Genomic DNA, 144,179 nt, shown 5'->3' on the forward strand with positions numbered 1-144,179 from the left:
AAATGCAAGCTTGCTTTCCCTTTGAAAGGTCTGGCAGGAGACAGGGAAAACAGTAAAAAACACAACCAAAAAAAACCCAAAAAACACAACAACAAAAAAAAAATTTAAAAAACCCAAGAAAAGCATTAGCAAAGTTAAGGGGAAATAAATCACATCCTACAAAAAATACCAAACACAGTAGTTTTGTTTCTTCAAAGACATGGTTTGAGAGTAAGAAAACGGACCCTCATGTCATTGAAGGGTTTCCACAGAGCATCAGAGCTTATTGAAACATTTGCAACCACCAGTGAAACTTGCTTGACTGGATGAGGACAAAGACTGGCTCTCTGCATGACACTGCTCCCACCTATCTCTCCTACCTCAGCTACTGCCCACTTGGCTTGTGAGGCCACCCAGACACATCTCAACGTGCCACCCCCTTCTGGCTTCACCCTTTGTGACTGTTCTGCTTCCCCTCCTTCCCTTTCCCTTCCTTCCCTCTGCTCTCCACCACACCCCTGATCACACAGCGCTGGCAGCCCACCCAACAATCCCACCCCTTTGCACTGCTGGTGGAGTGAGCAGCAGCAGGGTGGGACTGCAGGGACCCTGAGAGAAGTGAGGTGCTTCTCTGTGCCTCAGTTTCCTCCCTGTAAAGCACAAGTCATCCTCACTGCCTACTTAAAGCACGTCAAAGTCTTCCGGTGAAAGAGGCCACTCAGCACCCAAGCGTTACCCCAGCCCCCTTGGAGAGCTTTGTCCTCTTCAGGTCCCCATCAAGGCTCTCCTCTCCCCCCAGAAAGGATTTTGCTCTTTGGCAAGCAGCTGTCTTATTGAGTCAGTTGACCTGATTATTAGAGTCCAGCCCTGAAAGAAGGTACTGGAGTAACACAGGCTGCTTTGTGTGAGTCCAGTACTCTGCTTTCAGCATGATTTGCCAAAGCTCTCTGGTTGTTTGGAAATTTGTTGGCCTGTCTACGTAAGAAGCATTGAAATAGATTAGTTGCTAAAACAGCACGGTGGCCTGGGGTACATCTCCCTTCCACTAATGGGAAAACTTCAACCAGTGACACTTAGAGCAGAGCATAAATAAGTCCAGGACACTTTCTTAACTGTTCCAGGCTCTTTTTGGATCGCAGTGGAGAACAGTAACAGAAATCTTCTCTCTCCATGAACCATTAATGTCTATTTCATACTTTTCATGCTTTTCCTTGATGTAAATTCAACCTGTACCAACTCATCTGAACTAAAGAACAAATGAAAGCAAGGGAGAGCAGACATGGTGAAGAAAAAGTAAACCCCGAGGATATTAAGAAAGAGGACTCCAAGGGGGAAGACGTGAAATCTGAGACTGTTAAAAACAAACCAAGACAGAGTTTAACAAAATGGATACAATTAGAGGGACAGTGCCAAACTAGCCATAGCTATGATATTAAAATCAGCTTACTTATATCTTTTTTTCCCTCAGAATCAATGGGAGGTTCCTATCCCACTCCAAGACATTTAGTTTTGCACACTGCAAGCAATGAAAGACACACAAATCATGAGGGGAGAAAGAGTTCTTGCAGAATCCTTGTTTTTCTTTTTAATTAACACATTTTAGGGTCTTTTTATTTGCCTTTCTCTGTCTCCAGAGCATACCTGGGGAATGTTTCCCAGCCTCACTGTTGCAGAAGGTGCTAAGAACTTGCCTGTTTCAAAATGCAAGCCAATATGCTCAGGTTTCCAGGAAGTGGACATTGACAAGAAACACCAAATATCAGGAGACTCACGATAAAATCACTAGTGCCAACAAAGCTGCACATTAAGATTTTTTAAAATTAATATTACCTCTGGGATTAGCAAGTGGTCCCAAAGCTATGCGCACTGAGACTGAAGAACACTCTCAGCACATTAATCTTCTCAGTAATAATTAGCAATCTGTGTTCTGGTGGGGTCTGTAGGTCCCGAGCAGCATTGAGGTCCTGCTGTTCTGGGGCAGGGTGTGCACACAGTGGGGACATCAGGCTGGCTCTCCATAAACGAGGCAGACCAGGAGTCAGGAGGGAAACCAAGGCACACACACAGCTGAACTCCTTCCCAGGGCTCGCACAGCAGGTCTGTGTTCCAGGCTCACGGAGACCAAAAATAAATATATACAGTTCTTCAGGCTGGCTGAGGATTTTAATTACTGTAAAACTAAGCTAAGATAAAAGGAATATAGGCTGAGTGTGTATATTCTTTGCAGATAAGTTGAACACCAGCTGAGATGAGGAACAGAATTCTCTCAGGAGTAATTTCTCATTAATTGTACAACTCCAGGCGCTTTCTTGGAAGTCCTTATAAACTGCAGGCTTGACTTGTTGCAGGAGGGCCACACCTTCTTCTGAAGCACCAAGAGCTGCTGCAGCTGCAACAAGGGGGTATTGTCTATCCCTTGGCACTCCATAAAGATGTCAAAATGCCAGTGGGAAGCTGTGTGGTGCAAGATCTCTCTGCTGCAGCAAGATGTGAGCTGTGCTCGGCTAGCAGGCCCAAGTAGCAGTGCTTCAGATCCTTCTCTTATTTCACACAGATGTAATCTCCCTTTTGTTGTCCTGCCTGTGACCTGCATGAGAGTGGGTGAAGGCTGTGCAGATGATGCCAATCAAGGAATAGTTGAATAATATGTCAACAGATGATGCCGCACATATTTTAAGTAACTATATCTCTGAATGTTTAAATAGCACATGGTCTCACATTCACACAGAGATACACCTTTTTAGCAGGGCTGATAACACAGTCCCTTTTTCTAAGAGAAGATAAATTTCAGTGTATTTGAAAACACTGTTCTGCACTTCATTAATATTCACTCCCACTCAAACTTTTGGAAAAATTGGATGGGACCAATCATTCCTACACAATTCTGCCAGGCATTTAAGGAACTGTTGAGAATTGCCTCTTTCAAGTTTTTAGAGTCATTGCAAAGATACCTTCTGCCTACAGCTCACCTGTGTCAGCCAGGCTGCTTATTTGCACTGTGCATCCCTAGCTGCGCACTTCCAGTCCAACAGCAGAAGTGAGAATCTCTCCTTGTTCCCAAGCACTCATCCTGAGCAACTCCACCAGAAAAGTCACCCTCCCTGGCCTGACTGGACAGAAATATGTGAAGGGTACCCCAGATGGGAGTCATTCCATGTTGATATAGTAGCATTCAGCCAACAGTCAAATCTGATTCTTGAAGAGCATAAATCCTCCCCCAGTTGCCCTGAAGTCAGCACTGCTCCAGTTAAGGCTAGTTGAGATCCTTGTCTGTTTTCCAGTGACCTGTCCCTCACGTGCACTGTACTGCTGTGGCCCAGGCTGCTGTGGAAGGTGGGCAAGCCACAGGACGGTGCTTGCTTCATCTTGCACAAGGAAGCAGCAGGTGTGGGCATCCTTGTCCCACAGCAAGGCCAAAGCAAACGTCAGTGCAAAGTGGACAACAAACTGCTAACTTGCATGGCCAGACCTTTAGCAAATGTAAAAATTCTCCACCAGCTTCTGTGGAGCTATTCTGATTCACATCAGTCGAGGGCATGAGCCATAAAACCCCTCCTGCTTTGTACACCTTATTCTATTACTACCAGGTCCAAATTCAGATTAAACCAGGATAACCAGGACCTTTGGTGGTCCAAATCCATACATACCACTACATTTGAAAAAAGACTTTGTCACCTGGTCTTTCTGAAAGAAATGTCAATGATAAAGTGTCTTGCCCTCTGCATGGTTTGACATCCAGGGTCGGGAGCAAAATGTTTTTAACAGGCACCCTCTGCAGAGTGAAGAGGGAGAGATGCAAACAAAACAACTCACTGCAGAGCACAAACAAGCAGAAGTACCTTCCATGTGTTTTTATGCTTTTTAAAAAGCCACTTGTCCTAAAAGACATGCCCATTCTCCTTTAATACACACACAAACTACTTATTTTTACAAAACTGCTGGGTGTCCAGTGGGTAGAAAAGTTATGACTTTGCCTTGTATATATTTGTCTTTTGACTACTGTAGTGAGGCACAGAGTCTGGAACTGCAGTCCTTGCACCTGCTCTCTCCTATCAGCGGGGTTGGGTGGCACCCTATTTATAAATGGGATATTTAATAATTGCAAATGTTACTGTTAGAGAAGCACAAGGATGCTGTAGGAATGGCACACAAGAAGCTTTCTCAGCATCCTTGGGAGCTGCTGCCTGTGAAGGACCTCCTTCACTTCGATGTTGATCTACCAACCAGCATGGACAGGACAGAGCTCCTGAGTGCCACAGAGAGCAAACACCCTTTCCTGCCCCACAGGCTGGCTTTCTGGAGAGCTGAGGGTTGGTTTTCCATGAGAAAATGCAGTAGCTGGACACAGCCAGGGCTGGACTGGCTCTGTCTGCCCCAGAGTGCATGTGAGTAAATCCTCACACTCACTCCTGTGCCTTTCATCTGACACAAACCCACTGGCTCCAGTGGGCACCAGTCAGGCCCAGCACGAGCCAGATGACAGCCTTCCAGCCTTCATTTCTTCCTTCCTTCCTTCATGTGCCACGGGCAGCAGGAGTGAGGAGCAGAGCTCTAAACATCCCCGTGGGGCTCCTGGTGTGCCTTTCTGCTTCAAAACAGGTGATCTAGATGTTTTGGGCAGATTGTTTCACTTCAGGTAGGAATAGCAGGAGAAGGGCTTTCTGGGAATAAAAAAACTTTGGCTTGTTCAAACCAGTTCCTCAAATTTTATTTTTCCTTTGGCTGACAGTACCTGCAGTGGAAAGTGTCAAGTACCCCTAACAAGCGATTAAGATGGGCAATCCTGAACTCCACAAACAGGCTGCCTAACAAGTCTTTCCCATCAACACAGACTACAGAATCAGCATTCAAATGACCGGGAAAGCTGAATCTATTGACACCTGGCTCCTGTTTCAGCACATTAATTATCCTCTTGGGTTCTCCCATCTTCATCTGCTTCCACACAGATGCCATCTCATCATTTATCTGCTCCAACATTTTCTCCCCACTCTGAACAACTGAACTCTTTTCTTCTTGCATGACATTCCTGCTCCAGCAGATGCATTAACACTGCCAAACAACCCTACCCTATCACTGTCTGTATCAGCAATGTCTTGAGTGTGTACAAAGCTGATAATGAAGAATATGCTTTTTCGTTAACACGTGGCTTTCAGGGCACAGCTGCAACACGGTAGGCTCTATCCAAAATGATAAAGGAATCACTAAGAAAGAATGCCCATCATTAGCAACTTCAAAAGAACAATGGGACATAGCTTACCCCGTTGGCTCCTTGTGGTTTCAGGACAGACAGAGGCTGCGGGAAGATTTGCAAACGCACCATGTCCCCAGTGATGGGTTCAAACACAGCAGGGCTTAACAGAGCATCTGACATTCACCAAGAGAGAGAGAAAGAAACCAGAGTCTGTGCATGGAAATAACCTGAGAAATCACAAGAAAGCAGATGAGGCAGGATGGACCATTAGATGTGGGAACGAAATATAAATTAGGATCCCTGGTATCTTGTGCTGTCTGACCTGTCCTGGCCCCGCTGTCTCGTTAGAGCAGGGAGATGCATCTCACTCCAAAAAGCAAGTTGCTGTGCATTTCAGAGTGTTGTTGCTGTGACTTTGGGAACCTAAGTGATATCTCCTCCAATGGGAGGCTTATTTGGATTTTGACAGAACAGGGATAATGACTGGAGTATTTTCTGGAGCTCAGGCATTCAAGTTAAGTTGCTTGTGCCAACAAGTTCTCTACACCTCAGGATCAATAAGCCTAGTGAAATTCCTGGGCTTGGCAACAGCTCCATTATAATTGCAAAACCAACAGCTTTCATCAATAAATCAACCTAACAAGTAACATGTCCAAGACATCCCATCAAGGGTGCTTCTGATGATGCAGCAAGCTGTTTTCTTCAGTGCACAGCTATTGAGCACATGACATAACTCTACTGTTACATTGCATTAGCCGTGTCCAACTCTCTTGGACACTGCAATATGCAGAATTCGCAAGTGCTTAAGCAGTCACAAGTGGTGCATTATTTCTCTTTATCATATTCACAAGATTTTGTATTTTTACCACCCCGTAGCAGCTTTGCAGTGAAAAATTGTTAGCCACAGACTTCTTACTCTTTGTAGTGGCTAACAATGGGTGAAACATTGACATAGGTCTCTAATCCCAAATTCAGAATTAAGGTGAATTCTGGAAAATGCCTTTCAAGAGAATCAACAAAGAAAAGCTTCAACCTGTGGACACCAACTTTCTGTATACCAGCATGATCAAGGGAACAGAACTCCTCCAGCCTGAATCATTACTGATGTTTCAGTCAGGCAGCTGAGCATACAGATTTTATAATCATAAAATAGCCTCTTCTCTTATTGCTGTATTACCTACAGCTTTGATGGGGAATGTTTAATCGGTTATTTTACACCACATTTTTATGACGTTGATTCACACAGTCAAGCTTGAAAAAGAAAGGTAACTAATAACTGAGTTAGCATCAGGCTTGTATTATAAGTGGGAGAACATTCAGTTAGAGTGATTTTCAGAACTTCTGTTCATCAGTAGCTATGCATCAAAGCCTGCTTAATCTTCTTCTGCTGCTTTGGATATTGCTCTTTTGGGAAGCTATTTTTTAGCCCACACTTGGCCAAAAGTGTGACCATAGCAGGTATTCAGTGCAACATTCTTGCCATTTAGGTCTGGAAAGCCCTAAACCACTATACAAGTGTCTGAAAGGAAGGCATTGGAGGAAATCTTCCCATTTCTATGAAAAAATGTATCTGCTGCTCCCTTTCATCTATAATGTCTTTGCTGAAGAAAGCTCACTTTAACTGCTACACCTGATTTTTCCAGTGAGAAATTCTGGAGCAGTCAACTCTTATCCTTAGGGGAAGAGGATCAGGTTGGAGAACGTTTAAACAGACGGAAAATGAGAGGCCTGATGTGAGAACTGCTGAGGGGGTAGGCCAACGTCATTGTGCGGCCATCCATGATTATCTCTGAAAGGCTGTGGAGATCAGGATAAATTCCTGAGGATTGCAAGGAAGCCAGTGTCTCATCATTCCTGTCTTCAAGAAGGGCAGGAAGGAGGACACATGGAATGGCAGATGACACAGCCTCAGCTCAAACTCTAGGAAAGCAACAGAGAAACTTCTGGAAACTGCTTCCAAACACACTAAGGACAAGAAGGAGATCATGAGCAGGCAGCAAGGACTTGTAATGCCTGACCACCATGAAAAGAAATTACTGGCTCAGCACATGAAGGGAGAGCAGTGGATGTTTTTTATCCAGACTTTTACAAGACTTCCAGCACTACTTCCCATAACATCATCATGGACAAACTCATGAAGTACAGGCTAGAAAAGTGGCCAGTGAGGTGGACTGAATGCTGGCTGAGCTTTGGGGCTGAGAGGGCTTTGGTCAATGGCACAAAATCCAGCTGGAGACCAGCCGCAAGTAGTTTACACTGCAGCCAATACTGCAAAACATCTTAATAACCCGGATGGTGGGACTGAGGGGTCTCTCATCCTGCTCACAAAGGATACTAAACTGAGAAGTGGATGACAGACCAGGTGGGTGAGCTGACACTCAGGGGAACCTCAACAGGCTGGAGGAAAGGGCTGCCAGGGATACCACCACATTCAGCAAACGGAAGAAGCAATTCCTCCTCTTGGGCAGGAATGGTCTCTTTGCATGCCCAGGGCCAGCTGGCTGACAAGCAGCTTGGCAGAGAAGGATTTGGAAGCTCTGGTGGTTGCCAAGCTGACTGTGGGCCAGAAATGTGCTTGTGTGGCAAAGATGGCCAGTGGGATCCCGAGCTGCTTTAGCCAGCAGTTCGAGGGAGGTGATCCTTTCCCTCTACTCAACCCAAGGGACACACATCTGGAGTGCTGGGCTCCTCAGTGCAAGATATTGATTTAGTGGAGCAAGTCTGGTGGTGGGTTCCACCTGCCAAGAAAAACACACACGTGCTGAAGGGAGTCCAGCACTGGAAATTACAACACTGGAGCATGTGTCAGTGTGGGGAGAGGCTGAGAGGGCTGTAACTGTTTAGCCTGCAGAAGAGAAAGTCAGTGGGGGTATTATAAATGTGCATAAATCACTGGCCAGAGTCTGTAAAGAAGACAGAGCCAGCCCATTGTCATGGCCCCTCAGGAAAGGGCAAGGGGCAACAGACACAAATTGAAACACAGGAAATTCCATTCAGATGTCATAAAAAACTTTTTACTGCAAGAGTGGTGGAACACTGGAGCAGGTTGCCCGGAGAGTCTTCTTCCCTGGAAACATTCCAGACTGAGCTGGAGAAGTCCTAAGACACCTTCTCTGCTCAGCCCTGCTTTGAGGAGGGGGTTGGCTGAACAGTGTCCACAGATCCTTCAAATCCAACCACCCTGTGATCCTGTGGTTCTGACTCTTTGCTAGACTCTTCTTCCCTACCTGGTTTCAAAGATTGATCTCATTATTTCCATAGCTTGATTATGCAACCAAAGGAAATTAGATATATTGCCAAAGGTCTCAAAGGCTCAGCACTAAGATGGAGAAAGTGGAAAGGGATGACCTTGCTTTTAAGATATATTATTTCATGCATCTTACCACACAATTAAATGTTACCATAAACATGATGGATGCTGGATACCAGCAGCTGTTCTACTCTGCAAAATGCTCAGTGCTGCGAATCCATCCCAATGCAGTTCAACTTTGAGTGTCTCCTTACGGATTTCTGAAGAATTGCAACGTCACATCATCTGCAGTCACCACCACAGGTTCCAAAGCTGTTCCAGTGTGTGTCATACCCATCATCCCTCCCTAATCTGAGATGTCTGCCCAAGACTCAGATGCTTGCCCGCTGTGCAGCCAGGTTATAAGAAAAAGGCATTTCTGCATTTGAGTCTTCTTGGAGCTCGCTTCTGTCACAACCCAAAGGAGACTCCTGAGAGAAAACTTCATTCCTACAGCCCCAGCTAACCTGAGAATGAGGGATGGGGCCTCTCATGAGTCAAACAGTGACAAAGAGTCATTGAGTCAAAGGCTGTTCTCTGCATTCACATCTGTCAGTAAAACTTTTCCAAAGCTATCAGTGCTGGTGATGTTTAAGCAATATGGGCCTGTCTTTTTGCCATTAAGATGCCTAATCCTTGAATATTCAGTGGCTGACAAATAGGTGCCTCTACCATTGTACATGCCCATGTGGCCCTTGTTAACCTCAGCAATATCTGGAGGGTGTTCAAGATGGGGAACATACACCTTTTTTAGAAAAAAATCTTTACAGGTGAAATAAAATGTAAAACTGGCCATGCAACAGCCTCCACATGACTTCACGTTACCCTGTTTGAGATTGCTCCCTTTTTTGTGTTTGTTTTTGTTCCATTTAAATGTTTCTTTTGCCTTCACATATGGACATCCAGATTGCTGAAGATTTATTGAGCTCATCTACCATTATTCTTCCAACAGAAGCCCATTTATTTTGCAGTACATCTGAAGCTGCTTCCATATATTGATTAGCTACGAGGCAGCATCACACATGCAGATATGAAAAAAGCTCACTTGTCTTCAGGTAGCTGTTGTTTTCTTCTAGATTTAGAGACAATGAAAGAAGTCAGAGTCTAAAAACACTGATTTGAATTATCCAGCTACCCTCCCATAAGTGCTGCCTGCAGTTTTTACAGCGAAATGCCCAGATTCATTTTGCTTTGGACGTGTTGTGATCACGTGGAGGTCACAGCGTTTTTCAAAAGAAAGCAGTTACTTTGCAGTATCTACAGTCTATTTTTGGAAGTATTCAGTGGCACAGTGCATCAATGCCTGCTTGCCCTGAATAGCTACAAAGCATTGTATGGGAAGCATGCTTCACACAGAAATGGAGCAACCAGATCACCTATTACAAACTCTGAAGTGCTACTACAAGGAATAGATTGTAGTGGGAATGAAATTGATTATTCTTGGTTGGATTTGTTGCTATAATTGTAGTCTTGAGGTTGAGAAATCAGCGTCTTTCATCAGTAGCTCAGCACTCCCTTGTCCTACACTTTAGAAAGTTACTCTGGAAACAGACTGGATGAAGCATAGGCTGTGTCACCTATATATGTGCATATATATTTAGTTATTTTGAGTTGGAACAGTCAAATCAGCAAAGGTAACATCCTAAGTGGGTGCAAAGTCTAGCATGGGAATGCTTTGACAGAAGATCATATGTCAAAACAGCAGGCATATGGGAAAAGGCAAAAGGTAACTCCCTGGAGACACTCAAGACAGGATTCTCCCTGGTAGGGAAGTCTTTCCTTGTAGGTACAATAACAAATCTTTCCTGAAGCACCTGAGGCACCTGCTCAGCTCATGAGTTGTCTCCTTGGAGTTCAGAGCCAAATGACCCTGGAGGTTTATAACGAAATTTGATCCCTTTGATCCCAGAGCTGTGCATGCGAACTGACGGTACGAGTTTCTGGACAAAGAAATGGCTTGAACCACACTGTTTTGGAAGTCAGTGGGAAGAAAAAAAGCTGGAAACTTCTCCGTGAACTTGGGTATTCAAGTGGATGATGGTTAGAGACCCCCTGTACCTCCTTGGTTATTTGATGTGAGTCAGGCTCAGGTCCTCCTGTCTATTCCTTCAGATTACCTTCCTTCTTTCCTTCCTTCCTTCCTTGCATTCCTTTCCCACCTTCCAGATTTTTCTCATCAATCTCCTCCTAATGCTGTGTAAAGACCAATTTAGAAATGCAGGAAAGTCAAACTGGCAGATTTGCTCTTCCAGACAGTGGGACCTGTTTTTCTCAGCTGTGCATTTATCCAGGCTGGTTTCCTCTACATGCCATCCACTGTCTTCTGAGACTCTTCTGTGGGTGGAGTGATGGTAACTGCTCTTTTCTACAAGTATTTTCTCCTTCAGCTGGTACTAATTTCACATTTCAGTTTCTTCTGGTTCTTTTAGCATTTTAGGACAAACACATGGATCTGTAGATCTGTGATAAAATCATCTAAAACAGTCCCTTGTAAAAGTAAACTTAATTTTATTTAAGGTTCTGAGAAACATGAAAGCATTACTTGACCTAGAGTTCAGGATGCCCTGTGCTATTGTCAGATATCCAATTAATTTAAATTACATTAAAAAATGTCAAGCAACACAAACCAAGAGGACAAGAGACTGTGTGCTTTTCAGTCAAGCCACTCACTCACCTAATTTTCTCCCTTGTAAAATTAATACTTCTGGATATATTTGCAGTCTCCAAAGAGGAAAGTCTATGTGTTGTTTCTCCAGCTGCTGTGTGTTTCAGCAGCATGTCGTCAAATTGCATGTCCTTTATCCGGCTCCTTTGGGATGTGTAATGTACATCACAATAAGAAGCCAAGGATGATACAAATAATTATAACATGTGATACAAGCCCACTGTTATAAAGTCAATCTCTCAGCAAATTCATCAACTCGACACATGATGTACAGTACCAATTTTATGTAAATGACTTGCCTAATCCTGCTGGGCAAAATTACTCCCTAATGTAAACTCTGTTAAATTCAGTGGAGTTACACCAGGAATTCATTCTTTTGCTCGTAAGATCTGGAGCCACACTTTGTATATCTCGTTCATCTGGAAACCATGGTAATAAGAAAATGAGTGAAATCACTTGATTATGAGATTCAGAGGTATTATGTTCTCCTTTGTTTAAAACAAAAGACTACCTTAAATATTGCACATTATTATAATTTATGAATATGAAGTATTAACTTAGAAAATTATATTGATTTCTAAAACTCTTAAAGGGCAACGAAATTTCTGAAAGAAAATTGACTGGTTTCCACTGACTCTTGCAATCTTTGGATCAAGAATTAACACAGGTTTAATAATTAGAACATAAAATTCATTGACATTGCAAACTGCTGCAAAACAGACATTCAAATGAGACTGAAACAAGCACGTAAGGGAATTAATGGCTTTTGTTGGGGTTATATGTTAAAAAAAAAACCCCAAACAATACCAAACCGCCTCCCCCCTTGCAAAAAAAAAAATCCCTAGACAGTTAAAACCCTGTAACTCACAACTAAATTACTCTAAGGTGGTAAAAAATGTGTCAGTTATCCTGAAGGTTGAAACTATACATAAATAGTGCCACCCAGCTTTTATTTGTACAAATGATTTATTTTTTAAGAAACTATAATGCTGCTATGCATAGAGTCTAAATTAATCTTGGATAAAAAATAATATCTGGGAAGTTTCTGGATACATTCAAGTTTTATAGCGCAGCCTCATCCAGGATGCTAATCCTGAACGTCCAAGGCTTTGGAGGTGCTGCAGGTTTATGTCACAGAACCCTGAAATACTGGCAGTGGTGCATCCTACAAATTCCATGTTTAGGTTTGTGTCATCAAATCAAAGCCTGTCACTACCAATTTTCCTTTTACATCATTTGCCAAACTGAGAAAGGACTTATTTTTACTTCAGAAATCTTGTAAAAAAGGAATGTTCTATGAAGTGCCCCCACCTTTTGATGTTAGATTTCTGTCTATAGGGGGGAAAAAAAGGCCTGAAAACCCAATACAAACCAAAACGATACCAACCAAACCGAACCATACAACTCTTATGTAATTTTGAGCATAATTTTTCCCGATGTGACACTGAAGAACCATTGAAAATTCCAAACTTCTTGTCAGAGAACAGATGCCATTGCTTTAGCTCAGCTCACAGAGGCAAGTGGGATGACCAGAATATTTTCAACAGCTTTCTCAGCCCCTTCCCACTAACCAAACTTAAATGGGAGTTGTTGGGTGATGTTTCAGGAAGTCTCCTCAGCTTGGCTACTGCCTGGTCAACTCCTGCTTTATGTACAACAGTTTTGTGGCACCCTGCTCTCCACTGCAGAGCTTAATGGAAAGAGTCTAAAGCAATGAACCCTAACGCAATGTTTGTGGGTTCTTTGGAATGGTTATTAATCAAGTTTCAAGGTGGACCACTGCTAGACAAAAGCAGAATCAGGCTGAGTAAAACATGCGTCATGGCTTCTTTCATTTCAAGTAATGTCATTGAAAGAAAACAAAAAAGGCAGACATTACATGCCCAGGTTTGCTCGAAAAAGCCACCCAAAAGATTTGTACGTTGGAAATGTACCTTTATTTCTTACTCTTCTTTTTTTTTTTTTTTAATATCTTCTGCCCTCCAGATGGTCTGCTGTGATGACATACACCTGTTCAGCGTCAGCTATTACCCACAGCGACATATGGCAACTCACATATTGCCTGGGCTGAGGGGATCTGGGATTCAGGTCACCTGGGGTCTGTTTTCAAGTGGTGTGGTGGCAGCTGTAGGAAACACGATGACTGACAGAAAATCGCTGCTCGTCTCACCAGCAGAAAAATGTGGATGTCTTTAAAAAAGCCCAGCAGCTGTATCTTAACTTCACCATGTAGGTGCAGACAATACAAGGATCAGCCTCTTGAGCAGACAGCACAGTGGAGGTGCAGTCCTGTCACTTTGCATGTTTTCGGTGGTGGGAGTTGCTCAACAGGGAGAAATTCGGCTGTTATGGTAACAAGTCTTGAAAGGTGCTGGCTCAGGAGGGCTGAACTGCCTCACAGCATAATGAAACTGTGGACCTCTGCCCACTGCTAGAACAACACCTGAGATGAAGTCTCTGTAGGTACCGAAATGTGCAAGTGATTTATTTGTTCCTCTGCTACATCTAGTTTGTGTGGGCTGCCACAATACCATAGGATACAACAGAAGGTAGCTTGAGAGAGAAAACATTTGGTGCTCTCTGGAAGCTGGGCTGCTAGCAAGTGGAAGATATAGTAAAAAGAAAAAAAATAAAGAAAAATAGCATGGCATTTTTTTACCTGGATTTTTCACTGTTGTTGTTGAACAGATTTGTCTGTCTCTGGAAAAGAGACTGTTTTCGTGGTCTTTCCAGTGGGGGGAACTCATGGGTGCCACTGTGGTTTTGAGATGTTCTCTAAATATTGTTGAGTTTGAGCTTTAGATAGGTTTCTGGTGAGTAGCTGAATTTCTTGGAAGTTGTCCAAATCAAACAGAAAATGAGAGCTTTTTAGAGGCCCAGCATACCTCCCACATTTCTCAAAGTGACGAGACATGTCTTTTTCTTCCTTGCTGATATTTTATTCTGTATTTGCAGTCAAGGAGGGCAACTGCATTGCAGCTGAAGAGAAATCTGAAACAGAACAAATTACTTTTGTAAAACCTTATTTTGAGCATCTCTACCTCTGAATCCAGCCAGCGATGACATTTCATGAACTGTGGAGGAAACACTTTGAAGTTTGAATAGAGGAGGTCCGATTTTTTTTCTATCTTCTAATTTTCAGTGCCTCTTCAGTGCCTCAGATTGAGTTTAGCCCTCATACAATAGGCCTAACGTGGCTGTGGAACACACGTCTTAGCTCTGGTTGTGGTGGACAAGATCTTTCTTTTACAGCAACAAACTCTGAAAAGCTTTCACGTGTGCTCCTGGTTTAATAAGATATTTCCACATGTACCACAGTTTAATATAGAGGTTATTGTAAAGAAAGCAATAGAATTATTCAGACAAAGACACTATTTTGCCACAGGGCACTCCTGTTTTTTGGAGTCTATGTGTCACAAATTCTAAGTTCTTTGTATTTCTCCTACAATTTCCTACCTAAGGAAAATAATTTAACAGCCAACAGTTCAGACAAATTTTGTAGACATTATTCAAGGGAGATCTCCTCAATGGAGTGAGGGCTAAGAATAGTAATACAAAATTAATCAATGTTCTCAGTTAAAAAGTTCAGTCTAAATGGCAAATGATTTCTCCTTTTCAGTGATCATTTTCATAATTTGTGGCTTTCACTGAAAAACATCACCTTGCTGGTCCCTGTAATGCAAAGGTTTCAACAGCAAGCTCCCATATGGTCTCCTCATTTCCATCGTTTATATTTGTACGGATTGATGGTTCTGAAATGAGAAAAACAATGAGGAAGGCAGAGGAAAAAAAAAAGAAGATAAGAAGATGTAAAAAATTATTCCGAGGAATGTCATTTACCTTCCTTAGAAAGCATGAAGTGCATATACTTAAACATTGCTCCTCCAACATCACAGGCAGCATCCACTTCCCATTAATTTCATGTAAGATTGCATTACTTGCTATATTCACACTAAGCCCATTGAAATTTGTGGAATTATTGATGTTTGCCTGCAGTATGAATAGTAAAATATGGGACCAAAGATGAGGAAAAAGAAGGTCATTTCCTGTCAGAAAATGAGCGTATGTTCATTCTAATGTGCCATTTTCTAACAATCCAGGTATTCCACCCTTTAATGGTGCTGAAAGAATGAAATAAAAGTGGGGAAAGAAAACAATAGAACACCTTCTCAGCACCAGGCAACCGAGTAATTTCAGTTCTGGGTCATCCATTCAGTGTCTTGAGGAGTACAGATGTTTTATTTTCCATTGCTGGACAATAACCATGTGGTGAACGTCAATCGCTCCATGTTTATGAAATGGTATCTGGGTTTAATTTCTGCTGTCTGTCAATTGAAGCCTTTGATCTTGGCCTGGAATTATTTTTTCCACTTCACTCTAAGTGACTAGAGGCTACTGCTGTCACTGACTCTTCAATTCCTGATTTCACTTTGCCAAGATGTAAAAGATTTATTTACAGGAGTTCTTCCAAATATGATCCTTAACTGTGGTTGTTTTTTTTTTTCTTCTACCCTCAAGGTATTTTGCAGTGAGTTGTTGTAGGATTAACCTGAAGTAAAATACCCAGCACAAGGCAGAGTGGAACAGAGTCTATGTGAACAAACAGATGTATTTTAACAAAAAAGTTCAGTTTTAATAACCAATTGCAGCTGGGATTTTAATATACTCTTCTTTTTTGAATCAAACTGAAATTCTTGGTGATATGTGTTAAAAATTATGGTTTAAGTTTCTGATGATCAAGTTACATAGATTAAAGTAATGGATACCAGACTCTGCATCAATGCAGTTATAAATATGGATGAAATGAATGTACATTACACACTGTTATAAATCTGTGTGTTCAAGGAAAAGCATAAATCTCCATCACCTTTTCCTCTTTGGGATATGAAAGGTATGGCTATTTTTACAGTGTTTTCAATGAAATTACAAGTTGGGGTAATTTGCTTGTTCTGAAAGACTTCTGCATTTTTACAGGCACTCATTTTATTATATTTATATTTTTAGCATTTTATTTACAATGGCATGTCATTTAAACACACAAAGTAGTGTGTGCTGGAAGGAGCCACATGACCTTCCAGACATGAGCACAAGCAGGATGATGGTGCATTCAGAGGCATTTATAAGTCTGTGTGACATTTGTAGAGGTTTCTGCCCCTGCAGACACTCGCCAGGTGTGGCATAACCACGTCCCTTTCCACTGTTTCCTTTCAGTGCTTGTCAGCGTGCAGCCAAACAGTGGCAAATAAGAGGATGTGGTGAAGGCTTATGGTTAGAGGGAGAGCTCTGATTCTAATCTGTGACAAACCACTTGCTCCTCGCTGTGTTCTGCTGGGGAAAGCCCCAGAGCATGCTTTTGTTTTTTTTCCTTTGGTTTGGTACAGCCACAGAAACTTCAATGAATGTTGGGTTCAAACACTTCATCTCTGATCTCCAGCTGATTTCTGATACTTTAGGAGATACAGACATAGGGTGCCTCCTGCAAGTCACAGCTCTCAGCCCTCATCCAGAAGGAATTTGCTGCTCTTCCTGCACACTTTGAAGCAGGAACCGTGCTCTCCTGTGAAGCACACATGGAAAATCACCAGTCTCTCTGCTCTCTGTGGAGATAGCTCCTTGTCCTGATCCTGGTCTGCTGCCAGTTTGCTGTGGCCAGAGGAATGGCCTCCTCAGGAGTGGCAGGAGCAGTATTTCCCTGCTATGTGTACAGCCAGCCCTTATCATGGTCTACTTTTCAGTCCTCATGAGTGGAGTCTAAATTCTCTGAGACACTCCAGGGAAGGGGCTAACAGGCTGTTTCCATAATATGTCCTAGCTTTTGGATGACCTACTAGTCAATGAGAGAGACAGCAGTCTAGGATAATTGGAAACATCATGGGGATGGGGAGAAAGGAGATGGTTTTGTTTTCTTTGTGAGTGATTTTGATTCTTCAACACAAACAGGACTGCTTAAAGATAACAAGAACTCTCTCTGGTCAGCAGATTCTGTGGAGAGCAATTAAGGAGCTTTTCTGATGCCTGGAGGCTATCATGAAGCTCTCTTTCTCAACAGAGATCTATAAAATCATGCTCCAGCCATGAAAGCAAGAACTGGCTAAAATCTGACCATGAGCTTGAGCCAAACTCTCTAATATCCTAGGAGGCAGTGAGATCAAAATGTTGCCAGGAAAATACCCATCCATTTAATGACATAAATATTAATGGTGAACCTCGTTCCAAGATACACTGAAAAGTTCATTTACTTTATGTGTTCAGTGGGGGGATTTTAACATTATATTAGCTCCATTTCACATGTTTCAGGAGGTTTTTCACACTGAGATTGATGCTAATTGAATGAAATTTTGCCTAATCTTGGATTTCTCACTGATAAACCTTCCTTCTGTTATTTGGTACTTCAGAAAAGTGAAGCTGATGAGCTGAGAAACACCACATTTTCAAATAAATGGCCATGTGAGTTTTGAAGCTCAGTGATCCTCTCCATTCAATCTGCCCTGAGTGCAGCACTTGCAGGAATACTCCAGCCTTCTAGGGAGCCTGAGCTGGTGAAGCAGAGGTCTGGATTATGATAACATATCTTGGGAATTGGCAACACCCACTGAAGTCAATGGTCAGGTGGAACTCTCAACTTCAAATATCTTTCTGTAGCTGCAGGAATTAGCATAACACCACGAACCCAGTAGGTGCATTGCAAAATACATAAATAAAACCTGAGAAAATATGATAGTATGCTATTTTTACATTGGAAAACCTCTGATTTGTCCACAGCTTCATCTCCTGTGCCCTGTGCACTTAGTAGGATCAAAGATGGCCCACAGCCAGAGGAAACACCAAGACTCAGAATAAGGAGAGTCCACCACGATGAAAGTCATTCCCAGTGGTTTGTCCTGGCACCAGCAGCAGACAGAAAGCAGCAAAGCGTTCCTGGAAGCTGATGTACGCAGGGCTGGAGCAGATCAGCTGCTCGTGTCCCCAGTCCTGAGCCTGTTCTTCTGGGTTCAACAGCAGCAAGGAGGCAAAAGGCAGCAGAGAAGTGTAGCCCACCCCTGCCTGCAGCTCTGCCTGCTGACCGTGGTGGGGCCCTTCAGAACCCATCTCCCTGTTACCTATGCACAACTTTTCATCTCCACGGAGACCCAAGCTCCCCGTGTCTCCTGCGGGATGGGGCTGCTCTGACACCGAGGTTTGGCCTCTCTGTTATTCCCCACGTTTACTTGCCTAGTGCTTTGTAGGAGCCGCTGTCCCCTCCCCGCACTGAAATCTGCAGCCTCTCTCACACATCCCTGTCCTAATTAACGCCTCCTTTTTCCGAGGCTCTTCCCCCGCCCAGCCCTCACTAAATCAATGGGCAAGCTTGCGTTCATTCCAGCGGGACCGGATCAGCCCTAAGGCAGTGGGCTGAGCCTCTTGCTGCACTGAGCAGTCACCTGGCAGCCTTCCTTGGTCTCCAGCCATCACCGGCTTGCCTCTGTGGTTTGTGTGGCTTTTTTGGGGACTGCCAGCCTTCAGAGCCCAGCCACAACAGCGGCTGCCTGAGCACAGGATTCTGCCTGAGCACAGGTTTCTGCCTGAAGCCCAGCTCACAGACTCAGCCGAGGGTATTAAAGGAGATCGGTGGAGGGTATGTATGCCACAAAAAAAGTCAGGTTTTTTCAGTCCCAACTCTTGCACTTCTGGTGGCCTCCTCCTGCTTTACACCAGAGCAAAACGGGAGCTCACAGCAGAAGTTTCAGACTTGAGTATTCCTCTGCTGGAAACAGGGGAACCCAGTCCTTCAGCGAAGCTTTTCACCCCACTGTTTTGAGAAAACAGGAGCATGACTCACATCTGAAGGCCAGCACCCCTCTGGAAACCCAAACTATCCATTAAGACAGAGGGAGCTGGGCTCTTTGAGCTCTCCAGGTGCATGTCCTGCCCCAGGTGTTTCCAGGGGGCCATGGGCTGAGCTGCAGCTGGAGAGCTGGATGCAGCAGCTGGTTTGCCACCCCAACACAGCCCCAAAGCCACCATCCCACGACTTGAAGGAGCAAGACGAGGGGGCTGTCCAAGCCCCTCAGAAGTCACCCCAAACTCAGCTCCTTCTGAGTACAGTAAAATGCTTCAGACAACAGGTCTGCTCAGTAGCATTGTTCCCAAAAACAGCAATTGCAGGGTCCAGCCTGTGAGACCCAGCAGTTAAATATGCAGCTCAATACATGCAGGGATGTAGAACCAGGCCTTAGAGGAGGTCCAGTCCCATGCAGCAGCTGGATTTTTGGATATCTCCACTCTGAGAGGCAGAGCACCCAGAATGCTAGATTCTGGGAGAAACATCAGGTTTGGTTGCTGACAGAATGGTTTTTTTGCTGCATTACTTCAATCCATTTAAGATGCTGTCATAAATTGTGGCCACAGAAAGACGAAACCTTCCCAAAGTGTGTCTCTACCAGGTACCAGCAGCACAGGCAACATCTGTGCCACTTCTCCATGGGATGACTCGCATAGCTGAAACACAAAGCAGCAGCTGTCCCTGACATGGATGTCAGAGTCTGATTGGGTGTCTGACTAATCTTTGGACATGCAGACTTTTTTCAAATTAGTACAGAGTCAGACACCAGCCATAAGGAGAATTTTCATCACTTTTATTGCTATTCTGAAGGATTTCTTGAAAGCAAGTAAGCTTTTCACTCCCTGAGAATTATTGTAAAACACTGTGGCTATGCTGAAAAAGACCTCACAAAAGAAAATGTAGTCATATATTTTGAGCAGTTTTCTCAGGAAGATGTTGAACACAGGCCTGTGATCGGTCCTCAGTTTTGCTGACAAGTTCTGGGTCCCCACCAAATAAAATCACACATGACTTCTAACATCCATGCACTTTGTGGCACAGCAGGAAGAAGACAGGTGGCCTTGTACACGGCCAGTGCTCTACATGTGGCCACCTTGCCAGTGGTCTGAGGTCAGTTTTCCAGCGCCTCAGTTCCTTCTTTCTCCTCGAGTCTGTTTCCTCAGCACAAGTCGTATTCACATGACAGCCAACAGATTTTATGATGTGTCCAGCTGGTCAGTTTGCTCCTTTTATCTCTTGAAAATGCCTTCAGCAGGCAAGCATGGCTTTCACCAGATGCTGAGAAGATCTCCCATTCTTTGCAGAGGCAGCCTCAGCTATGAGAGTCTCATCTCAGATTTTTGCCCCATTTCACCAGGACAGCAGGAGATACTGCTGACCTTCTGCAGAGGTGCTGACCAGTGAGATCCCCAAAACTACAGATGAGCTGCTCCCTAGCCTTGCCCTTCCAGCCATCCCATCCTTCCCTGTCATGGAGGCCTTCTCTACAGGCTAGAAAATTCTGAGTTAGCAAGTACTGCACCAGAAGCTGGGGCATGGCATGTTATCCATCCCAGCTATTTGCTTGGAGGAATTCAGCTCCATGGAGTCACAATCTAGTTCATTGTCTGCTGCTGAAGCATGGAGGAATTCTGGCAAACCCCCATGGAGATGGAAGGTTTTAACATCCAGTGGCCCAGAAAAAGTTCAGTCCTGTCTTATTCTGTACATATTATAATTTTATATTCCTGTTTTCTTATTAAATAAAAACTGCTCTGTGTGATTGCTTATGTATTAATACACACTATGAAATATGCCTGAGTTAAGGGCTATGGGAGAAATCTTGTAACAACATTGCACAAGTGATAATTTTTTTTCTTCTTCAGTGTTTAAAAATAGTGAATCTAAATTCTTTATGTCAGGGGATATTTAAGTTGGCTGGAAGGATTAATTTATTTTTATTAGTGTCCCAGAATATTTTGCACTGGAGGGACCCTGTGGTCAACATATTGATGTTACCCCACAGTATTTTTGTTTCTCTTCTAGCTGCTTTCGGTTTGCTCTGCAGCCAGCCTGAAGCCTAAGTTCTGTCAGAGTTGTTGTAATAGGTGCTCATTAACTGAGGTTCCTTTAAAATAATACCTGGCAGTCCTATCACTGCACTGTTTTATCTGTGAAGCCAGCCTGCCACCAAGGAGACGTTCACTCACTGCTGAGGGTGTGATTTGGACTGCCCCACACCATGTCATCAGGGTGAAAGCACAACTGGTTACTTTGGGGCATCTTTCCTAGGTTTGTGTTTCCTCACTTGGCTAAGGTCAACACAATTTCTTCCACAAATACAGGTTAGATTTCTGGATGGAAAAGGGTGGCACAAATCCTGTCCTTTCACTCTGCACGTGTGTTTCTCCCCCAGGAACAAGTTTCAAGTTTAGGAATGATCCAATTATCAAACGCGGATCAAAGAGCCAAATTCCCTGGGCAAGCACCGTTTTAAGTCACCATGTGTGACATCCAGCCAGCACCCAGCCTCAGCCTGCAAGCTCTGGTGAGCATTTGGGTGGCTAATGGACATCCAGCCCTGCTCAATGGGATGTCCCCATGTCGGGATAGGCAACAATAAGCAGCTAATTTAGAAGCCTGAATATTTTGAGCACCTGAAGTCTAAGAAGAGTTTTCAGGATGTTATAAGAAAATGTTAAGAACCAGAAACTGTGGAAAAACCATTTCAGGCTGGATCCCCAGGTGGAATTAGCCCTGCCCTGTCTTGCAGTCTGGTGGATACAAATATAGTACACATCACCTCAACAATGGGGTACCACCAAACAGGACTGCTTGATCCAACCCCTGCTCCTTCACTGTTTGATGTGCCTGGTTCAAGAGATCCTATAAAAACTCCTTTTCAACAGCTCTCTGAGTATCTCATTCAGATACCTCATCCCAGTTCCCATCCAGAATTTATGTCTCAAAATGGAAAAAATCTAGTTGCCAGCTTTTTTGTGCCTCAGTTTCTCATCTGTAAGCTGCAAATCTCTGTGGAAAGCAGTAGTTTTACACACTGAAAGCAGTGTACAGTTCCTAAGAAGCTGATATGAGTGTATATGCTCACACACACACACATTCACACACAGAAAGAGAGAGCTGCTGATAGGAAAAAGGGGGGAGAAACTCACTTCAGACCCACCTTTTTGTTTCAATAAGAGATAAGTTGAGTGTGCTCTATTCCACAGCAGTAATGAAACATCTTTTCAGTGTGCCTAACAGGGCATACATTTTTGGACATGAAGTCACAGTGATCTGTGCCAGCAGCAAGACTGAACCCATCAGAATGTAAAAGCATTGGTGGTGACCCTGGAGAGAAGAGCACTTACCATTGTAAATGAACCAACAAGGATATTCTGCCCAATAATGTACACAATGAGCAAAATTGTACCAAACAAAATGGAAATTTAAACGAAGGCTGCATTCTATGGACTAACAATAAAGGCATTAATCAAAGCATACCTTCATAAATGTGAACCCCTATGTTCCTCACACAGGCAAAGAAAGAAAACGTTGTCATGATCACAAGAGACAGGGTTGTTAGGTAGCACATTACTGTTTACATGGGGGATTTTTATTTCAAGTCCTTTACATGGAGCTCTTTTCCACAAAGAATTCATAGTTCCCATGTATCTGAAAATATCAACAGGTCTGGAGCCTGCGGCTGGATCCTGGAGAGCAGTCAAGACTTCCTGCTTTTTAAAAGTGAAGTCTACAGCCTGACACCCAACACTTATTCCTCACTATTGGTGAAAGGTAGGTGAGAAACGATGGGGTCCTCTGCCAAGTCTGTTGACTGAGTCCTTCCTACTGAAATATCCATCAGCTGCTTTGAAAACTGCAAGAGAACAAACATCACTTAAAAGGCATTTCCGTAATCTGACCTCCTGTTGTTTTGCTACCCATGTCATAAACCCAAGTTCATTTCCTCTCCTGGATGCCAGACACTCAGAACAAGATGTTTTTCATCTTCTGCTTAAGGGCTCTCAGGTGACTCCCCAAAGGCCAGCCCCACCACTCCTGCTTGATAACTGGAAGGTTATGGGCTGCTTCTGTAGGCTCTGCTGCCACTCAGAGGCAGCCACCTCCATAAATGACCTGTTGACTTCATTTGGTGGCCACACATGAGCAAAGAACACGTTGCATCATCTTCTGGTTGTCAGCAAGGGAGAGTGAGGCAGGCAACCAAGGGGAAAATGTGCTTGAAAGCCTGGATGCAACCACACAGGGTGGGAGTGAACCCACAGCTGTCATTTTAGGAGGGCTGGCAGAGGTCAGGAATGAGCTGTGACTTTGGCAACAACACAGAAAAGGGTCTGGCAGGACATAATTTGTGTCCCCTGTCCTTGCTCCATCAGTTACCAACTGATGTCATCAACTCTTAAGGACCACAGTTGTCTACTACTAAGGATCCAGGATCTGCAGTCCCCTTGATGAAAGCTGTGTCCTCTGCAGCAGTGGTTGATATTTGCTGGTATTTCATGTGTGAAGCTTTCTTGTGCATGCAGACACCACTTTCATTGCCCACAACTAACTCATGGCATTCGGAGTCAAGACTCTTTCTAAATTCCCTGCTGTTAATTAAAATTCTGCTAATAAGAACAGAAATAGCTCGAGCAGTTTGGGGTTAGAAAGTCCATGCTCTCCTGAACCACAAAAACGGAGGGATCTCCTCCGTTCTGACTCTGGCCAGAAAAGTCCTTTCAAAGACCATAGAAGGCATTTTAGTGGCTTCTAGTAAGTGCTGACTGTCCAAGTCCAGCATCAATAACAGGAAATAGCAGGAAACAGAAGCACCACGTCAGCACTACCAGCTAACCACATTTTGATAGCACATGCAGGAATAAAGGCCTCACGCTGAATTAGATCACAGAGAACTAAATCTTTACCTTCACCTGATTTTTTTCTTTTTTTTTTTTGGTGTGTTTAACATCATGAGCATCACACTTGGATTCATTTAGACACACTGATTCATTAGATGGCCCATGACCTTAATAAATTTAAATTACCAGGAAGGGGTAGTTTATACCAGAGTCTTAGTCATAGAAATGACTCATGGTATCCACCCACACTAACCTTTGTTTGGTCTCTCCAAGTATGCCAGGGCTTGTCAGCCTTTCACGAATGGAGTTCTTTGATTCCCTCCATGAGAGAAGGACATCAAGGAAGTCTGATTGCAGGAACCAGCTCCCTGTGCAAAGACACAAAACAATACCAGTGACCTTGAGAAGCTGAGGACTTGTTTTCTCCTAGAACATGATGTGCTGCTGGAGGGAAGTGTCTCACGTGACCTGAAGTGAGGTAAGAGTGCAGGAGGGGGGAGCAGGGCTTGTGCTCTTCTCACAGGCTGCCAGACTGTTTCTTTGGGAAAATGCTCTTACGGGAGTTTCCACAAGCAGTGAGGAGCACAGAGAAAGTAGGGATTTTGTTCTTCTTCTGAGAATTTGGTCACATTCAAAAGTGAACAAAGGTACTGAAGCAAACATTAAAAGAAGAAGACGAATTCCAACCTCCTAAAAATTTTCTTTCCTGCCTACCCTAGGAACTCCCACCGTGGTCTAAAGCCATGGCAAGAGATATTTCAGACTTCCTTGGTAACTATTTCTGGAGACAAATACCTAAGAGATGCATAAAACCTATTTTGGTAGTGCACTGCTTCGGGCAGACAGGCAAAAACACTCAGACCAGCCATAACTTGGGTCTGACAAGAACCTTGAAAACTGCATCTTGACAGTCTTCCCAGATGACCAGGAAAGTCCTTGAAGGACTTTCCAAATTCTGATGTAGACCACAGAACACACTGCAGCCCTGAGATACTACTTAAGGAGATCATCACAAGTCAAACACACCCCCCCCCACGCTCCCATTCGAGTTCCCTGTGCAAAACACAAAACAATACCGGTGACCTTGAGAAGCTGAGGACTTGTTTTCTCTGAGGACATGAGGTGCTGCTGCAGGGAAGTGTCACACTTGACCTGAAGTGAGGTAAAATTGTGGGAGGCGGGTATCAGGGCTTTTTCTCAGAAGGGCCTCTTTGCCTCTCTGCTTATGTCCCTGTCTGTTGCCTCAGATAATTTATTTCAGATAATTACCACTCTTAATAGCCCTGAATGCTGCCTTGTCAAGAGTTTTCCATGAAGAGTTTTTGCCTCTACATGTTATTCAGTTTCGTGCTTCATCAATTATACCCCAACCCAGCAAGCAGCCAAGCCCTCAGCATGAGATCTTTTTTCAGGTGGGTCATGGGAGGTTACAGTCTTGGACATCTCGGACTTGACTGCAGAATTTTTGACTCTGGAATTGGTCAGTGTGAGCAGCTGTCCACCCAAGACTTCCCAAAATTATGAAGGCATTGGAAAAGTTGTAATCCGAGCAGGACTGTTGAAAGATGTTCAGTGGGAAAATCTGCATCTGAAAATATGCTAATATATGAATATTTTAATGTACTGATTTTTTTCAATTAAGTGATTCATGCTAAAAAGTATTTCTCATCAATTGGAAACAATATTCACTTCCTTTCAAATCAGAAGGAATTAAAACAAATATAATTTGGTTTCCTTGTTTATCTCCTCAGTCAAGGAGGGGGAAGAAAGGAGGGAAAAAACCAACAGAAGTTAACTATTTTCTCTGCAGCTACATTTTGTTTTGAATCAAGAAATATTTTTAAAATTCAAATCATTTCACTAAATATCAGAAAACTACATGAAGTATTCTCAGCAAAATGAAAGGCTGCCAGTTTGTTCAAAAGTTTTGACAGGCAAGATTTTCTATTATTTGTATGTTCTCCTAATCTTAATTTTGTTGATTTAACATATCTCAAATTAAGACCTTTGTTAGAGATGGTCCAGTTTTTCACTCGCACCTGAATCATCATACTGCAAACTTCATCCACTCTCACAGCCTCTGGATGAAAAGCTTTTCCAATTCAGAAATAAGGTCTTTTAGTCCTAGTTGTCATGTAGATCGTGCTACCCTTGTATATTTCAGAGATCACTTTGCTCGAGACAAAATTACATGCTCGGGACTTCAAAACTCATTCTGCCACAGCAGACATTTAGTTTCTTAGAAATGATAGTCTATTTCACTGCCCTGAATATCACATAGCTTGACGCACACAGCAGAGGCAAAAAGCAGAATAACCCAGAATTCTGGGAAGCATCTCCTGAGAGGTGGGGCAGGGATCAGAAGGAGCTCCTCAGGAACATTACACCATCCCAATAACCTTGGTTAGCTCCAAGGGCTGTGTTAAGGCACAAAATCTCATCTGTGTTTCCACCATTACACTGCTGTCAACTCAACAAATTTATTGTCTGTCTGGCCATATGTAGGGGTCTTCTGAAAGCTCTGGCTTCTGACTTAACAAGGGCACTTTTGAGTCTTGGGTTTCATTTGAAAAGGAAGGAATGGGGGGAGAGAGAGGAGGAGAGAAAGAGAGAAAGACAGAAAGAGAAAGAAAGAGAAAAAGAGAGGAAGAGGAGAGGAAGAGAAAGAGTGAAAGAAAAAGGGAGCAAGAGAGAGAAAAAGAGAAAGTGAAAGAGAGAAAGAAGGAAAGAAAGAAAGAGAAAGAAAGGGGAAGGAAGGAAGGAAGGAAGGAAGGAAGGAAGGAATTAGGAAGGAAGGAAGGAAGGAAGGAAGGAAGGAAGGAAGGAAGGAAGGAAGGAAGGAAGGAAGGAAAGAAGGAAGGAAAGAAGGAAGGAAAGAAGGAAAAGAAGGAAGGAAAAGAAGGAAGGAAGGAAGGAAGGAAAGAAGGAAGGAAAAGAAGGAAGGAAAAGAAGGAAGGAAAAGAAGGAAGGAAGGAAAAGAAGGAAGGAAGGAAAAGAAGGGGAAGGAAGAACCCTTTGCAAGCAGTCCACAATTCCAGCTGCATGCACATCCCAAAGCAAGCTCTACTTTTCAGAAATGTTTAGCTTTCTCTCTTGCCAGGGGCTGGGACACGGAAGGGAATTCAGGACACTTGGAGATGGCCCTGTCTTTTAGGCCTGTAGGCCTGCTAAATGGCTGTAGAGGGAACGTCCTGACTTATTTCCACACATGCACCCACAAAACCAGGTCAAATGATTCGGAAGGCAACCACAGGCTGGGGGGAGGAGGAGGGGGATTTTTTTTATATTTTTGTAGAGGAGAGAGAGCTTGAAGAGAGGATTTTTGAACAATTAAAGCCAATAAAGTTTATGCTTTCTCACAAGCTTGTCTAAGACCTACCTGGTCATTGCCTTGACATTTTGACTTACAAAAAATCACCAGGCTACCAGAGCTGAGAGATGGTCTTGGAAGAGCACAGACTTGGTGTGAAAGGCTAATGTGTCTGATGGCCTCTTAGTGATCAAACTTGATAAACTAAACATGGTCTTGACATTAAAAGAAAAAAAAATTAAGACAAAACTACTTCTACAGAATTCAAACTTCAGGATTAAAAATTAGAACAATAAATAACAGTATGAACTGGAGATGAGAGATAAGATACAGCAAGATCTCATGAAATAATTAACAGACAAGAAACAGAGACAAAACCAAACTAGTCAGAGACAGACCCATAGTAATTACCAAGTCAAGCATGTGGCCTTTAGAATGAGAGGGATCATTCATGTGTTACACAAGATTAAATGAATCTAAGAGTGCTATAAAACCATGCACTGCAAGTGAAAGAATTCAGAGCAAGACAAAATTCAAACTCACAGATGCTCAGTGAAATTTACGGTGAGTTCAGAGAGAAGCTCTGCTAAATCATTAAATAAAGACTTGGAATTCCTCAGAGAACAATTTAAAGCAGTGCAGAAGGAAGAGGTACAATAAACCAGAACAAAGTGGAAGAGAATACACAAAACTCAGCTTGGTTCTGTGGCTAGACAGAGGTACCAGTTTGAATCCGCTCGAAGTCCCTCGGTGTTTGCATCTATTTGCAGAATAATAGGAAAGGCAACTAACAAAGAGGGAGGGTAGGAGGGGGAAGGAACATTGTGCCTCAAAGGGAAAAAAGAAGCAAGATGAAGAAGGAAGAAGTGCATCTGAAGAGGACAAAGAGGAAAACAGTAAAGAAACTCATATTTGGAAGGAACAGGCAACAGATACCACAGCAAGCACAAGTGGCAACTCCTCCAGTTTGCACATCACCTCCCCTTGATCCACCCACGATCCCTGCAGACCTTTGCCTCAATCAAGACGGGTGACTAATGTGACCAGTAACGTGCCACTTCAGCCCCGAGTTCCCAACACCAACCCTCTCCCTGAACTCTGAAGTTAAGCAGTGTCCCCAGTGATTTGCATATGTGTGCTGTGTCAGAGGCTGTTCCCAGCTCTGTGTCAGCGTGTGTGTCTGTAGGAATGTGGGCAGCGGGCTGTCCTGCTGCAGCTTTTAATCCCTTTGTGACCTGCCGACTCCCCGCCAGTCTCCTGGGACTCTGTGAGCACCTTCAGTGGTTCTTCACCTGTTTAAGTTCCAAAAGAGGTATATACTGCACCAGGGAGAGCAGGTTGTGCTGCACAGCACAGCCCCTGGGCATAAAACTGGATGCAACCAACTCTTCCCAAGAAAATGAAAGCGCTTCAGGTCCTGGTGATAGAGTTGGAGTAGCTCGTCGGTGAAATGTTGCGGCTCTTCTGACACTGTCTAAACAAGGTCATGAAGACTACTCCTTTACCTTATTTATGCTCCTTTCAGTGTGCCACATTAGCTCCAGCCAGAGATTCCTGGATAAAGTTATTCAGAACAGAATCCTGTGTGCCCTGTGCATTAAAGCAGCAGCATGGAGTACATGGCTGGGATACACAGCTGCGGGAAGAAAGCTGATCTAAATCACTAGTGTTCACCCCAAGTTGGCTTTTATTCCACACACCCTGAATTGTCTTCTCCTGCCAACAGTCAACAAAGCCAGAAAAATGCAGACGTGGCCATTTTTAAAATCCAAATTTTGCTTTTATCAATAAACGTGGTGACACATGGTTTCATAATGGGATAAATAAAAAGAGACCTGCTACCTGCACAATTCAGTGAAGATACAAATTTTATAGGGCAAAGTGTGACCTGAAACTTAACTTTTTTTACCATGTTAAATTCATGACTGTTCATGTCTGCTTGTTGATGCTTATCTACTTTCCTAGCCGAAGTATAAAAGAATTGTGTTGTGTCCACTAACACAAAACAAACTGCTGGAAGTTTAGCTGTCTTACAAAATTAATTACAAAATATCTGTGGGATTAAACACTTTGATTTAACTAAGTTGGAAACAACTGGAAATGTTTTAATTTAGTCCCAAGCCATCATCACACTGTGTATATCAGGAAACACTATTATCATGATCAAAGTGTTTGGGGTTTAGATCTATTAAGTTATGTGTGCTTATTAACAAATTCAGCAATGTAGTACAGCATAGACATCCTAACCTTGACAGTTCTTTCTCAAGTTAAAGTAGTCAAATTACTCCCTGCAAACTTGTAATTTCGGATTTTATTCATTCTACAGGGCAAGTAACTGGTTAAACCCTTAACTGGCTACACAAATACCTCATGGCTTAAATTCAGATTCCTACAAAGGGAAGGTAGAGATGTCCTCAGTGTCAATAGGCCATGACTTCCACAAAGCTGGTGCACGGTAGCTGAGAGAATGACCACCCACAGTGACATATTTTTACACTGAAGATGCAAGGAGGCCTACACCAGTGACCTTTCCTGGAGACCAGGAGAATAAGGCTCAGTAATTCAGGATTTAGCCATTCAGAGAAGGTTTTTGGTCCCAGTTAATAAAGGGTCTCGCTAATCCAAAAGCTACAAACCTAACAAGAGTCCTGATCCAGCAGCGACTATGGTTCAGGCAGGAGTTGGGATTTTGCTTCATTTGATGAGGAATTTATGCTGCTTTGAGCACTGTTTGCAAAAGCCCTTGGATACCGGGGGCTGTGCTCCCTCAGCCTTTGGCACCATGCACCCCTGAGTTCACAGGATCCCTCTCCCAGTCCACAACTGCCAGGAGAGAGCAATGCAGCAGAAATTTTCACCTGGCCAGCACGGTGGTTGTCCTCCTGTGTCTCAAATGTGCCCCGTGTGCCATAGCCCGCCGGTAGCCACGAGCAGGCGTTCACACACATCCCCCCTGCAAGGGAGAGTTACTGCCAGAAATATAATGTGTTATGCAAACAACTTAGTCACCCAAAGAGCTTTATACATGCACAATAAGTAGATAACACAGAGCAATAAAATACACTTTGCTGGAGCAGCAAGGAAACACACAGCCTTTCCATTCTGCCTTCAGTGCAGGAGCAGAAGCAGCCTGGTGAACCAGGTCAGCCAGCCCTACAGAGTTTTGCATAAGAATTTCACACAAGTATACTACCTAAACCATTTCCTAAGGACATCATCTGTTAATGAGATCACCCAGCCAGAGAGCACAATAATGCAGGGAGGTTCTTTTGGAAAGGGGGCACTGGGGGAGAACAGTTTAAAACAGAGGAGGTTTTCTAATCTTTTTAGGGGGCAGAATATTAGGTTAGGGTGCAGCTTGGAGAAATAATATTGCAGTTGGGCTTTTGGAGTAGCTTTCAGGCCAGGCACTCTTTAACCAGCTGTAGAGCAGCACTGGTCACAAAAAAGATCCAATATATATGTGTATAATCATAGAATCACAGGATGGTTTGGGTTGGAAGGCACCTTAGAGAACACCTCATTCCACCCCCCTGATGGTCTCAGGGACACATTTCCACTATCCCAGGTTGCTCAGAGCCCCATTCAAACTTCAACACCTCTGGGGATGGGGCATCCACAACTCCTTGGGTCACCCTGTGCCAGGGCCTCCCCACGCTCTGTGTGTATTCATGCACATAAAAATCAAACCTAATCCTAGTCTTTCTAGGAGGAAATGTGTCCTGTCTGACCTGTGTGACATGCCCATGTTCCTTCAAGGCTTCATTCAAGATATTACCCACAGTTATAAAGCAAAAAGGAAAACCAAGTCCCAGTATTATTTGAGCCATCAGGTATGATGCAGTCGTGGTTATTTGGAAGTAATCACACTTGTGGCAATTTACAGATATTATCCCCTCCTCTTACCAGTGGCATAGAGATAATAGTGAGCTATATACTCTGAGAGAAAAGGAGAGTGTGGCTGAGCAGGTCCCTGTGTATTTCTGAATGTCTTTTCTGCTCACCCTCAGTCAAAAGGAGGGTGAGAGAGTAGGCGCTGACCTGCAATTTCAGAGCAACAATGTTCCCTCAAAACTTCACACCATTTACATTCTTCAGTGGCACATTAAAAAGCCTCTCATTCTTAGCAATTTAATAAAATAACAAGTAGAGAGCCAGAGAGAAAAATGAGTCAAAAGAACCCCAAAACAGTTTCATCTTGATAAAACAAGAGAACCAAAACCTCTCCAAGGCTATGATTACAGTCAGATTGGACAAAATGAGAAAATGAAAAAACAGTGGTATCAAACTAACCCACAGACTTTGTGGGAACCACTTGTGTAATCGGGAAGCAACTGAGAGAGGAATCCTTGTCCTCAGAGAAGGTGTTACCAGAGATGGAGCAAAGGAGTGAGTTTGTGGCTGCTCGTGGATGTGTGTACAGGAGCCTGTGTTTGTGTGCTGGAGCTCACAAATGAAAAATTAGAGTGACAGCTGAAAGTGCCAAAGGCAATCCAAGGAGACAAAAGGGGAATAAAGAGGATGGAAGAGGAGTAATGGAAAACGCAATCGGTGGTGTGACGAGGAGAGGTGGAAACAACTGAGACTTTTCAACTGGGTGAAACAGAAGATGAAGTAAAGGGCAGAAGCAGAGAAACAGAAAGTAGTATTTGGAAGAATATTACCACCTATTCTCATTTTATATTCATCTAATGACTACCACCCTTTCTGAGACAAACCTAGCTGTAATGACTCTTTCTTATAAAACGCCTTTTTTTCCTTCCTAATCCACAAGATTCCCTGCTTGCTCTCCTGCCAGTGCGCATGCAGAGGAAGCTTCCTGAAATAGTTTTGCTGTTTCAAGTGAACAGCTCATAACCAGAAATGGGCTGAAGAGAGGCAAGAGTCTTACTCCGGAGAGCATCATCTTATATAACCATAATGTCAGTAGATCTAAATTCAAATTATGTGACCTGAATCACAACTCTAAGCTGCAAAGACAAATCTTTGCCCCCTGAGTGATGGACACGAGAAATTCCAGACTGGCATTCTTCAGCCCACCCTCGGAAAGCAATCTATAATCTTCCTCTCTTCAAGCTGTGGCTGGATACTGCTTTCCCAACCAGAACAACAAGGCACCAGCTGAAAACAAATCAACTAAAATAGTTGAAATTAAGTAAGAAAGTACAAAACAAAGCCATGCTTTGAGCAGAGGAACCACTTGGGGGAAAAAAAAAAAAAGGAAGAAATAAAGAAGAAAAAAAGTATTCCAGTCAAATATTTTAGGCTAGGAGGAAGAAAATTTATTCAGTTTCCTGAGTTCAAGCACACTGTGTAAGTGTGCTTTCTCTCCAAATGTCATTGGAAAGCAATTAGCTTTTTGAGATTTCAGTCCCAAAATCTGAGGGAACTTCTGAAGTGTGCTGCTTTGGCTCCCCCCTCCCAATTCCCCCCACAACCAAAACCTCCACCCTCCATTAAAATACAATCATAGGCAGCAAGATGGCTGGTGTTGAAAGAAACATAGCTAAGTTCACAGCTCAGCAAGTCCAGACTTTAATCAATTATCTCCTAAGCTTTTTAAAAAACTTTCCAAAGTCAGTGAATGCTTTGCACACCTCAGCTCAGCTGTACTAACCTGGCCCAACTGAAGGAGACCAACTTGTGGGTACACAGAGGCACTAACGAGCATCAGACTGGCAGGAATCTGACTTTTCAGCACTATTTGACAAGAAAACATGGATTTCATTGGTCTGGTTTACGATTTCTTCATCTCAAGTGAAAGAGGCACTTTTCTATCACTAGCTGGTTCCCTGCTCACAATTAGGTAGACATTTCTTCTAGCAAAACTGGTTATTGTTTTGGGCTTGGAAAAGCATGATAAAGCAGAAATCTCTCTGATCAGTATGGCATCACAGGGAAATTTTATTGCAATATCAGCTTGGCAGATTGGGAAATTCTATATTGACCTGGCAGAGTGGAGTATAATATTTTGTTGCAGCAACATTTTGCCTATAATTTCAGCAGAGGTGATATCTAAATATGAAGCAGACGCATATAAAATTGACTTATGCACATATATCTTAGCCTAAACACTACCAAGTAACAGAGACATTAAAGTGCTTTTTGCATAATATCCCTTCTAGTAAAAGTTTTTGCAAATAGATCATAATAAGAGAAATAGAAACACAAAATTTACATATTTATCATTTACTCTTTGCTGCACTGGCAATTCACTTTCTTGAAATGAATCCCTCATACTCAACCTGCTGTTCTCATTTATCAGTGAGCAGAATTCCCATTCACCAGTAATACTGAAAATTATGCACCCTAATGAACACCCCAAAAACAATGCAGGGGACTTTCACCAACTTCTGAATTCAAACCCCTGACTTTCTGATGTTTATGGTATCACTCAATGACAAAAAATGACATTGTGGGTTTCAGCTTAGTGCAAATATAGATGGAAGTAGAGATAATCTCTTGGTGAAAGGAGCCATGTGATAGATATGCTACAACAAACTTTCTGAAGAGCTTGGCCTGATAGCTTCAGGAAAGGCTGTGTCCTCTAGAGAGGTGGTATGAGATAATCTAGGAGGGTGTTTAGAGATCTGAAGAGAGATCCAGTACCTTTGAAGGAGAGCCAGTGAATGTTGAAATGCCACTTGCTTCTGAATGACATCAATGTGCAAAGAAGTCACCTGGGCAGTAAGTTCAACCACGCTTAACTCTTTCTTGTTTATTTCATTATTCTCCTCCCAGTCACTCAGAGACACAGGATGGCACTTAGGGATCTGACAGAGTACGTGAAAGGGTTAAAAGGACTGTTTGGGAGCAGCAGGGTGATGCATAGGCACATCTATTGAAAGCAGATGAATCCCATTACCACCCATCAGAGCAAGCTCCTGCTTCTGCTCTGTGGGTGAAAGTGCTCTAGTTTGCTGGGTGAAAATTTAGAAGGGAGAAGGATATAAGTAGCCAGGATGAGTGTTCTACCTCATATGAGCAGTTAGAAGGAATGACAGTGAAAGGAGGATAATATATGCATCTTCCACAGCACTCCGTTGCTTGTTATGGAAACCTTGTTAGCAGATGAAAGTGACAGGTGAGGTTTAGCTCTGTTAAAAACCAGCACAAACATGGTATGATGACTGCCAAGGCAGGGGAATGGAGCAATCTGTGAGCAGGCTTGGAATCCACAAATAAAACAGGTACTGTTTTGTTCTTAAAATCCAAAGACAAGCAGAAGCACAGAAACTGCCAGACCAGGAGGAAGGAAAAAGGAGAAAGAAAAAAAGATATGTACATTTAAGCCCTTGGCCTGTAATATCAATGGGTACTCACAGGAAAAAAAAAAGAAAAAAAAGAAGAAAAAAAAAGGAGAAGAAGCATAACATGTCACCATGCACTGTTTACATCACTTACATTCATAGTAGATGACCTTTCCCACGAATAAAATGCCTTTGAGCCTGCCCATGACTAATTTCTAATGTTGTTGTGATTTTAACCTTGGCAGTACAGGGAAAATGGTCACAGCAGACTCCAGTTCCAAGGGGCCAGAAACAGCTTTGCTTCACCACTGTGACACTCTCATTTTTAAACCAGCCTGCAAATTATCTCAGCTACCAAGTTCATTTAGGAAAGTCCCAACAATCCATGGCATGAAGGAATAGTTCCACAAAAACTGCTGGTATGAGGTCTGTGAATATCTGCTGTTGCTGTTGCGCAGGAGACTCAGATTCATCTGTAAAGATCCCTTACAGAGGCGTAATCTTCACAAGTCAGAGTCATGTGTTTGTCTGACACACAGTGAGAAGAAAGCATGGTGTGCAAGACCAAAATATAGTCCTTTTACTTTGGCTCCTCTCAATTCTTAATCCTTTTTTCAAACTTGAAAATTAATTTGCATAATTTTCTGCTCCGATGACTTTCAAGGATTAATTGTACTACTGAAAGGGACAGGAGCAGTTTTGACATAAATGGGAGGCAGGAAGACAATGGGGGAGCCTGTAAATTTCTGATCTCCTCCTATGACATAAGTACAAGGAGTATCCAGTGTAATACACTGAGATGGCCAAAATAGGCTTCATCTCACTTCCTGTCACCCTGACCCTCTGCAAATCTTCACATTTAAGGTCACTCGTGTTCAGCCATTCATTTTCTGTTTGTTGCATCTGAGGTTCATCAGTCACTTCTTCCTTCTACTTTGAGTGGAATCTGGATTTTTATGTTTTTACAAATAATTTCTCTTGCATTGCCCTCAGTAACAGTGGAAAATCACCATTAATATGTACAGAGAGAAATAACAGAGTTTATCTCAGATGCTCCTTGGTGAAACCTCTCTTCCTGTTAAGCTCATGAACTTTTCTCCTCTCAAAATCAATCAGAAGTGCACAACGGGGAAATGCACAACCCTCATGCTCTCCCACAGCCTGTCTGTTCCTCCTGTCACAAGATGTCTTTTCACAGATCACTTTGTCTGTCCTTCTCTGAACTTTGCAATTTTCCCCTGTGTTTTTGGGAAGAAGCAGGAACAAACACATGCTACCAGCAGACACCCAGCTATGGCTTGGCAGCTGCCCTAACTTAGGTGAAACTATGTTGATATCTGTCACGTTAGGACCTGGCCTCATATTTTCAGCCTGGAGGTACCTAATCCAAAGCCTTCTAGGTAGCCATCAAGAGGTAATGTCTGGATGCTGGCTCCAAAATGACACATCAATCAGCAGAATCAAAATAACATGAATTTTCCATGATTACGTGAGATACAGATAATTATGGTCAAATCTGCTTTGCTTCTCATGGTAATTATAAGGATTAACATACTATTATGATTACAGTGTAACTGTGTGGATGTCGTATTACCAATATTATAGCTTTCCCATGAGAAGAAAGCTGGAATGGATGACCTCTAATCAACAGGGAGGCCAAACAGTCTTACTGTGCCACAGGAGAAAAAAAAAAATTGAAATTTGAACTATTTCAAATCTGGGTTGCCCTTCTGATTCTGTAAAACAAAGTAATGGGGATTTTTCTGCCCTCTCCTCTCCTCTCCTCTCCTCTCCTTTCTCCTTTCTCTTTTCTCCTTTCTCCTTTTTTTCCCTTTCCTCCTCTCTCCTGTCTCCTCTCTCCATCCCATTCCTTATGAAAAATCATCTCCACCGTTATTTCTTCCCATACAATGTTCTCAGTGAAAGATATCTCACACAAGATCTATTTTGCCCAGAAGTGTTGGTCTGCCCTCAAGTTGCCATGCTTCAGCAGGGGGCTTCCCATCTGCTGAGCTAAGGTAAATGTCTCTTAGTCCACACCAGGAGAAAGCTAGTTCAGCTTAGCACGGTCCACTGTGAGACAAATCCTGCCAAAGTAATTGCCATCCTGACAGAGAAAATCCTGTTTTATCAGTTGTGACTTGTCTCTAACCCCTCACTGGTTGCCAGACTGAGTACTATGAAAACTGCCAAGTAATCAGCCTGCAACTGAGTTGAGCTATGCTTACTCAGTGGGGAACTAGAAAACTAAAATATGTCATCATCTTTGAGGTATCCAAAATTCATGAGTGAGCCCACCCGAAGGCCTGAATAATTTTAAGCACATTTTTTCATTCTTCATTTGCTTTCTGGTGTGAAGGCCTGAAGAGGTCAAATTTTTGAATTTCTACAACCACTAGGACTAGAAACAGACTTTCCTTTTTTTTCTTTTCATTGGAATCAGGGACAATCTTGTCTCCAATAGCTAAATCATTGAATTTGAAATGCTAAATCTTGCTTCACTGTCTGCATGATAACCAACCCCTGAAATACCACACTTCCTTGTCAGCAGGCTTTGCAGAGAACCTTCCAGAAGGACTGGGAACTTCCTCTCTTTTCTGAAGAATGATAATAGCACAAAGAAACCCATTCAGATTTCATGCCAAGGAAACACAACACTGTTGCAGGGGAACCTTCATGGTTGAGTTGGATTTTATTTTCATCCTCCTGAATAGATAAAGGCTCTTGCAGAAATGTTGTAAGATGTTCATTTGGCACGAGCCTTGGCTTGTTCTTACTAGAAGACCATGCACCCAGTGCATCATTCATGTGCCATGTATTTGATCAAGCTCCACATCCCTGGGAGGAAGGATGCCTGTGGTCAGTAGGGAGTTAGATGGGGGCTTAAAAAGAGAGGAAAAGGTCTACTTTGGTTAACACTAGCAAGCAGGAAATCTATGGGTTTGAAGATGGCAACCTGATGTTTTCCAGGTGAGCTTTACTGAGAGGAGGCCTGGAGTGTTCACCAGAATTTATCACTTGCTGGTTACAGGAGTTAATTTTATTCAGAGGAGGAGAGACATGCCAAGCGGAACATATGGCACAATAAGCTCCTGGTGGGTGGAATGCATTTTTGGACTGAATGCCAGAAAAAGCCATGATCTGCCTGAGGGCTTGCAAAGCATTTTGGTGGGACCTGCTCTTCGTGTTGGCCTTTTCATTTCTCCAGGCTACAGCTCTAATGTTTTCCATCCAATGTTTTTTATTTTCCCCACAAAAACTCTTAATTTTTTCCACTCCAAAGACAAGATTATTAAGTCATTCTCTGAGGTTTTTCTGGCATTGTAAGAAGAGACGTGCTAGATTAGACTGCAAATTCCCCTGACTCAGTACTGTGTCCATGAGAGGAAACAGTACCAGTTGCCTAAGGCAGGGTGGAAGAGCAAGGAAAGCATGTGACACTTCTCACATTCCACCTTCCTAGGTCCTTCACAAAGCTTGCTTTGTGTGTCTCAGTAGCATTCCCGGGTTGGATTTCACTGCATGCACAGATGAGGAGTGGCAGCTCATGAGCCAGAGGAACCAACCTGCTTCTGTTTATGGTTGCTACCTGCTTCACCTTCAGCAGGCGAAGGGAAGACTTCTCCACAAGAGCTGAGAGTTGCTTTTGGTTTATACAAATGCATGATATTTTCTGAATTCTTTCAAACTGTTCGTTTTCTGATCAATCTCCATGGACTTTCTCCCCTCAGGGATTTCCTTCGTCCCACTCTTGGGGGTTGTCATTAGCTCTGACAGCACTGAGAGTCTATTGTTCCTCCTTTCACTTCCAGGAAAAGACTTTTTTCCTTGTAGACAACATGTTGCACAGGTCTAGGGAGAACTAGAGCAGAGAAAGTTGTTTAAAAACTTCTTTTAAGTTTGCAGTGCTGGTAAGCAGCCTGCTTGCTTATATTATTGCCTTAATTTCTGCTGCTTGCTGCAGAGCACTGTGGGCTACAGAGCCTCTTAGGTACCACAATACAAGTACTTTAGACTTTTTCACAGCTCTCAACACATGGTCTGCCAGTTTAATTTGGGTTGAGTAGCACCTCACTGCTTGCATAACCACTCCGAATTCAAAGGTGGCAGAAGTAAGTCTCGGGGACAGTCACAACTTATCACCCACTTAGATCTTTGCACTCCCATCCTTAATGCCTCATAATGTCATTAAGAGGTGCAAGCACTCAAGAGTTCCTGGACCTAATGGCCAGACAAGTCCATTAGGTGACTGGCTCCCATCAAGGTGTGCATGGGGTGTTCTTTGCAATGTCACCTCAGGACACCCTTTTGTAGACTGCAGATAATTATTACATCCGTGTATTCGTCCCAGTTTCTCTGCTCTGGACACTGCCTGCTGTCTGAGCAAGGGGATTTCAGGGGAAATGAGACAGCACAAAGAGGCCACAAGCCTACAGCTGTGACCAAACCCAGTAGGACCAGACCCTCAGCTGGCATAAACCACTGTTGTAAGTAACAGTGAGATGGGAATTTCCATTGCTGCCAGACCAGCCTGGGGAATAGGAAGAAAATAATCTTTAGCTCATTCTAGTAACATTGAACAAAAAAAAAAATGGGTCTGAAACCAGTGAAATCTGCATATGGTGTGCAAAGTGGATTACTTGCACTCAGCTTCAGCTGAACACTGCTCATATACACCAATATATGCCCTTCACTGACAATGAAAAGAGAGTGCAGACAGTGTTTTACACTAGACTCTACCAGATGTAACCATTGGAAATGCGTGACAATGCCTCTGGTCCTGGAGGTATTGATGAACATCCAAAGGAACATCTGCTATTTCATATCAGGGAGTAAAAAAAGGAATCTGTGTGACCAGACTCTGCACTAAAGTATACATATTTGTTTCAAAAAACCCAATTTACTGACTAAGCCAATCTTCAGATGGTGCACACTGGCAGACGTCTGCCAAAGTCAAAGGAATTGTACTGATTTATACTCACAAGCCACATAATCTGTTGAGGAGAAAGAGAGAAATATGGGCAGAAGCCTCCTTCCCTTACTCCAGCTCCACACTGTGGCGTCTGCCACCTCCCAGACCACTCAGGGACATTCAGGTTACTCGAGTGCCATTTCAGCTACTGCATTCCAAGATCTCCAGGCTGGCAGAGACTCGCTGACAACCTACAGCAGACTCTAAATGATAGGGCTGTCCAGCAGGGCTGCACTCCCAGGAATGTGTTCTCTGAAACCAGACAGAACCAAGACCTGAGCTCGTGAATGGTCTCAAGTGCACTCCAGCAACCACAGGCATTCCGAGACATTTCTGCAGGGCAACCACAATCCCGTGAATATCTCAAGGAAAAGCAGACACAGGTGAATTGCTGAATCTTCTGAGGCTGAAAAAATACCTTCTTCACAGGCCCATACACAAAAAAAAACAAACCCTCAAACAAACAATAAACAAAAGAAACAACCAGGGGGCCAAAAAAAAAACCACCAGAGAAAACCACACCAGCACTAAGTCTGGCCTCGGATAAATTGCAAAATGTCTTCTTATTATAATTACTGAGATCCCTGAGGGTACATATAATTGAATTAAGGGGTGTCTCTACTTGCATACTTAGTGGCTGTAGAGCTGTCTTCAGCTTCAGTCTGTGGTCCCGTAATCAGTGTCCAGAACATGCACAAGACGCCCTTTAATTTGGTTATAAGTAGCCCTTGGGGAACTGTGGAATTAAACAGTATCATAAGGTTCTAAACATGGTCTGTACAAGGGCTAATTCCACGCTCCTGCTCAATAGAGGATTTCTCAGCCTCATCAAAGTTTTATGCTAAAATTTTTGGCTAATATTTTGAAAGCATGTTACTTCATTTGACCTAAATGACTTTTGCACATGTTCATTTCCATTTTACTCTATCAGCCTGTTTAACATAATAGCATATTAACAGTACATTTGAAAGAAGAGTCAGTGGTTTGGAGTCAGTCCAAAGCAGTCACAGCAGCAGGAGAGAGCAATAAGAGTTCTGAAGAAGGAAAATCAGACTTGAGTCCCCATTATTTCTTTGCAAAATGCAAATATCCTTGTGCACAAGGGATGTTTTGGCACAAGAACATAAAGTTATTTGTACCAGATTACCAGATTATTTCCTGAAAGATGCTCCCTGAGAAGACCAGACTGCTGCAAATGGCGCTTCACAACTGGAAAGTGCTGAGAAAGCAAATTCTTGAAATTATTATGTCTTTTAACATGTGTGCAAGTAGGACATTTTTACATAGTTTTGTTCCATACCATTCCAATATATCCATTCAACAGCATGCATGTGGACAGGCAATAGACACAATTAGTGGAACCCCAGGCCATTAAACTTTTGTTATTAGATCTTGTTTATAACTTTGCCAAACCCAACCCACTTATTCCATAATATTCTTCAGTGATTATCTGCCTGAATTTAATTTTTTGATTTTTATTCTTGAATGCAAAACAGCTCAGTCATTTCCAAAAGTAAGATTCTTAATCTTTTAACAGTGATTCGATTGAGAGTGTTGATACTCACCTAAGAAGTAGAATATGTGGACTTATGACCAAAAAAAAAAAAAAACACGAATGTTTCACCATTTAGAATCAAGTATGCATTTACTTATGAGGGGTTACTGGTTCATAAACTTAAAATGACAACGTTCATCAGCCAACCCAAGCAACAGAACAATTGAAGTGAATTTGGGACATCTGTATACATTTGAGGCTTGCAGATGTTGTCTAGCATTGGATCATAAAGCAAAACAAAAGAAGAGGGAGAGTGTGTCTGGGTGGAGCTTGCCAATGATGGCTGTTGTCGAAAGCCCTATTTCCAATAAAGAAGTCAAGATGAGAAACGTTTTTCAGCAAAGACCTTCTTTACACACCAGCTAGGAAGCAACGCTGATGATGAGGAAAACCTGATCCTTTTAGCTGGGTTTGCCACAATTTGCTCCCTGTTCTCAGCGACTCATGTAAATCCCAAATAACACCAAAAAATTGGGATTGTTCACCGTGGAGAAGAGAAGCCTTGGGGTGACCTCACTGGGGCTTTCCAGTGCCTGAAGGAGCTACAAGAAACGTGGAAGGAGACTATTGACGAGGGATGGAGGGACAAGGACAAGGGAGAATGGCTTCAAACAGGAAAAGAGTAGGTTTAGATCAGATATTAGAAAAGAACTGCTCTCTGTGAGGATGGTGAGGCCCTGGCACAGCCTGCCCAGGGAAGGCTGTGGCTTCCCCATCCCTGGAAGTGTCCAAGGCCAGGTCGGACAGGCCTTGAGGAAACCTGGGGTAGCGGAAGGTGCTCATGGCAGCGGCTGGAACAAGATGAGCTTTAAGGTCCCTTGCAACCCAAACTGTTCTATCATTCTGTGGTTCTGTGACAGCTCCAGAGCAGCAGCCCAGTGCAGCACCACGGAGCAAATGACACCGACAGACCTCTTAACCCGGGCAGAAACACCTGTGTGTACCCAAGGGCACAACTGGGCTTGTAAGTTTGCTTCTGAACCAGCACAAGATGGAGTTGTCAAGGCACCGTGGAGCTCATAAAGTCCAGCCCAGGGCTGACTGTTAAATCAGAGGATCTCACAAGAACAGCTGCTCCAGGCTGCTCTGTAAACCACAGAGAAATCCATAAAAACTCAAACCACCAGAACTGACTCGCTGGCATAGGGAGAGGTGAGGGCAGAAAAGGCAAATTACCACTATTTTAGGTACAAGTACAAGCAGGGAGTTAATCAACCATGAGCCTCTATCTGTACATAGGAAGCAGTCCAAACTGTACACTGAGGAAGAAAGAAAATCCTTTTTTGTCGAGATCCTCTGAAAGAGTGAGAGATAATTGCCATGCACAAATATAAATTAGTAAAACAGCACAATATATATCAAAACTAGAGAGACAGAAGCAGAATTTTTTGAAGCAGAATTTTTTTCTGTTTGAAAGAACATTGGCATGGCCATTTCAGTAAAATGCCATAGGGGAGGTGTTTTGTGGGTAGAAAATATCTGTCCTGTAGTTCTCACCTAATTATGCAAAGTTACAAACATCCTTGCCACATTAAGGGAACCATTGTTTTTTTATCAAATTTTTACTCTCAGCCTCAGTTCAAGCCTTAGAACAGGCTTGTGAAGGAGAAGCACGGTTAAGTCCTTGAAGCTTCCCAGAAAACCCTGTGTGCAAGGTCCCTCAACCTAAAATGCTCTGCTTATCAGCTTTCTAACCCTTTTCTTTGCACAGGATTCAGAACGGTTCATGGGAACGCTGCAGATGGTCCCTCCCAAGGGAACAACTAATTGCAAAAGAGGAATTCTTTTCCTGTCAGCTTTATGACTTGAAATAATGTGGGCAAACACACCAACCATCTTCCTTTGGTTGCTAAGAGATCTTAAATTCCAGGCAGTGAAATGGCAGGGTGAGGTGTGTGGCTCCATGGTGTGTTGTGAGTGGTCCCCTGTGTGGTGATGTTATACTGACTAAGCTCTAGAGCTGCTCAGACATTTTCTTTTGACACAACAATTTTTCCCCAGGAAATTCCAAATCATTGGCACAGAACCTGCCCAGAGATTGCGCTGACATCAGCGCAAGATACTCAAGAAATGCTCCTGCTTTTAACTTCCAAACAAACCTCTGTGAAGGAAACTCAAATCTCCACGCCTCCTCTGGGTCCCTGTGTCCCTCTTTACCCTGAAGCTTCTCCATCCAAAAGTCAGCTGTGTAACATGGTCTGTTTTGAAATGCCTTCTCCTAGCCACCAAAACCCAAGCTCTTGGATACTTTGGTTTCCATTTAGGGGGGATTTTTGTGCCTGTGTGTTGCTCTGCCCACTCCAACTACCTACCCCAAACTACTGTAGGTTAAATAGTAGAGATGTGGGGAGAAGTGGGGAACTGCTCCCACTCTTCTGGCTCAGGGATCTAAGGCATTGCTGGAAATCAGAAGCAGCAGAGGCAAGGGAAAAGTGTGTCAGAAATGTCTGTGTCAACATTAACAGTTTCCAAGATAGTATTCTTTTTGAAAACATATTCCCCCTGTTGAATATACACTTAAGCTATTGAAAATTAGGAAAAAAAATAAAGATATGTAGTGACAATTGTCATGATTAAGTAAGCACAAAGGAGTTGTGCTGGCCTTCAGCATAACCCTGCAGGGGAGCTGCAGGTCCACCTCTGCCTGACAGAACCAAAAATATTGAACAATATTTTCCAGATGTAGAAGATTCCCTTGCTACAGAGGCCACCAAAACCTACTGGAGCATGAGAAGGGTATACTTACTATCATATTTTAAGTTGCCATACTCAGTGGTCTATAGAAATATATGCTGGCATAGCACACAAGAGTGTAGAGAAATTCAGAGGCAACTTGATGCCCACCTCTCCTAAGGTATCATTTACATGGTATAGATTCTTCATTTCCATTAAATACAGCAGAACTTTTTAAATTTTGCATTGCTCATTAATTAAGGACAAAAACCTCAAAAAAGAGAGCAGAGGAGGTATGTTGCTTCTTAGAAGTCTTCCTTCACCTGCATTTCTTACTGTTCCATCAGGAAGCCTGATAGAGTAAAACCATCACTTTATAACTTGATTGGGATGTGTTTTGTGGAACATAGTAAATAGCTCCAGCTTTTCCTAGGATTTCAACACATCCATGGTTTAAAAAGAAACACACAAAAATAAATCCTCTGCTCTCTTACACCCATTCAGCAGCACTAAGGTCACAGGTTGCAGGGACTGAACTGAGCCCAGAATTCAGCCAAAAAGCTGTCCAAATAAACTGGTTGACTGTTGCATGTTATACAAATGACAAATTATACTTGAACAGGCAGGCACATGCACTGGGGCTCTGGCTGGGGAATCTTGGAGGCACAATTTGGCTTCCACATACTCCTGAGTGCAGGCCTATTGCCTTAAGCACATCTGCACATCCTAAAAGCACGGCCCAGCTCTTGGCTTTCCAGCCCAGTCTCCTGTAACCTTGCCCAGTCTGGATGACTTCATTAGTCAATTGTCATGGATTAATATAAACCCATGGTTTGGATCCCCCACTCAAGCTGCTGTTATATTTTTGCCACTGTTTCTACACATTACAACAAAGCCTCTGTAGGGTCTGGAGTATCTTCCATGTGTGTGCCATACGAGAACCATAATGAAGTTACTGTTCTAACTCAGAAGAAAACTGAGATGACAGCTGAGAAGAAGTGTCCAGTGTTTTCAGTGAAACCTTTTTGCAGTCATCATTAGGGATGTCACCCAGATTTTTCCAGTGGAAGGAATTTTTTGGTGTACACCGACTCCAGGTTTCGTTTCACATCTAACCTGAAGATGTGGAAATAACTCCTCTAACAGAGAAGGGCACTGTACAATTCCCTTTAATTTACTTGTAAAAACTATTAAAAAACAAAAGTATCAAAGCAGCCAGCTGGTGCCATTCCAGTATGCAGAAACTGACCATTTTTCAGGAGGCACAACAGGAATGTGCACACACATTCGCTTTTCCTACACGTGTTAGAGATCCTGACCCCACAACCACACAGTCACAGAAACCTCACACCTCACCCTCAGCATATTATTAGGACTCTCAGGAGTATAAATTATCATTACTTGAGGAACACACTGAAAATTGTAGTAAATAAAATTCTCATGTGGTGGTTCATGACTCCTTAGTTTGCTCTCACTGGTTTTCTTCTTTGCAGTGATTGCCGTTTCATTAATTAAATCTCATTTCTGTTTTTTAAAAACAAAATGCTTGTATTTCTCTGTCCTCTACATTTCATTAGCAGCTTAGCAGAAATGTATTAAACAAGGCATCTGAAATTTCAAACATAATTGTAAAAAAAAATTTTAAAAAATAAAATAAAAAATAGTCTTTACCAAAGAATTTTTAGCAAGAATTGAGTAACCCAGATCACACTGGGTAGCACTGATCATAAGTTAAAGAAAGAGAGATCTTCAACAGCATTTTTAGCATCAAGAAGAGAAAATTTTACAAGTCACAAGATGTTCTTAGGTATCTTTGATTTTTACTTGAATTGCAATCCAGGAATTAAAGAAAGTTTTTGAAAAATGCCCTTGATCTTAACCCTAGGCAGACATATAAATAGACTGATATGGACAGCAACAGCATAACCAAAAGATTACACTGTTTCATGGGGCTGCTAAGCCCTTTACATGTCAAAAACTTTCAAACTTTAAACTAACACCTTGAAAAATTAATTTCTCCACAGTCCCTTATGAAATTATATCTTTTTTTCTTTAGCAGAACATTTTTGTTGCCTCCAAAAGAGAACATTCGTCACGTATATCACACCCACCAAGCTCCTTTCATCCTTTTTGTCCTTAAGAGAGAGCAGCTGTGGCTGCCCCATCCCTGTAAGTGTCCGAGGCCAGGGTTGGATGGGGCTTGGAGCAACCTGGGATAGTGGAAGGTGTCCCCATGGCAGGGGATGGGACTGGATGAGCTTTAAGGTCCCTTCCCACTCAAATCAACCTGTGATTCTATGACATAGGGTCTCTATGGGTATTTGTAACTCAGGAAATACTATGACTTAAGGATTGTAGAAGCCGCAGCTGAGGTTCAGCATCTCCTGACTTACCTGTTTATTAATGGTAAATGCAAAATCCTGTCTCTGCTGGGGCTACATTTTAAAAAAAATCCAGTCCAATGTATCTCAGCTGATGGAGAGACCATCATTCCTGAACCAAACCAGAGAGAGGAAAAAATTAGGATTTAATAGGATCAAATATACTCTCTTGATTCCTGATTACTTTAAATTTAGAGCTATCTATTTTCTTTACCACATTCATGGTGAACCAGCCCCAAGACTTCATCACTCCAAACTGGGTTTTTGCATGAAATCAGTAAGAAAAGGTAGTAGCTGGATTTGTCTATAAGGTTTGATCTTCAGACACTTGGTCATGCATGAAAAGCACCCAAGAGGGGACTGGCAGAGCGTGATGACACCTAACCAACTAAACCCAACTTGAAAATATTATTAATGTTTCATGCTTTCAATTTTTTCCCATAAATCCATGCCTTAAATATTCAATTTTAAATTAACCTGCAATTAAAACCCAGGGCAAAACTGTGGCCTGGTTGATTTCTTGCACAAACGCTCAAAATCTGATTGTAGGAAGTGAATGGCAACATTCCGTGAACATCACTGAATTAAAACTGACTTTTGAATTTCAATGAATACTCACAGACCCTTTTTTTCCATTTGCTCTGGTATGCACATACCACTCATTCTTGGCTGAGAACTGCAGAGCTGAACACATTAGACATGGTGACTACTAAACATGGCTGGTGTTTGAATCTCTCCAAATTATAGATCTGGACATGAATAACCAAAAATTACTGTAATTAAGGAAATGCTGAACTGTATCTAGTTAAGTGTTTCTACCTTTCAAAAAGATCTGCTGAGAAATACCCTGCATGCACATATAGGAACAAACTGCCTGCCTTAGAATTTGACTTAAGTGCATTTTAAAAGCATTAAACCCCACCATTCTCAAACCAAACCACTTTCAGTGGTTTCCAGTCTAACTAGTCGTTTTCTGCACTAGTTGAATAAAACAGTCACAGAAAGTTCTTGGTGTGAATGCCGTGCATGCTGTTCCTCTGCATGAAAATGGTGATTACACTTCTCCAAGAAACCCCCATGTAATGCTTAATCCTGTAAACCATACCAAAATATTTCAGTCTGCAGGGGACATGGCTGTTCAAGGTAAGTTTCCGATGCAAAATTGCTTTGTCATACACATGTACACATGGATTTCTGTAGCCTTCCTCTGGGTAAGCAGACTTCAGAATTATTTTCTCCCTGTAGCCAAGGAAGAAGTTTGTGTTTACTTTTCAACTTATTTTCCTTGGTTCTGTAAATCAGTTTCTACACAAAGTTGAAGCATGGGTAGAAATCTGTAGAAATTGAGAGATTTCTGCTCATGCACTTATTCTTTCCAGAACAGCAATGCTTTACTGTAACGTTTTAATAATCAAAGTTTAAAAAAAGAACAGGTCAGCATACCAACAACAGATAATGAAAAAAACACCTAACAGTTTTTGTTTGATGAGCTAGAAGGACTCAGTAGGATAGGTTTTGAAAAACATCAGGTTTCATTGCGTAATGGAAAATCTCACCTATTGTTTTCACTCAGATATTTAAATTCAGAAAAAGCAGCTTGTTAGTCAGAGAATGCAATACAGTCTGTCTTTGACTAAGGTTTGATTGCAGTGAATTTCAGGGATTATTTCAAGATTAAGTCAAAGCATTGGGTACCTTCCAAAGAGAAGCTTTTTCTAAGTCACTTCTCAGTAATTTCAAAAAACTCCAAAATTACTGTTCGGTAAACTGCTGTATAGTTGAAATATAAACCAAGCCTGAACACAAAGGTGTGAAGAAAACAAGACAAAGCGCTGCTGCCCCACCACAAGGACAAAACCTTCTCTTGGTCAGAATTGTCCACAAAAGAGCAGAGCTTCTGCCCACAGAAATCAAAGCATCAAAGCCTCTATTCTGATAAGACAATGTTCCATTTTTCTGTTCAGGAAGTTTATGCACACTGAGGGCACCAAGTTTTGCAGAGGGGACAAAGAGAAGCCAGGCAGGACCACTGTGTGCTCTGCAGCTCTGTCAGCACAGAAGACAAAAGATGTGCTCTTGTTGAAGACTTTTCTGGCTTACTTCTGTATGAAGCTGTAGCAGCTTGACTTCATGTCTCGTCTTCGCTCAGAATAACTTCTTCCTGCAGAGGAGACTTTACCCCTTAAGGCAATCCAGGAAAAAATAACCTCTTTAAGCTGGGATACTGATGGCTGTGCCCACCAGAGCAGCCCTGATATCAGGGTGGGTCGGTTTTCCAGTGTGTGTTTTGCAGTCTCCACTGAGCTTTAGGAGTTCCTGAATATTGTTGGAGCCTACTGACTTTTAGAAATGTTCAGTAAGACCATCCTTTTTGGAAACAGGGATACAAAGCCATTATCTATCTTACCCCACTACACTAAAACTGGGTCAGGAAAACAAAAACTACTCCTGTCAAAGGTTCATTAAATCCTTTTTATAAGACCTTGCAGTGGTGGAGACCCTCCAACAGTTATGATCCATTCCTAGCTCTCTTCAGCAGCACTAAGGGGATGTTTTGTTAGACTCTGCAGGCATCCAAGTAAAATACCAAAAGAAAATTAAAATTAGTGTGTCAGAGTTGCAACCACACCGTGTGAGTTTAACTCACCCTAACTTCATAACTTGGGAATCTGCATCTGCTCTTCCAGGCATTAAAGTACACTGGGGCTGATTGAAAATGAAAGGGGTTTTCTGCAGAAGGGTTTAAAGCTGCTTTCACTTCAAACAGCTCTAAAATGATGACCTTAAAACAAACAAGCAAAGAATTTATTTTATTTCTCCCTGCATTTCATCATTGAAAACCACCAGAAAACTTCAAAATAGGCTTTTAAAACTTACACAATAGTTATATTATGCAGGAAAATCCCATGGTTTTGGCAAATTGAAATTTTAAGTAATTTCTCAATTTTGAGGAAAGCAGAAAATTGAGAGATGCAAACTTTTTCAATAAAAAATTGTCAATATTTTTTTCCAAGTCATTTAAATCACATTTACTAACCAAAAAAATAGGATGCAACAATAGCTCTTTTCATGAAGAACAGCCACCATCTGGATTGTGTACTGAAAGGGGATGACTCAAATGAAGAAGCAACTGGTCACAGCAACAGTTCAGCAGGTTTTATGCAAAAATGAGAAATATGTGAGTAGGATCCAAAAAGCTTTAAAGAAGAAACTGGCCTTGGTTTCTACCTCATCTAGACATGTGCAAGACGCGCTTTTGCCAGTGCTACTTCCTCTGTCAGTGGCCTACTGTGAAACTTCATTTATGGACATGTCTCCCTCTGTATTTTCCCATCCTTCCTGACCTCCTTGGAGACAAAAACTGTCCACACTATCAACAGGACTTGCCAAGAAGATGCTTGAAAGGCTCCATTCCTTTTTTTTTGCTCCAGCATGAAAAGCAGTGACAGATTTTGGAAAAAATTTCTGCTGTAAGGTTTTGTATAAATTTCTTCCTTTTAATTTTATATACTTTCATCTACATCTCTCGATGTTTTTTGCGCCTCTTGCTGATTTTCTTGCTGGCTGGGAATGAGCACAGTGGACCCAGCGTGTGTTCCTGAACCAAGCCTATCACTGTCTCTCCATCCCTGCCCATGCCTCCTGCTCTGGGAGGAATCCATCAAGAATTTTCTGCTCCAAGCAGTAATCATAGACACACACTGTGCCTCAGGTAAAACTCTTCCCATTTGATCCAAGACGACATCCCTCATGTAAATTCAGCTGGGAGTTACCACCTTTCCACCAAAACCAGAGCAATGGGGAAGGAAAAGGCTGATAAAATAATTTTTATGAAGGAGTTCAGCAAGAAAAAAAACATGAGATTTAATCTTCAACACTAAAATAATAAGGAATTCCCCCTCCCACCTTTCTTCATCTGAAAATGAATTTCTGTGCAAGATTGGGAAACAGTTTTGGTTTTAATAACCTTCCACGGGGACATGCACATATCGTGCATACCACCAGCTCCGGCAGAACTGCCAACAACCTCCAAGAACTGGAGGATCAGACTCCATATTACTAAGATTATATCAAGATATTTTTGGGAGTCTGCTGGAATTTTTGTGAGGTTGGCAGTTGGAAGACTTAAGATCTGTCAGGTTAAACTGATTAATCACCTTCTTGTAGCTGCAAGAATCATGAGCCGCTCTTGGGAAAAGACAGAGCTCACCAGAGAGAACATCAGCTTTGGAAAAACCTGAGGAGTTTTCTCAATGGGAAAATTGACAGAACACTTGAAAGATAAATTATATGCTGAATTATATGATGTATACTATTTATCTAAAAGCACTTTTTCAACTGCATCGCTAAGAATGTTGCCTAATTTCCAGACCCATGAAGTTTGTAACTGATGTTTCCCTCCTGATCACCAACACTGGAAGTAGCGCATGGACTGAAAACAAAGGCAACAAGGGCACTGTACTTCTGTGCTCCTCTGTTGTCTACTGTGACCATGTGATGGGATTCATCAGGTGCATAATTTATGGTTAAAATGATATTCTGAGTTCTGTCTACATGATTCTCATTGATTTTCACAAAATCGTTGACAATTTAAAGTATCTGTAGCTTAGGAACAAATTGGACTTTTAAAGAGATGCAGACAATATCATTCCTAATAGTGCAGTTTGAAAGACTCAATTGCACAATTCAAAGTTCATTTGTTCATATTACTAAACCTTCATTGATTCATTGCAAAGTAGGGCTGGTTTCTCTTTAGAAAAAACACAATAAAATTTTTAAGTCATCCGCACAAGGAAGAACATTCTGCACTTCCCATCATGTTTGTTTTCTCCTGTACCATTTGTTTGTCAGGGAAGGCCTGAATTCTCTCCACAGGTAACTCCAATCTCAGTGCTGGCAGAGAAAGTCCTGGGCAGAGTGATGGCTACATGGTGCCCAGTTCCTCTGCAGAAAAGGCTGCCCTGATTTTGATGGCTGGAACAAAACACTAAAGAGGTCCAAGCCTGCCCCTAGTCAGAGGTCAACGAAAACATTTCCATGGGTAATTCCATGAATTACCAAGGTAAAGCCACAGTTCTGGAAACCCCCGTCTGCCTCTGCATGTAGGCAGCTCACCAAACCTTGATGAATAATCAAGTGAAAAATCTAACCAGCTAACAGCTTGAAGAAAGAAGAAACATTTAAAAAAGGAGAACAGACTCACTTCCTCTTTCTACAGTCCTGCCTTGCCAGCCGAGAGCAAATATTTCTTCTACGACAGAGAGGCACATTCAGAGTGCTCAGTTAAAGGCGAGATCATCAGTTCCATGCAAGTCCAGAACACTGTGGCATTCACAGCACTGGGACATGTAGCCCACTAGGGGTACATTTCCAGGGATCTGGTCCAGCTTTTCATCAGCAGGTGGAGGGAGGAAGGATATTGCACCTGCACTCTCTTTTAAGGCCCGTCTACACTGTCAAAGCAGAATGACTGAGCCATCCTGCACAGGAGAACTAGAGATTCTATGACAAATACCAGGCACGCAAGACACACTTTACAGACACATTATTATCCAAATTGGTTCTTAGGAGCAAAAAAAAAAAAAAAAAAAAACCGTAAGGGCAGCTAGGAAAATATCACTGAGTCAGATACAGGGAGCAATGCCAAAAACAAGTGAACAAATTTAGTTCTTGCAGCAATACTGTAAAGTAGCTGTTTTCCTGAGGTATCTGTTGCTTCTTCTCACACTTTCTTAGCACACTTTATATTCCAGGTTAGCAGCTTTGGTGTGCCTTTGATCTCAGTAGCAACAGGGGAATTGCCAGTTAAATAGTCACTTTCTCAAACTCCCTGTCAAAGACACATCTTCTCTCACATGCAAAATCACCAGCAGCACTTAGTCAGATTAAGTGTAGGATTAGTAACAGGGTATGGATATTTGTATTCATTGATTTTCTTTTTTCTTATTTAAAAAAAAAATCCATTACTGTGATTATTAGACTTAAGCATCTCTTCATCTCATGAAAGAGAGTAGCCGAAATTCTTGTTGGTATCCACATTTTGACAAGTATTTGAGGCCTACTTTTCCTAATGTGAAAAATAGGCTAAAAATCAGAGCGTGTTCTTTAAAAATATACTGCTGGGGAAGTGATGCTGCACTCCCACCTGACTGTCTGTAACAACAAATCTTTAAGAGATTATTAAGCATAGGTCACATTCTGCATTCACATACACGCACTGCAATTCTGCTTCCAGATGATGTCATGGAAAAGAAAGAGTAATTGTACAAAAGGCTTGATTAAAGTTTACTTGAGAACTCTAAAAGGCTCTGGGTTTGTTCTTGGGGTTGAAATGTCTGGTCAGAGCTCTGTTACTAGTTACTCTCTGTCACCATGAATTCAGTGATTCTGTTGAGCCATGTGTTTCCTCATCCCCAGGCTGTCAAGGATTAGTGTCCCAAAGTGGGAATGGAACCTTAAAAAGCAGGAGAGCAGATACAACCATGCTCAGCAGCCCTTGACTGTGACAGAATTCTCCCTGAAATCAAATGGATTACCTTCAGTGTAAGCTACATTTCATATTTTGAGGCTACCAGAAAGCAGACACGTGTGTTTTTTAGGTGGTAGCCACAACCAACAAAAACTTGGAAAACCAGGAGTCTCCATGGATACCCCACTCCACAGAGCATTGCTCACTAAATGCTCAATGAATGTAAAAGACCTAGAGAGGGGAGAAAACCAGCATTTCTAAATAGACTCCACGTCTTCAAGGAGCTGCACAATGAGTCAAAAATCTCACCTCAAGCAGAAATAGCATGTTACAGACTCACTGTCATTAGCAGTTCTGATGGAAAGAAGAGATGTCATTGAAAAAAATAAATCAGGTTAAATGTGTCAGAGCTGGAGAATGGTTTTCAACTCCCAGTTAATGCATATCTGGCCCAGCACTGTCTGTACAAAGCAATGAGGTAAAGATTGGTGGGAAGCAAGAGCTACTTCAATTTAACTGTCCAAGGAAGAACCAAACCAGGTATAATCAGTATGACACCTGTAGCAAGAAAGATTTTTAATATATTTCTTCTAAATACTCACTTGGGTACAGGAGACAGGTAAACATTAAACTAGTCTCCCTTAAAAAAAAAAAAAAAAGACAACTTTAGATGCCCCAGACAAATGTGTTCAGATATTGTATGTAAGAGGAGTGATGGGACATTGAATGGTAACATGGGGCTGGATTATGGTTTTATTTATCTGAAGGGGTTCCAAGCTGTAACCAACAAATTTATGCCTAGAGACTCTTACTATCTCCCTTTATTTCTAGCTCTGGTCTAATACTATTAAGGGTGGAAAACCACAGCAGGACATGCTTTAGGCTGCTGGAGAGCTGCATTTGTTCTTTTCTCACCAAACTGGAGATGAAAGTTGTGTATCACACCTTCTTGCAAAGACGTACACAAATCTGAGGGATCACTCAGGGTGGCACACCTGGAGAACGACTGTTTTGAGTGAAGGTACAGTAACAGTACGAAACCTCAGGAGAGAGAAGGAAATAGCAACATTTTTCGTGATGGTCTCCAGAATGATGGAGAAAAGAGCAGCAGTCTGTCTCCCACCCCATTAAAAGCTCACCCACTGATACTCTGCTTTCTTCCTTGCTTCACATACCTCTGAAGCAGCTAAAAGCAGATTTAGTAGCATGCTGTCACACAGCTCAGCATTGGCAAGAGCAGGCACACTTCTTTCAGCTTGACAAAGGAGACCCATGAATTCCCTCTAAGAGATTCAAAGACTTTTCCAGGTAGTTACCTGTTCAAAGTCTGTGGGGAGATAGCAGGGGAGGAGCTTTGCCTTCCCCCATTATCTCGTCTCAGACAGTGAACAATGAAGATGAGTTCTCCTTCCTAATAGAGCTTTGGGAAGGGAATCCATTGAAAGCTACAGCCCTGTACACAGCACACGCAACATGAGAGACCTCCTGGTGCCCAGCACTTACCGGGACTAAATGAGATACCCCAAAGTTTCTCTCTTGCTGAGTATGGGAGCCTAATACTGATGCCATAACACATCAACTTCTGTAAGTGCTGGCATTTTAAGTGGTGGCTGTTTTTAGTGCCAACACTTCCTTAGTCCCAGATGTTCAGTGATGTTTTCACTGACTGTAGTTAGTCTAGTAAGTTTTTTTCCCCATCCACCTGCACCGGGAGAAAACAACTTTACAAGCCAGACAGGATTTGGAAGCTCTCTCTAAACTCAGATATCTCTTAGATAACTGAGATGAGGGACAGAACACAGGCTTTCCTCTGAGGATGCTGAGCTGGGTGAACTCCAAGGACTGCAGTCTCCATAGCAGGCAGCCTGAATGCCTTGGGTAGGGTTCGTTTTTTTGCAACTATGCCTGTCCCCAAAATTTCCAAGGACAGGTTGACAGTCATATTTTGAAACTACAGTCACAGAGCAGTCAAAGCTGAAGACGGAATTTGACTGGCAGGTGGACACCCATGCTCACCAAGTCATGGAGATATGGAGGTTCAGACTCGGACCCAGATCCAGGCTTTTAATCACTGCTGTTGCATGAGTTCTTCTCTGGATGCTGACCAAGGGAGTGGGTGAAGTCACATTTCCGTGACCAGGCACATGGCATCTCACCCGGCCTTCTGCTAGAGATGTGTTCACAGAGCTCTCCATCCACAGGGAATGTTTGGATCAGCTTGATCACCACTGTTGAGATTCCTCTGTCGCACACTCTCTGTGGACAAGATTCTGACATCCTTGGCGCTTCTGCCAGCAACTCACTTCACAAGTTCAGACCAGACATAAATGGAGTATTCACCAGAGATCATCAAGGTGGAATAAGGCTCTGCATACGCATAACACAGGTGTGCTTATATCAGCACAATATTTATCTCTGATGCCAGATTTCTGGAAAAAGACACTCAAGAGTGAGAAACTGTGCACAAACCCCATAAGACCTTATTGAGTATCTCTTGATCACTATATATATTTTTTTAACAGGACTCTTAAGTACAATTCTCCTCTTTTAGACATATGAGATTCTTGTAACTATGCCCATTCAGACTCAAAAGAGTTTTTTAGATTTTGAGTACCACTGCTTAATTTTGTTTATTTCATCATCCAAAACCAAGTCTATATGAGGTGATATGGGTAGAAAGCAAGTTTAAGGGAAGAACATGAGTAATCACTTCCTGTCTTTTGAGTAATTGTTGAACATTACCTAAAATAATGCTTCACAAATTACTGACTAAAACAGCAACTTAGAAAGACGCCCTTTAAAAAAGAATATTAAAAATGCTCAGTAAAGTGGCTTAAAGAATCTTTGAATTGGTAAAAGTGGAGTATATTTCTATGCTTTTGTTCATGGAGGAGAAGGAGGGATTTCTCAAAACAGATAAAGGGTTTGGGTCCAAAACCTCCTTGTCAGAGGCATCCATAAAAATTAACTAAAGCATGTGTGACATTGTGTTGTATATGTTAAGATGTGTCATGAGAAGATATGTGAAATGACAGGCTAATTAGTATCCATTACAGGTTCATTAAAAAAAAAAAGGCCAAATGCAAACTATTGGTCTTGTCTTCACCTCCATAGGCCATCAGGAAGATTTTAACATAATAAGAATTACTACCCAGTGGGATAGACACAGATTTCACCATCTTCAGTCAAATGTGGAATGGGACTCTCTGATGATGAAATAATTTAACACAGCTGTACTGTGTATAAGCAGCCCTTTCTTGCACCTCTGAAGAGTTAAAGAAATTAATTTCTAAATCTGCATTATACTGCGCTATTGAAGGCTTTGCATTTCAGTAAATCCTGTTGGTCACTACAACCATTTTTAGTTTAGTACTCCACAGTTCTCTAAAATTTCCAAAAAACCCGAAGTTTCAAGTATCACCATGTGTTAAAAGTCGACATTTTTTCCTAACAGAAATCACTGTTACTGATCAGGAGTAATGTTGGTATGGTCATGATATACTCTTGTACATTCCAATGTGTAAATAAGTCCACGTTTTCCTGCAATTGTTTTAATCTGTCAAGACTACTGTAATCCAATATTTCTAATAAGATTCATCTGTATCTTACATAAACAGAGCTACAGCAAATTGGACTCCACAAAGAGGAAAATGAGCTTAGTTAGGCGAAGATTTATTTTTGCATAAAGTATGCTTGGACCACCATACTCTGAGAACACGTAAATAGTAAGTATGAGTCTGGGATCTCGGACTGAGTACTCAACATTCTGTCCTTAGAGAAGATCAACTCTCTTGGGAACAGCTTTCAGAAATAAACTGCAGTTTACAGTTGTGGGGCCAACAGTGAAGATGTTGGGCAAGGGTGACTTAATGAAGTGCCTGGCCTGGAAACTGCCTGATGTCTGATTGCTTCCTGGCCTCCCTTTGGCAGCAGAATGACCTGGCCATGCTGACTTCCAAGCTGCGCAAAACAAATGATTCACAGAATTATACAGCCGTGGAAAGGTGTGGGTTGGAAGGGACCTTGGAGATCGTCTCATTCCAGCCCGTGTTCCATGGGCAAGGAGCACCTTCCACTAGACCAGGTTGCTCAGAGCTCCATCCAGCCTGGCCTTGGACACTTCCATGGATGGGGCAGCCACAGCTTCTCTGGGCACCCTGTGCCAGTCTCTCACCGCCCTCACAGTGAAGAATTTCTTCCTAGTGTTTGATCTAAATTTGCCTTCTTTCAGTTTAAAGCCATTACCCCTTGTCCTGTGCCTACATGCCCTTATAAAAGGGCTCCCTCTTGATTTCTTTTAGCTTCTTTAGATACTGGGAGAGTCTGTAAGGTCTCCCCAGAGCCTTCTTTTCTCCAAGCTGAACAACCCTTATCAACTCTCCCAGTCTGTCTTTATAGGAGAGGAGTTCCATCCCTCTAATAATTTTTGTGCCAGCAGAAATAATGTAATAATTGTTGTTCCAGCCTGTTCCAACAGTTCCATGTCTTTCTTATGCTGGGGGGACACCAGCATTGCTGGTGGGGTCTCCCAAGAGCAGAGTAGAGGTGCAGAGTCCTCTCTCCTGACCTGCTGCTTGTGATGCAGCCCAGGACACTGTTGGTTTCTGAGCTGTGAGCTCTCACTGCTGGGTCATGTTGGGCTTCTCACCAACCAACACCCCCAAGTCCTTCTCCTCAGGGCTGCGCTCCATCTGTTCTCTGCCCAGCCTGTATTTGTGCTTTGGATTGTCCTGACCCATGTGCAGGACCAGGCACTTGGCCTTGTTGAACTTCATGAGGTTTACACAGACCCACTTCTGAAGCCTATCAAGGTCCTCCTGGATCCATCCTTTCCCTCCAGCATGTCCACCACAGCACATAGTTAAGAAAATTTGCTAAATTGTTGATGAAAGTGTCCATGTCACTGACAGAGATGTCCCACCTGAGGAACCACTTGCTCTGCACCCAGGCATTGAGGCACTGGCAGCAACTCTGAGCATGACTGTCCAGCCAATTCCTTATCCACCCAGTATTGCATCCATCAGATCCAGTTCAGGGACAAGGATAATGTGAGGGACAATGTCAAATGCTTTGCACAGGCCCAGGTAGATGATGTCAGCTGCTTTTCCCTCACCCACCAACAATCTCACTGCTCCATAGAAAGCCACCAAATCTGTCAGGTGTGATTTGCCCTTAGTGAAGCTGTGTTGTCTGTCACCAATTATGTTTTATATTTCATGTCTCTTAACATATGTTCCAGGAAGATCTATTCCATAATGTTTTCAGGTACCACGGTAAAATTAAATGGCCTGTGGTTCTCTCAGCCTTTCTTTTTACCCTTTTTAAAGATTGGAGGTTTCCCCTTATCCACTCAGTGAGAACTTCACTAGTCTGCCATGACTTTTCAAATATGGTGGATGGTGGTTTAAACCCTTCATCTGCCAGTTCCTTCAAGATCTTCTCACATCCCATGGATTTGTGCACCTTCAGGTTTCTTGAATGTTCTCAAACCTGATCTTATCCTCCAGAAGATGGTTCCTCATTCTGCCAGTCCTTTCTGCCTTTGCCTTCTGTGCCTTGGGCAGTGTGGCTGGAGAACCCGTGGGTGGAGACCAAGAAAAAAAGTCATTTATTACCTCAGCCCTCCATGTCCTAGGTAACCAGGTCTCTCATTTGCTTCTGGAGGGGGCCCACATTTTCCCCAGGCTTCCTTTTATCCCTGCTGTACCTATAGAAGCTTTTCTTCTTGCCCTTGATTCCTCTGGCCATGTTTAATTCTACCCAGGCTTTAGCTTTCCTAACCTGATACCTGACAGCTCAGGAAACTTTATTTCTCCCCCAAGGCTACCTGGCCTTGTTTCCACCCTCTGCAGACTTCATTTTTGTGTTTGAGTTTGTCCAGGAGCTCCTTGTTCATCTGGTCTCTTGGGATTTTTGCCTGCCTTCGTCCTTGTTGGGATACATTGCTCCTGAGCTCAGAGTAGGTCCTTGAATATCAATCAGTTTTCTTGGGCTGCTCTTCCCTGCAGGGCTTTATCCCATGGGACTCTACCAAGCAGATCCCTGAAGAGGCCAAAATCTGCTCTCCTGAAGTCCAGGGCAGTGAGTTTGCTGCAGACCCTCTGCACTGCCCTAAAAACTTGAACTCCAGCCTTTCATAGAATCATGGGAGTTCATGATCACTGCAGCCAGTGCTTCTCTTGAGCTTCACATTCCCCACTGGCCTCACCCTGTTGGTGAGGAAAGTGTCCATGACAGAATCTCTCCTCAATCTTTCCTCTGCCACTTGGAGAAGGAAATTGCCATCAGCACTTTCCAGGAACCTCCTGGTTCACTTATGGCCTGCTGTGTTGTCTCACACACACCATACCTGAGTCTTTCTTGTATTCATGCCCTCAAGACTCTTCCAACGACTTCAGCTGAACATCAGCTGAAGTAGAAGGCTGGCTGTATGATTAGGGCACTGGACTGGGACTTGTTCCATCCCATGGCTTTTCCAAAGGATTCGTGACTAAGCTAAGTCACTTTTACCTCCCTGTGTCTCAGTTCCTTACCTGTAAATCACATTTCAAATTATTTTCTTCATATAAGACCTGCAACACATTTGGACCTCAGCCTGTCCTATAATAAAACAAAATGAAATCCCAGGACAGGCCCCAAGAGCAACACAAACAGAAGGATCATGTCCTACCTGCAAGAACTGGCTGATACAAGCTGAAGAGTGCCAGCTAAAATCTCTTACAGCTTCTGCTCTCCTCATGTAAGAGTTAACAGGTGACAAATTGACAAATTAACAGGTTCAGGATTACAAGAGAGCAAGTGAGGAAAAGAAATTATTTGGTGGTATCAACCAAGCACTGTCAATCTCATAAACCCAAGTACTGCTCATAGCTGGTCTTTCCTGCTCACTGTGTTCTGACTATGATTTGGCATCATTTAGCTTTTGAAAAATTTGTTAGAAGTAGATGGGCAAACTAAATTCATTCCAATATATTCCTTTTTTTATTCATATACGCTTTCCTCTCACGCTGATGAAGTTATATGGGCTGGGGAAATTTTCCAATCTTCCTTTTTGTCTGCACGTAGATGACAAGCATATAGAAGGTCCAGAAGGCAAACACTGGTCTGAATTTACTTGCATATTGCATTGCTTGATTTCTGCACCCATTTCAAGAGCTGTGTTAAATAAAATATTTAAGATTGCAAGGTCAAACCCGCAGTGGTGAAGACAATCTAAGAATAGCTCTTGCAAACATCTCAGCATAGAAGCCGCTGAGTACCTATTATAATGCCTACTTTAGCTTAAGGATCTAACTCTATTTTCTTTCACGTGTCCCGTCTTTGTGTATCTTGACCAGGCAGCCACCAGCTCAAGTTTGCTCAGTTAAGAGCTGCATTTTTTTTTTTTTTTTGGTGGGGTTTTATTTTGCATTTTTAGTTTTTTGGTTGGTTGGTTTTTTTGTGGGCATTTTGTACGTTTGTTTTCTGTTTGGCTGGTTGTTGTTGTGGTTTTGAGTTTGGGGTTTTTTTTGCAATTTTGGGGGGTTTTTTTAATTCCAGTTTCAGCAAGCTGTGGTAGGGATTGACAAGAAAGCTCAGCAATACTCTTTGTACCTTGGTCATCCTCTCCTGGGCAATGGTTTGCACACACTTCTGTCAATGGCAGCCATCTCTCAGTGCAGACAAAATCTCCACAGAGGGTTGGTCATAAGTCAGGAAGTTTCTGTAGAGCACAAAGAAACTGAAAAGGGCCTCTGGAGGAAGTTTCCATATGGGTATTAACAGGACCCTACAACAGGAAAGCATTCCTGGCAAATCAGAGGAGAATCTCCAAAATGAAGAGGAACAGGACTACCACGAAAGCAATTGTAAAACATTTATTATGGATACATTCCTTCTGCTAACATTCTCAAAAAATGTTTAAATGGTGAAAGCATCTCCAAAACAAACCCAAGATGCAAATATATGAAGGATTGATAATCTCAAGCCGAAAAAACTCATGTCTGGCAAGGTTAAAAGTAACTTACAACAGGGTCCTAGGTAAGAAGAATGTTAGGGAACCTCAGCTAGACCTCGCCACCTTAGCAACCTCCAATTTAAAGCAAAGTTCTGGTAAACGCCCACCTTACAGCACAAAAGTGAGCTTTACATGTTTTGCAAACAGCACAAGAAGACTTGCAGAACTCCTTCACTTTGACATTTCATTTTCACTTTGGATAAAAAGATGTCACTTGGTGATGTGACAGCAGTGCCGTGTATTATATCTGCAGCATCACTGGCTTTGTCAAATCAACACGGATAATTCAAGGCTACTGCCTTTCCTTTTTAAAATACTGCTATGCCAGGGTTTAATTTTATTTCTTGCTTACGAAACTAAGTCTGTATGGGAAAAGAAATGTTAGAGCTATTGCACATCTCAGATTTCAGGAGATCCTTAGAGGAAATAATCATTCACAAAGCAAGAAAAATGTTTGCAGCTCAACTTTAATTTCTTGATTGCTAAGGAAATATTGCTGAGACACTGGCAAGATATTTCTTACCATCATCATCCTTCTACACAAACATTAACTATCGTAGATACTGTTACTTGAATAAACTTGTTTCTCCACTGCATATCCAGATAATCGAGAATTTTCTCTGCATTTTATCTAAATACTGCTATGACTTGACAGTGCACTACTTTATAACTTCAAACCACAACAAAATATTAATGAATGTTTATCAGTCTTGAGGGGAGTGTTGAAAAACAGTGAGATTAAGTGGCTCTCTAATGGCCATACAAGAAGACTGTGGCAGCTAAAACCTTGTACAGAGCTTCAGTTCCCACTCAAGGAATTTATGCCAGTATTATCTTTTCTAATTGCAAGACCCAAAAGTAACACAGGTTTTTTTCTCTATGCATATTCTTGATTTGTATTCCAGGAGGCCACCAGTTCTCAAAGTCTTGGCTAAGAATTCACTATTGTAAGTTCTGTCGAAAGTCAGCATAAAAAAATATGAAAGCCTGAGAAAGCCAGCAGATAAAAACAGCCACAGTGGAGAAGGAGAAAGAAAGGATGGAAAGAAACAGTGGAGCCATGTTAGGCACATGAGAAGCCATCTCCACATACCAACCAGTCAATCCTCACACCAGAGACCATACAAACTGTCTTAAAGAAGGGTTTTGAGCAAGGATTTCTGGTGGAGATGAGGCAGATGTTGATGGACACCTCATTTCAAATTAATGTAGCAGCACAGGAAAAGCACAAAAATTCCCTTTTGGAGATATTAAACACCAAAGGTGCAGACCAGAGATGGGAGGTGTTATCTTAATGAAGCATCTTTCAGTGGATGAGAGGCAATAGGTAGAAAAGGTCTGAAGGGTCTCATAAATGAAGGCAAACAGGCCACATCCCAAATGCTAAAGAAGGAAAAATAAGTGGACAGATATTATCTGAATGGAGTTTCGGTCAAAATGACAGGTTGGAGAGATTTATAAGGATGAGATAAGGTGGCCAAAGTCTCTGCCAAAGACCAGAATATTTGTGCTAAGGCACAGGGTGTGAGGACCCTGACCAAGGGTGTGAGGACCCTGACCAAGTCATAGATGATGTAGGTAGTGGAGACACAGTCATGTAACACATGATGTGAAAACAATGTGAAGATTAAGTTATAGCATGGATCTGAGTTTGTAAGGAAAGCTGAAGACACTGTCCAGTGTGACAGGTGATTTTCCATCATGATCATTGGAACAGGTTGATGAAGAAGCTCAGCAAATGGCACACCTAAAAACTCTGGTTTAGACGTGTATATCTTTGTCCAAGGACTAGACCCCCAGGTGGATTTCACAAACAGGCTTGGATTCTAGATCAGAGTGAAGAAGACCGGTCTGGGTAGCAGTGTGGATCTCTTTGTCAACAGCACGTAACTGTAATGAAGTTTGGAAAATTAAAGCACCAGCTCCTTATTTCATATGTAGCTTTGTATATGTGCACATAAAGATCATTATACACCCACACGAGCCAGACCATTAGTATCCTGTTTCTGACAATGTCCAGAAGCAGATATAATTGGGCCTAAAATATGTTCCAGTTCTAGAGTTAAAAATAATATTGAATCACAAGTCCAAAAGGGAGAACTTCCAATGTACTTGATGTTGATTTAATTCTACACACTCATCTTCCTTTGATTTCAGCAAGAGTTGCAGTGGATTCTACATTTTAAGAACCTTATTCAACGTGAAAGAGAATTGTGGGGATACAAAATGGTAGCAAGACATCTCAGTGGCTTGTTTAGATTCACTGATGTAAATCATGAGCAAGGCAAGAAGATTATATGAATAAGTAAGGGAAGAATGACATACAGAATTAATCAATCCATACCCTGCACTATGGAACCTGCTTACCTTCCTGTCAAAACTTATGAAGAGGCTGTTTTGGAGCCACACTTAAACCCCCTTTTCCTACATAGATTTCTGTTACTTAAGTGTGGCCTAAGGTATTTTATTGAAGAAAATTAGATCAAAATTTGCATGACCCCTCACTCCTCTTCCAGCATCCCTTCTCTTCTCTTTCCCACACAACAAAATCTCTGTGACTCCATTAAAGGAATACCCAGGAGCTGTTTGGACATTTTGATTTAGAGCACATTAGAACTCTCTGTATATTACACATACCAGACTTTAGGCAGGGAGCTGCAGTGAACAACAAAGGGCTGTGGCTGCCTCCATCAAGAGACTTTTCTGTTTCAGTCTGGTGGGTTGAACAAGAGAAAACTGATGGCCACAGCCACCAAGCTGCACAGTCCTGTGTCTTCTTAGATGCTCAGACTGGCTGTTGGCTTCCAGAGCTGCCTATTTAATTTTATTTATGGGGAACAACCTCATCCCTTAATGCCTGGGATGGATGCAGTAGGAGCATATAAAGGAGAAAGGTGCCAGCTACATCCAAAAATCTGTCCGATGCATTTTATCAGTCTTCACTGAAGTTTATGCATCCTGCCAGCTCTCCCATATGGAATAGCACCTTGCTCTGATGGAAGCTGCATGGAGAACACATGAAGAATCTGGTGTTACTGATCAAGGCTAAGGGATTGAGGAGTTGGCTCACTGCAAGGGAATTTTATATTATTCCATCTTGGATGAGGCAGTCCCCCATGGAAGGCAGTAACTTCCACAGGGTATGGTGACAGCAGATTGGGGTTGCTAAGAACCTGGAATCTGTTAACTCGGGGTGTTCATAAGCTCTCCAATGCATTAAAGATCACATTATTAGTTGTTTATTGTAGATAAAACATAAATCCAAAGTAAGTAATGAGAAGATGCCAGCACTGACCATATTCAACATTAGAAAGAGCATTTATGATTGTTGTCACACAAACACACACAAAAAGAAAGTAAAGGAAGCTCAGCCTCACTAACACCTATAGATATAAAGCTTTTATATCCCTCGTTCCTCTTTCTTTTGTGATTTCCACAGGATTTTCACTTCCTGAGATGTTGTGCACTTGCTTTCAAAGGAATTAAATATTTTCATTCAGCAAAGTAATTTCACAGCAAAGTAACAGAAAGCAATGTCCTGGGTATTCATTTTCTGAGCCAATCTTTCAAAGTCAGTTTGTGTTCCCAAGAAGCAGAGAAGACATGAAGAGGTATAAAATCCTCTATACTTGGTTTCCACAACCCTCCTGCTCTGCTCTTCCCCTAGCACAGGCTGCAGGGATGCCTGTGCAGAGAGCACATAAAAAGGAGTACATGGTGCTGGAAGAGGAGAGCTCTGAACTCCTGCACGAGGCAGCTGCGTGCTCCCTACCTCACTGAGCCCGAGCCCCGCACCAAGCGGTGGCTTCATCTTTCATGTGTTGCACTGAATGTGATATCACCATACCCATCACAATAATTCAGTCTATTTTCTCCTCACTGTTCTAAGAACTAAAGGAGAAAGCTCGGAGTCTAAGGTGAAAGAAGATGAGATGACTTACTTCCTTGGATACTTCTGTGCAGATGAAAAGCTAATCCTGATAAAACCAACTCTGAAATCCTTCCAACCCACATTTAGTCAAGGTCACACATTATTAGACAAGCAAGGTTAAAGCCACACAATTTTCAGAACCAAAAGAGATGGCCGGGGGAGGGAGGAAAGGGGGGGGGTTATAGGAAGCGGGGGAAGCATCTCCCTCCTCTACTCACGGTCTTTGATGTGTTTCAGGAAAAGAAAAAATTAGAAACCTTCCTGGTTTTTTCATGGGAGGTCCAGGGTGCGCTGAGAACTAGGTGGACAAACAAGGCCCTGGCTACTCCTTTGTTTTGCAGAGCAGACATGCTCCATAACCTTGAGGATGACAACAACATTTGTTCCTCACACAAAGATAAAGCTGGCCAGTGACTGCACTTCCCCCTCCCCTCGCCCAACCACAAGCAGAACAGGCAGGATGTCGAACAAAGAAGCAGCAGAAACAGCAATGAGCATTACGCTCAGATTAGAGGACATTCAGGGACTGTAAAAGGTCCATTAAAATAAGCACAGACCCACTTTCAATGAGGAAAGGGTCTTTTCTCTCTTCTCCTTTGGTTTATATTGTTAATCTTTCTTCCTGGATGACTCCTCACAAATGCTTTTTGTTTTCTCCTGTGGTTTTACGTGCCAGGACTATAAGGAGGAAGGGACTGAGGCCCTTTCTTGGCAAGATTTCAAATCACTTCCATAGGAGACATAGACCCTATTGCCATCTCTCTAAGGGTATAAATTAAAGGAGTGGTGATGAGCAGTCCAGAGCAATTCAAATGCTGGTAAAGCTTAGGTCCTTCTCCAGTCCCTCATTACAGTGAACGCTGGCATCTGCTGCACAGGCTCAGCTGGAGGAATAATACTACACATGGGAAGAAGTGGATGAACAGAAAGCCTGCATTTACATTGCATCATCCCATGATGACACAGAAATCGCTAATTATAATACGGCATGGAAGGGGAAAACAATTGCAGGCAATTCCCATGGCAAAAAGGCTACCTTTGGATTATACATATGTGCATATATACACACATATATATTGGACATACTTTGAGTAAGGCTATCATTTCAGAGAGGCAGCTATTTTATGTTGTTTACAAACCTTTTGCCGGAGTGAATGCTACTGTGATGGCATTTTTCTTTCAATTTATCTGCCTTCCTCCCTTATACATATTTAGGCAAATAAAAATTATTCTTGACAGACGTAGCCCACATGCCAGCTTCACATTTTCTGCAGGTAACCTATTTTCATTCAGCTTAAAGTGCATCCTATAATTTTTACTCAGGACTCCAGCCATTTGTACCAAGTGAAAAGGTTTCAAGGTGCCTCATGGAGTCCCAAACACTATTTTAGGAAAACACAACCAAGTCACAAAATAGATATTTTTACAGTTCTTTCACCTCCTTTCCTTCTCCCTCACAGATGATACAACTGGTATATGTCTTGCAACTAAACATCTCCTAATAACACAAAGTTGAGGTTCTCATTTAGAATTGGACTGAATTTGTATAGGAAGAGATTTGGATTCACAAATCTAGATGAGAACATCTTTCCTCCAGATGGAGGCACAGGAAGTATCTGCCTCTTGAGTGTCAGATTGTGTCCAAGCCTGCACCACTCTGTGAAGGGGAGTAAAGATGAAGGAAGTTTTTCTTCTCTCCAGAGGTCTAAGCCACACTGACAGTCAACCTGTTAGCTTTCATGAGTTCTTTATGAAGCCCCAATGGTGATGGCATTTTGCACTGCAGCCAGTGGGAAGGATTATCTACTGATATCTCTTCTCATATTTTGTTGTGACAACATCCTCACTCACCTTTGTACTGAGGCCAAGAGCAGACTCATACCCCCTTTACCCAGACAGAAGCCAGAAAGGGATTTTAGCTGTTTTTAGAGTTATCTTGATTAAAGCAAGTTAGTTTGTCCAGTTGTCTCCAAATTAATCTCCACCCAGTGTGTCCATCACAGTGCAGCCATGTCCATGTGGATAAATGGAAAATTACTTTTTCAATTAAATAAATAATCCTGGAATGAGGAAACTGTTTTAACAAGAGGAATGAGCAGGTTCCAGGTACACTTTTTGCTCTTTGTAGCAACTGTATCCATGCAAACACCTGCACACATTCATAATGAAGGGGAAATGGAATAAATGGTAGAAAATGTCAGAAATTAGTAGTGCATTGGGATAGCTGGATCCAAATAACCTACAAGTAACTCTCCTTTTCTGAAAAGCAGAGGAAAAGAGGCCAGAACACATTCTGAAAATCTGACTCCTAAAGCAGAGCTCAAATTGACCACCTAAAAACTGAGGACCTCAGTGAGTTTCTTGCTTTTCTTTATTTTTAATCTTAATCACAGGATTTCACCTGTCATCTGTGTACTCTCAAAACCAGATGTTAGATTCTTCTTGTCATCATCAAAATCCACTTCCACTTACTTAAATGCTACTCCTATGCTTCCCTGGAAACATTCTGACTTTGTTTTTCTGAACCATCCCTCTCCCAGCGTTTTTATTTCTAGGTGGCTGTTGTTTATCAGAGCTTTGTGTGTTAAAAAGCAGAAACAATTACATGGGAGAGGCCAGGAGCATGTTAACTACAATAAAAACAGTTGTCATAAACACTCTGCATCTTAATGCACAGCTTCAATCTTTACGTAAGATTAATTAAAGAGCAGATGTTCTGTCATACTTTGCATTAGGTGTGGTTATCTCTGAGATTCTGGCTCTTCCATTTGCCGTGCTTTAATTTGCGTTATTATGCATTTTGAGCCTGAGGCATGAGTAGTCAAGTGGTAAACATTAGATATACAGAGCCGCTTTTCCAAAATGCACCTTCACTATTAGGCTGGCTAATATGATTCCATTCTATTTTAAGACAGATTCGCTCCCCCCCTCCCTTTTTTCATTTCCTTTTGACATGTTGCATGGCAAGGAGACAGACCAATGGGAGAAGACAGACAGGCAGACAGACAGTCAGGCATGTTCTGTGTGAGTGCATGCATTTGTGCACATGAGCAACAGTACCATGAGGGGCTTTGTGTAAAGAGAGCCGTATGTAGAACATTAATTGCATGTATCAGCCAGTGCTGCTGAAATTCCTTATCTTACACACAGAAGAAGTTTCTACTGAATAGCCTGCATTTTCTTCTGGAGGTTTGCATACCAGCTACATGAAGGCACTTTTATTTCTGTTGTTTTGAATCTGAGGCTCCAAACTGAATTCTCATTTTCTAAATGCAACTGCTGGAAATTGATGCCTGAAAACTTTTCAAGCAATGATCAAAGTCTGATGTGAATTAATTTGTCATCATAACAGAGCACTGCTTACAAGTCATTTCAGGCTGGATTTCAGCAAAGGCAATAGATATCTAGGTTGACAATTTCATTTAAAAGGATAGAAAGCCTTACACTTTTCTTTCATTGGTATCTTGATTTAATGAACATACAAACACATCATCACCATATGTTCTAAATATCAGCTTCAGTGCTTGTTCTTAGGAAACATCTTGGAAAAATGCCAATGAGTGAAGCTTGGAAGAAGCTTGAAAAGGTTTTGAGACATATTGCTGCAGCTTGGGAAAGCAAATCCACTGGTGACTAATTACTCAAGAATTTAATTTGAATAGTAATGTCAATAAATTGCCAATACATACATAACAGATATATAATGACAGAATTCATGCTAAGCATAACAAAGCCAGTTGTGTCAGTGACTGGATTTCCAAATGCATATGAAACATTAATCTCCACAGCAGGTCATAAATATGTGATGAAAATGTCAGGTTTCCTTCCTCACTGTGAAACCCTCAGATGAAGTATTACCACAAACAAAACCGTGGGCCAGAGGGTTGTTGGACACCTGTCCTTACCTCCAGAACAGCATCCTCCAATGAACTACCCCACTTCCCAACTCCCACCTGCTCTCTGATCCCATACAGAAGAACCCACACACCAGCATACAGCCCTCCCCATTTTCCCCACCCTTAACATCCCCACGTCTTTGATTTGGCTTTTTCCTGCCCATGAGTGCCCCTTATAGTATTTCTCATTGATTAGTGGCACTTATTTGTGTGAAGTGACTCATCAACCAAGGCCTCCACTGCTGGCTTTTGCTAACAGAGGGCTTTTAAGCTCTAGCAGTTTTCTTTTTTTAGCCAGATTTTTTTTTCCACAGCAGGAAACTCAGTGAACTTGAAATAAGAAAAGTGCTGACAATGCTGTCAGAACTTCAACCAAGGCCCCTAGGACAATGTAGTCAAATAGTCAAGGGAGACGTGGTTTCATTTCCAAAGTGCTGCTCCTATTCTTCAACTGAGACAATAATTATTGAACAAATCTTCAGGTTCACCCACACTCTGTTCTCTCATGGCTTTTTATTTGTTTTTCTCTCAATTTGATGAGAGACAGACTTTACAGCTAATGATGTGATGGAGGTGGTGGTAAAGGATTAACAATGGGTATCTGTGAAGTGCTTTGTTCTGAGCACTAAAATATATTTAGGTATGCTCTGCAGCCCAAAGGATTGACAACATGATACAAAGCCTTGTACCTCTATGTGGTCAATTCACAGCCATTCCAGGTTAATAAATCATGAGAGCCTCAACCCCTGCCTGGCTGCCTGTCAGATGACATGAAATGGTTTGGGGTTTTTTTGCACATTAGCCACTTGTGGATGGGTTTGGCAAAACAAATCAAGGTAGTGGGCACAGTCAATGACTGCAGCACCAAGGCAGCCTGGCACCTCCTCCTGTGCTTGCCCATGGGTGCTTGCTCTCACCAGAACTGGGTGAAGTTAATTGCAAACTTTGGGAAAGAAAGGTGAAAGGTCATTCCAGTTTCCAGCACTAATTCCACACTGGTGTCCCAGCCTAAGCTCACCTAAAACATGGGGGTTTTTTTACTTTTCATAAACAAAACTGTCACAGTTTCATTTGATGGGACTTGTAGGACTTAGAGAATGTGGAGAGCTCTGTCAACAACACCTGAGAATAAGGAATGAGGAATAAGATATTTCATAACTGAACTAACCACAGGTTCCCCGAATGAGCTCTTGAGGCAGTCTGAGAACACAGCCTCTCAATAGCTTGCCATGCTTCTGGAAAATTCTTCCAAAAATTCCTTTTCTTGATGAGAAAGGTTCACAAAGCTCACCCCGCCTGGCCATCCCCCAGAGATTAACTCACTGGTCCAAGGATAGCAAACAACAGGTATTTCTCTGGGGCCAGAGGAAGCTTTGAGTCTGTCCTGGAGGAAGGTGGTTTCTCTGGTGGAGAACAGACTTCTCTTTTTCTGGTTCCACTTTGAAAAAAATAGATGAAAAAGAAGTCAGCCATCGACAGCTGTAAAACCAGGCACTGGCATATCAAGAACCACCAACTCCTTCTGGAACAGCTCTGAAAGTGAAACTGGACAAGGGAGAAAACAAGGAGAAGAGCTTTGATTGTTTGTTTATTTATATTTACTTTCCAGGGTCTGCCTGTCCATCAGCTTATGATGACCAACGTATTTCTTGCCCAAGTCATACCTTTTCTTTCTGTTTTAGTAAGCGCAACTTCTTATTCTGAAAGACCAGAGTTCAAGCTCTTGAACTCAAGCTTTAAGCAAGCTCAGCCTTTCTAATGTAAAGGCAAACAACATTAGAATTTTTTTGCAGTCTGAGTGCGAATTAAACTCTCTGTCTAGACACCACATGTACTTTGCTCAGGCTTGGGCTAGGATCTTTAAGATCTCAAAAGCCAGTGGGCCAGATTAGTACTTGCATGGGAAAACTACATGAAAGGCTGAGTAACTCAGCTAAGAGCACAAACAAATCAGCTGAAAGTAAACTTAATTCAGTCTTCCTTTCTGCCTTAACAATGTGTTCTGCAGGTTCACTCTCAAGGCCATTCTTTGAGTTTCTAAGAGAATTACAAGAGCTATCTTAAAAAAAAAAAAAGAAAGAAAAAAGAGATCATACTGAAATCTAATCCAAAAGCAAATATCAGCCCTGCACTCAGACAGGTTTATCTCAAGGTACTTTTACAGCATGCCATAATCTCGCTATTATTTAGAGTTTGCGAAGTGACAGTGCAGGCAACAAACTGACAACTGTTCATCCTTTCTGAGGGTTTGTTTTATGGGGCAGCAATAAGACAGAGAGGGGATGCATAGGTAAATGATGGCAGTGTTTCCCACTATCTAAGAGTCACAGAAAAGATACTGGGAGAGAAGGATTGCTCATATTCTCTCAAATTCAGTCACAGCAAAGATGAGTTGATTCAGTGTCAGAAGGAAAAGATTCCACCTTGTTACAGATCTGCCGAGGGAAAGGAGCATTCAAAGAGCTTCCCTGACCCATTTGTGGGGGCTGAAATGGCTTGTCCGCCATGGTTACACATTATCATAGGCCTTCTTTGAGCCAGCAGGGGTTAAAAAGCCCAATTCCCTTTCTAAAAGTACACTTTCATGGTCTAATTGTAGGCTGTTTGCCCGTTCCAGTGTGCAACATGCAAAGTAGTCCACTCCAAAAGAGAATGTCACCTCTTCAGTGTCCATTGCTTGTTGACTTTGTGTCACAGACCTTTTTTCTCCTGACAATCAGCTTTCAGAGTAATAGCTGCATCAGCTGGCAGATAAATACAGAGATATGCTGCTTTTTTTTTTTTTTTTAAGTCACAGCCATCTTATTCATCCTCCTCTCCTCATGCAAGATATTTCTGAGAGACAGACTGAAAAAAAGAACAGCAGATGAGACAGCCTCTGCAAAAAAAGGGCTTCTAATGAAAATAAGTAGAAGAGACAGAGGTTGGGAAAACAGTCATGCCGCTGCTGTTGTATCTGGGTGGGGAGGAGATGCTTTCAGACAGGAAGGGTGTAAGCTCATGGCAGTACATCACGCACGCAGATAGCTTTGAACAGTCCATCTCAGCAGTGCAGGGAAAGGTGGCCACATAAATGTGTGCTCACTCAAAGCAAACATGCTGATCGTATCCAGCAAATCAGACAGGTGGTACCCATCCTAAAATGATTGCACTCCTCTGGAAGGAAAGGTAGTGTACCTACCACCACCCACCGCTGTCTTTGACTGGAAGACATAGCTTGGGAATGAAGAATATCATGGATCTGAAAATTATGCCAGATCCCTCAAACCCGACTGCAACTCTTTCACCACAACGTAATCCCTCTTCTCAAATTATTTAAGCAGACAGAAAACAATAAACCAAGTTCAGAAGTTTCGTGGGGGCCCTGTGCACAGAAAGGAAGAAGGAAATGATTGGTAAGGACAGAGACAAACATGTCCTCTTGAAATGCTAGCTTCCCTATTACATTTTCAAGACCTCTTGATTGAGACGATAACTTACTGTTCTCTGCAGCCATTATCAAAAGCTTGTGCAGTCTCATCTCCCATATTTTTCTAGTATCTATTATGTGTTTCTAAGCACTCTTAATGTGGAGGTAAAGAAAGGGAAGCTGTACTATCTTTCTGCTGGAGAGGTTTTATCTTTAGTGATGATTGCATTAACCTGAAAGAAACACCAAAAACCCCTCTGGCACACTTGTTCTGCTCCACCACTCGTCTCCTCAGCTCTCACAGCTCATTGCAGCTCTCTCCCCGGAAGATCAAGTGTCGGCTTAAAATGAGTACAGCATTCAAGACATGGTAAAATCCCCAGGATGAGGATACAGCTTGTGATTCTGGCCTGAGGAAGGTGTTGTTCCTGGGTGCACCAGGAGCTGGATGATGCTGGGAGTTACTAGCATAGACAGAAGTGCAGTCAGTCCATGTTGGAGGTGACAGGCATTTATTATTAATGAGGGCTCCCACAGAACTGCTCAGCCCTCAGAAATCCCCAGTATTCTGGAGACAACACAGAAGTCCATTTGTCAGTAGAGCAGATGCCTTGCAAAGATAACTCAGCCTGACTACACCCCATTCCTGAGTCAGTTTTCTTCTCCAGGGTCCTCAGAAGTGAACATACACCAGACTCGCTATGGTATCAGCGACACCCACCCCCAAAGACTCTCTGTTCTGAGAGCAAGTAGGATCTGGACAGGATCACACTGCAGGAAGCCTTAGTGAAGGACCAAAGACACAGCTCAGAAGCAGAGTGATCAAAAGCAGCATTCACAGGTGTGCGGTGCATGCAGCAGGCGGATCAAAATTAGCATGCATATGCAGGGGACCTCAATCCATGGGAAGGGAAGGGTGTGTGGCACACACCAGCTGTAAATATGCAGACCAAACCACTCAGGGTGGTCAGCTAGAAAGGCTTAGTGCTGTCATTAAGGGCCACAAAGATGAGGAAGGGTCTGGGCATTTCTCTTGTGAGGAGAGGCTGCAAGAGCTGGGCCTGGTTAGTCTGGAGAAGAGAAGACAGAAAGGGGATCTCATTAATGCATATAAAAATCTTTCAGGTGCTGAGAAAATGGTGCCAGACTCTTTTCAGTAGTGCCCAGATACAGGACAAGGAGCAATGGCCATAAACTAAAGCACATAAGCTTCCACCTCAACATAAGGAAGGATTTCTTTCCATGGAGGGTGGCAGAGCACTGGAACAACTGCCCAGGGAGGGTGTGGAGTCCTCCTCTCCAGAAACAGCCCAAACCCACCTGGGTGTGCTCCTGTGTCACCTGCTCCAGGTGACCCTGCTGTGGCAGCGGGTTGGACTGGGTGATCTCCCTTCCAGCCCCAGCCATTCTGTGACTAAGCACCAGGAAAGGAAAGGAAGTTTTCCAGTATGACAGATACAAATTACTTTGAAGCTTCTTTCTCCTTGGGCCTGACTGAAAACACTAAGGAGGGAAAGTTGTAGAAAGCATGGAACAAAAATGAGTACAAAATGCTGGTGGGCAGAAACTTAGAAGGAGCGACCTCATGGAGAAGGTCATGGGTGGATTCAGTAAGGAAGGAGGCCTCACTCACAGGCAGGTTCTGGGCATTTAAAGGACAGGCTCAGAGCCAAAAGGAGACTGGTGGGAAATAGCAGCAGCAGGCTTGGTAGCCCAGCAGAGGTGTAGCAACCCACAACATTGGGCAAAGCCATTACTGTTCATTACTCAATGATTCCAATCATAAAGGAGTTCAGCCAGGGGCATGCTGTGCAAGGTTTCTCCCAGCCACATGCTCAGAAAGATTTCAACCCTGTTAGTATTGTACTGCCTACCAGAGCTCTGTTTTGCCCCAGTGAATTCACAGTTTCCTGAATACTATGACCAGAAATCTCTCATTCATTGAAGTTTCTCCACTTTCTTTGGCGGTCCAAGGAAACTGGGTGCATTAATGGGGCAGTTTCCACCTAAAAGGCTGTAACATTTTACTGAAAGAGGTAACTATTGTTTTGCAAAAGTAAATCAAGGCAGAAAGAAACGGTGTGGTATTCCTCAGGTAACAAAGCAGCAAATAGGTAGAGTCAGAAAGAAAATTAAAATCTCCCCATTAATAGCCCCACATTCTACTCATTTTTGTGGTGTTTGTGACACCAAACACAGGAAAAAAAGAAAGAGTGCAGGAACAATGCTATTTTGAAACTTACATTTAAGCAAGAGTAAGCGACAAAGTAATTTTTTTTTTTAATTCCAAATCATTAAAACCACAAGGCAACAGAGATTTCTCCCAACTCTTGCACTTTCTGTCAGCACGAGGGGTTTAGAACAGCCTACACAGAGTTCCTCACAACAATGCTCATCACAGAGGTGACCTTTGGGTGAGCACTGGACCAGTCAGTCACCACTGCATGGGCACAGCGTTGGTTGAAGCCTGAGCTGTGAATTCCTTGGAGAGAAGATCTCATTCCTAGATTAACTGAGAGAACCACCTTATCTCCTTTTATCAGCACAGTGCCCTCTGGGACACTCCTGGGGAAAAGTGGAAGTTCAGAGGGCTGTTATTCCTTACCTGAGTCCAATTCTCCCCACCTTAATGGCATTTTATTTTCTACCTAAAATTCTTGCCCTGGTAACCTCATATTCCCTTGGTCTGGGGACAAAGCAGCATTAGAACTTTCTGGAAGATAACACAGATAATCAAATCAGCTGCTAGGTGATCCTGAAATAATACCCTTTAGCAACAGAAGACAAAAAAGTGAATACATGTATAAATGAATGTTCCTCAACATAAATGAAAATCTGTCTTCCAGAACGCCTTTAAAGATAATTTTTGCTGCAGCATTCCATGCTGTGGAAAGCCTTGGGCCCTTACACTGCCAAGGGTGGACAGAACTGGATGAATTTGGGCTGTAAGAGAATGTGGGATCTATCTCTGAGACTGCTTCTCCACTCCTGTGTGTGCTTCCTGATCACTTGAACGTGGAACACTCCTGCTGGTTCAGCCACTTACCACCCACCACACAGGCACGTGGAGGTACATACCTGCCTCTCCTGCTTCAGTGATCAAACCTCAACAACATCACAAACCCAGACAGGGACATCAAGTAATGAGTGGTATGAACAGATAATGGAATTTCCTAGACTTACCTAAGTCTTGCGGGCACATGCAATTCCTAACATAGCTCATATGAGTTTAATTTCCCCAAGATATTTTTCTCTATGTAGAAGAGAAAAAAAACCCAACAATCTCACTGCTGCACACTAGTCAGAGGCACTGCACCTTGGTTCATAAGCAAAGGAGAGTTTATAGACTTCATCCTTCTGCAACTATGAAAGTGGATTTGCAAGCCCTTGTATTTAAATGATCATCTGGCATTTACATGTATGAGGTCTCAGGGTGCTTACCTGTTGACCACCATCAGCCACAAAAACACCCCTTCACTCTGAAACATAAAGCCTTTCAATTTTACAGATTATTATTTAATTATTGACCAGTCTCAGGTTGTCTTGGCCTAGTGGGAATACTCATCGGCCACACATGCTGTGATATAATACAGAAACGTGAATCAGACAAAGAAAGGACCTCTTTTTAATTTAAAACATACATCCTGATTCCCATTGATCCCATTATGCACCTTCACAGCAGATTAACATGTCATTCAACCACCAAACCAAAGAAATAAAGCAAGGTGTCACACACAAAAAATGCTTCCATGACAGAAGGCACCACCACCTCATATATACAAGGGAGCTTAAGCAATTAAGGATAAGAAGTGTTTTCTTAACAGGAAAACATGCACCACGCAGTAAAAGCAATTCCTTTCTCTATCTAAGCTGTGAAGAAATATTCCCCCATAGCAGCAAGCCATGATGGATGGGAGAGTCAGTCAGTTTTTAACTACTGTAGGAATACTGCAGTTATCTTGATTTACACCAGCTGAGGATCTGAACACAGTGATCTTCAATGATCTGCCAAAAGCTCAAACTTCTTTTGTTCTTCCTTCAAAACATTTTTTTGTGGAAAAGAACGGCAGTTTCCAGGCATTTTGCCATGGTAATGGCAAGGGTCCACCAGGGAAAAATTCAGGATGTTGTCCTAGGAGTACAATCACACTTCTTTCCTTTTTTTTCTTCTCTCTCTTTTTTTTCCTTCTCTTTCCCTCTGACTGATGTTTTTTTCATGCAGGAACGGCCACAGTAAGCCCAGGATCAGTTTTGGGAACACTCACAAACATGTCAATCTTTGCATATGATTACTCAGAGAGGAGGAATGCATTATATAACTCCTTTGTCTGAAATCAATCAATCTTCTGATTATTTAGTGAAGACTCTCAGATGTCCTTTCTCTTCCCCATTTGCAGTTTCTCCCACCCTTGGACTTCTCCAGAGCAGCCTGTAGCTTCCAGAGGAAGAGGAACAGACACTCTTTTGGAGGCTGTCAGTGTCTATTCCTGTAAGAGATGGAGATGTTGCTCTTGATCATAGAGAGCAGATGGTCTTTGGCTGCAGACTGAGTACCTTTCCCTGCAGGAGTATTCAGCAGGAAATAAATACAGGTAAAACCAGGGGAAAAAAAAAAAAATCATCTGTTTCTGAGTAAGAACTCTTACATCAGCACTGGTTCCTGAAATGCAGTTTACTCAGGAACACAAATTCTGTCCCCAAAAGAACAGCCAGCCATGCCACAGGTCTACTCACAAGTATGAATTTCAACATGTACATACAGTCAAAGGCTTGTTCCTTGTGCTATTCTTACCATTACTGTAAATTAGCATATGATAATGCTATTTCTCCTATTAGAGCCTTGGTCTGTTGTGCCCTGTAGCTGTGATTAGGGAAAGAAAGGAGGATAAGCTTAAAACCTGTTTTTTTCCCCCCAACTAGGTTAACACAAACACAGCCCAAGTTGTGCTTAAAAACAAGCCATTTCAGAGCAAGCATAATATTCCATGCCTGTTATTAAAATACTTGAGCTCGTGCTGAACAGATTAATAGGGCTGAACCAGCAAAAAAAAGAAATCTCATAATGCATTTCTTTGCAGGGATTCCGCATCCATGTCGCATTCTCCATCAAGGTAGGTATAGAAATTACTTTGCTACAATGCCTTTGCACAAAGCCCAGATCCAGCTCTGAGTGGCGTGTGTGTAGCACTCACTTGTCTCACGTGTCTGGACACACATATATGTATAGAGGGGTGACAACTGTTGCAGCAATATGTGGTCACTTGCCACATATTTGTACAAATATCATCTTCTCCCCAAACTGGCATCCTATTTGTTACTGCGAATGCAGTGCAGATTGTTGGTGACTGACAGCTATTATCTTCCTGGGGCTGCTGGGTGGCAAAACCATCAATTCAGCTGACATGAGGCAGAGGGGAATATTGAACTTGCAGAGGCCGGGAACCCAGCACTCCCAAAAAGACATAGTACATACCTCATATGTTACCACCACAACTGGAGCACACGTCTGTGGATTTGGCAGGCCCTTCCTTTGTTTGTTCTGTATCCAGGCCTTGTTGCTGCTGTCATGCTGGCAACTTGCATGATCACCCAAGACAGCATAAATAGATATAACTTAATATCTCCTCAGGAGATTATTACAGAAGTATTATGCTTGAAATTAGGCACAATGATGCATTTTGCATCAGGAGCACAAAATCAATAGCAAAAGGCTTGTCAGCAAGGCAAATTTCAGATGAAGCATGCTAATGCTGAGCTGGAAAAGGCCTTCTCACCAGCAATCATTTTGTGTGGGTAGTGAGATATTCCAGCCAGCCAGCCATACATCATGAATATCAATTACCACACGGACACATGCTAACAGACGCGCACATGCACACACACAAACACTGAGCTGGCTTGCTAATTGTCTGATAAAATCTGGATGCTTCATAACTAAGTGATTTTGGTGGCTGCCAAAAAAGAAAAGTCTTTATACAGCAAGATATTTTAGCAGAAAAAAACAGAGCATGAGTAGAAAAGAGGATTCAGTTCATGAACATTTGGTTTCAAAACTCCTTGCTTTGGATGAAATCTAACACTAAAACTACCACCTTAAGGCTGATGTTGGAAAAGTTGCACATCAAGTGTGAGTGAAAAGTGGAAGACAGGGAGATCTCTACGTGACTTGTTCTTAATATTCTGAGAACCTTCCCTTCCTGACACTTTGCAAGAGGCATAAAGGTGACTGTCAGGGTCTTGCTGCGCAGCGTCTCTCCCTTTCTCTCTCTCTCCCTCTGCGTGTATCTATACATCTATATGTCTGTATATCTGTATCTATATCTATATATCTTGGAGACCCACCAGATTTCCATGATGGCTGTAGATGTAGTCTAAAGGTTCATTCCATTCAAAGCCTGGAGTATATGCTGGCAACTTGGTGGGGAGTGTCTCCCTTGACTCAGGGAGACCTCGCCTGGTTTGTGTTTTATCATCACACACATCGTTCTCACATCAGACAGAGTGGGAGGCAACTTTGTTCAGTTTGTTCTCAAGGACGTTTTTCTGCTTGTTTTCATGCAGGCAAACAACTCCTTTTTAATTCTCTCCTTTAAGGTTGGCCTGATATTTTTTGGGTGTTTTTTTGAAATGCTTTTTATTTAAAAAAAAAAAAAAAAAAACCTAAATAAATCAGCTAACAGAAAACAATGTCTTTTACACTTGCCAGATTGACACACCATGCTCCACATGGTGAGTCCCACTCAGTTCCACGAGTCCACTTTACATCAACATTGTCGTGTCATGGATATGACTGATAAGAACATATAAGACGTTGGGAAATTTCCAAATTCAAGAGGTAGGGTTTTATAATTTTAACCAAAAAAAAAAAAAAAACCACAAAGAAAAAAAAACCAAAAATGCCAACAAAACCAAAATACAACAACTCCCCAGCAAAAAATAATTTAAAAAAAATTAGAAACTTGTAAATACTATCTCAATCTATGTAAATTTCATTAAAAAACAAAAGGAAAATACTTCGTATTCTGGATGGTGATTCAATTGCTCTTCATCTTTATGAAAACAATTACACAATCCAGTATGAACTGAACCATGCCACATGCAGCCTCCTCATCTCACTTGGTACATGTGTCAGGAGCAGAGCACTTTAGCACTAGGTATTCCACAAACTCATCCCATTTGCTGGTTTAATCCTCATCAATACTGCTATCCTCCACGCTCCACCTCATCCTCTGAAAAGAAATGCAAATGAATGAGATTTATAGCCTGGGATGTTTTCAAGTTTTCAAACAAAGTGGGGCTTCCATTGCCCACCAGGCTCAATGAGGAGCCTTTGGCTGCAAATTCCTTTGACTGAGCAACTCTGTGTGCATGTCAGTAACACTGCCCAAAAGTGCCAGCATCCTCCACCCCCTTCTTTGCTGGCTTAGAAGCACATTTCAAAGCCTTCTTGGACTGCTTGGCCTCTTGCTGTGCAAACAAGCAGTGCAGGGCACATCTGTAATCACAGTAGATTCTTCTGTGTGCATTAACTTCAGCCCAGACTTAAAAACAGTGAATATGTCCAAGCTGGGGATCATCTCAAGTTCATTCACTCCTGCTCAAGACCCTGACATTCTTCCCTTTCAGCTGGCTTTCTGGAGACTAACAGCACCTGGTTTTGCAGTCAGTAACTGTCAGCCAGATGGCAAAAAACCCCACCATCACCACCCCCCAGCATGAAACACCAGGATGATCTTTTAATGTGAGCTCTCTCATGAACTTGAAATGAGGTTTTCAATGTGTTTTCGCCACTCCTGGGTATTTCTGGTCGTCTTTCCTCTCTTTCTAGAAGACTCTAGGCAAACAGTGATATTTCACTGTCTGGCTTGACCAGGGTGACTTAAGCCTTCAGGCAGAAAGAGGAGAGAAGCAAAGCTCAGGGCTGCGGTGGCTGGTTCACTGACAGTAGACTACACACTGTCCTTTCCTGTGTGAAAAGAAGCACAGCTGGCGAGGCTGAGATGCCTGGAATGCCTTGGCAGTGTGACACGAGCCTGGCCAAACTCTTTCAGGACAGCAGCACAAATTTGTCCAACATAGCCAATATGAAGAACTGTGGTTGCACAAAGTGAAATTCGTGGTTTCCGTCCTCTTGTAACGGTCAGCTGTCCACATCACTAAAATAACCTCTGCTAATTGGCACCTACCTCAGCAGAGAGCCCAATGATTAGAAAGATGTGGAGAGTGAACTCCAAGCTTGAGGTGATACCTCTAGGTCAGAGATGAGCAAAAATTGTCAGGACAAGTGAAACAACCACTTCCTCCACCTGCGCTGTGGATGAATAAAGGACTTTATATTCCAGAACTGTCAATCTGGCTTTTTTTTTTCCCCCCCAGCAGCACAAGTTTCCCTAACAAATAGAAATTAAATTTGTTCAAAATTCAACCTGTAGGGAAAGGAGCTTGGCTCTATTTTAATGGCCTCTTTATAAAGGAGCAGGAGGAATAATGGACAGTCTCTGTGCTACTGTGTTAACAAGCTTCCATTGTTGATAATGGACACCCTAACACACTGTGGAGAACAAAGTGCATCAGGTCTGCACACACTGGGCAAGGAGAGGGCTGGAAAACTGAAACCTTCCTCTTACTTTGCATCCTCTCCTAACTATTTCTACCTGTACCAGGAAAGTTTTTCCAGTGTCAGGAGGTGAAAATGACAATTTATGTAGGGAGAGTACAGGGAAGCATCAGATACAAATAAAAAGTATTGGGATGAACAAAGGAATTGCTGAATTTTTAGAGAGGAGCAAATGCAACTTTCATGGATCATGAACAAAAATGAGTCTACAGGAGTGGAAAGCATCTTAATATCTGTTTGCCCCAAACAAAATTAAATCCTGAAGGTATTATGAGGAGGAGTTTCCTAAGAAATGGCATTCAGGAGATAGAAATGGGAAAGGAGACAATAAACAGCAATGCATTTTCAGGTGCAAGCAGTTCTCTTACCGTGCCATTCCCAGCGTTGGTACGCATCCATAACTTTTGACAGGGTGAAATACAGAGCAGCAATATCACCTCTGGATCCTGCCTTTACTCTTGCTGCTAAACCACTGAGCACAGCGGTGACTTTACAGGAGTTGTAATTATAACCCAGCAGAGGGAGAATACAGAGAAGTTCTGAGCAGTGGAGGACAAAAAACCACACAGAATCTTTGAAGACGTGCAGAGGATCCTTGTTGGCTGGCATTGGTGGAGAGAGCGGCATCAGCGAGAAGAGGTTTGGGGATTATCAGCACACAGCTGAAACCAAAAATGTGTCACCTCATTGCCAAAAAGAAGGGGCAGATTTGTGTCATGTTTAGCATCCAGTGAATAAAGCTAACATTTTCCAGTACCAGAGGGCAGTCTCAGATCCTCACCCCTTGAAGTCTTCGACTGGAAGGCTGATGGCCACACCATAAGACGATTTTGGTTATTAAAATGCAGGGCAGCCTGCTAAAGGTATGTGTTGAGTGCATTGAAAGGGTTCAGGTATGTTAATGGATGAAGCATCTGTAGCAGAAATGCAAGGATGGGACTAAAAAAGCATTCCAACCACAGATAAAATAGCAATAACCTCCAATGCAGACCTAGAGTGTGCACTTATAATGTCCACACAACAACACCTGCTTCAATTTCTCCCCTTTCCCCAGGCTCCCAGGAGCAGTGTTTGCCTTGCAGAGATCTCTTCCACAGTCATTAGCAAAGCCTTGCATCAGAAAACTGATCAGCAGTACTACTGTATCCATACATGTATTATCTGAAGTGAATTGACAGTGTTAGATTCTTCAAGAAATAAAAAAATCAATATTAAAACAGGCAACCCAAGCAAAACCAGTTGGCATAAGGAGAATTTCTATACTGCTTACAAAACCAGAGATCTCAAATTCTCTTTATAGCTGCAGCATGTTAAAAGCTAATTTAAAAAAGTTTGGTTCTGTAGAAGTATTTCAAAAAGTAAATTTCTTTTCATTAGTATCAACATTTCCCTTTAAATTTTTCTTTCAAAAATCTATGAAAACTTTAACTTTCCAGTGGCTGAAGGAAAAAAAAAAAACCTTTTCCAGCTTCTGAAAAATTAAGTAGAAGAGTGTTGACATTTTAGAGAAGAAAATTAGTCTGACTGAAATACTAGTCCCTGATAAAAAAAGAAGTTTCAATAAAAAAACATTTTTATCAACAAAAATGTACATTCTGCTTAGTCTATACATTCTTGATTGTGCCATCTGTTTTATTGGGGTGACTTCTGGATACCCAGTGTAGCCAAACAAACAAGAATGACTGGTACTTATTCAGGAGTAAATTAGAGTAAGCTTCAGAGAAACATATCTAGTTATTGCCAAACAGCAAGAGTAATGCTTTGAGGTGTGAAATTACACCCACTGCAGCACAGTAGGAAGAGAAGGTTTGCCCCTGGGTTGGATGCAAAGGAGATGGACCTCAATCTTTTTTATCTTTGGAAGAAAAATGCTGCTCAGTTTGCAAGCCAGTGAGTGCCATGGCATGAGGGGAGGGGGAGCAGGAAAGAGAAGGGGGAAAGAAAAGGCTGAAAAGCTGAACACCGGGAAAAAATTCACTTCCTCACCAGTCTCTCTCTGCTGTCCAAGAAAACACCAACAGAAATGCCAAACATGTGCTGTCTCCCCTCCATGCAGAAATTTTCAGGTCCTTGTGTTTCATCTCCTCCACAAAGTTTTGCTGCTGCATCCCTCACTCACCCATTCCTCTCAGAAAACTTCTGCCCTGCTCTGACCATCTTGGAGACCAAAGGAGCTGCCTTTGGATGAATTAGAATGTTTTCTTCCTAAATTATTATTCTGTTCATCATGCCACAAGGATGCCCCAGTTAGGAGAATGTGTCTGAAAAGATCAATGACCAGCTAGGACATTATGGTTAGTGCCTCACAATGCAGCCATTCAAAGCTCCTCAGTGACAGCAGAGAGCAAGCTTGGATTTTCTGATCTAAACACTCAAACTTCCCTGTGCTTAAGCAAAAGGAGAGGCTTCACTGCCTGCGAGCTTTGAAGGGATGGGAACATGGGGAGGAACAGAGCTGTCTAAAAATTTCCTCCACTCGCAACTTAAAATGATCTTCTGTGGTGGTGAGGCAGGGGCCAGGCCCTGCAAGAGAGAGGAAAGGAGGATAATTTTGAGGATAATTCCTGAGCATCACAGCACAGACAACAATTCATTTGATGCTTTGGTCACCTGAAATAAAGGCCAGAAGTATTCCTTGCCTCCCGCTGCCCACCATGTCCATTCAGATCAGCAGTTAATCCAATGGATTAACATTATAGACCCTGTTACTATTTTAAATGTGACAGAAGCCGTTCCACTTCCTCCTGAGCTTCCATTCCTTGAAGCATTTTACTGCTAAGAAAGCAATTACATTATCATTTCATAACGATCACCACATTTCCACAGGTAACACAAATTCTACTGCATTTGTGAGTAAAATGGTATTTTCATTGCACATAACAGTAAACACGGGCAGTGGCTATTTAACAAGTTAGCTCTCAGATAGACCTTTAAGAGATCCAACTATTTCTACTGCACTACCAAACATATTTCCCCAAAGCCACTGAATGATTAGCAATTTTTTACATCAGGAGAGACTGTAAGCTGTGAGAATAAAATATATTTTACTGTTTACTTTGAGATTTTTATGGAAAACAAACAAGCAATCCATCAAGCTGGCTGAGTTTGTCAAGTTACTGGAGACCAGTTAACTGAATGAGAGTCACTGGAAACAGTTGAGTAAATATTTAAGAAGATCAAATGGAGGAACATTTGGTACAGCACAGCTTGCTAAAAGATTGCAAAGATACCAGCATGTTTCAGGAGAGGCAGGTCACGCCTCAGAAAATTGCTGGAATTCTTTGAAAGTGCTGTATTGCCACCAGGACAGACAAGGGAAATAGAGTGGACTTCGTTTTTCAAAGTATTTGACAAAGTTCCTTGCTTGAGGTTAATGACCTAAGGAGCCAAGGCACAGTACAGAAGAAAAGTTGCTGGAGTGAAAATTGACTTCAGGGCAAAAACCACAAGGAAACTGTAAATATAATTCGTGAGGTGGGAAGAAAGTTGCTGGTGTGTTAGCAGGTGAAAAAATGTAGGGACCTTCCTGGGTAATTTTTGCAATAATAGACTTCAATTTTTTTTTCTTCACTTCTTCACTTCTTCTTTCTCTTAGTTTAAGTAATTATTTATAAGGTACTAGATTCGCAGCTTGAAGTCTACAGAACTATTCTTTTAATCCAGGGAACAGGTGGTACCCATATACCTACAAATTGAGGTTACTTCCATGCCCTGTTCTGCAGTGAGGGAAGGAGGGTTGAGCAGCCTGGCTGAGTCCACTTGCCCACTCTGGCCCTGCCCTCCCTGCCCTGCACACTGCCTGAGGTGATGGCATCAAGCCCAGGTTTTCCAAACAAATGCATTTTTAAAAATTATGGTCAAAACTAGAGAGCTGTTGCCCAAACAATTTGTAACCCAAATTAAAACAAAAAAGTGAACACTAACATTTTCACTACTTGCAAACAAGCAATTCACAGATGGTCTTCTCCAGATGAAGTGCTGAAGGTACAAAATCACATGGAGCAACAGGAAATAAAAAATAGGCCAGAGAAACATTTCAGTAAACCCCACAAAGAGGTGCATTGAATATTAGAGTGCCCATTTCTAAATAGCTTAGCAGTGATGAATTAGACATTTTAATGTCCTTAAATAGGAAAAAACTGGAAAGTCAGTTGTCACAGAAAGCTAGTGGGCCCAACTGTGTGCTTCTAAATGTCATTTCCAACACCGCTCGCTGATAGAATAATGATACCATTTGTAATAACTTGCTATTTGGGTCTGTAGCATCATGTATTAATGATTCATTAACCATTTGTAATGATATATATAAATGGACCGTGAATACAGTGGGTGCTTATTACACATGGGTTTAATAAAGTTCCATTCCTAGACTTGCTTCCTTCTTCTGTCACTTGTCCACATCCTGTGTTTTGGGACCTGAGTCCTGACTCAGTGGCAAAACCAGGGACAGGGAGAATTCAGAATGATGTGTTTGGTGCAGAAAGACATCTGTTCCTTCTGACTGACCATGTAGATAATAAAGAGAAGGATTTAAAGCACCTGCAGTACGTGCATCCGTAAACTGTACATGCACCTTCGCCCAGGTACGCAGGATATAGACAGAATAATGTCTTGAAGCAAAGAATAAAAAGCTCCAATATTTGCTGAAAAGGCAACGCCACGCTTTATAGTGTGGGAGAGAGATTTGGGAGCACTTGAAGAAAAATCCCCTGAGCCCCCAGCCCCATCTACAGCACTGTACAGCTGCAGTGAACAAAGCAAATGTGGTTCTGTGTTATAGCTCAGGAGCATGAGATAAATCAAGGGAGGTGGTAGTAATGTAAATGTTATATTTATAATGGAAATGCTGATACAACCCCTGACTTACAGAGGTGCTTGGCAGGAGCTGCCATAATACGGCAAGATATCATTTAAGCAGTGTTTGCAGAACTGATCATTGTATCTTGCAAGGAACACCCTGTGCTTGCTCTTGGAGATGCAAACCGCTGGCTATGAATCAGCCAGAATGACTAAATACACACTGCACAAGCCTCACCTGGAGAGAGAGAGGGAGAGAGAGAGAGAAAAATTTATTCAAATACCGTGATTGTTCTTTACATTTCAAAAGCTGAAGGAAGCAATCAAATCCATAGTACTTTCTTCTTCTTCTTCAGTAAGTTGTATTAAAAAACTCATTGGTTCAGGAATTATTGATCTGAATTGACAGTGATGTTCTCAAACTCATACAAAAGAGTCATCTCATTGCAAGCCCATTTAAAAAATACGTGGTTTAGGATTCACAAAAAAAGTTCTCATGGAACATAAAAAAGGAAAAAAAAAAGAAAAAAAGAAAAAAACTTTTTGAGAAGAGATAGTACAAATCATTTTGCTTTCATATCATGTGATTCCTCAGAAGCAGCCAGAAATTCTTGTTTTAATTTCTGTAGGAAATGTTGCAAGCTTTGTAGCTTGACAAAACCTATACATTGGCAGAAACTATTGAGAAGGGGTGGCTGACAGGAACAGAGTCTACTGATGCTGCTGAAGCTAAGCTGTGAAGAAGGTACCATTAAATTTGATCCATGTGAAAGTGCTAATAGTGACTAAACCTAAACTTGACAATAAAAAAGTGAAACATTTTTTATTCTTAAATTCACTACTTTCTGAATCCTTGTGAAAGAGGTAAGGGCTTTTACATCAAAGCTCTGGGCTAAGTGAGGAAATTAAGTAACTAACACTAGAAATCAGAGCCCTGGAAGGAATGTAGAAGTCCAAGAGTAAAAACTTAGAACCCAGACACTTTCAAGTGCGTTAAAGCACCAAATTCAAAGGAGTAAAGAGCTGGAGGGCTTCAAAAACACCCTAAAGTACCTACCATGTATACAGAAATTAGCCCAGCCCTAAGAACACATAACACACTGAAGGAAGAGCATGTAGCTCTTGAAAGAAGGGAGATGCAGCTCATTTTATGAAGATGTAAAAGTTGAGATGTAAAGGTGGAGAGAAGAGTATTAAAACAAAGTGGTTTTGTACATGCAATATCTGATAAATTATGACGATTGCTTCCATTCCTATCTTCCATTCCTATTCTTTTTTCTCTCCCCTCTTCACCAGTATCAGGGCTAAAATGCATCCCTGGCTTTTGACCTCAACACAGGCTGTTCTACCTGTTTCAAAAGAAGATGGAGCTTCCATCCCGCTTCAGGAGTTGAGGTTGCTAGTTCAGGTAGTGATGAGTTCCTCTAACATTTTAAAAGAAATTTATTAGCACAAAATGGGCTTCAGAAAGCTCCATGCCATGAGTTTGGTTTGGTGCAGTCTCATTCACCTCCCTTAAATATTACATGGAATGCACAAAGTCTTGAAAGAGAGCATTGACCCCACAGAAATTTCAATTAAGGAAAGACGAAGGAAGTGCAAACAAAGCCTTTTCTGTGGATGAAATACAAAATCAAAAGACAATTTCCTAGCACAGACATTCTTCCCTGGTTTTGCCTTTGACTGGCAACACCTGAGTTTTCAATGTGGTGATATAGGAAGAGACTTTGGAGGTTTGCCACACACCTTCCCCTTCTTGACAGCCAGGTGTGATCGGGTTTCCTTTCAAAAACTGTGGCAACTCCAGATCGCAAGGTGGGAAAGAAACCCCACACGTGAGAAGTTGTACCAGAAACACTGGGGTAACTCCAAGTCAGGTGGAAGGTTCATCATGTTCTCTAATCAAGCATTTAAGCTTGCACAGTTTAGCAGTCACTGGGCTTGCTCCCATGGCTGAAGTTATGCACCTGCCTGTGCATGTTACCAAAGCAAGGCCTCAGGCATTATTGTGGAGACAATTCCTGGCACAGAAGATACAGAAAAACACAGGTATCACAGCCCATTTTCCATTAAAATTGATTAATGTCTATGCTTTTGCACAGAGGGTGTTTATGACACTGGTGACTCACAGGAAAACAAGGGCTGTGGAGGTGACCATGCTCATAAAACACTAAAACCTCTACTAACAAACAGGAATGGTGAAGAATATGCTGTGCAAGAGGTATTGGATTTATGCTGGGGCAAATAAAGAAGAAAAAGCATCAGAGATATACATCTCAGAGCCATGCGAGCTGTAACAGAGACTCACAGTAACTGGAAATGTCGACTTCTCTCCAGTCTTTTCTAAGCTAGTCTTGATCTTCACAAAGAATGCTAGCTGTTGGTACAGAGGATTGCAGCTCAGCTTTTTGCATAAAAATTCATGAGACAGTATCTATTTCAGCTGTCTTATACAGCAGTGAAGAGGAGGGGAAAAAAAGAAGTTTAGCCCTACAACTGAGACAGGATTCATTTTGAGTAATGATTGCAAACCAGTGGTGGAAATTACAGATGCTGCTTCGTTCAGTGTTATTTTGCAGCATCTCCAGTAATCTTCAGTGATCATTTGTAACAGCATGTCTGATGACTTTCAAAACATAACTGGAAAGGATACTTCTGTGGAGAGTAGGGCTACTCAGAGGAGAAATCAATCTCTGCTGCTCAGGGAGTCAACTTCATAGTGCTGCTATCAGGCAGTCAGGGATTTCGATACCCAGAATTAGGGCTGGGGTGCTCCAAACCATTTCACCCCGTTGTACCCAGTGCAGTGCAGCATTGTGGTCAAGATGGACCTTTCAGATCAATAACATCAGAAAAATCACGTGTGAAAACCTGATATTTGGGTGTCAGCTGTTGGGATGGATTCATTACCCTCCTTTTTTTAAGGGCACATAGAAGTACATCATCACCCATGGTAATGAGAAAACATAGATCAATCCCAGTGAAGGTGTCATCACTGACAGGGAATATCCTAATGTACCATGGTGGAAAGGCCCTGGTAAAACACAGTACAGGCAAGCCTTGCTTGTGGAGGGTAATAAGAAGCTGGGTGACCCAAAAAAAGCAGAAATGGCCTTATCATAAAAAATTAACAAGTAAATAAAAAATAACAGTAAAACAAGTAAACAGTAAGAGTACTCTTTTAAAAAGATTAATTACTCCATGATGATAAAGACAAATACGGACTTTTGTTAGAATGGTGAAGTTCATGCAGAACCTGGCAAATCAGACATGCCAACAAGTGATGGCAACAACCACATGAGATCACTGGCTGCTTTGTGGCCCATGCAAGTGGAGAGTGTGGTCCCCCCTCCATTCATATTGGATATATATCAGTGTCATGTGAGCCACCATATCACACCATCTGCAGGCTCTGCCAAGAGGCCCCAGACTGGGCAGGAATGCAGAACTATCTCCTTACAGCTTAAGGAACACTTGAAGCAAATACTTCCCCCCAAAAAACCTGAAACAGGCTATGGCAGAGGAAGCAGGAGGGTGTTTTAATAAAATTTACGTGGTTGCTAAGGTAGTTGAGCAATTGTATTAGCTCTGGGATCCTTTGGTTTTCTATTACAGCTTGCAGAATGAAAACAACACTCAAATTTACATTTAAACTGCTCTGAAGCCCTCACAGCAAAGAGGACAGGCAGGGACCTCCTCTGTCCCTGATCCCACACCTGTCAGTCTCCTTCTGCTACGGCTCACCTCCAGCTTCCACCCCAGCTCAGCACCTCTAACACACCTCCCTGAGGTTTGCCCAATTGTTCTGCATCCCAAAGTTGTTCTGAGTCACAGGCTCTGGCCAAACCTACATCTTTCTAGGGGGGTTTTTTGCTGCTTAATGCATCACACACTACAGTGGTCCCAGCCATTCACGTTCAGGACAAACACATGGTGTGCACACACATGCATATCCATTTCAAAGAACGTATTAAGTGCAGCCCCAGCTAAATTGCAAGATGCAATTTAATACCAGCAATTAACTGTGCACATATTTGTACCAGCAAACTGCAGCAGCACAAGTGCTAGCAGTTAGATGTCTTTTCATACGGTGACGTTTAAAAATAACCATAGGGTACTTTTGTCATGGCAAATGCTTGCACAAGGTATTATTAGAGCAGTTATTCACACAAGCTGCAGACAAAATCTGCACCATGATAGACAGTAGAGGCATCTGGGAAGTAAAAAAAGCAGAAGAGACAGAAAACCTAACCAGGAAATATGCAAATTCTTGCTTGTATTTAGACAGTGTCTATAGCCAGGACCATATTCTATTGGCTCTCTGTTTCATTTGCTTAAAAATTAAGAGGAAAAAACACCTTAGGCAAAAACTGACCATGGTGTTAGAGCAGCACAGTATTCATTCACTCTTTCCATTTTATCCTAGATAAATAACTTTGTACTGGTTGCTTTTCGGCTTTGGGAGTCCTTCCAAGTGAGACCATTAAAACACGATTCCTTACCAAGAAAAGGAATGTGGAGGGAAATGCACGGGAGCATGTGCAGGAATCCCCATCAATTAATCACAAGTGAGATCCTTTGTCATTCTATCCTAGATAAACGTGATGGACTGGACTGCAAACCTGCCATGTATTGATGACTCTCATTGGACACAAAGCCCCTTTTTCTTCTTTTTACCACATTGCAACTGTCTCCTGAGTTCGCTGGAGGGGCACCTGTCCTACAGAACTGAATTCAGGATGAAAAAGGCTTGTCAACCCTAAATCCCAGGTCTCCTGTGGCTCCTCCATGTGTTGTGAGCAGCAGGAATGGGTGCAGCTGCAAGGCACAAGGTGCAGGGAGCCAGTCCTGACCCTGAGGAGCCAGCACAGCCTTGAGCACGGAGTGTGCATCAAAACAGGGGTCCTGCAGGGAGGCAAGGGCAAAACCACCTCAACACTTCCATGCCCACTCCTACAGCTTCTCCAAGGCCTTGTTTCCACCCACCTGAGCAGACTTGCACACCCTGTGGGCCCTGCCCACGCAGAACTGGTGGAGGAGGCAGTGCTTTAGAAAGAGGCTCTCTGCACAGGAGACTGACTGCTGCTGTCATGGTGTCCGGTGCAAGTGTGTATTTTGTCACACCTGAAGCATGTGGAAGTACTCAAAGTTGTATCTACATATTCTGTACCCAACAGATGCAGAAAAAAATCAAGTAAAGACTGCTTGTATTTGGAGGTACTGAGCAGTAACTAGTAGTGATAGATAATGGTTAAGAATGCAGGTGGATAAAGCACCCTTTTCCTGGGATGACATGCTCGTTCCTAATCATTTCTGCTCATTGATTTCTTCCCCTCCTCTTCTGTTTCTGAGAATTTTGCTGTCACCTAAAACAGTTCTAGGAGCTGAAGCTCATTTTCTCACCAGGGTGCAGGATTTCAGAACTCCCCACCACACAAAACAGAGTCCTTAATCTGTGATTAAATCAATGGCACCCAACGCTTCCAAAACAGAGTTGGGCATTTTTTCCTGGGTGGGTTACAATGGGCAAGAGGAGAGGATGTGAGAGCAGACATGTCTGTGTTGCAAAAAGCAGCTCCAACCGAAGGCTCCTGAAAGTAACACATCCTTACATCAGAAGGACAACAGACCAGGTACCAAAGAGTTATCCAATATAATTTTAGTGGAAGTCAATAAAACCTAGAAATAGAGCAAAACTATTGGGGTTGACACAAAAAGACAAACAAAACCAAACCAAATGAATGAAAAAACAAAACAAAACCCAAACAAGAAAAAAAAAACAAAAAACCAAAACAAAACCAAAACAAACAATAAAATCCCCAAAAACCCTATAAAGAAACAAAAAAAACCCAACAAAACAAACACAAATCCACAAAAACCCCCAACCAAATAAAAAAAACCCCACAAAAACCAAAATAAAAACCACCCCACAAACAATCAAGCAAAAATTTGACCCCCAACCCTGGTTTATACATTTTGCCAAAGCTATCCTTTTTATCATGAATCTCATGACACTTGTTGTTTTCTTGAAGCCCTAGCTCAAGAAGTAGCAAAACAGTATTCATTTTTAATTTAAAAATCTTTCTTTCTAGAGTTTGGACACGACAAATAAATAAATACATAAATAAACAATAAATTAATTAAAAAACCAGAATGTACTCTGACAGACTTGACAAATAAGAAACCAAATAAAAAGAACCCTCTTCCATTATTTAAAAAAAAAAGGAAGTTAATTTTCGAAGTGACGCTGTGAATTTTTAGATCCAATTTACAAATTTGAAGTCCTCTCCCAGTAATATTCTTCCACTCTGTGGAAGTCCACACAGCCAATACATTGTTCCTTCTCGAGGAGCTTCTTGAAACTCACCCTGGAGAGCACAAAGCCTTCTCCCAGCTGCTCATGCTCTGCCAAGTCTTCTTTAAGGGTTCGGTGATACCTTGAATTCTCCTGTCTTACCTTGAATTCTCCTGTCCACTCCTGGCTGATATGTCCTGATGCATTTCCAGCACCACAGTAACAACTGATATGTTCCTGGACCTCTCTGCACCCTCACTGCCCACTGGAACCTGGAGCACCTCCTGCTTGAAGAACACGCAGAAATACTGAAATATACAAGGCCAGAGCCCTAAAACTAATGGGTTTTCTGACAGTGGTAGAACAGAAGAAGAGTAAATTCATAATGACACAGGCCGACTGTGGTCGTTTGAAAATTCCATTCCAGCCTTCTCTGTTTTCCTGATTGGGCTTACTGCTGTTAAAGCTGTAATTATTCACGCAGTTTGTAGTATACTGTAGATACCCAGAGCACCTTGTGTTAATATATTAGGAAGGAGACAAAAAAAAACCCATCTCAATATTCATAGATGAACACTGCAAGTGAATTGCTGACAGAATGTTTCCTGGGGTGGAAAAAATTGAGAAGTTTCTGTTTTATGGGTTGCCAGAGGGAATAGTTTCTAATGCACAACTTGAGCATTTGGTGGAAAATGAGCACAGTCCCAAAAACAACACCCTTAGCTCAAGGTTTTCCATTACTGAGTTGTTTTTATTTTATTTACAATGCACACAAAAGTGCTGATCATCATGATTCAGCACCCTCTAAGAGATGGAAGCAGTAGAGTAGGCAGTGAGGCAGAGGAACTTGCCACCACACCCAGGGCACAGCATTTCTGCAGGTTTCAGGTATTTAGGAATGATGTTCCTTTGCCATGCACATGCACTTAGACATTTTATGCAACTTATAAGAGGCCCAACATCTGACTTTCTCTTCTACCCTTTTATGGCCTTCTTAAAATCTGTAGATGCTTTGGGTTGGTTTTTTTTTTAGTAGTGATTTTGCAACATCTGGAGACCATTTAAAACACTTAAATTAGTATAGTCCTGAGCTAAAACTGTCATGCAGCAATGATTAAAACTCTGCAGAGGTGGTACACACCAGCCTTATCTTGCCAGGTATCACCGGTTTAGGCACACCTTTGGGGCAGGGTCACATCTGAATCAATAGTCCCACAATGTTATGTGGTTGTTTAAGACAAGATAAGGCAGAAGGCAAACATCCACCACCACTTCTTGCCGTTAACAACCTGGCTGAATTTTTCATGGGGTTCCCCGACTCCAATCTGGGAAACGATTGCCTTGCCTGTACCCATTGTTAAGTGCCATTAACCACAATGACTTCCACATGATCCTAATCTGCTTGGTGGGAGGAAAGGCACTCCAGGAATTGCCAGGCTTGGAGGAAGTTTCACTGACTTCACTGGAGAACAGAGCTTGTGCTGCCTCTAGCCCTTTGGGACTACAAGTATTACTTGAGGGTGCTACAACATGTCTGAGAATTTGGTTCCCTACAGTTGGGTTGGGTTTGTATGGCCAGTGTTTGGTAGCCACATTCTCACTCCGCTGTGGCTGGAGAGGGGAGAGAACATGTGATGAGGAGTTCATGAGTTGAGATGAGGGCTGGGAGAGATCACTCACCAAATTCTGTCTGGGGAAAATAGACTGAAATAGAGATGTTAATTGAATTTGTTGCTGACAAAATCAGAGCAGGATAATGAGAAGTAAAACAAGCTCTTAGAAACACCTTCCCCCCACGCCTTCCTCCTGCCCAACTCAACCTGCTCCCCCAGGAGGCACAAGGAGGCGGGAAATGGGAGTTATGGTCAGTTCATCACAGGCTGTTTCCCCTTCTGCTCAGGGAGAGGAGTCCTTCCCCTGCTCCAGTGTGGGTCTGCCATGGGGTCACAAATCCTGACAGCAAACCTGCTCCAGCATGGGCTCCTCTCTCCACAGGGTCACAGCCTCTCTCAGGCATCCCCCTGCTCCAGCGTGGGCTCCTCCAAGGGCTGCAGGGGCACAAGTTTTAATTTTTACTCTTTATTCATTGGAGACGGACATTTGAATAACCAGGCAGGATAAGGTATAACTGAATCACATGGATCCTCCTCTATAGTTGAGCATGATAGTGTGAGAGAGGACAGACTGGATCAGAAAGGAAAGCCTTGAACTAGAGCTCAGGAATTTGCCAAGGACATGGCTAATCTGGCTTCAAGTTCCCAGATATGTGTGGCCTTGGTCATTCTATATCCCACGGCTTGACCTCTATAGCAAAAGGACCTGGCAAAATATAAAATTAAGAGCAAATGAGAAGAATGGGGGGAACCCTGTCCCAGTGGCAGCATAAGGACATTGGTGAACAGGACCTTGAAAGGTAGGAATTCCAGACTTGGGAAATCATCAAAAGAAAAGAAGTCTTTTGTAATCTACTCACAATTGTTTTGCCTGGCAGCTTGGAATTCATAGAGCTGCTGGTTTTAGTTCTGAGGGAGAAAGTGCCACTGTCTGTGCAGGTTTCAGCTGGAATTCAAGGTCATCCAGAAACCACCAGGAAGAACTCACCACTGTAACAAAGCTGCCATCAGCTGGGAACAGCAAATGTGGTGCCATGGGTGGGACATCTGTTGGCAAAAATAACCCTGACAAGAAATTCTGCCATTTCCAAACACGCAGGATGATCTGGGACAGCTCTTGACTCCCATCAGTCTGGCACGTGCAGAAACCTTCTGGGTTTCTGGGGACATTCTGTATGATGAAAGCCTAATTCACCATGGTATTTAACACAAATGTCCTTTCTTACAAGGATTTTGTGTTAAGAAGAGTATTTTTCCCACTAAAAAAAACATTTAAAATGGCAACATGTACTAACTGGAATACAAAATAAAGAATGTATTTGAGATCTAGTACATGTGGTGAAATATTTAATTTTTTTAAAAAGATTAATTTATTTTGTATATCCATGCTAATGTGGTATTAGCATTTGTATTAAGGACACCTGAGTGCCCCAGCTGAGGCCAGATCCCTGTGGTGCCAGGAACTGAACACACCCAGGGGTTAGAAATCATATTAGTTCCTTCCTTAGATGTTCTCAGACAAATAAATAGAGGAAACATGTATTCTCATTTTACAGTCAGGCAACTGAGGCACAAAGAAATTAACCACCATTCACAGTGCCTGAAGTACACAGTCTTATTCCTAAGTGGTAAGGCTATTCTTTCTTCCATATCTTTTCTTTGAGAGTCTTTACATTTTGTTAATTAAATACAAGCAACAGTGACTTCAGTCATGATCAAAAAGAATTCACACGTTTTCTTTGACACGAAGGGACTCTGTTGTTCATCAGCTGTAGGGCACATCTATGTATTGTTCCCAGGCAATTGTCTCCCCACTGTGTGGTCTCTCAGTTGTGTCTTTGCAGAATAAATAAACTATGAACCGAAGCCATTGCTCTTGTCCTTAAACTGGTCATAATAATCTTTCCCCCATCAAAAAAAAAAAAAAAAATCATGGCCATTTATTTGTAGAACTTGACAAATGAGCTTCTATTTTCAAAAGAGGATGTCTACACTACTGAAGATTGAGTCCCCCCCATGAAGCATCTGGGTGTGTTCCTGGGCAAGACCTTGGCAGATGGGAGAGAGGAGATGAGTGCTGTGAAAACGCTGCAGGAAGGGGGAACCTGTTTCAGACTGCTCCTACCAGCAGAGCAGCTTTATTGACAGATACACCCAAGTGCATATTTGTGCGTGTTTGTGTGGAAACTGGGGACCCTGTCCAAGCCAACAGTAAGGAAAATACAGCTGGATCCAGTGCACAGTGTCTCATTTCTAAGGATGCTCTGCAGATGCCAAGAAAAGCAAAGCATAAGTAGAAGTTCTTCCCAGTGCCCATCTCAGATTGCTGGAGACATGAGGGGGACGCAAAAGTAGAGAAGCTACAGATATGGACTAAAATTATCTGGAAGAAGAAATCCCCAGTAACTTCCATGGCCCTTTGATAAGGTCTCCAGGGAGCAGATGATCAGCAGAGATAACATTGCGAAACCGTGCTGCATTTCCTTTCTGTCTGTGTTACATATTTAGCAATGTACCATCATGACTGCAGAGGACAGCATTATTTCTTGATTATACAAGATCATGTATCTATTCAAACTTTTCTGTGGAAGACAGGAGCATAATACATTATGAAACTATTTATTTTTCTGCCACTTCCAATTTTTTTCCTCCAGTCATTCCCAACTCGTTGGTCTCAGCATCCATGATACATGAACTTCACTTCAGCTTTCATTCCACTAGAGATATCCACTAGAGCTGAGAAACAGGAAGAATTTGGCTACACCAGAAAAAAACACATTCAGGCCTGCATCTGAAATTTATTTTGTCATAAAATTAATTTTTTTTTCTTTTGTTTTTTTCTTTAAAGGAGAAATGTTTCCCTCCTCTTCAGCTTATCAAAAAAATTCTTAACACTGTTTTACTACATTACAGATCAACATGGGCTTTGGCTGACTGAGGTATAAAGGTTGTGATACATAACCTGCTGCTGTTCAAACCACAGGACACAATCCCAAGACTCAGGTGGAAATTTGTGTCTTTCAGAAAAATCTTCCTTCTCCTAATGCTGCCTTTTCCCCTCATGTATTGAACTGGTGACCAGAAAATGTAGGGGGAAAAAAAACCCAACAAAGCAATTCTTGACTGACCCAGGGAGGAACAGACCTTCTGGCACTTATCCAGCAGCCCTGACATCGAGGTTATTACAGAAATCCAATCACATGCTTTACAATTAGAGCTCGGGTTATCAAAATTACTGGCTTGTTTTTCACCACGTCTAAGGCGAAAGGTGACAGAAAACAGCAAACTAACAGAGAACTGGTAAATACAATTGTCAAGAATATGGGCAAAGCACAACAATTAAGAAATGACCATTGGGATTAGGTTCCTCAGCCCTACATAAAACCTCTGACAATGGAGTTGAAGCATGACTGACAGAAGATCATGACTGCACTGTTCAGGTCTTGGATCCTGTAAAGCCCCTCACCAGAGCCCTGACACAGAAGTAATTAAATAAGTCAGACAGAAAAATGGCATGTCCTTCACATTTGGGGCCACAGACACTGCTCATCGTTCCATGACACACACGCAATGATGGGGGGAAAAAAAAAATATATTAAGGAACTCCAGTATAGCCAACATTATAAAGCTCTAATTTCAGTGACAATTCGTCAGGCAGACGCTAGAAAGAGTTAAAATGGCCCAGCAACTCCCCAGTCTTGTCAGTCTACCTCCTAATTCCATCATCTGCTGCCATCCAGAGAATCTCAGGTTAAGTGATTTGATCATGCCTCCTCTGTCCAGGGCAACCACACAGGGCAGCAGGAAGGCGCTGAGAATTCGAGTGGTGTCAGCACGGGGTGAGACCGCTGTGCTGCCTTGGGCCATTCCCTCAGACTCGGCCTTTCCATGAATTCAGGAGTTGGATGAGTTGGATGACAGTGACACAAATCCAACCCTCCAGGCAGCACAAAACAATGGGCAAATGCCTGCAAGGGTTGTGAACAATCTGAAGAGTGAAAGGAGGGTGCAGCCTCCCAAGACTATACTTAGTTTTGTTTATCATCAGCGATTACTCCTGCTCTAATTTACACCCTGCTAAGCGTACCCGGGTCACAATCCATTTGTGTGAGGAACAACACAGGATTCAAGATCCAACTCTTGTTTTTGATTCCTTTAAGCAACAGCTGACATGAAGTCTTGTTCCAGATTGTCTCTTAACAGTCTGTGGAGGGATCATGTATTCTGGGCACCAAACCAGCATCAACACTCCCGGGTGGGGATGGATGGTGAGAGGAGAAAGACAAGTGGAGGTAGGAATATCTTGCCAAAACAAAACAGCAGAGCTTCCTGGCTTCTCCCCAGTCTCCACAATTCACTATCTTTCTCAAAGGAACGTGGAAATCCCAGCAAAGGAGGGTTCTTGCAGATCCCTGACCTGAATGCGGGAGAAAAGAATGCTTGCCCTGGTTGTGCAGGAGTGGGTAATTATATCACACAGCACAGTCAGCGAGCACATCCAGGGAATATGCCACTTAAGGAAGTAAAGTAGTTGCAGGCAGCAGTAAGTTGAGCTATTTGCACAACCTACCTGGGAAGAAATAATACTTTTCTTTGTGCAGAAGTACAAAAAGCACATGGTAACACAGCGGAAACATGTTCTTAAGTAAACAAGTGTTAAAAAAAAAAGCTGTTATAAGAATGCAATGGTTGGGCATTCAGGTTAATGCATTTGCCAGGGTTTCTACAGCAACACAGTGAATTAACTTTCAATCATGATGAAATAGACTTCTGTTTTGACTATGTAGGAATTCAATTCACATGTCTTCCACTCTCCAGCTTGCTCACTCTCCTTGACTCTTTTCAGTAGAGAAAAAGAGAATGAAGGAGGCACCACCCACTATCCATTCAGTTTGACAATGTGGCTGCCAACATGCTCATGTATGGACTGACCACTTCACTGTGTTTGCAGCACAGCTGTTACCTTCTAAAGGTGAATCTGCTGCTGCACAAAGAGCTTGGGAGATGCTGAGTGCTTCAGCGCCCCGTTGGCTTCAAAAGGAAATCCAGTATTTTCTACAGCCTTCCTCCACTCCAGGATCAAGACCTCTAAGAAACAGTTCAAAACAGTACCGCAACCTACAGCTCACATTTAAAACTCTGGGCCTTTTGTACCTTTTTTTAGGATGCTTTGGACATCCTCCTTTTCCTGCCCTCATGTGTTATGAAGAAGAAACATAACTGGTTTATTAATGCTAGCTCAAAATCACATACACATGCATAGACACACTCTCAGACAAATCCCTCTCTCTATTACAATAAATATCTCATAAAAAATTACATACCCTGAATATATTCAGCAGCAAAATAGCAGCTGTTGCATAGTTCGAGGGTTTTTTATTTTTAACTTATTAATATGCTGATCAGATTCTTGTAATCAGAAACAAGGGACATTAATCTCATAAAATATGTAAACTGTATTTTATCTGGAAAAAAAAAAAGAAAGGAAAATGTCAAAGCTGTAGCTTCTTTCCTTTCTTTTCTTTATTTTATGAGGTGAGAAGACACCTGCAGGTGGAGTTGAAAGTGACTGCAGGTTACCACCACAGGCCCAGAGCAGTAGATGAGAGATCAAGAGAGAAGAGACAGCCTTTGGTCCATGGTTTAATTTTTGTCCTGATCAGTGGCTACTCTGAGAGCAGTTCTGAGTCACAGCTCATGTGAACAGAGTTCATGTGGATGCCTCTACACCCACCCCAGAAGAATCATGTTTACAAAAGGTATCCCTTGTAAGCAGAGGCAAACAGGAGCCCCAGGGATTTAGGTCAGCACCTGCCAAAGAGAGTGGGACCATCTTTAGTGACTACAAAAAAATATTTTATAGCACCACTAGACAAGGAGAAGAGAGGCTGGCCTTCTCACTTGCTTCCAAGGACAATTTCTTCAGAAGACACGCAAAAGTTTATGAAGGAAAGAGGCAAAGGCAGGAGCTGTGAACTGGCAGGGAAGAGATTCAGGTTTGAGCATCGACACTTCAGGGACTTTGGTATCAAATCTGAGGTGTTTTAAACAAACCTGATAGGGAACAAGGGGCTATTTGGTGGTTTCAGAAAATCTCAGCTTCCACACAGCAAACTGAACAAGATCAAAAACTTGGGGTAGCTATGTATTTAGTCAGTGACCAATGTAGGAGAAAAAACCCTGAAACAATCAGAACCAATCAAAAGAGTCAGAGACGCATTGTGAAATTAAACTCAACAGATGTTTATATTTTATTGAGCTGAGGATGAGTTCTTTAAATGTTTTTACACTTTAATCAATATCATTTTCCAGGTTCATTAAAAACAGGAGTGAATGTTTCAAATACATGAGTACGGAGAGAGCACGGCAAAAGACACATGAGTTGGATCAGTGAAGTTGCTCTCTACAGATGAAATACAACTAAAAATAATTGGATCTTCTTGGGTTTGCCATACAACCCCTCAGAGGGAGTAGCACTCTAGTCATCTCTACTACAGCCAACCAAGAGATACCTTCACAGTGATGATTGTATCAAATCAAGTTTACACTGACCCAACAGGATTTGTCATCTAATCTTCCATGAGCAGATCCAGTCACATGAAGTTCAATCTAGTGAGGCCAGTCCAGTCAAATGCACAAAAAAACAGAATAACCTTTGCAAAATCTTGGAGGCAACCAAGTAGGTATGACCTAACAGACAAACACTGAGTTGGTGAAGCTGAGAACTAAAACTTTTGCCTTTATTTTCCAAATTGAAGAGTGTCTACAGCTGCAGCTTTTTTGTTTGCTTCCACCACTAGCCCGCCATAAATTAGTTGCAAACTGTGCTTTAGATACCAAATGCATACCTGAGTCTGAATAAAATTTCTAGGTCTGGAAGAAACTTCTGGTTTAATATCCCTGCACAAGAGAAGAACTTTAAGATGCCCCAGGAACCATGAATTCTGTCTGAAACAAGGAGGCTTTTTTGCTGGGTTTTTTTGGCAGAGTGTCTGTAGTGCTGTATTAAGTCCAAACCTACACTTAGCACCCAAACAGATAAACTTAGGAGGTTTAGTATTTGTCAGAAGCCAGATGAACACACAGGGTAAAATACCTGCACAAAAACTGTGTCCTGCCTCGTTCCTCAGGAATCTGGTAGCTGTCAAAGGGATAAGGGATTATGTTTGCCTTTGGTGTGCTCTCCCATCCTTATGTTCTGTCATGTGGCTGCAAATTGTGACTCTTGGTACAGCTGAGAGTGGAGCTTAACAGAAGGCAGAACCAGTGCCCCTGAGGACAGTCAAAGATTCAGAGGCAGCCCTGGGCTGTTCTAGAGGCAGCAAGACACAGCAGCTTCCTTAGACAAATAACAATTTAGGTGACAGACTCACACCTGCACCTGCTGTAGTCAAAGAAGCAGCAGTTTCACCACTGAGTGCCTCACACTGGCCTCATATCTTTCTCTAAACCAGAACTGTAGCCAGAGGAAGAGAATAACTAAAGGATGAAGCTGAAGAGAAAAATTTGAACTGGATTTTTTTTTGGTGCATTTTCATAAACGTTTCACATCTGATAACCTCTCTAGACAGATCATTTACCCACCATGGTCACTGAAATGAAAATCAAAAGACACCAGTTCTGTTTGCATATTTGCTGTTTCTGTCCTTATTTACAGGATGCTGGTGAAATTTGTAAAATATAATGCCAACACTGAACTCTGAAAGAAAATGTTCTCTGTTTTCAAATCTTTGGGGAAAGCCTGGTAGATCAGCAAGTAAAGGCACTCAGAGAACAGTAAGAGGCATTCAGCCTCAGACCTGGGGCTGCCACTTGCTACTTTTATACTGACAAGCTCCAGAGATCCTGCATGAGACATGATAACAGCTGAATCATTCCAGTTCAGGTATTTGCACATCTGAGACCTCTAAGATTTCAAGCTATACACGGATGATAAAGCCTCACGCAGAAAGATTGAGAACTAGAAAAATCCAGTATTTACTGATAAGGCAGATCTTTGTCAGTCAGACCCACCAAACAGTCTGACAAATGTTACTGATGGTGGAAAACAAAGCATTGGAACCAGCATAAGGTTACTGCAGGAATGATGATCTCAGTGTAAGAAGAGTGATCTTCCTGCACAGACGTTTCATAAGCCGATGTCCAAACAGCAACTTTGAAAATGTTTTCAGACATCAGCTAGGAAAGAAAGAGCCTGGAGAGGAAGTGAGATTCAAAGGAGGTGGGAAGCAAGTTAGAAATACATTATTTGTGAATCATACCAGAGAGCTAGACACAGAGCTCTTATTTTCTGAGTGCCAGCATGAAAAAGAAGGAAGGAAACTACACTATAGAAATACCATTCATGTACTCCTGGCTGAAGTCATGTCCAGGCCACTTGTCCGCTTTGGTGGTGGAACTGGCTTGGTCCACAGCAGGGAAAAAAAGTGGTTTTCAAGGCATTTGCAGGCTCTGCAAAATGTGGTGATCACGAGAATGAAATGAAGGTGCAGAATTTCACAAAACTGAAGCAGTGTCAAATTCCTTAGAGTTTAAGGTACTCAAGTGGTCAGTGGAGAAGGCATAAGGTTTAGTGTCCAGGACAGAGCTCCAGGTAACAGAGTCTGATAAAAGACAAGAATCTTGCACAGCTACAGGAAGAAATCGCATTCCTGCTTCCTCAAAGGATGGAACAAACAGGAGATGGCAAAACTAAACTGTATTACAGTGTTCTTCGAATATCCCGAGTGAGCTGCTCACCTTTAAGCCCACCAAAGACCTCGATGAAGATGCAAAATGTTTAAAATAATCTCCTTCATTCCATGCTTGAAATTAAGCGTTCTAATCAGCCCAGCAGGCTCCAGCAAGGAAAGATGGAACTCTCGAACCAGACTCATAAGATTCACTAACTTTAATAATATTTCATAATATCTCTCCCTTGGGCTTGCTGCATACACAGGTTTGCATGTCTTTTTTGAAGTGCCATGCTTTTATACCATGTCAAGAGAGCAAAGGACTTTAAAACTTTCACAAGTTTGTTTTGTTTTGTTTTGTTTTTTTTAAATTTGGACAAACACAGAAGCTTTCTCTCAGATCCTCCAGAAGCTGCAGAAGTTAACATGCCATCTGGATGTCCCTGAAGTGTAACAACAGAAACTTAGCGGCTGCTGTTGTCAGCCTTCTGCACCAAAAAGGCAAAATTCAGACTTTGGACTCCAAGAAAAAAAAAAATTGCTTCCCAGTCTTAAGACATTCCAGTCTTAATCCAGGGCAGTCACACAGAGGTGTTTTGAGATGCAAAGCTAACCTGCTGGGTCAGAAATTGCAAGTGGACGGTTAGTGCCAGAGACAATGGAAAGGAAAGCAAAGGAATGGCTGTGTCAGCAGTGCCCAAAGCTGTCTCCAGGCTCACGGAATGGCTCTGTGCCTGTGCTGATCACACCACTGTGGGTTTATGTGTCTGCTACAGATTCACAACTGCATCACACTGTAGCAGCTGTAGATCTTTACGATCAGAAAGGCTGAGAAGGAAGAGGAGAGTGTGAGCCCGTTCCCCAGAGATTTTGAGAAGAGGGAAAATTGTCTCGGTGTTTCGAAAATAAAGCTAAAGACATCACTACCAGAGGCAATAGTGTGGCCTCTCTTAACAGGCATTTCTAACCCACAGAACATCTCATCCTCAGATAGACATCTCAAGTAGGTCACTGGCTTGTGCCCTAGAAAGATTTATTCCTTTCCATTGCCTATAAAAAGCTACCCAGATGATTAGCTGTGATTTAGATATCTAGAATTAAGTGAGCTAAGATGCTTTCATCATAAGAAAATACTATTATTTGCTTTGTTATTTAAACAAGGAATAAAAACGTTATGCTTGTGCTAAGAATCACTTTCTGACTGGCAGACAATTGTGGTGTTACAATGCAGAAAGATGGTTTCCTTAGGCACATGGAGAATGCAGATACCTCAACACAGCTGTAATTCATTGAAGGGCTCCACATCTGAACAAAGTCTTCAGGCATAAGTAATGCTACAAGCAGCATTAGAACCTGCTACCCAAGTTGTACCGACAGCTGAAATTTTGGTGACATTGGCTCTGCGTGATTAAAGTACCTAGAGCCAGAGAAAATGTCCTGTGCAAGGACTGTAACTTCAGACCTCTGACTGCTGTAATTTGTTTCATCTCCATTGACTCCAGCATACTCATGTTAAATTACCCTGCAATGAATCTGCCCATTCCCACAAAACTGGGATGCTCAGCTAATCATCAGAATCACCTTGCTTTGCATCTCAGGTGCAGCTGCAGTGGTCTGAGAGTCCACTCTCCCACAGAAATTCCTGTGCAGCCCCGACAGCAACAGACACATTTGGCTGGTCAAATTCTCCAGCTGCTCCACTGGCAAATACTCCCTCATTTCTGTAATTATTTTATGCTCTTAAAAGACTTTTATTTGATTGGGTATTTTGTTTGCAGTATTGTGTAATGAACAGCAGAGGATGCACAAAGAATACGTGGACTGAAGAGGATGAGGTGTCAGGTACCCTACAGGGCCCAGCCTCTGTGCAAAGCCAGAGTTTCCAACACCTCGCACACCAGAGGCACAGAGAAATTCTGCTTGCTGCCCCAGGCTCACACACCCCACTATGGGATGGACAGGAACTAAACAGCAACACCCTGCCATGACTGTTTGAGTCCTTTATGTCATTTTATCAGTGTCAACTGCGCTCTTTGTCATCCATACAAACACCTGAACACAGGCAAGTTTTCTCTTAACACAAAAATCTGCGTCGTGCAAAAATTAACACACCCTCTTTTCTCTTAATTTTGTGGGTGTTTGACATGGGCAGTAAATTAGTCTTATTAGTCAGTCATTGGTTATCATCTTTCTGGTTACAGACTGAAACATTAAATTCAAGGGGTTTCGCTAGGAAAAAAAAAAGCATAAACAGATGAAATATCAGCATGATTTTGTTCGACTTCACGCTACTGAGTTTGCAAGGAATCTGTCCAAAGTGATAGCTTGGTGAACCTAAAAACAAGAGATCACTAAAACTTATGCGTTAAATAATCAGGCAGGAAAAACCACTTAGCTAATTGGAACCCTGGCCACTCCCAGGTATGTCTATGTCTGAAAGGGCAATTAATTTGTTTCCTGTGTTTGATAGCAATGAGGAGGCTAGCAAGGATGTCCAAAAAGAAAGTAGTATCATGAATTAGCATGGGGAAAGCTGCAGCTTGTTGCTTATTCAAAATTTGATCATGAATAGCCTGCAACTTCAAGTTTAGGAAAAAAAAAAAAAATTAATTTTTATTTTTACTTTGGATGTTATTTCTACCTCAGCATATGAATGTGAAATCTGGAAATCCATCAGGAGTATAGGCAGGTGTCTAAACACCTTCAAAAGCAAATTGCTAGAAAAATACTAGATATTACAAGGAATTAATTTATAAAAAATCCCAAGATTCCTCAGACAATCAGTCTTAAAAACTATCAAGTAAGAAAATAGAAGTATCTGTAGTATGAGCTAATAATTAAATCAGAGCATCTGCCATTGCAAGTGTGTTATGAAATGCTGTGAAAAGGCACATACAAAGGGTTTTAACTGGCAAAATTGTCAGAATTTCACAGCACAGAGGCTTTGGAAATTGCATCCCATCACTGAAGTAACTGACTGAATTAACTTTACAACACAAGTTTCTTATGGCAGGAAGGATCCAGATTCAAACTGTGGAATAAAAAAAGACAGACCCGCCTGAACAGACCAAATGCAAAGACTTACAACATACACAGAGAGAAAAGTCCTAGAAATTTTTTCTCACCAAGCTTACTGGCAAACTTGAGGGCAAAATATGTTCTCAGAAACATTGATCAGCTCACAAGTCAGTTGTGAATAGAAAAGCAGCAAAACCTGTTATTTGCAATGAATTTTTTAAAAATTTATTTCTAATGCCTACTTTTTTACAAAGTACATTATTTGCCCATTAATTGAATAACAGACATTGTTTTTTTAATATTTTGGGCTTTTTTCTTTTAAAAAACCCCCATCATTTAAACCAAATTTTTAATATCTAGCAGAGGTAAAAATATAATTTAAAAAAAAGCTTATTGTTCTGATCTGGAACAGCAATTAAACTAAAAATCAATTACATTTCTTCTAAATGGATCACAGATGTTAATATTTTTGTTTTGGAACAGATATTTCTATATCATTGGTTGTTCTGAAAACGTTAAAATAATCTAACCTTTCCCTCCCTTCCTAATAAGAAGTGTGAACACTTCTCTTTTTTAATTAAATGTTGAAAATATTGAGATTCACATAGGCAGCCTTTTCATGTTTACTTGGACTGTGAGGTGTATTTTTATGTATACCTCTGTATGTAAAACAATTTCCTTTTTTACTAAGTCCGTTTTATTAGACGTGGATCAGACACTGATAATGTCAGAAGACCTGTTCTCTTAAAGTTGTGTAAATTAGAAATAGTCGCTGAAACGGCAGAGTCACAGAGATGTAAAAACTGCAAGAGGAGGGTAAGGTCCAGGGTGTTTGAAGTATCTGAGGCACATAAGTAAAATCACTCCTGCCAGTCAACAACTCCAGATCAGCCCTGACAATTAGAGTGGAATTGTATTTCCCTTCTGCAGCTTTGTATTGGCTTTTCATTGGTAATATGTTTCACCCACTTAATTTGTTCCCTTATAAGTGCGTTTTGTCACAGCCAGTTGTCAATGGGTCTGCACTGAACAATTCAGACCCAGATCCCAATTCAGCTGGTGTTCCATTCTGCCCTGAATGAGACTTCTGGCTTGGACCATCATATAATTGAGAGTAAACCACAGCATGTGGATTTGGACTCAGATCCAGCCTCAGCTCCCATGGAGTCTGGTATTTTTCTGATTCCAGGGTTTGGTTCCAGACTTCTTGTAATTTGTGCTATTTAATATCTACTAATCCTTTATTTTGTGTGTGTGTGTGTGTATGTGTCTCATTTCAGACTTCAGAAACATATTTAGGGGGGGAAAAAAAAAAAAGAGCCCAACCTCAAAACAAAACAGAGGGAATCTAACAAATCTTTGCAATATTTCTTTTTCCAACATCAGCAGATGTAGGAAAATGACAGATTTAAAAAAAAAAAAAAAAAGTGTGTGGGAAACAGCTGCAGAGTAATGTTTAAACACACAGGACCAAACAAAGGCAGCCAGCGCTGCTGTGAAGAACCAGCTCCCATCCTCAGGACGGCAAAGCACTTCCTGAACCCATCTGGGACAAAGGAGCATCCCGAGGATGCTCGCAGCCTGTCCGACCTGCCCGGGGCGCTGAGGTGATGCGGGCACACACTTCAAAGAATGGGAAGGGGAGGCAATTCCCGCTGCCTGCAGCCGCGGTCACGCCTGCCTGGCGAAGGAGGAGGACGGGAGCCGGTCACAAAGGATTTCCTGCCCACAAGCAGGGCTTTGTGCTCTTTGTGAGGTGCGCTGCTCCCGGTCCCCTCCCGCTGGAAGCGGCTCCTCCTCCAGCACCCCGCGATCCAGGGAGCTGGTGGCAAACGGGAGGCGAACCAGAGAAGAGCTGCGAGGACAATTAAAGCACCAGGAAATGCGCCCTGGTGACTTAAATAAATCAAGTCTTTCTCCGTGGAGAAGCGCGTGAAGAGAGGATGAATTAATTAGCGATTACAACCAGCTATGAGGTAAAAAATTTGGTAATCGAGGGAGGTTTCAGTCTGGAGACAAAGAGACATCGAGGTTTAACATCTACTGAAGTTGAAGGTAAAACAATTTAGAGCAGGAAAAAAAAAAGAAAAAAAAAAGCAGGACAATTAACTGCTAGGCAAACACACCAAACTGAGATTTAAAGATTTGCACTGAATTTTCCCCTTAAATTCTGGAGTTTTTTCCTTAGAAGACACGATACAGGTTAAGCAGGAATTAATTTTAGCAAGTTCAGCCACATACACTGCAAAAAGAGTTGGAATAAAAGATCAAAACAGGTCCTCCTAGCTTTGTAAATAAGGAGTCCAATAATAAGCAGCTAAGCTCACATTCCAGGCTCCTGAGGACACATTGCAGGCAGGAACGTGACATGACTTTCCAAAGGCTGCATGACAAATCTGTGCCTAGACCTGAAGAGAGACCCCAGGATTCCCGACAGGAATGCTCTTTGTCTTTGCCATGCTTCCATCCCGCCCTTTCTTTCTCTAAAGCGCTTATCCCCTTCCTGTCCTGCTCCCTTCCTCCTTTCCTCTGTGCTTGCCACCGGGTCCATTCCTGCCTGGTATCTTCTCTGCCCCTCCTCCCCCTTTTCCCACTTTTCTGTGGAGCCTCTGGAACTCTGCACTGACATCTCCTGCAGAGGGAGTGGGCTGGTGCACGTCCCACCACATTTTCTGGGAGACACCCACAGCTGGTAAAGACCAGGCAAAGTAGGTATGAGGAAAAAAAGAAGGTTATTACTGATCTGAATGTCCCAGATTGTGGCCAAGTGGTTGCGTCAAAGAAGGTGAGGGCTGCAGTCCTTTCCCACCAGCAGCTGTCTCCTGAGAGCAGCCAACATCAGCATTGGCAACAGAAGGGTGGAGCTGCCACTCCAGAAGAGTGGCACAAAGAGCTGTCCAGGCTATGAATAAGCCTGTAAAACCTCCTCGGTGATCTACCTGGCTCCTACAGAGCACTCTCCATGACCGCATGAGGAGTCATCCCACCACTGACACCACCCCAATCACTCCACTGCAATCCTACCACAGGAGGTGGCCCATCCGAGCGTATGGAAATGAGGATGAACCCAAAAGCAGCTTCAGCATTGGCCCTCTTAATTTTCCCAGTTTCTTCTCACCACAATATATGTATCTAAAACCTCAACCTTGTCTATTGCTTTAAACAGTCACTTTTCCTCTATTTCCAAACCCTCAGATCAGTTCTGTTCAAAAGAAGAACATATTAATAGCAACCTCTATAGTCCCTCTAGGATGCTCTCAAGTCTTACTGTGTTTTTAATCTTTGCAGAGCCCAAAAAACCAACCACATCAGGTGATGTGAATGCCAGGGGTTTTTTTTTTCATTTCTTTATGGACGTGACTAGTTAGGAGTTCTGCGAAGATTAAAAACACCATTCAATAAAACTATAGATTTGAAAAAGGTGCATCATGATATGATTAACAGGGGATTCAAAAGAGAAGATAAAAAGAATATTCCTGACATCCACAGAGTGGTAAAAATCTGCAGAATAAGTGGAGCAGCATTGACCTGCTCTTTAATAGCAGCGAGAGATAAAACAACCTCATCAAAACTTGGAAGGCATCAGAAGCAGAAAGATTAGGCTGAGATTTTTTGGATTTCCACATTGCAAAGGAAAAGAGTCTGTTTAGTTGTTCTGAAACCACAGAAGAAGTAAAACTGTGAAAATGGAAACCAGAACAATGTGTTTTGACCATAGGCTGCAGGTTAATATTCATGGTCAGGGGGCGGAGAGGAATTGAGTTTCTCATGTGGACTGGGGGAGCAAAAAAGCACCTACAGCACGTGGCATTTAAAACTGCAAGCAGAGTGCCATGCCTGGTGTATCATCTACATTCTCTAACTTCAGTTTTCTCAGTTTGCATTAAGGATACATTCAAAACTCACTTCTTTAGAGTTTTGTTTTCATCTTGCTCTTCAAGTGTGTTTTTCCCTTCCAGCACACAGTAATCCTTCTGGTGTGTTATATAACAGAATATTCTACCCTGGGAAAATATTTTTTGTTCTTGTTTGCAACTTTTCACTCTTTTCTGAAGAGTTATCCTCTTTTTGGGGTAAACACAGCGAAATAGAAAATGACAGGCAGAAGAGATGTTTATTATTGCACCTTTTGAGTAAGTCACAAGACAGTGCCATGGTCTTGGCCCATCACCACAGAGAGTATCTTGACCATTTGCTGTGACTCTTTGTAGGCTGACACATTATGAGACAATAAAGCTCATCAGTGGGTGATGATTTTGTTCCATGGCAACTTCCTGTGTTACAAATCATTATTCTTCTACACTGGAACACAAAGAAAATGCTTTCATAAAAGCCTGTAAATGCCTGTTCTCAGGCATTTCTGTTACCTGGTGACTAGAAACCTTACCCAGAATTTTCCTTTTTTTTTTCCCTCCATTCCAGGTCACTCAAAATGAAGTGTTTGTTTTCCTCGCTACAGTCAAAGCATAATTCTCTTCTCCCCACAATTTCATTCTAATTTTTTGTCCTAAGTGAAAGCAAGTGAATAACAGCAAGTAGTTGCTTCCATCAGACTCAACTTCAACAAGAACCAAAACCCAGTGCTTGCTTTACTGCAGATACACAGTTTACCCTCATTGAAACAAGAGCAAATAGAGTTTTTTATGAGGATAATCCTATAAAGTTTGTACTAATAACTGCTGACCTAAAACCACAAAAGAAAGAAGAATCAGGCCCAATTAACTGTGAGTTGTTAAGCAAATCCACCACGAGGGTAACACAGACTGAGCACCGAGTTGCAGTTCTGAGTCCAGTGTGTGTCATCCAAAATAGACTGGGGTCTTTGAGGCTGCATTTGAGGAAGTTGGTGGGTGTTTCTGATTTTCCCAAAAGAGCAAGAGACCCTGACAGTCTGGGACACCCCGAGCACTGGTTACCACCACTCCTTGTTTTCATCCTCCCTTTGTGCATTCTGCACCCTTAAGGAGAAAAACTTTCAATCAACACCAGCCTCACTGCAGCATGTGGCCTCATCACCTCTGCAACACGTTAAGCAAGGGGAATATTGCATGAAGAGCAGGGTCAATTTATCTCACCATAACAGGTGATGAGTGCTTCATTTTGGGTCAGACCTATCCTAATTGAAGGAGGAGGCAGCAACCCTATTCTTCACACTGTGCTTTCCCCTGTACTGCCCGATCTTATCAACAAGACTCAAAGGCATGACAGCTTAGAGCTTCATCTCTGTGGCCACACAGCACCACACTCGATTATCCCAGACAGATTTTTGCTTTCCCAGCCCTCTGAGACTCCTGCAGCTGAATTACACAACGTCTTCTTGAGCAGCATCTGTGCAGCAGGAATCTTCAGCCCACAGAAAGGCTTGGGAGACAGACTGCTTCCTTACACGTGGTTGCTTTTGTCAGCACATAAATCAGCCCCTGAGAGGCCTCGGCAAAGCAGTCCTGATCCAGGCGAGGGTGCCTCCATTGGAAAGGAGGGACAACTGTTCTAAGCCTGGCTGAGGAAAACAGGGAGCTGGGAAAAGTCCATGAGCCCAGAACTTCACAGTTTTGAAAATCTCAAGGTGCTTTTTGTGATAGTGTGACTTCCTCAACAGACAATTCTGCAGGAAATTACAGAGCATTTTCAGAGTGTGTTATCCAACTGCAGAGGATGGGAAACATGAAATGCAGAACATTGCAGACACAGCAGAAGGATCCCACAGGAGATTAGGGAGAATCTTGCAGGATCAGACAGTTCCTCATGGGCAGACACTGGCCACATGGGATTTTGAAGGGATTTTTGCTACTGCTTCTAGTGCAGCAAAATTGTATTTTTCCAGGTCTCCAGGGGATTACAAAATTTCTGATTCTCAGTAACATCCAAGGGTCCCTTCCATATCTCAGTCATGGACCAAACCAGTAAGAGAAGATCTCTAGCAGATGCCCATGGAAGAAAGACCATTTGTAGCAGGAAAAAAGATGCCTGGTGAAGCACTGGAGGTCAAACTGCATGCACAACACCCATGTGAAATTTCAGTTGCCCCCTCTCTGAAGAACAGCTGCTTCACTGAAAGCCTGCACAGCCCAGCAAGAGTCCCTGCTTTCCATCAGTGTTCATGGAGCAAACTCTTGGCATAAAGCAGGGAGACTTCCTCTCCCAGACAGAGCAGAAACAGACTCTTGTCCTCACATCTTCCAACCATTCAGAGCTGCTTTAAAAAATCCCTCCTTGACTGCTATATCTCTGTACTAATCAAAGCATCTTGGACTCTATCAAAGCCAAAGATACTTGCAGGGTCTTTGGCATGCATAAAACGATTTTAGTGTTTTCCTTTTCGGCCTTTAGTTTCTCAGCAGCTGCTTTAGCAGCACCTTCAAGTGGATCAGCCTCAATGGTTGTCAGCTTGCAGCATCCCAGTTTGCATGCCCTACTTAACTGCCTGAAATTCAGAGGTATTGAGCACTTGGGACTCCAGTGGAATTTGACAAGATATGGGGTTGCTTCCTCACCTCTGAAAAGTGAGGCCCATAGGACTTCTTTTGAAGATGTCAGTTGCTATCCTCTATCCTGGCTTCCCCACATTACTTCCAAACAAGCAGTTATCATTCCCTGTGCTGGTAGGTTTGGCTTTTGAACGTTAAGTGTCCTGGTCAAAGACATCAATTTTAGTCCAACTTCATCTGTTTAAAAGGGACAGGGATTATATTACTTTGCAGTTCCCTCTTAACTTTGTTCTATTCTATATCAAATATGAATTATTGACAGAATCACCCCAATCTGTCACATTTGATGAGACACACATACCATGGAATACATTAAATGGAGAATATAATTTTAGAAGCGCATGCAAGAGAAGCTGAGAGAGAATTAATTCCTAATTCAGTGTATGAAACAAACAACAACAAAGAACTTTATGAAGCTTTGTGATCCAGCAGTAGCACTGGAAATGAAAGGTTGCAGCGAAGACTAAAAGGGCGAACTACAGTCCCTCGTAAAAAAAACAGCTGAAAAACAGACATGCACACGCACACATAAAGTTCAACTAGCAAATTTGATTTAAGGACCAGATTACGAGGTTTTTAATCATGTTGCATGGTACCTTCCCACCAATGAATGATCCCTTTGAACCAATGGGACTACTTGTGGAACAAGGTTCTATTCAGCTCAGGAGTAAAGTGAAAGGAATCAGAATCCATCCCAAAATTAAAAGAAAACAGGAAATTCCATATCTCACAGTAATCAACATGAAAAAGGAGGCAGGACTCCCCACACAAAGATATTCCAGCCATCTTCACACACCAGCTTCCAGTATCCCATACAATTGTTAATAAAAAATCTCCACTGGGTATTTGCATATGGGTGTCGATTAGTGAACTCCGCAGAGATCAGGGACTCCTGCGGCAGGAATGTCATACTGGATGCTCCAAGGAGGTTATGATCCACAGCACAGGAGAGAACCCTGAAGTTTCATCTGAACAGGTTACCAACACCACTGTTGCTCCTTCCTGGGTAAGAGAGCCAGAGAAAGTTTTTACAAGGGCTCTCTGCTGTTCTCTGCTAGCTCAGTTGCCTTGCTTGGAAGCTTTCTATCCCTTCTGAAGATAGCTTCTGGTTCTTTTTCTTCAATGCCAGACAGACTTTATTTGAATGAGGAGAAAAAACAACAAAAAAAAAGCACAGTAACCATCCCTCCCCTTCTTTCAAATTTCTCACTTCTCAAAGGTTTAAGCACACTTCTGAAAAGGTGGTAACTTTTTAAAGTTAGATTTGCCCTCTCTTCCCATGCAGTCAAAAAGACCTGAAAAATCTTTACCTCAGGACTAACTAAATTGCACCCATTAATGAGATCTGTAAGGTACACACATAATTGACTGGTCATTTTGCCCTGTTTTCTGATCAGGATAATGAGTACATCTCCTTTCTATGGCTTTTCTCAACACTCTCCAAATGTGTAATATCACAAATAAAAGGGGCATGAATTTCTGTTACTTAACTAGGTAAGAATAATAAGCATGTGAGCTAAATGTGCAGTGGAAATTACATATCCAATAATAAATGAGGTCAAATAACACAAGAAACTCACTATCAGAAACCTAAAAGATCTTTATTTATGTCAGAATTTTGACCATTATTGTGCTCATGCATAGGTAAGTACAATTTCAGGCATACATTATGTTGAAACAAGTATTGATTGCCATTTATCTTCTGATTGCAATGTTCTTCATTCAAAAGTTTCCTCAGACCAAATTGCTTACCAAAAAAAAAAAAAAATCTGTGAAAACACAAAATTGCTGGCCTATTCTTTCTTGAGACACACTGCCAGGAGTTACACACGGCAAATCCATGAAAAGGCTTATAAAATATGGATCCATTTACTCCAGGTCCTCAACACACCTGCAAAAATACCTGGCTGAGGTGAGGTTAAAGTTTAAAACTGGTGGGTATTGAGTAATTCGTGCTACAAGTTTTCATCTTCTTGGCCCAACCTCCAGCAAAGGAAAACAAACAGCAGCAACGTGGCCTTGAGATGTTCTCAAAAAGGAAGAAGACCTGCTCCACATCGAAGAGACCTATTTCAAGGTGAACCTTGGGAATAAGATGAGAAAGGGTCATTTATTCATAGCTCTTTCCAGAGGGTGCCATAAAAGAGGTCTTTAGAGTCAGCTTCAATCAGCTGTGAACAGTGGTTTCCTCTGCAAAAAGCCTGGCTCCCACATTTTCGTACCACATTGTGTAACTTGAACTTATATTTAATTCATTTTTCCCTTCAGACTACAGTGTATTTAGCCATCTGTGACATCATTACACCAGCTACCAGATTCCCTTCACTGCTATGAAGGCTGACAATTCAATAAAGTCTAATTGACGACCTTTTTAAAGGGACCCAGATTAGGAGTAATTAGCACACAAATGAGTAACACTCAGCATTCCAGTGATGTAGAGATTTGATCAAATTCAGCATACCTTAGGGGAGATATACTGAACAGCAGTATAAGGAATGATCAGATTTATTGCAAGAAAAACAGACAGCAGACATTTTTTTAATTTATATGCACATATTCCTTATTAATTGCATATTAACCTCAGGAAAAAAGAAAAAAAAAAAGAAGGTATTGTGGAAAACTGAGAAGTCCTTCAATTAATCATGATTTAGAAGGTAAAGAAAACATTCACGGAGTTAAGTGTCAAGACAGACAAGAGTGACCGAGTAAAAGAGACAAGTTATGGAGAATAGAATATGTATGGAGAAACTACACTTAGAAACGTATTTACCAAGAGCTCCCTGCATGGGCATCTCTGTGTCTGTGCACACACTGAGACACCCATTTGCCTTTAATCATGTCCTCCTGATGGGATCTGGGCAGCCAGGCAGAAAGCTGGGCTTGCAAGGAGAGCTGCCTACCCTCAGAACCAGAAAGAGAAAGGGAATACCAAAAAGTTCATGCTGACCTTCAGTCAGAAGTCAAAGAGAAGCAAGGAAAACATTCTAGAACACCTTTAACACATGTGCGAGGAATATTTAACAAGAAGAGTGGTGAAATCCTTCCATCCTGGTGGAGGTTTGCTCCAACACTGGGTCAGAAGTGTGCAGCACAGAGGTGCCATTGCATTCCAGTCTCACAACAAGGTCCCTGTGCTCCACATCACCAGGAATGGAGCCTTTCCACCGCAGAAACAACACCGCCAGCATGATGCAGATCTCTGTCCAAGTGCCTCACTGGACCTCTTGGACCCTGATTGAGGCAGCACATTGAAAACACACCCCATTTTTCCCCTCCACCACTGCAGGCCAGCAAGAGCAGGAGTACTGTGAGTTCCACCACATCTCCCACGCAGCACAGGGCAGCACAAGCAGGACCCAGAGCACACCAAACAGGGAGACAGAGAACAGAAGTATCACATAGCAGGGAGCTGTCAGCCTGCTGACTCCAAAATAGACGTGCTACCTGAAGTGTTAATACAGACCTCGCTGCCAGATATCCCAGCATTTCTCCCCGGTGCCAGGAGACTGCACCCCTGTGACATCCCAGCGGGCTGTGGAGGAGGGAGGTTTAAACCTCATCCTACAGAAGGAGGCAGATTCAGAGACTTGCCTAAGGTGGGAGTGTCAGCCCACTAAACTGTTGACTCCACATTATGTTGCAGCTTTACAACTCTTACTATTTGGTCTTATACTGAAAATTCAGATGCATTATTAATGTAATTTGTTTCAAACAACACCAGCTGGTCATGATGAAGCTCTCATTAAAATTTATCACCATGACAGTGTATAAATATATACATATATATATATATATATATCTCTCACACAGGTGGGCCATACCTCTCCACAAAGTATGCTCTTACAGATAAAGTCAATTCAATGGATGTACTTGAATTAAGCAATGCTAGCAAGCAAGCAACAATTTGAGTTTCTGCACACCAGTGTTGTCTTTTTTCCATGCACAACCTTGCAATATCTGCATGAGTGTCTCCTGTTGTTTTTTTCTGTTGCAGTAATTTGGCCCACCCACAAACCTGCAGGGAACATCATTTCTCCCTTCAGGGCTTGGGGAATGAGATCAGAGTCACTGGAAATGGGCAGAGCCACACTGAGTCCCAGTTGAAGGAGTACTTCAAGGTGCTCCCCTTTGGCACAACACAAAGCTCAGCCTGAAGGCTTGGGCTGAGGGGACATGAGTGAGAAATTCAAGCAAAGACTCAGTCTCAGCAAGATCATTTCAGAGGCTTCAGAAATGGACTTAAACCCTCCTGGCCAGTGCTGTAGATAAGAACAGATCTTTTGTCTTAACCAGCATCCCCCCTACAATTAAAGATGCACAATGTCTATGATGGGTGTTCTCTATGCTGTCAGGAGCATCTGACCAGCTGGTTACCTAGAGGTTACTCCTTCCTAGATAAGATATTCTGTGAATGCAGCAGTAATTCTAACAAAAAAAAAAAAAAAAAAAAAAAAAAAAAAAAGAGAAATATGGTCAGGAATTGATCTTGTGTTAGGCTGGGGTTTGGTGGGGATTGTTCCTGTCTGTCATGACACAACTTCTACGGTTGATAATTTTAGCATGGAACAGGCTGTGGATATGTTTCAGACTGGGGAAAATGTCTTTCAAGGAGAAGTCTCTAGCTGGCTGAGATGGAAAACAAGGACAACCTTGTTTCATAGAAGGGAAAAGATGCATTAATTTTTGGCAGCATTTCAGACAAGTTTTTTTTTTAGTTTAGGTTTTTTCCCTTTCTATAAAGTTCACTCAGCATTATCTCCATTACTAAGCAGGCATGCTTACTGAAATCTGCCAATTTAGTCCAGCCTATATTTAGATCCAGGAAGCCTTATTTTACTTTATGTTTAATAAGACCTTTTACAAGTGATAAGGAGAACCCACTTGGTTCCATACTACCACAAATCTTTCATTTGTGGTAGCTAATGAAAGCTCAAAAACTATTAGATTACGGAAAAGAGGGGTAAAAGTGGCTCTAAATATGGTTCTATCTTCTCACTGGCAAGTTAATGACAGTATTACCAGTGACCTCCCGAAACCTTCTATGCCAAAATTCCCTCTTAAAAGGTATGCACTGTATGTACTCATCATAAATGTGAGTAGTGGTGCATCCTCCTATCAGCTCAACCATATTACATGTAAGGATCACTAATTACAAGTTTATTTTTCTTCACAGGATCAGTAAAGTCTCGAAATAGTCTTTTAGCAAGACTTAACTGGTGTATAAAATACTGCTGGCACTTTTATGGAGCCTGATGGGGCTCAGTTTTGACAAACACTCAGTTGTAAAGGGTAATATGAGACTTTTAAAACAGGTAAAACCAAAGTACGCAGGTTAAAAATGTGAGTAGAGCAGAGCCAGAGCAAAACACAGAAAAGGAAGGTTGGTAAGACTATTAACCTTAGCATGGATGTCTATACCCATGAAGCACAGCATTACATGAATGCAGCCTTCGCACCCTGCCTGAGCCTGGTTCCAGTTAACCTGGCTCCCTCTGGATGCAGGGGAGGACTCCCCGCACAACATGGACAAACCCCTGCCAAGGAGCTGGTAGGTGATCCCATTCAAACACAGTTATACACAGGCCAGTTCACCTGGCAAATAAATGCCCTTTCCCCAAATGCATATATTTCTGTTCCTAAACCTCGACATTTGGGGGGAAGTCCAAGTCCCAAATTTGGGAGCAAGTGCATTCATCCCACCAACAACTACACAAAATGTAACATCCCTGGTACCTGCACCAGGAAAGGTTTCACAGAGGTACAAAGGAAAGAATCCAAGTTTCACAGCCAAGCAAGCACTTCTTCATTGGTGAGCACGGCCTCATAGCCTTTAAAAAAGGGTTTCACAAGTTTATTTTGTGCTGGTATCATCATAAAGCCAAGCATATCAAGGAGCAGAGACATTTTGCTCTTTAAGTGTAGCATCCCCCATGATGCAGAGTGCAAATTCTGCAATGAAATATGCCATTGAAATATCAGCCATTTAAAAAGTGGCTTTTTCTTCCCATAGTCTCCACACAAAACAACACTTGATGGCTAAGATTTCTGGCCTTACAGCCCTAAACGAAGATCCCGCTTCTCACTATATATTTCAGTGTTATGTTTCGGGATGCCTGTGGTTCACACAGAAAACATAACAAGATGCAGAGAGTTTGCTGCATTCTGTCTAGGATGGTCCCATAAATAACATACCAGTTCAAAATCATGCCAATAAAACATCATAAAAATACCATCCAGTTTGTCCCATGTCTATCATTAAAAGGGAGAAAGCATATTTATAAAGCTTCATTCACTGACTGTGTATCTTCATCAAAAATAAAAAGAAAAGAACAAAGCACCTCTTAGAGCAGCTTACAGTAGATAATCTCAAGAAGGTTTGTTTGAGGGGTTTTTTTATGTCTTTGGGTCTTGCTTTTGCACCAGCAAGCAGCCCAGGAAAACTAACATGCAGGATTTCATGTTTGGATAGAAGTCAGCCCTGTCTAGCTTCATAATCTTTCATATAATCGTGGAATCACTAGCAATTCTTCCCTCTCTTTCAAGGCAAAGACAGGTGAAAAGGAGAACAGAAGACTGTGCAATAAGTGTACATAAATCCAAAAAAGACGTTTGCAGGGGGAAAGTGGGAGTCTGGGAGGAAATGTATATCTACGCATGTAATTCTTGCTTATCTTGTTCGTGTGAACTTTTCTCTTGACTGAGGAGTATGAATTACTGTAGAAATGTAAAAGTAGGAGCATTCTCCAGAGGACATCTGTTTCACATCACAGACAGATGTCTGTCTGACCCATTTTCAGGACTTGAAACAAGGATTCCAGAATATCCTCAGAAACCCTGTTCCAGCGCAGTATCATCCCCATAGCCAGAACATCTATCTGAGTTCTATCTACCTGCTTTAGCTTATTCCATCCTTTTTTTTTTTTTAATGCCTTATTATACAGGGAAAGCAGGCAAATGCCCTTTTCTTTATAACACATTTAATAATATTTTTGCATACTTTATATGCATTACACCTTTTCCTGAGAAAAAAGACCATACTCAGTTAATTCAGCTTTTCCTCATAGAAGCTGCTTTCTACGCTTTGTTCTTTCTCCTTTCTAAAGGAGAATGATTTTCAAAATGTGCCATTACCATTGGGCACAGATGTAATATTCCTGGGTCAGGCTCCACCACTCAAAGTAGAACCAGATAATTATTTCCCAGTTATTCACAATATTGCTATTAATTCATACCATCATGGAATTTACTCTTCACACATCTTCACATTTCTGGATTTCATTTTGCCTGTGCTCTGTGCTAAGCCTCTTTTATGAAAACTGCTCTCAAACTAGTTGTTTCCCATTTAATATTTGTGCATTTGATTTTTTTCTTACCCAAAAGTAATACATTGCACTTGTCTTTCTTTATTGAATTTCATCCTATTGATTTCAGACACTTTCTTCAATTTATCAAGACCATTTTGTATTCAAATCCTGTTCTGTAAAGTGTTTGCAACCCCTCCTAGTTCAGTATCATATGCAATTTTTTAAAGTTTTCTACATATTCCGTCATCAAAGCTGAAAATATTGAATAATACTGGACCTAAGACAGTCCTCTGTGGTATCTTATTTGATATGTTTTCCCAGTCTGACAACAAACCATTGATAACTGCTTTACTGATAAGCCCAATTTTTCAGTTTTGCACCCATCACATAATAACTTCATCTAAACCATATTTCTCCTGTTTACTTATGAAAATGTCATGTGGATGTGTGTCAAAAGCCTCGCTAAAGTCAAGATCTATCACATCTGCTTCTCCCTCCTTATCCACTGGGCCAGTTACTCTGTCAAAGTAGGAAATGAGATTGCTTTGATGTGATTTGTTCTTGGCAAACCCACGCAGGCTGTTTCGTATCACCTTATTCTCCTCTAGGTGTTTACAAATTGATTGTTCAATAATTTGCTCCTGCATTTTTCTCAGTATCAAAGCCAGGCTCGCTGGCCTGTGATTCCCTGGGTCTTCCTACTTCCCCTTTTCAAAGATAGGTTCTGTGTTTGCCTTTCTCCCATCCGCTGGGACCTCACTCATCCTCCACAAGCTCTCAGAGATAATTGCTAATAGTTCAGAGGTCACCTCAGCTAGTACCTACAGTACTCCAGGGTGAATTCCACGAGGCCCTGCTGACTTGCATATATCTAACTTATCTGAATGTTCTTTAACCTCTGCATCTTTTCCCTGTATATTTAACAACTTGCTGCCCAGAGTGCGTTTCACACTTTTAATGCTCAGAGGCAGCAATCCTAACAAGGTAGGCTTAATTTATTTTGGCTGGTGGAGCAGTCACTTTTCACTCCATAATGTCAATAAAGAAGAGTGGCTATATTCACTAAATGGGTGGGAAAGATGTTGCTAAACCCAAATGTGGTGTTTCAAAATGTGACTGGTGCTCAGCCTCTGGACACTAAACACTCCCTGGACAGGGAAGCCCAGTGAGACTTTAACACCCTCTCATGGCCCCAAAGACCCTTGTTCAGGTCAGGTCCAGTTGCAGCAGCTCAGAAAACTAGCAGCTGCCTTTTTACTCCATCTGAGTGACACCCAGACATCAGCCATTCCTCCACCTATTTTTCCCAGACCTGGAAGTGTTTACAAAACGTGACACCCATTTATACAATCAAGCTTCATATAAAATGCAGCAAGGGCATCCAGCAGGAGATAATTGGTCTAGAATTATACCTACTTGTTCTCTTCCTCAAATAAGGTTTCTTGGAGGTAGATTTAGCTACAGGATGACCCTTAGCTATGGTCCTTCTGTTTCAGCAGCTCTGTTCCTGTTTACAAAACAGTCCTTACCTCTGTCTCTCAAATTCACACTTGACATGCCTGCTGTACTTGCAATTAGGGCAGGAGAAGCCCACTGCTCATGTCTTCCCCTCTGTCTTCTCTAGAGAAGTACTTCTCACTGGGGACCTAAAAGACAAAATATTGATTTTTTTTTTTTTTTTTTTTTCCCCCTAAATGGCTTGTTCTTTTTTATTATGTTATCCTGGTGGTTTTAATTTCTTACTGCCTACTTTGATGTAGCAACCTAAAGACAGCCAAAGATGAAGTTCTAACCCTAAGGCCTTGAAACAAAAGATACAGCATCTTCCCCCCGTCCTTCAGAAACAGAAATAAAATGTTGTAGTTGAAAGAAATCTGCAGCGAGGAGGGTGTGAAGAAACCTTTACATTTCCTCACCTGTCGATTAGCACAGAGGATGTAACCTGGATGCTGGAATGACCTTTCTGGGAGGCAGGAATCCATCTCTCAGACTGCAAAATTATTCTTACTTCAGTCCCATGATGAACTTCATGGCAGTCAATGTTGTGTGTGCCCGAGGGAGCCTCGGGGAAGCCACCAGGAAGCCACATGAGTGCAGGATCACCACAAGGCTGGCAGCAGCAAATGAAGGAACTCTGAGCGACCACATTTCACAAGCGTGCAAGCATGTCATCCGTAACTCAAGTGGGGATTCCTTTAAAAATACAATTCTCCCACTGCTTTTATACTCGAGGAAAACAGCAGCAAGTTAAAGGCTTGTGACTGGAAAATATTATAAGCTCCTTTATTTCAAGAGATAAATTTGGGGGAAGAAAAACTCTCTGAGCTAAAAAATTGAGGAAATAAGCAGTGGTGCCATGGCAAGCTCTGTCTGTACTTCAGCCAGCAGTGGAGTGGGTCAGCTTGGACCTCAGGCAGGCTTCAGCTGACCCCACACATGGTCAGGGCTAGCAGGGGCAGACTAATCCAGGATGGAGATTCCATGGTCTCTCTGGGCAACCTGTTCCTGATTCAGGCAGGAATCCAAAGTACCAAAAGTGCATTTTTTTGCCTCAAAGCTGTGTCTTCATACCCTGTCAGCTTGAGCCTCCCAGGAGAGACCAGCTGCTGATCATTCTTGCCCGTGCATCTTTCTCTGCACCCATCCTGTCCCACCCAAGGCTAGGGGGTTTGCATTTCCCTTTGTCCAACTTTGTGAGGTTCTCATCAGCCCATTTCTTCAGCTGTCACCTACTACAGGTCAGCTACAACTTCTGCCCTGGGACCAGCCAGCAATGAACCTGCAGAGAGGCAGGAATGCAAGACAAGAGACCAGTATCCCACAAAAAGAGAACCAGGTGGAAAAACAGACAGGATCAGAGGATAAGTGCTAACGGATGATAGAAACACCAAGAGATTGTGCATGAATGACATAAAACTGCCAAAATTTCAGTCTTGCCAGTCCCTGGCCTGATACCACCAGAGCTGCTGAGAGTTACAAGAGCTTTTGAGAGGAATCTTGGCAGGGAGAAAACAACTTTAATGGCATTAAGCTCTTCTCTCATTCCCACAGTGATCCATCCAGTTCAGGACTGGCTTTTACAAATAAGAGTGCCTGGAAGAGCACTCTGCAAGATGTAGTGGTGCTGAAGAGACAGGCTTCTTTTTTCTTAGCTGTAAGACACTTCTTCTTCAAAAAGTAATAAACTCCAAAAATCTTAATTGCAGCCAAATATCACAGACATAAACCAGCAGTAAGCTCCAAAGGTGTTTTTGCACAAGGGAAAATGAGGTGGTGAACAGCAAAGGAGAACATTCATACATAGACCTGTATTTAAGGTTCCTCTCCATTTATGAGGAGTGAGGCTTGGAAGCCAAGCTGCAGTTCAGGCCAAGTATAACTCCAGCAGGACTGAGAATGGTTGAAAATAAAGAAATTACGTTCAACTTCAGCATATATTAGTGATAAATACAATGATTCATGCACTCCAGAAGCAGAGAGAGCAAGCTTATTACAAAGCACAAAAAAAGAGCACCATTGGACAAAAGTATGTTCTGCCATAAAAACAGACAACCTGCTTTCTATCCTTAGTTGCAAAAAGAGACTTCCACTAACACCTCTGAAATAAAAGCACAAGCAAACCACAGACCTTAAAATCATTACATCTCCTTTCTGTGACCAGAGAATGCTCAAAGTTTTCTGAAGCACTGGGACTGCAGGTCATAACAAGGTATCTCTGGCCTTTACTTACAAGAACCTGCACCTCACCTTCTTCTCTCTAACTCCTAATGCACTCTGTGAAGATAAAGATTACAGAAAACCTAAAAATGTTCAACATGTACTCTGTAGCTCTTCTCATTTACCTGCTCTGGTGTGAGACTTATGCAGGTCTTCCCCCTGCTTATGCAGGAGACATTCTCATCTTCTAACTCACCAGAACTCTGGCAAATTCTCATTCAGCTGTTGTGCTGCGGCCTCTGGGCTGGCAGATTTTGTAGCTTGCTTAATAGCTGTATTTTATTTGGGGAGAACAACCAAAATCTAATGAAATTATTTCTACATGTGTGATTTTCTCCAAGATGCATGTCAAGGTATATTTCTCAGCATGTTACTTAGTCATGGTCTGGAAACCTGCCCATGAGCAGTAGGCAGTACGGACCAGAGGGAAGGTCTTGGTTGCTATCCACCTCTGAGGGAATGACTGTCTCAGTAAGAGAGAACTAAAGATTAGGAGCATGCACTTCACACAGAAACTCACATAAGTAACAGGACTACTAATAATAACTCACACAAGTAATACAAAAACTCTGAGCTTATTCCACACTTTGAATTCAAATAATAAAATATGTCCCGAACGATTGAGTGTCTGAGTAGAGAACCAAACTCACTTCTACCTCCAGCTCCTCTGGTACTGACAAGGAGCATGTCTTTCTTTTGTCCAGGGGAAAGCAAGCTTGGCAGGCCAGCTGGTGACACGACCTTTATGAAAATAAGAAGTGAGAAAAAATGGCTGCTTCCTTTGTTTATGCAGCAAGGTTGCCCCTTACCAGGGACGTCAGTCAGATGCTGGGCTTTTCTCCCTCTCTTCCTTCAGGTTTTTTAGCACTCTTCAAGCTCATTTCTTTGTTCTATCAACATAGCAGGTGGTCCATATTGGACATCCAGTCAAATAAATATATGAGCCATCTGAAAAAGCACATCAGGGCTCAAGCAGGCTCTCTGTTGTTTGTTTGGGTTATTTTTAAGGGTCTAGACAGTGGTCAGATCCCCAGCTGATGTAACCCAGCTCTGCTTTACTGGCTTTTACACCACCAGGCTACTTCTGGTCAGGTCCTCACTGCTGCAGCTTGGCCGCTGGGGAAACACTGGGAGAAGATCTGACCTGCCCATTACCATGTGTGTTAAATGATAACAACCTTTTCTCCCTCCAGTAGAAGGAAAAGACAGTGCTGCTTTCCCAGGGTGCTGCCACAAACAAGGTGGTGAGAGGACTTCTCAAAATGTTCTCTGAACAACAGTGGGACAGGATTTGAAACAAAGAAGAGCAGAAAGAACTGAGATACATCTGCAAAACACAAGCTTTCACCTGTGCACTCAGCTGTTCTGGGGACGTGCAAAGGGCATGCTGTGTTTGCATATACTTTAAACTGGCATGTTTACAAGCTGGCTTGCAAATACTCCTTCCGTGAACTGCAGCTAGCAAAGGGAAATAAAATTGGAAAATAATTAGACCTATTTTTGATGTTTTTCCCTTCATCTCAGCCCCCCTTCTGCTTCTTCACAGATTGGTCATGCTGACGTGGTAAGTACACACAGAAGCACGGAGATAGATATAGATATAGATATCGATATAGATATAGGTATATAGATGATATAGATTAGATAGAGATAGAGATACAATGGAGACATAGACAGATATAGATAAGATATAAATACAGGTATAGATAGATTATATAGATATAGATATAGATATAGATATAGATATAGATAGATAGATAGATAGATATAGATGTGCACGTTTGTAAAGCATTGCATTTTCCACATGTGTACAAGCAACACCACCTGTGTCCTGCTCTGACACCAGCTCAGGCAGCTACATCCTGCCTTGCTAATGACCTCCCCAGAATTTCTCCTGGAGGCAGGTTTTCTTTCTTACCTCTCTGTCCTAAACAGTTTCCCTTCCTTTGAAGCAAAGCTAGTGGCTACAATAAATTTTTGAGCACTGCCAACATAAGGTTCAGTTTGTGCCTCTCAGTCCCACTGCACCTTTAAGGAAATTCCTGAGTAAAGTGACTGAATTGTAAAGACAGACCTCCAAATTCACATTTGGTTTAAGTGTAAAGCCCTCCATGTTTGCACCTAGAGGAATTAATCCTTGGAGGAAAGAAGGGAACACTTCTTATGTGATTTCTTCACCATGTGAGCAAACAACACCCATTCATGTCAGTTCTACACTGTAGAGATCAGATTAGCACCTGAGGATTGACTTCAGATACCTTTAAAATATGATGTACTTTAACTTAGAACATTGTTTTCTCTCGAAGGTGGTTTCACCTGTCACCACTGACTCCCTGGAATGAGTCCATCTTAGCCAGGTCTGGTATGAGAAAGCCTGTTCAACGGCTTTGCACAACTCCATGGTTGATGAATAAAGAGGGAAGTGTTTGGCTACTCACAGCAATGTTCATGGCTCTGGGGTTCCTGTCATGCTAGGGCTGATTGGTCAGTCACATTCCTGCCCCAGCATAAGGCACAGTGACTGTAACATCTTTTCATGCAATGCCTTGGAATGATGTCCAGTTTGAATGATTTCACGTGACCTTCAGAAGGTGAATCTCCTTTTATTTACTTAAACACACAGAGCCTGGTAGAGAGCCTTTCTTTGGCAAGGGAAACGTTTCTGGATTCCACCCTGCAAAGCAATGGAAAGAAAGACTATTCTCCTCACCTCTGATTGCTATCACCAGCTACTGTAATTTACTACCACAGGGCAATGAGAAATGCAGGCTTGGAGCACTTGCTTGAATCATGTGGAAAGTCAGACAACATTGGCCTTGCAATCTGTGGTGCTATTCCAAATTGCATTTTAGCCCCCACTCCTCTTTGATGACTTATCTTAGAAGAAAATAAAAAAGCAAGCTACAAGTGATGAATGACAAACAACAGATCACCCATTCAAGAGCTCTTTAAAGAAGAATCAGATAAAAAGGTGGAAGTGAGCTGGATAATGTTAAGGTCCTGTTTTTCACCCTGTCGTTTGATGTAGGATGGAAACAAATCTTCAAGCCAAAATGTTAAAGAGAAAGAAAGGTAATGTTTTTAATGAACATGGACACCTCTTGTGAAGGCTCTCTGTACATCATTTGTGGGTTTTCTGCGATATTAATGACTTGATGGCTATAATCAGTGCTTCCAGCTATATTCACAACAAAGAGTAGAGTGAATTTTGTTTAAATTTTCACATTTTTAAGGAAAATTCTGCCAAATACTCTTTTCAAGGATGGAAGAAGGAGAAAAAAAACTCAGCATTTTTTTTCCTTCCTGTTTATTCAACCAGTTCCCAAAATAGCTTTAGAAACCTGATAGACACATACCTCGTTATTTACTGGGTATATGGACAGCTCACATGGATTAGAAAGAAAATGTGTCACAGTTTGATCAAACTGCCTTGCTGCATTTTGGAGATTTTGCCCTCCACTTATTTATGTGCAGTTGGACTCCATTAAAATCATGGGCAAAATAACCAGTGGTCTAATCCAGTACGGACACGCTGTTCCTGCAGGTTTTGGTAAGACACTGGGCCTTGCAGGATACTGGGATTTTAAAGCTCCCTCCAAGAACCAGTTCCCTTCCTAAACACCGAGAACCCACCAAATAGCAAAGAAATCCTCTTGAAGGAATGTCCAGTTTGGTAAGAACCATAATGAATTCAGGCTGAGGAGAGGAAACTCACACTCTCCCTACACACAGAGACAATTTGACAGATAATTATTCCTGTGAGTCAGTCATGAAGTAGACTTCCTCTGATAAGAAACAAATTGCCATCATCCTTTTTAGTTGTTGTTATTCCTTCCTTAGTGTCATGACAGAAACTGCTGGGGGAGGAGGGGGAGGTCTGTGGTTGCCAGCTGTTTGAGCAAGGAGGGAGAGCCCAGTACTTTTAGATTTACAGGTATTCAAAGACCACAGAAGTTTTTAAAAGTGAGTTCTGATGACCCTGAAATTATTGGACTTCCTTCAAAGGGGGGCCACAGGAAATGAGTTTGTCCTCCAACACGCTCACTCCCAGTTCTGTTTCCTCAGGGGAATAGCAGGTAACTCCAGGCATCCTGATTGAGGGTCTGATTTTATTTTTCTGCATTTTTCACCATTAATGCCACCTGACTTTTTAGTGTCCTTACAGAAACAGGTACATTGCACGAAACTTTAAAAGTCTTGGGATAATTAAAAGCACACATAGTTATATTCCACTCTGGATATACTGGGAAAAGTTACTTTTCCTCTCTGAAACACTGATCAAATGTCTTTACAGACCAGGCAAAGACTCTACTAGATTCACTGGGTGTTGGATTCAAACCAAAGAGACTCAGGTGAAAAATTTCAAGCAGCATGCAATAATTGCTCCTCAAATTGCAATGGTTTTATAAAACCTTCCCGTTATCACAGTCAGTGCAACCCTCCAAGCAGGAGAGACAGGAACATATGTGGCTCAAGGTAAGAAGAAAAATTACAGCATCCCTCAGTTACTGTTTTAACCAAACACTTCCCAGCTCTCAGCCACTGGTCTCTCCATGGGATCCAAGGCCTGTGTGTCATGGAGTGTTTTGATTGTGTAGAGTTTGATGATGCTGACAAAAGGGTTGATGGTTCATGCACAGAAGCCAGGGGGAAGGCCAGCAAGGCAGATGTCATGGTGAGAGACTTCTGTAGACCACCCAACCAGGAGGAAGAGGCAGCTGGGAGAAGTTCCACATTCTCTTGTTCTCTTGGGGGATGTCAACTGACCAGGCGACTGCTGAAAATACAACCCAGCAGAGAGGAAACAGTCTAGAAGGTTCCTGGAGTGTGTGGCAGAGTAGTTCCTGACACAGCTGGTGAGCAAGGCGACGAGAGAAGGTGGTCATTGTTGGACCTATTGCTCAGGAACAGAGAAGGGCTGGTGGGTGATGGGACAGCTGGAGGCCAACTTGGGCTTGGTGATCACAGAAAGATCATTTTTGATTCCCAGAGAAGTAAGGCAGGGTGCAGCAAAACCGGCACCTTGGACTACCAGAGGGCAGACTTTGGCCTGGTTAGGGGACTGGCTGAGAATGTCTCTTGGGAGGGCATCCTGGAGGACAGGAACATCCTGGATATTCTCCAAAGAGAAAATCCTAAAGGTGCAGGAGCAGATTGACTCTATGTGCCACAAGCTGAGACAGTGGGGAAGACTGGCTGGCTGAACAGAGACCTGTGTCTGGAACTCAGGGATAAAAAGGAGAGCTTATGACCTTGGATGAAGGATTAGGACACTGAGGAGGACAACCGGGATGTTGTGAGGTCATGCAGGAAGAAAATTAGAAGGTCCAAAGCCCAATTGGAACTTAATCTGGCTGCTGACAATGTAATTATTTTTATAAATTCATCAGCAACAAAAGGAGAGCTAAGGAGAATCTCCGTCCTTTATTGGATGCAGGGGGAAACACAGTGACAAAGGATGACAAAAAGGCTGAGACATCTTATGCCTTTTTTTGCATCAGTCTTTAACAGTAAATTTGGCTGTTCTCAGGGTACCCAGTCCCCTGAGCTTCAAGACAGGGATGGGAGCAGAAGGGAAAATGGTTAATGGTTCCAAGGGGAAATGGTTAATGACCTGCTACACTGATGAGACACACACACAGGTCCATCAGGCCAGATGGGATCCACCCAGGGGTGCTGAGGGAGCTGGCAGAGAGCTCGCTGAGCCACTTCCAATCATTTACCAGCAGTCCAGGCAAACTGGGGAGGTCCCAGTTAACTGGAGGTTGGCAAATGTGACACAAATCTATGGCAATGGTCAGAAGGAGGGTCCAGGGAATTACAGGCCTGTCGCCTGCCCTCAGTGCCAGGGAGCTCATGGAGCAGATCACCTTGAGTGCCACCAGCAACAGGTACAGGACAACCAGGGGATCAGGGCCAGCCAGCCTGGGTTTAGGAGAGGTGGGTCCTGCCTGACCGACCTGATCCCTCCTGTGACCTGCTCAGGGCTGAGGGAAAGGCTGGGGATGTGTCTAGCTGCACTTCACAAAGCCTTTGACACCTTCTCCCACAGCCTCTCCTGGAGCAACCGGCTGCTCATGGACAGGGCCCTGTTCTCTGGGGGAAGAACTGGCTGATGGCAGGGCCGAGGAGTGGTGGGGAAGGGAGGGACGTCCAGCTGGGGCTGGGCACCGGTGGGGTTCCCATGGGATCAGTACTGGGGCCAGGCCTGTTTAACATCTTCATGAAAGGCCTGGAGGAGGGGATCGAGGGCCCCTCAGGCAGTGTCTGACAGCACCGAGCTGGGCGGGAGTGTGGATCTGCTGTGGGGCAGGAGGGCTCTGCAGAGGGATCTGGACAGGCTGCATCCATGGGATGAGGCCAGTGGGGTGAGGTACAACCAGGGGAACTGCTGGGCCCTGCCCTTGGGTCACAACAACCCCCTGCAGCTCCAGACTGGGGGAAAAGTGGCTGGAGAGCTGGAAAAGGCCCTGGGGGTGCTGGTGACAGCAGCTGGACATGAGCCCAGGGGTGCCCAGGGGCCAAGAAGGCCAATGGCATCCTGGTCTCTCCCAGCCAGGCTGTGGCAGCAGGAGCAGGGCAGTGACCGTCCCTGTGCTGGCACTGCTGAGGCCACACCTCAAATCCTGGGGCAGCTCTGGGCCCCTCACAACATGAAAGACCAACAAGTCCAGAGAGGTGAACAGAGCTGGGGAAGGGTCTGGAGCAGCAGGAGCGGCTGAGGGAGCTGGGAAAGGAGCTCAGCCTGGAGCAAAGGAGGCTCAGTGGGGACCTCATGGCTCTGCACAACTCCCTGACAGGAGGGGGCAGCTGGTGGGGGGGGTGGTCAGGCTCTGCTTCCAAGTAATAAGCGACAGGATGAGGAGAAACAGCCTCAAGTTGTACAAGGGGAGGTTTAGTTCGAATACCAGGAAAAATTAATTCACTGAAAGGGTTGTCAAGCACTGGAACATGATGCCCAGGAAAGTATTTGAGTCACTGTCCCTTGAGGTATTTAAAAGACATGTAGATGTGGCACTAAGGGACAAGGTTTAGTGGTGGGCTTGGCAGTGCTGGGCTAATGGTTGGGCTCGATGATCTTAAATTACTGAATTCCAGCTCAAATTGCTCTATCATTGTATTCTGTGATTCTAAGCACTGAATCAGTGAAGATGAGCATCATGTTAGGAATGCAAAGCACTTAATAAAATTAAGGCTAGCATCTCTGAAATACAAAACCCACTAACATTTGATTACCTGGGAAGACACTCCAGGGAAAAACTCATGACCATTGAAAATAGTTTTCAAATTACATATGGTAAGATGTAAGCATTCAAAACTAGATGCAAACAGTGAAAAATGGATTTTTCCAAAAGAGCATCCAATGGTGAATTTAGGGATGATTTGCAATGGGGTCAGACTGTCCTTTGCTTTGAGTGTGCTACAGCTGTTTATACCCAGGAAAAACAGGTCAAAGCTCTCATCAGATGGAGCAGGGTTGGCTCTTTGTCTGCTTTCCATTGCTGCAAATTAAGATGCAAGATATTACAAATAATTGCAGACAAATGGGAAAAAGGCCTCCAGTTCTATTCCTTTCACATTGCAGCAAAACAAGAGGCTTATGGGAAAGAACAGAAATTGTTAAAAGGTCTGTAGTAAACACTGAAGAGAAAATTGAGGTCTGATGAGACTGTTTGTACATTTACTCCATATGGTCACTTGAGACTGATTTGAGCACTGCAGACAGCAAGACATACAGATTTACAGCCAGGCTACTCTCTCTTGCCAGGTAAGTCCTTCAAATTGCTACATGGCTCCTCCTGACTCAACAGCAAGAAGCAGAGATTATGATGAGAGAAGAGAGCTACACAAATAATCAGAGGCATTATTCAGAGATCAGACATTTAGACCTTGAACTGAAGGCCCACGAAGCTCACCAGGAGATTTCCCGCTCTTTCCAGTGGGCTTTGCATCTGACACTAATCCAGTGAAGTTTAGGGTGGGATTTCCTCTCTCCAGACACACCCTTAACAGATCCCTTTTTAATTTCATCACAGAGGAGCAGATAAAAACCTGCTTTCAAACAGTTATGTTGATGATAGAGGGTTTAGAATGTGTGTCCTGAAATAATTTAAATATTGTCATCCCTCACTTTTGTTTATCATCAGAGCATTTTTCCAGACTCCATATTAAAACTTGCAAAATGGAAGAGAGCAAGGAGGAAGGAAGGTCATCGAGCCATTGCCTCTATAACCCATCATCACTGCTGGTGGCCTCTCCTGGAAGGCCCCAGTGGAGCCAAGCCTCACCCAAGGGTCTTTCTGGCTCCCCCTGGCAGGAGCAAACAGAGAGAAATTGCTTCATCTGATCTTCATGGTCAGATGAGCTGCTTCAGATGAGCTTTATAACCTTCATCCTCAGGCAGGAGCAAGAAAAAGAGACTCTAAACCATCCTCTTGATAAAGAACAGTTTTCTCCTTGTTTTGTGCAGGTACAACCTGCTGTATCCCCCCTCTGCTCACTGCACACCTGTTCACCCGTTTTCTCCTTGGCATGTTGTAATAACGCAACGCACATCAGAGCAGGGATATATCCTTCACCTTCTGGCTTGGTCCTACTGGAGGGACCTGGCATTTCCAGGTGATGCTGTATCAGCCTAGATCATTGAGTGAGGAATTTCAGCTCAGACACATGACAGAATATGACTAACGTGAGGCATAGAGTGAGCAGGCTCTGTCAACAAAACACCAACAGCCACATTCACAAACACACTGGTTTGTGTGTGTGTGTGTGTGTTTGTGTGTGTTTGCTTTACAGAGAATACCTGCTGTGACTGCATGCTGCTATTTTTCGCACTTACTAGCCCAGAAGAGATGATTATAAGGCAAAACGAAAAAAAAAATAAATTAAACTTTCCACAAGATGACAACATTTCAGTGCTTTGGCCAACGCTTCAAAGATGTTTTCCAGAGTTGGTGTTCCATGTACCCTCCAGCCCGACCTAACCCCCTGTGAAAGCCACCAAAATCTCATTCATTCATTTCCATGGACAAAATTTAGGCCCCATGTGTGTGAGTAATCAACATTAATCCCATCCTCTATGTGTTCACTTGCATGCTCAAAATGAGAGGTCAATCAGGTGAAAACGGCAGCAATGTCACACCTTCAGCCCAGCTCTAAAACCAGGATCCAGTGGGCATGAATTAGGATAGGATGAAGGGATAGAAGCAATGGCTCTGCACCTTCAGGAAGGTGTGGCTCAGTGCTTGTGAGGCTGCCAGCAAGCTGAGCACTGCCACTACCCCCCAAAAGTGTCACACGGGAGTTATAACCAGCACTGCCACTTCCACAGAGGGTGTGAAAACACTGGCAGCCAAGGGTGAATTAAACAGAGGGCCCCATTTGGAGACACTCAGCAAGGGATCGCTCAATGAGACTGAACCAGAGGGGAGCATCAGGATCCAATAAACCACCAAGGAACACTGTAGAACAAATAGGGGACAAATCAGAACGCAAGAAAAGGCATTGCCTCAAATGCACACGCTGCTTTATACTCATGAGGAGTTTTATCCAGGTCAGTGCTATGGGATGACACCAGCCATGGGATGACACCAACCATTGTGTCATTGGTACATTTGGGATAATGCTTCCCACTGCAGCTAAACCAGCTTGTCCAGGGAAAGTCTATCAATTTAATCCTGCCTAGGATCCAGCCAGAGCTGTCATTTCCCACCTGTGCTAAATAACTGCTCGTGTATATTCATGAAGAGTGGTCTTATTACTAAGAATACACCTAATGTGTATTGCAGCGTAACAGGAGACAACTTACAACAGGCCTATTAAAGGAAATCGCAGAGATCACAGAATTTACACATTCTGTTTAAAGGCAGCCACACTTACACTTGATTGCACAACTAGAGACAAGTTTGTTATGTTTGTCATCTTTCATGAACACTCATATTTACTAGCTTAAAATGCAAGATAAAAGCCAGACAATCTTTGGCAAAGGAATGGGGGACAATATCAAATGATAAGCTAGGCATATTTATAGGTGTAAACAGATCTAGAAAAGGAAGCGTTTTAGATATAATAGGCACTCAATGATGTGGGGCAAACACTGAGACTTGAAAGCAAGAAATATCCAACAACTTGTAACATCAAAACCAGCAATCACAGGTCTTAGCGGGCAAATGATGTATGAACAACAAATAAGTATGCATAAGAAAGGAAAAACCGCATTAAATACTTTGATCATTGCTACAGAATGAGTGTTTTACAACAAACAATGCAAAATTTATTGTGTAATTATTCGTAAATGCTGATTATTTTGAGAGTAAGTATGGTTTCTCTAGCTCATACCAAGGATGCCATGCTGCATTTCAGCTGAACTTGCGATTTTGGAAAAGTGAGGCAAGGTATCAAGGAAGTATGCAGAAGGAATACTGAATTGTTAGCAGTGAATTTAGGTGACATAATACATCCAGAATTTAAAAACAAACAAAAAAACCCAAACAAACCAACAAAAAAACCCAACAACAACAATCAAACAAACAAACAAAAAAAAAAAAAAACCAGAAAAAACAACCAAGCAAACAAACAAACAAAAAATTGAAAGCCAAAGAAGCATCCTTGCATGTTTCCACATGAAGGCTGTGTTTAGGAGAAATGGCTTATGAACTCAAAAGTGAATTATATAAGGCAGTTATGTGGTTTTTGTTTAAAAAAAAGAAAGAGGAGACAAAGAGACATAATAAAAAAGGAACACAGACTGGAGCATGTTAACGTCAGCAGTAGAGACAGCCTGGGAAACTATTTTAAGAGATCAAGAGGAAAAATATTTAGAAAAGTATGAGCTGACTAAGAACAGGCGATGTGAATATCTAGAAATGGAGATCAAGTCTCCCCTGTTGGAATTCACTAGGAATGATGCCTCTCAGGTCCAACAGCATTGCACATTTGGAACAGCAGGAAGGTCTGCTGTCATCTCCACAGAAACTCCTACACACCCCTGGACCCCTTTATGGCTTTTTTGTGTCCCGCACAGAATGCACAATTTCAGAGCTCCTGCAGGAAAGAAATCATGCAGTGAAGAGCTTGATTCTGTGGCTAGAAAATCCCTTCTGAATTAAACCCAGAGAGCAAGAGGAATCTGCTTCAGAATGCCTTAATGCTCTTTGATGCACAGCCAAAGATCATTCTCCTCTTCATATATCCAGCACATTTAGCCGTAGCCTGTTCAGTTCTGCATTTTTCACGTAAGTGGCCATTGTCAGTGCAGGAGGAGCTGTGATTATTCCTGTTCAGACTGGGGTGGCATGACTGCAGGAGAAGCATATCTAGTGCAGGGAGAAAGAGAGAGTATATGCTTCATTTGCTGGCCAGAAGATATCTGAGGAGCTGATAGCTAAGAAGCCCACCCCATCCTTCTCAGATGAGAGTGAACCATTAAAATCAATGCAGCTCTGTTTATTTCAGCTCTGCCATGCCCAGTTAGGGAGAAAAGACATGGCAAGAGAGTGGCACAAATAGACAGGGATAGGGAGCATGCATTAGCTAACACCAGCTGGAGATCTCGTCTGCTGATAAATCAGGGTAATGCTGCCTGGGACATTTACAAGCTGAGGGTGCAAGACAATTTGGAGATCACTCCAAGATGTTATTTTCAATCACTTTCTTCTGCTGAAATAAATGGAAGTCAATATGATAGCACTGGAGCAGATTCCAGTGTCCACTGCCAGAAGCTATTAAAAAATTGTGAATAAAGCAACTCAGAAAAGTTTGACATTTTGTTGAGCAGGAGCCTGGCAGGGAGAAATATTTCTCTGCTCCACCACAGGAACAGTGAGAAGGAAATATCACCAAAGTCTAGATACTGCCACTCAGTAAATCCCATCTTCTTCTCACCTGTGGTCCTAATAGCAGCAATGGTCACATCAGAATAGGGAAGGTAGCATAGGAGGAATGGCAGGGCTGGAATCAGCCACTCTGGCTACTGAGGGATGCCTCAGTGGTGCAGCACACTGCCAGCTGCCTCTTGGAGCCCATGCACAGAGAAACCAGACCCAGGATTCCACATGGCCTCTTGCTTTCTCCAGAATTTGTCATTTTAGGAGGAAGTGCAAGCTCGCACCCAGGAACTTCCACTCTTTCAAACACCCTGTAATGCTCAATAGATGCAGCATTGCTGCAGAAAACTTTAAGCCAGTCACTACTTTGTAACCCTCTACCCCATGTTCCTCTTATCTCCACTTTCCTCAGATGGTCAGTCCTGACCTTTTCACCACCCGATCCACTGACGGCCTTTCTTACATCCCTCAAAACAAATGCATCAAATTCCCAGCAGCTGGAACATGTTTGCATTTGACAGGAATGCTGCAGCCCACCCGAGTCAAGCCAGAATGGTGCACCCTTCTTGGGGATGAAAAGGATTAGGGAACAGGGCCTTATGCTGGTGTGAGCCCCCTGTGTACAGAAAAAGCGGGGGGAGGAGAGATGATGTTCTTGTGGAGAACGAGGACAGGTGGGGTCTGTATACCCATGCTGCCATCTCAGATGCCTGTGGAGAAGAAACAATAAATACTAGATAAAGTGCTTTAAGGGTTAAGAACTTCAAGGGGATAGCCTGCACAGTCTCAAAGAAGAGATAATAAAGAGCCTGTAACACTAGATCCAGCCTCTATGTAAAGATAATCTACTCGATGGAGGCTTAATCCTAGCAAGGGCTCTATAAAGTCTGGGGAAAAAGGGGGTATAGAGTGAACCCTGAATAGTCTAATTGATCCCAAAAGTAGAGTTCCTTTTTATATGTAAATATCCCATCTCCCTTCAACCTCTTGATCATCCAGGGTCTTACCAAGGAGTTCCTGAAAAGACATCTGTTGTCAGGAGGAAAAACCAACCCCTGGTTTAAAGCTCTTGTCTCTCACCTAAGGTTTCAAGCTATGAGTTCTCTCATGTCACTTTAGTCTCAGAAGCTCATGGACATCCTCTGGTACATGTGATTGGGGCACAGCACAGACAAGAGGGTCTCTGGCCATCACTCTGTGGCCATGGCAGGCACAGTGGCTCCAGAGTCAAAGCTGAAGAGCACCAGAGAACTCATGGGATTACTTCAGGAAGTTTGTGAGTTTTGAGCACTTTCTTCTGCCTGAAGAGAGAGAAGTCTGTGGCAGAAGCTATTTTAAATGAAGGTATCATACCTTTGCTTTGGCAGAAGCCATCTCTGTAGCACAAGCAAGAAGAATTACCTGAGATCCAAGCAGACAGGCTTCTTGGGTGCTGGAAACGAGCATAATTCTTCTTCCTGTCCTCACAGCTTTGGTGTTTTGGTGAGTGCAAGAAGAAGCACAAAAGGCTGCTGGTGGAGGAGGGTAAAACACTAAGCCCATGAGAACTTCCTCTTGGACACTCCTGCTCCAAGGAGTGATGAACCACCAGGGTCACCCTGTCTCCAAACACCACTACCATCACCAGAGAAGCAGCAAAGTCACAGTTAATGGTGATGGTGATGCCTCCCCAGCCTGTGTCCCCTGGTTAAGAAATATGGGCAGATGGGTCACAGGATGTGCAGGCAGCCACAAAGCACCTGGAATTTTCTGCTTCAGCTGCCTCTTGGCACGGAGAGGGGAGGGGATGCCGTTCCCTGCCTAATGCTAATCTCACAGACGCTGATGGGAATGGGTTAGGGATTCTCTGGTCCCCCCAGGTAAGCTCCCCTTCTCGGAGACTTCTGCCTTGGACTTGCTGACAGCCACAAAGCCCTGCTCCTCCTGAGGAGAGAGGAAGTGTGAAGACAACTCTTCATCTTCCGGGTGCCAGGAAGGGCAGTTGGAAAGGAACGGGATGAGAAGCGTTCCTCGCCACAGGGGAAGCGTTTCAGTGGTTTCCTCTCTTCCTTTTTGCTTCTGCTCACTTGTCAGCTGGTTTTGCTTTCTATGTTATGCTGTAGGAAGGGGTGAGTTTGGGGAAATTAGAAGTTCCAGAGGACTATGTGGAAGCCAGAGTAAGAGCCAGTCCCCTTCTGCACTCACTGTCTGCATAGCAGAAGGCAACAGAAATCAGCAGACTTAAATACACCACAGTCTGATCTAAAGCTCACTGAAGATCACTGACATTAATTAGACTTCTGCCTTGCTTCCTTCCAACAGCTAAGATGCCAAAGCAGAGGAAAACTGTCCAGAAATAGATGACTTTACCCATTCTATGGAAGCAGCAAAACAGCAAAAGCAGCAGATATGACTGACCAAATGGTCTCTGCTTATTCTGCAGAGGTCTCACAACATATCCCTCTTACTTGCATTCTAGATGTATGTGTTTTTCTACAAATTGCATTGTTATCATGTATTTTCTTGTCTGAAAAATTTCCTTCAGTCAGACGAAAATAAAATCAATGCTCTAGCTGATGCTTGGAATGATGTGGCCCCAACACACAAACACACACATCTGTTGTCAGAACTCTTCTGCCTTTCTTTTCCCTTCTTTTAATACAAGTCTGGAATCCACTGAGTGTTCTTCAAGTCTAAGCTCCAAACATTTCAAACAGCACAAAAGGTATGACAAGATGAAAGAAAATGTCCACAAACAGACAGCTAGACAACTAGTTAGCAGCTGTCTGCTTTTCTTCAGGGTTCTTTTTGGTATGTGTGTTTTTTGTTGGGTTTGGGTTTTTGCTGGTTTTTTTTTCCCCTGCAGGGGAAAAAAAAACAAAAAACCCAACTTTACTTTTCAATCTTGAAGGAACTGACTGCAGATTCTTTTGTTCTGGCAAGAATCCAACCCTGTTTAGCACTAGAAGTGGGGGAGGAGGTGAACTCCTTACGATGCCATGTGTAACCTTGAACCTGAGAAATGTCTAACACAGTATGTGTACAGTTGCAGCAGTTTAAATGGCATTGTTCACTTTCAACTTTTGTATTGTACTGATCGCAACTTAATGAGATTTTGGTGTTCTATCAAGTCAGGGTATTTATGCAGAAAAAGGAACCAAAAAGAGCGGGTTTTGATTAAAAATGTGTATGGGCTTTTGGGACCTGGTTTAAATATTTCAACTCTTGAGCAAGCATGGAGCCTGCAGTTGAAGTTATTTATCTTCTCCCTAGACAAATCTGGCCGGGGGGTGGGGTGGCAGTGCTCAAATGCTTGATTTTAATTACTGTTGTTGTTTGCAAGTATTTTTCTTCTGGCATTTCTGTTCTCCTTCTCCCCCTAAACAGATGATCAGCAGACAACATGGACTCCTGTCTAACTTGCAGATTTAATTTGGAAACCTGAGCATCCAACGCAAATATGAAACACAAGCTGCAGTTGGATTCTCCTCCAAATCCTTGCCGCTCGCTCAGAGAATTCACTCGCTCCCTTTGTGAGGCTTAGTGTGAGGCTGAAAAACTTTCCCTTCTCACCTCCTTCTGGGTCTCTTTGTGTGTCCATAAATGAATGTGTGTGTGTGTGTGTGTGCATGCACAGGAGTCAGCATGCCAGACAGCATTCCGCAGCAGAAGGTAATTTCTCCTTCCTCCCTTTATTTGCACGTTTAGCATGAGCTGCATTCCTCCAGTACCTGCTGAAAGAGTGAAGTGATGTTGTCAAAGGCTGGGCTGCAGGAGATGTGTGGATGAAACCTCCCTTGTCTGGATAGATCATACATAACCAGACACAGCAGAGTTTCCATCCCACTGAAATAAATTTGTATGGCAACACTTAACTGCAGCCCTTTCCATTGACAGCTTCCAAGCCATTTTGCTTTTTTTCCCCTTTCCCACCCAGCCTCTTCCCTGCACTTTCAGATCATAAGTTCTTCAAGACAGAGCATTTATTACTGTGTTTTTACACCACCTGCTACATTGGTTTTAGTAGAATGGTGATCTCAATTAGCATTTCGACCAGCTCTCATACAAATAACAGATGAACACATCAGGCTAACCTGGGTGGCTGACAGAGGAGTTCCAGACTTCTCCAAATGAAACTTGGAGCAGTGCTGGCCAGAGAGGCCACATGGTTTTGCATCTCACGTGAACATGGGACATATTCTCCTAAGCACAGACAAACCTGAATCCTAAGCTAGGGCTGCAGGTGGTAGTGTGGGTTTGCAACACACACCTTGACCCATCCCAGATGAGCAAGTTGCCATACCTAGCAGGGAGACGACCTGAAATTTAAATGATAGATTTTCTCATCTGGCTAGAGATCTTGTGTTCAATTGTTTCACCCCAACTCAGCCCAAAAGCTGTTGGGATTTTACTCCAATAGCCCTGTATAAATCTAATCAGTCTTAACAACTAGGGACATCTCTCTCCGGAGGAAGAGTAATGATCAGGTTCAGGTTGTGGTTGTTACTACAAGATTGAACCGTGGAAAAAACTCAAAAAAGCAACTCCTTAAGAGTGGTAAACCCTTGCAGTCAGGCCGAAGGGAACTTCCACCTCATGCCTTGCTGGAAACACCAAAACCTCAAGCTCCTTGAGTGAGTGAGGATTGTCTAAAATAGAGAAAGGCAGAAAAACACACACAACTTTCATTAGGCAGCGGCTCCATTTGTGCTTGCCAAGGCACCCCTGCAAATATTCACCTGCTTGAAGGTGAATATCTCACCTACTCCCAGGTGAAGCCCTGAGGGTGTGAACAAGACACACCAACAGCAGCTGAAGGCCCTTTTTCTGCTGCTTATTGCAGTTCTTGAGCTAGGGTTGGTAGAGACAAGGAGGTCATTGTATTTACAAAGGAACGCATGAGCTCAAGGCAAAGCCTGTTACAGAAGTGGGGCTCACGAGCATAGATGGGGCTATAGGTGAGTTCAAAACAAAAAAACAGGCTTAGTCCCTGGCCTTTTCACCAGTGTAAGGAAGCACAGCCTCATGGGACATTACTCCAGCATCTTCCTAGCGCTGCTTAAGCTGAAGTGATTGCATCAGCCATGGAGGACTGGGGAATCGGGCCTTGAGCTAGCACGAGGTTAAAAGGACTGTGCAAACAAAAACTCGCTTTCAGCACAAAGGACATCACAGTTCAAGGCCAGAAGCTTCTCTCTGTTGTTCTGGAACTAATTTCAAACACGAATCAGAAGTCTAACATGGAGAGGTTACTGTCAATAACCCCTTCCTGAGAGTGCCTTGTTTAATGAGATGTTTAACAGGGTGATATGAGGATGAATTCATAAGCAAGTGAGGGAAAAAGTCCATTGCTTTCTTTTCCTCAGCAAGGAAGGAACAAAGGAAAAAAAGGGGACCGAACAGATACCAAAGGAGAAGAATAGAGAAAATGGACAACAAGTGAAAGAGAAATAAATTATGTGAACGTGCACACAATAACAAAACACTTTACCCAAAATCGGCGGCTCGCCACAAGGAAGATGAACATGCTAATAATGAAAACCCTTGGTAAATTCTTGCAGGCAAGGGGGAAGGATTTAGGACCCCAGCCCTGGGGGAGCTCAGTGTGTAACTGCAAACCTTGGTAAGTCACTTTCTCCACGGCAGTCCAGCCAGCCAGCAGACCTCAGCAGAGAGGACTGGGATAACCATTGTAAATCACCCTGTAAAGCAGGATCATCTGTACCATTTTTAAGCCCACAGAGCAGAGCAAAATCTCAGCAATTTCAAGCCACCAAAACATTTCTTCACAGTAGTCCCTTTTCAATCCTGTCATCATCAACACATGTTAAACGAGACGGTTCAAAATCTCAGGCCTGGGTCTTGTACAGATGTTTGCTATCTGTTTCCTGTCAAGGCTCCCACTGATACCAAGGAACGAGGAGCTCAAATACCTCTGTGGAGCTGAGCCTTGGAGTGCAAGACAAATACGTGGGAAGGATAAAGGCACAGAGAGAGCTGTTTCACAGCCTCCAGGCGGCTCTAAATTAGATGAGGGCACTGCTCCAACTCCGAGCCAGCCCTTTGGAGATGCTTCAGCAGCCCACATCTGTGCTACAGAGCTTCACTGAAGACATTCACAGTGAGCTCCCAAGGAAAGACCCAGTGTTCATGCAAAACACAAGTTGCCTCAGAGTGTCAGGACACAGGGTCTGAAATTTTCCCAATTTTTTTTTCCTGCAGGGGGTCTGTTCACAGAGCCAGTACAAAGAAGCCTTCTAGGCATGGAAGGCTCACTGCTTTGTGTAGGCACGAAGGAAGGAGGAAACAGGACACTTCAGGTATTTATTTTAAAAGTCTATCATGCATTTGGATGGCTGATGGTGCCAAAACTAATCATGCTAGTGGAAGAGGTACAGAAGCAGAACAAGCAAAGTACGGAGAGCAAGTAAAAGGGAAGGAGCTTGGATTGACAAGCAGAAAAGGTAACTCTACAGATCAGAGAGTTTTCAATGCGTTGCACATGCTGCAACCTTTTAAACAGCATATTATGGCTCCTGAAACATTTTAAACAGTATAACATGGTTCAAAGGTTTAAAAATATGGCATGGCATCTCCAGTGTATAACTCTGCCGGAGCCAGATAGTGCATGCTGCCCTCTCAAATTGAGAGGAAGAGAATTAAATATAAAGAGGAAACAAAATGCTCATTTTAATCACCCATTCCCCTTTGAGGATCTTTTTCTGTTCCCTTTGTAGTGTAATGCAGAGTAACAGGCAATTGCCATATCCCCAGATGATAGTTAGACTGCCCAGGATCCCAGTGTTATAAACTCCCTATTTTCTCCAGCCTCTTTCACAGATGCATCTTCCTATACGGTGACAATTGCATCAGTGCATTACCTTTGGATAGAAAAGCCTGCAAAGTGAAATCACTGGTAGCCAAAGGCAACATAATCAGCTGTTCTCATTACTTACAGAATATATGGGGTTTGTGTGTGGAGAAATTACAGAGGTGGAAAGGGCTGACTAATGAAAGTGCAGGAGAGACGTGCACACGAGGCATTTGCCTCAGGATGAGGAAGTATGGCATTACCTGAATCACACTGCACTCGGAAATCATCCCTCCCTGCTATTTGGTGTCCTTCAAGAAATGAATCCCACCCACAAGGCACTTAATGGACTCTTGCAAGGGGCTTCATTAACTGAGGTTTCAAGACATCTAAAATACTTTGTGCAGGCCCAGGTAAGTGAAGGGATTAAATTATACTTTACTTCGCTAAGCTATCTTTTACCCAAGTATGTTCCCAAGTAAACTGTCTTTTACCCAAGCCATCTTTTTACCCAGGTAGAAATTGCAATGGGTGCAAACTGCAAACTGCACTGCTTTGGGAGGAAGGGGGAAAAAAAGAGGTAATCACGACAAATTATACTTTTTCAAGTTATCATCATCTTGCTCTGTCTCTGTCAAATTGTTCCTCCAACACAGCAGTCTGTGAAGCCACCTGATTCCTCTGCTTGCCTTTTATTTTTTTCTTCCTCTCTCTGTACTATTTATACCTCTTGGATAAAATGTGCACTTTTGCATATCTCAGCCATTTCAAGGGCTGAGATGATGAACTGCTCTGTTTAGTCCTTTCCATCACAGTGTCACTAGTGGTCATGTCCCTGATTATCTCTAAGGACAATGCATTCAATAATAGATTCAATCCAAATCTGTCTATAATTATGATCAAGGATGATATACTAAGTTATATATGTGTAGGAATGGTTCATTTTTCAAGCCCACATGTTGTTTTCCAAATTCTTTGTAGCTGCAACATAACCTTGGTCTGCAACTTCACCAAACGGTGAATGTGACTTTTCACTAAACTGATTTCACCTCTCTTTAAAAAAAAAATAAAGAACAACAAAAAAAAAAGAATAAACCATCCTTACACAAACACACTTCACACACTTTAACTTTTCTTTTCTACTTTTGCCATTTTGGGGGTGTTGGTTTTCTCTTGGGCTTTAGACAAAACAAATTCAGTTCCCTGTAAAGCTCACTCAGTGTCTGGTGGGGGCTTTTGGGTGGTGAAAGGAAAAGAGAAGTCTGCTCTGAAAAGAAAACCCTGCTCTGTTGTCTCGGTCTGTGCTCAGGACTACTTCAGTGCATTTAGGAAAGCAGGTAGAGCTCTGCTATTTCTTGCTTGGACCTTTAAAATTTCTCCTCTGCTCCTTGCTTCTGCTGGGAGCAATTTCACTGCAATTACTGAAACGAAGCCCCTGAATTCCACTCTGTAGCTATTCACATGACCCTCAGTGTTTTGGGCTTGATTTTTCTCCAGTTTTCTCCACAACAGGAAGAGTCGTGAGGAAATTTTCCTCAGTCAGTGGCTTTAGGTTTCTATTAAAAACTTTTGCTACTTGTAACACTTCTCAAAACCTTTAAAAAACAAACCTAGCATTGGAATTATTCAATCAAATGGTATTAAAAGCACAGATTATGCTTTAGAAACCACTTACAAAGAAGGTTTTTACAGATCAGTGAGGACGCTAGCGAGGAGGGGCCCCTGATATGAATGGAAACGTTTGTTTCAATCCTCATTTATCTTAAGGCCCGGGTGCTTTCTGGACAGTGAAACATTCTTCTCCTCCCTGCACTTGGAAAAGTGAGGATCAAGTTGCGAGAGAGTGCCCTTGAATGCTCAAGTAAGGAATTTGCTAAGTGGCCTCCTCAGCCAACACAGCTCCCATGTTAACGGTTGCTTCTTAATTCCCTCTGCCCTCGGCTGCAGGATTACCCATCCTTTCTTATCACAAGCATCACCGCCAACCCCAAGGTTGCCTCCACCCACAAAACCATAACCACTTCTCACATTAAAAATGTTTGCCATTTCTTGACCACCCTGAAATTTTAACCAAGCCTTGATAAGGATGTAAATAAAAGCCCACACAGTTTTGTAAAGGTCCCAGTGTTCTTAATTTTTCCAGGGCTGCTCAGGAATCTCTGTAACTGCATGTGTGCATGGGGCTGCTCCAGCCTGCCTGGATTCCACACACCCCTGCAATATAAACATTAATTAAACAGAATACTGAGTTACTAATTGTCACTGGGACCACCAGTCATATTGATCTGGAATCCACCTCTATCTAAGGAAAGCACAAGAAAACGTTGGAATGTTTTGGTCTTAAAAAGAAGCATTAGATGGGTTAAATATACTTCAGCCTCATTAACATATTCAGTGCAAATGTCCCACTAAATCCCTTCCAAAATCAGCAGTGAAGCTCTTTGGCAGAAGCAGAGCCCAGTCCTTGGGGAGGCAGTGGCCTCCACAACTGTGTCAGAAACCAGATTTGCAGCCCTGTTCTCAAACCCAACTTCTGTTGATGGTTGTGGAATTTTGGCCAGAGCAAAGATCACAGCATCACAGCAAGTCCTGCAACTTGCACAGCTAGCTTGAAGCTTTTCTTCTTCCTGCCATCCAAAGCTTCTTGGGATTAGTCAGGACTGATATTGATGTATGAACATCTTAAAAGGACGGTACATAGCTTCCAGGCTGAAGACTAAACATTGCTGCGTAAAACAGAATTTGGCAGTGATTCTATAGGATGAACCTAATCAGAGCAGACAGATTACAATACGTGGTAAAGGCATGGAGTTGAAAAGAAAAAAGGACTTGCTCTGCAGTATTGCATAATACATTCTGGAGAAACTAGAAAACCTTTCAGAGCAGCTGGGACAGAGGGAAATGAACCATTTGTTCCCAAGTGAAATAAACAAAAGAAGGAAATGCTCCAAACTGTCTCCAAACTAGGAAAGGAATGGTGGTGAGAAAAGTGACCAGGGCCTGAACCAAGCTTTTCACATTGTCCAGTTCCTGACAGTAGCTGTGTTTCAAGTGCACAGGCACATATCTCTTCATCCCCTGGTCAGTCCTGGTGAGCCACAGACATCTGCAAGGGAATGCAGCCTTTGGCAGACATCACTGGATGCCTGCAGTGTAGCCAACACAGCTGCTCTGTTTTTGAGTCCTGGTACATCATCTGATGAAGGAAAAAAATCAAAGCAACCCCTTCTTGTTCCAAATCACCTGCACTGCTCTGGATGTGACCAAGAAAACATTCCAGACACCTGAGATGAGTTTGGCAGAGCAAGGTAATTTTCAGTACAAAAACCCACACAACAAAGTTCAGACAGAGTGGAAAGACCTGCAACTCAGAAGAAGGACAGAACTCTGTATGGCACTCATTGTGAAACA

General features: G+C 42.6%; 1 long non-coding RNA gene across 1 annotated transcript; it reads right to left on the reverse strand.

Annotated features, from left to right (window-relative positions):
• Positions 1-19,816: 19,816 nt before the first annotated feature.
• On the reverse strand, positions 19,817-82,390 carry LOC125320549. Its single transcript, XR_007201174.1, has 3 exons — positions 82,236-82,390; positions 24,044-24,158; positions 19,817-22,805 (listed from the first exon to the last, which is right to left on the reverse strand). It is a non-coding gene; the product is annotated as an uncharacterized LOC125320549 (long non-coding RNA).
• Positions 82,391-144,179: the final 61,789 nt, after the last annotated feature.

This window comes from Corvus hawaiiensis, chromosome Z (genome assembly GCF_020740725.1).
Source record: "Corvus hawaiiensis isolate bCorHaw1 chromosome Z, bCorHaw1.pri.cur, whole genome shotgun sequence".
In the NCBI taxonomy this organism is placed as follows: Eukaryota; Metazoa; Chordata; class Aves; order Passeriformes; family Corvidae; genus Corvus; species Corvus hawaiiensis.